The 141460-nt window shown below is 45.9% G+C and overlaps 8 protein-coding genes across 12 annotated transcripts; 5 read left to right on the top strand and 3 right to left on the bottom strand.

The window, feature by feature from the left end:
- The first annotated feature begins 56759 nt into the window (after positions 1-56759).
- Positions 56760-70039, top strand: sncb (synuclein, beta). The gene is made up of 6 exons (XM_053880023.1): positions 56760-56904; positions 57477-57605; positions 61870-61899; positions 62771-62856; positions 67569-67655; positions 69425-70039. Exons 2-6 carry the CDS (start codon positions 57485-57487, stop codon positions 69452-69454), a joined length of 354 nt encoding a protein of 117 aa, XP_053735998.1. The 5' UTR covers positions 56760-56904; positions 57477-57484; the 3' UTR covers positions 69455-70039.
- Positions 70040-74659: 4620 nt separating this feature from the next.
- On the top strand, positions 74660-80004 carry LOC128767160 (G protein-regulated inducer of neurite outgrowth 1). Its single transcript, XM_053878972.1, has 2 exons — positions 74660-74901; positions 75159-80004. Exon 2 carries the CDS (start codon positions 75183-75185, stop codon positions 76713-76715), a length of 1533 nt encoding a protein of 510 aa, XP_053734947.1. The 5' UTR covers positions 74660-74901; positions 75159-75182; the 3' UTR covers positions 76716-80004.
- On the bottom strand, positions 79585-92427 carry cdhr2 (cadherin related family member 2). The gene is made up of 31 exons (XM_053878966.1): positions 90715-92427; positions 88509-88568; positions 88381-88440; positions 88165-88304; positions 88045-88101; positions 87888-87977; positions 86793-86882; positions 86597-86719; positions 86389-86535; positions 86250-86325; positions 86083-86186; positions 85772-85984; positions 85553-85696; positions 84769-84930; positions 84646-84707; positions 84334-84577; positions 83493-83732; positions 83350-83419; positions 82693-83271; positions 82557-82628; positions 82352-82401; positions 82139-82290; positions 81981-82077; positions 81819-81907; positions 81507-81575; positions 81238-81376; positions 80740-80861; positions 80565-80678; positions 80417-80500; positions 80087-80147; positions 79585-80019 (listed from the first exon to the last, which is right to left on the bottom strand). Exons 2-31 carry the CDS (start codon positions 88564-88566, stop codon positions 79885-79887), a joined length of 3843 nt encoding a protein of 1280 aa, XP_053734941.1. The 5' UTR covers positions 88567-88568; positions 90715-92427; the 3' UTR covers positions 79585-79884.
- Positions 91880-104272, top strand: rnf44 (ring finger protein 44). Of its 4 annotated transcripts, none has more exons than XM_053878967.1 (11): positions 91880-92186; positions 95496-95686; positions 96635-96857; positions 96926-97093; positions 97471-97644; positions 97708-97869; positions 98007-98122; positions 99837-99924; positions 99998-100119; positions 101337-101436; positions 101492-104272. In XM_053878967.1, the coding sequence occupies exons 2-11, from the start codon at positions 95580-95582 to the stop codon at positions 101552-101554; spliced, it is 1323 nt and encodes a 440-aa protein (XP_053734942.1). In that variant the 5' UTR covers positions 91880-92186; positions 95496-95579; the 3' UTR covers positions 101555-104272. The 4 variants fall into 4 exon arrangements, with proteins under 4 accessions (XP_053734942.1, XP_053734946.1, XP_053734943.1 ...); XM_053878971.1 differs by having other exon boundaries at positions 91882-92186; positions 96926-97045; XM_053878968.1 differs by lacking the exon at positions 91880-92186 and adding an exon at positions 93757-94151.
- A 907-nt stretch (positions 104273-105179) lies between these two features.
- On the bottom strand, positions 105180-109452 carry faf2 (Fas associated factor family member 2). Its single transcript, XM_053879237.1, has 11 exons — positions 109339-109452; positions 108136-108204; positions 107935-108069; positions 107793-107869; positions 107577-107715; positions 107056-107141; positions 106895-106986; positions 106654-106831; positions 106420-106591; positions 106205-106348; positions 105180-105793 (listed from the first exon to the last, which is right to left on the bottom strand). The coding sequence occupies exons 1-11, from the start codon at positions 109399-109401 to the stop codon at positions 105611-105613; spliced, it is 1338 nt and encodes a 445-aa protein (XP_053735212.1). The 5' UTR covers positions 109402-109452; the 3' UTR covers positions 105180-105610.
- A 980-nt stretch (positions 109453-110432) lies between these two features.
- Positions 110433-112179, bottom strand: pin4 (protein (peptidylprolyl cis/trans isomerase) NIMA-interacting, 4 (parvulin)). Its single transcript, XM_053878559.1, has 4 exons — positions 111918-112179; positions 111725-111795; positions 111261-111380; positions 110433-110771 (listed from the first exon to the last, which is right to left on the bottom strand). The coding sequence occupies exons 1-4, from the start codon at positions 112120-112122 to the stop codon at positions 110613-110615; spliced, it is 555 nt and encodes a 184-aa protein (XP_053734534.1). The 5' UTR covers positions 112123-112179; the 3' UTR covers positions 110433-110612.
- Positions 112180-112479: 300 nt separating this feature from the next.
- Positions 112480-114261, top strand: nek12 (NIMA-related kinase 12). Its single transcript, XM_053878751.1, has 2 exons — positions 112480-113443; positions 114086-114261. The coding sequence occupies exons 1-2, from the start codon at positions 112483-112485 to the stop codon at positions 114259-114261; spliced, it is 1137 nt and encodes a 378-aa protein (XP_053734726.1). The 5' UTR covers positions 112480-112482.
- A 10114-nt stretch (positions 114262-124375) lies between these two features.
- On the top strand, positions 124376-128466 carry LOC128766946 (D(1) dopamine receptor-like). Of its 2 annotated transcripts, none has more exons than XM_053878557.1 (2): positions 124376-124622; positions 124806-128466. In XM_053878557.1, exon 2 carries the CDS (start codon positions 125075-125077, stop codon positions 126173-126175), a length of 1101 nt encoding a protein of 366 aa, XP_053734532.1. In that variant the 5' UTR covers positions 124376-124622; positions 124806-125074; the 3' UTR covers positions 126176-128466. The 2 variants fall into 2 exon arrangements, with proteins under 2 accessions (XP_053734532.1, XP_053734533.1); XM_053878558.1 differs by having other exon boundaries at positions 124376-124742.
- Positions 128467-141460: the final 12994 nt, after the last annotated feature.

The raw sequence follows: 141460 nt of genomic DNA, 5'->3' as shown, positions 1-141460 counted from the left end.
AATAAATTACAGAAATGTTCTGCTCATGACCCGTGGACGTCTTTTTTTATTTTCTCACGCAGCAGTGAATTTATCGATTTACAGTCGTCTCATGCTGCATGTTCCTCAGAAAACCCGTCTTGAACTGTCATGCATTTATTCATCCACCTCATGACCCCAAGCACCCGAGAGATAAGTGGAGAGGGCACTGGACCACAGAGCTGGGAATTAAGGAGATGAGGTGGTGCGCTGCTTACTGGGAGCCTGAGTGATGCACGCTTATTACTTTTCATGCTGCCAACAAAGAGAATGTGGAGAGGAAACGCAGGGCCATGTTTTTGCTGGCGCAGTATGGAAATGCATTTTCGCCGCACGAGTCTATACACAAAAATGTCCAATTCATCATCACCAATATTGAGCGGAGGAACAAATGGCGATTCAAAGACGCTTGCCGCTTCCCCGAGGCAACGATTAACACCCGGGCCCGAGCCGGCGCCCCGGCAAGGACTTGACAACAATGGCCCACCTGGACTGGCTGGTCTTATCAAAGCGCCAGCGCTTGGAAAATGCAGACATGTTCAAATCTGAAAGAATGACATTAAGGATGAGAGATGAACAGGATGACACAGGGTTGTGTGAGACAATAAAATCAAGGCCGTCCAAGAACCAAGATGGATTGATGAGTCCATTGAGTGGAGATGGCAGCCAGCCAGCTAGCGCAGAGGTCAGTGCAGAAGGATATCTCTTGGAAGAAATGATGCATTTAAGAGGGCCAAGGCTGCTCTGGTGGCGGGGAGAGAGGGAGCGGGAGATAGGCGGCGAGGGATGGATTAGAGGGCGGGCAGACTGGTATGTAGATGATGTGTGGACGTGTGAAATATTTCAAATGAGAAAGAAAAATGCCGGAGAGGAGGACGGGCCATCAATCCAGCCGGGTACAGGTGAGCGGACAGTGGGAAGGGAGATATGAAAGCCTGGGTGAGACGCTGGGATTAAGCTTGAACGGAAGACAAAAGAGAGGTGACAGGTGGGCAAACATTACGTGATCAGACAGCCTAACAAGAACCAAGTGCCGTGTCTGTGGCATTATCGCTCACTGTGTTTGGGGGAAAGGAAGAATCAGGATTCAGTCAGCACACGCTGTGCCACTGGGACCTGCCACCTAGGCGGGAACAGTCATTTTATTAATCAAACGGAGTATTCAGTGAATCAGGCACTCGCACAAACAAGGGATGGTAATGGGTTTAGCACCGAAAGATGAGAAATGCTGCCCATCTGCCCGTCGTGATTTGCTGGGATCAATCTGGCTCGCTGTCTTCTGACACCCTGGCTGGCTAATTGAGTTAGCTTGATAACGGTGGGGTCCAAATTCAATTTATGCAACCCATCTGCCTCATAAATAAACAATGTCGACGGAGATGAAGTGATGCCGTCAAACGTCTGATATCATTCCAGCCTTCCGACGCCTTCACTGCCTGATCACCGCACTCAGGTTTTTTGTTTTTTTTTTTTGGAAGTTTCACGCCGCTCTTTATCCTCAGGGCGGCTGATTTATATCCCAAATCTGCTCAGAACTGGAGGCGCTGTTATAAAATAATTGATTTCTCTTTGGTTTGTGTGGATGTCGCCCCTGAAAACCAGATTAGGAGAGAACTCTTGACAGTCAGAAGTGGGTTACAGGGTTTTTATCTGGGCTGCGGAGCTAAAATGAAATGATGTTACTCAACACCTAATCACCCATGTGGATGTCTGTCACAAGCTAACTAGGCCCTCACTGTTCCCTCCAGTTCTCTTAGATCTAGTTCAGCCAACCAGAATGGATTTGGGCTTTCCCGCTTTATTACGCGGCTAATATTCAACTAGGATCACAGTGGCGCTGAGGACTCCTGCTACTGACACCCAGTTGCTTTCTGTCATTCTAATCTCCTTTTCACCCCTCGTGGTCTGGTCTGCAAATTTGACAAATTCTGATAACCACACCAGATAGTTGGCTTCACGCAGCTCATGCTAGCAGCTGCTCTTCCTTCCCACAGCGCTTATTGTTGTGATTTTTAATGTTTTAAAAGAAAAGCTTTGCATTATTCTTATATGGAGAGTGGACGTGTGAAAATCAGGAGCCTCCTGGCTGGTGATTTTGGAGGTGTTGTTGTTGCCGAGCAGTGTTTATATAATGATGCTATTGGAAAGTATATCGACGTATCTGGGAGTCACGAATGAAGGAAAGGTGGTGTAGGAGATCAACAGGTCAAGAACGAAAAAGCAACTAGCTGAGAGCAAACTTTATGTTTGTCTTACACCACAGACTTCAACGTTGAGTGGCACCAGATGGGTTCTGCCATTTTGTGATAAAAAAAAAAAAATAAACCTATCATGTGTCATGATTTGTCCGTAAGCAGACAGTGGCATCATTCTGTTGTGGGAGAGAAAGAGTTGAGGCAAAACTTCCCGGCCAACCCACGTCCCTGCTCTCAGCTACGGTCACACGCTTTAAGCTGTAGCTGCATATTGAGTATTGTCAAGTGGAGTTTTGGACTGCTGCAGAAGGTAGCCTACGTTGCCTGTTGTTTTCCTGCCCAAGACATTTCCCGATCGTGAAGGCAGCGCTTCACCAGACTGTCCTACATGTTTAGTCGCGGTAAGGGTTGAGACCTGGGGGCCTTGCTCCTTACGCTTCCGGTTCTTCCTTATAAATCTCACTTGTATAAAGTACTTTTTGTGATGTTGCTGCATATATACCCAGTTGCAGGAAGGGTAGCGTAACAATGCAAGCTTAGGGTCATCAACCTCTGACCCAGCCACGCTTCTGCAGGGGAGACTCTTTATTCAGTTGACAGCCGAATGCATCAACCTGCAACATGGAAAGCTGTTTCCTTGTGTCAATATTTGAAGCAAATATGTGGCGCCTTATGGGTGAGAATGCGTGAGTGGTGGGCGTCTTGGGGTTTTGTTCATGAGTAAGGGAAGGTTGAAGGGTCGAGATGAATGTAACAATGCTGAAATACACGGCGCACCATTTTGGTGCTTTTAAGCGGTGAGATGTTTCTCCTGCTCGGATACTGCAGTGGACTTAGCGTGTCCTGATACGAACAGGTGTTTTCGCGGAGAACAAAAGTTTGAGGATTTCCTCGATTTTGAATTTTTGATCGACTAGACTTGTTAAAGTGAGACGTCAGATGAAAAGGCTGCAGAGATAATGCTCTTTAGACAGAGAACAGTGGAAGTTCACTGGAGGGGATTCATCAGAACTTCAAATCAAAGACACTGACGTTGGGGGCTTAACTCTACTTTAAACTTTCCATGATAATGTTTGATGTGTCAGCGCATTGCTTTTTCTCTCCATTTCAAAACGCAGTGAAATGGATGCCCTTAAGTCATCCCCAAGGGATGTTCTTCAAGTTTCCTTTCTCCATCTGTCAAATGCAGACACTCACTCCAACACACAGCCCGCGGACTGTTTAATACGGGGAGATGCATGTACGCTTTCCCAGGAGCTGACAACTATCAAGGGTTAAATCGCTCCCATCAAGCAGAATGTTTTCTTCACCGGAGAAAAAAAAAAGAAACGCCATGATCCTCATAATCCAGGTCAAATTTAGAACGCTTTCAGATCCGTGACTGCAACTTGGAAGCACTCGCATCGCGCACATATTAGGGAAAGATGAAAGGATGTTTCCTGCGGCAGATCACTAAGTCGGCAAAATATACTTTCAACAGATATAAATATCATTAGTGGTTGGGGATTTTTATTGCACTAAAAAGGAAGTTCTGATCGTCTGAGATGCTTTTTAAATGATGGGAAACACTTCAAGTGATTGTTTAAAAACAACACACAAATACAGTTCATGTAAACACTGATCTGTTTTTAAAACAGTCAGTTGAAAACGTTAAAAAAAAAAAGTAACAATTCAGCTGGGTTTTGTTGGACGGGGGGAGGAAAACGGAGTGGCCAGAGGGAACTGACCAAAACAGAATGGCTGTCAGAGTTTCTGCACCAACATGAATCCTTCAGCCTTTCATTTATTGTGATCAACAAAACCTGTTTTGAAGACTAGTTTCATCTTCACTGTCTAATTGCTAACAATATGTAGCGCAGACTTATCCTCAGTCATATATTCATCCTTTGCATTTTACATCCAACACATTGAGAACCACAATGGGATAATTAAAATCTGCCTGTCACAGATGGACGGGGGAAAAAAAACTGTTTGCTATTTCCCAACTTAAATGACAGCTATAAACCACAATGAGGAAAAGTCAGATTGAACGAGGTGAAACTACTTCCTCTTGCATCCGCATTGGTCTTCGACCGTTTCTGTTTCATGTGAAATGCTGCAAGCGAACGCTCCTCTCTTACCTGGCTGTGGACGGGAACCTGGTTATTTGTCTCTGACTGAAAGCTGCTGAAGAATTCTGTTGGCCCTCAAGTACCAGATACCAAGATGCTGGAGCTTGTCTGCTGGAGGCCATGAGTCATTCTCTCTGCTTCAAGTATGTTTTAGGTGTAGATGTGCTGATCCTCCTTCCTCATTCTCCTGATGCAGTAGAGATGAAGAGCCAACCAAACAACGGCATCAGTCAGACTGTTCCAATCTCTCCCACATCTCAGTAACTATTTCAACAGCAGACCACCTTTTTTTCTGTGGGGCATCCAACCAAAAAAGACATTCATTTATGTGGTATGATGATCCGCACCGTATGCCAGCTTTTAGCCTCACCCTTGCTCATACTGTTGTCAGTTCTGGCTTTTATCTGATGTGCTTTTACTTTCAAGGCCCATTTATGCTCAACATTACGTTCCTATACAGATACGGGCAGAGTCGGGATCTTTCCACAAAGGATCTGGACCAAACAGAGCAGTACCAGTGGAAACCATGGGGGGCAGTGTTGCTGTTACCCCCTGATACGTAGCTCTCAGGAGACAGGAAGAAGACATAACAATGGTGGAAACTCTCCGTCCTCCAGTGGCCATATATTTACCGGCCTCACCGACCACCGCCTCCTACAACGCTGCCTCCGTTTCCTCTTCTGTGCAAGAGCTACATGATCAATACTGACTCCACAGCCGCCATGTTGGTTTTGGACTTTGTTGTTGTCATCCACTTTTCACTCTGGGCTGCTCCCCCTGCTGGATATATTGGTGAACAGCAACACCAATGCAAAAAATCATGTGATCAGTGACGGTAAGATTGTTTGAAACAGAATTCCGTATGTAAAGTGAGCATGAATGGGCCTCAACAGCATGAAACCCTCACGTAGTCAAGCAGGTTCTCAATGTAAAAACTAATTCCTCTGTCTATTACGGTCCCTAGAACCAAAAGGTAGTGGAAGTTTTGATATTTTAAAACTAGACACTCATCTTTTTAATCCAGCTTTGTAAGGTAGTGCTATTTTGTTCCGGGTGGTCCTTCACCAGGTCACTGATCCGGTTGGTCGTGTCATAGCGCCACCTCTGTCAATGTTGATTCCAGTCGTCTGGTGGGTATTTTCTGCCTCCACGCTTCTTTATTTGAACCACGTCTCACTCTGTGTGTTACATTAGGAAGTTGGACTGGTTGAAGATGTCAGTTTGTCTCACACAGGTCTGCTACGAACTGGACTGCTGAGACTGTGCAGAGCTGCTCCATTGAACACAGACGATTGGCTCCCCGGACTCAAAGGCTTCAGAGTGTAGGTGATACTCCTGGTTTCCTTTCATGACTCAAGCGTTGCGTCAGGCTTTTTCTTGGATCTTCCGCAATCTAACGAAAAGCCACAGGAAAAGACTGATTAAGAGGATTTAACCAAAGAAGCGGCAGCTTTGATGTTCGCTTGACCCTGCAGAGGTTCTGGGACGAAGTTTGCGAAAGGCTCGTGTGGGCGAGTTTCTCTCCGAAAACTCCATTTATTTCAGGCTGGAGAATCGACTTCAAGGAGATGAAGACACCTTCTCGCTTCAGAAATTCATCTCAACAATGCGCGCCTGGCATTTCAGAGGCTTGAGTGTCTCTGTGGGTGTTAAACGTGTCACTCTGACATTGAGACACCTTTTGAAATACGTGTTCCGAGCGTGCGTGAGCCTCTGGAATCAGCCAGCAGCCTCGTCTGTGGCAGCACGATGGATCTGCACGATGTGAACTATTTAGACCGCAGAAATATGTCTCCACTGTAGTGCAGCCCGTCTGTATAGATGTGAATCGTAATTTCGCTTTTCAACATTCAGTGCTTCTACTGTCAAACTCACCTGAGTTTCAGCACCACTTGAGTGATCCATGTGTTCAACAGTCAATTAGCCACTCATTAGCTCAGAGCCGGCGTTTTGGCTTGAGTCGCCAGACGGCAGGACAAACCCGGAGAGTTTAAAGGACTTGTGTTCCGGGTGTTACTTGAAAATCCCCACTTTGGTTCCACTCTCCATCTGCTTCCTCAGCGCCGGTCTGGCAGGTGCCCAACAAGCTGAAGGTAACCCCCTCCTCTCCCTGCCGCGCCAGCCGCATGGGACTGGAAAGTACCTACAGCACTGCTTTGATATTTTTCCAAAACGATGGAAACTGCAGCTGGCTTCCTCCGCTTCAGAGCTTTGAATGTATCGAGGTACAATGAGCTGGCTCCCCCTCCCCATGTTTGAATATTGGATCACAGCAGCTGTCTACAGCCTGGCTTCAGAGCCCGGCCTGGATTCTGCGAGGGGGTTCGGTGTGAGCCTGCCTGCATCACAGACACATTAAGGACACAGATATGTCACAGATGGCAGCTCCCTCTCCAGCTACTTATTGCTCTTCACAGGTGTGAATCCATCACAGACGTCTGGCCCTCTGCCCTGTGCAGCGCCGTGGCTTCCCCTGTTTGTCCTTCTCTAAACTACTGAGCTCAGTTATGAGTCAAGAGGCTTGAAAAGCCGCTGATAAATGTAAACTGATTCATAAATACTAAATTATTAATTTGCCTGATAGGAGTGAAAGAGGACTGACAAGTTTGATGTAGCCCCCCGTCACCCCCACGCTGGTCCAGAATTAATGGTGAAGGATGACTCACTGAATCTTTGATGCCTGGTGGCAAGCTGAGACTCTGAGTCATGAAACCAAATGCCATGTTTTTCACTCAGTCATCCAGGTCGGAATCATAGTTCTTTACCGTGTCAGATCATTTCTCCTTCTTTGAAGCATCCCGTGGAGAGTTGCCATGCGAGTCCGCCTCCTCCCCCTAAGGATGCTTTGATCTCACCAGCATGCCGTTTCATAGTGGCTCCAAATAGATGCCCGTGCCATCTCCAATGGCTCACCTCGATCTGGACCAGGAGTTCTGGTTCAACCGTCATTCAGAGTCCAGACATCCTGAGGGATAGACTTGTCCTTTTGCTCTACAAACAGCTCATGACTGAGAGCTTCGTCTTTTGGCTCAGCTCTTGACTCCTGTCCTCACATATTGACTACCGTCTAAAATAATTGAAATATTGGTTAAATAAGTTTCGGTTGAAGGTTGTATATGTGTGTAGCGTAAGGTACACAGGGCAAAAGGAGACTGACCTCAACCTCTGTCTTCCTCTTTACGTGAAGGGCAGCAAACAGCGTGCAGTTATGTTGCAGTTATGTTGAACATGCCTCAGTGGAACAGCAAATGAACGTGAAGTGAACTTCACTCAGAAGGCTGCCTTCAGCAGCACTCTGGGACACCACAGTTTGCTTGACATACTTATTTGACTCATCGGGAGTGAGAGTGTGTTGGTCTCCCAGGATATATTCAACCAAGGGGGGTATGACAAGGGGACCCAGAAGTCCACTTGACTCTGATATTTATGTGTTTTTGGGGTGAGATTGTGTTGCGCCCACCCAAATGAAGAACACCCCTGGACATTCCACCATTTCCTAGCTGCAGTTCATCTTCTGCCAAAGTGTGATGAGGTCCAGAGGTCACTAAATCCAAGAGCCTCTCCACCTGTTTGTAAACGTTGTGTTGACTAGGTTCTTTCTGCTGTGACGTCAGACGTGACGGGTGTCAGCTTCTCTACCATTGTCTGAAAGTCAGAATGGCACGAGGGGGCGCACTGGCCGGGGGCGCACAGCGACCATGAGGCCTGAAAGCTGCACAATAAAGGCTCCACTGTGAGCGGGAGGATTTAGTGGGTTTGCTTGTGGAATCTAAGACTCCCTGTTCATGACTCGCTGCTTCACAGAGATAATATTTGACTTTCATGCACTGTCAACTCGCACTCCCGCTCTCAGTGCAGTACAAACACGGCAAATGTGGTTATAGATCCTCATTTGTGTGAACTCTGAAAGCCTGTAAAAGGTTCAGCCTTTGATACAGATATGTTCCGCTGCTCACACCCGTCCAGTGATCCGCGCTCACCGCAGCATTGACGGTGCTTTTGCTTATTCACACGACTCCCATTGATCATTCCCTCCAACACAGCAATCAGACCGATATGATTGTCAGAGCCTCCCATTGTGTACATCGCCTCCTCCTCTGAACTAAACTGCCTGGTTTGTTCGGCATTTTCCTCCTCACAACTGCACCAACAATGGCTCAGAGAAAGAGCCATCTCCATCCCTTCTGCTTTATGGGAGACGTAACTGAGGCTTTGTCCTCTTTCATCCGCGTCATTTGTAAACACATACGTTAGTGTATATAACCGGCTGACTTTCTTCTTCTGTCTGTCTCCCCATGCACTGGAAAGGAAAGAGGAGGTTTTGTCTTATCGTGACTGACTTTCCGTGTGAGGCCGCTGCAGCCTTGGCTCCAATCACGTTCTGTTGAACATGAAATAAATGAAACAAACTTCTGACAGCGAATATCAATCAATGAAATTGTGTTTCTGGCATCGGGCCCCGCTCCTCGGGGAATTGCATTTGCGCACGTTGTCTAATGTCATAGCATTACATTGCTTTGTTTTTGTTATTGCTTTGAAAGCATGAACCCAAATAACCCGGCGGATTCTCTCACCAGCGGCTTTTAGGAACCAGATTCCTGCTCAGAGTGTGGAGGAGCTCTGCGCTGTGGCATGCTAGTTCCTTACTCACCACGGAGGTTGTGCTTCTGCCAGCATTTGTTGTCGACGGATTTCAATGACATGGGACGAGGAACCGCGGAACACCTTGAGCGTCAAGAGCATTTCCTCAGGGGCTACATTAATTACAATGGCCAGACGGAAGGAAAAACGAAACTTTAACCCCACCATGACATGATATGCTTTTAAATTATTTCATTTTATTTAAATAGTTTCAGTATAAATTGTTACCATTGGAAGAGAAGTGAATATATCTTTGGGTAAAACTTGTAAATCTGATATTTTTTTCTTTTATTAATTTTGTCTTCGTTTATTTTATTTTATTTTTACAAGATATTTCTTTAATATACAGTATTTTATTGTATTTATTTATTCATTTTAATGGACAATAAATAATCTTAAAATCACCATTTCTCATTATTTCTCATAAAATGAATCTGTTTTTGTAAAAAAAATGTTTTAGTATGTTGTTCTGAGGTTAATTCTAAAGAATGTTCTTGGTTGTTGTCGTAAACAATTGTTTGCATGAGCATTATTGCATCTAACTATGTATGCTTTAAAAACCAGCTGCTTGGTGGAGGTCTGTGCTCTCTGGGTGCTTTTCCACTCTGTTGTCTTATTTTCTGTTGAAATTGTGTGTTTTCTGTCTGCCATTTGAAAATGCCTGTCACATGACTGAGGCACAGATGAGACAAGACGGGGTCGCACACCATAATGATGCGACGTGTGTCTGTAATATGATGTCACATCACATTTGTGTCAGTGGGAAGTTTCCCTCAGAGGTAAATACGAGGAGGTAATTTGTCTTGTTCATCTGTCCGTCTGTCAGGCCCCTAAAAAAACAAGAGTCAAAAGGGTCAGACGGTAATGAGAGCTGACACGCGTCCCGCCGTGTGCTTAGTCACACAACAGACACGAGTGACCGAGTGAGCACAACTCAGCAGGTTAACATGCATTTAAAGGCTCTTAATCGGACCCTCTGCTGCAGCACTGCAAGATGAAGAGAGTCCTCAGGTCGGGGGTCTCAAACCTCGTCACACTGCAGGACTGACATTTATTCGGCTCTTATATGGCTGCGTTTGATATTATGGGACTGAAGAGATCTCCCCATGACTCTTTTTCTCCCTTTAAAGCTGATTTCTGATCATTTCTCGTGATTGTATTTGATAAAAAATACATCAGTTTCTTTACTGATCTCCCAGGCTTGTGTCGGTCAGTCAGTGCGCAACTGCTCCAAGATATATAGGTTCAACATCTGGCAGCGGCATGAGGTGAGGCTGAAGGCAGGCGCTGCATGTGTCCTGTGATGCACTGGGGGCCCGTCCAGGTCGCCACCAGCCTCAGTGAATCACACACCTTTCAGAAAACCAGTAAAAGTTTCTTATGAGTCGTATCTTTTCACCCACGGCAGTCCAAAAATAGAGACTTCTTTGAAATGTATATCACACCAGGGAGTGCTGTTTGATAATAAACATGCGGCTGGATTTGAAATGAGTTTGTGGAGAAGCTTTTATGTCACGCTGGTCTGGTGGGGGTGAGTGGGGGGTGAGCGTGCACTTGAGTTTGATAGGGTGCAACCGTCCTCCAGCTTCTTCTGACGATCAACGGTGTTGTTTTGAGGAAACATTGAGACCCACGAGAGTCAGGTGTTGATGATTCTGACTATTTCAATTTTCACTCTTGTTCACGTCGCACACAGTGAGATGTCTGATGGGGTTTTCATGTGGCGTCTGAGCTGATGAACTGCAGGAGAATGCGTGTCGTGGGGAGGAGACCTTTCGACTGTGGTCGGCATCTCTCTGCAATTGATTTCTGCCCCGTGTGGCAGCGGAGCGGACTAAATATGTAATAGGCCGGCCACCTGTGCCAGCGCAGGAAATTGCAAATGGATATTTAATGGACTGGTTGGACCTCAATTCATCATGTCAACGTGCCGGCGGAAAAATGGATGAAGAAGAAGGCAAATGCCTTTTGTCGAGATTTCGCCAAGTTTCGTGCTTCAAGACTTGCCTTGTTAGCACTTCAGCTGTGTGAACACTTCCACACCATTCAGGTGACATCACTAACCATGGTAGCCTCCCACTGCTACTCCTCACTGGTATGGTAGGTATGGAAAGCTGCTTGGTCATAAATTTGACATCAACCCTGTCGACATCGACTACATTTTTGCATTCTAGTCCTCAATTTTAGTCGACTAGTGCTCAAGTACACCTCCCTAGTAAAGTGTCACAATGTCACATGTACTACTGTAGAGCTAAACAATGCTCACTAGTACAGTGGTACCTCGGTTCTCGACCACAACCCGGTCCAGACGGCCATTCGAGAAGCGATTTGTTCGAAATCTGAATCGATTTTTCCCATGACAATGAATGGAAAAAGAAATAATGCGTTCCAAGCCTTAAAATAGGCTTTTGTAGGAGTGAATGTAGAGTGTCTGCTGCAGGTGCGCGGTTCGTCTATGTGTGTGGCCGCTGCATGTGGGAGGGGTTGCCGAGTGAGTGAGGTCTCTCCAGAAGTGAAGAGGTGCCCGGTGCGTGTCCAGCTCTGAATGTGCGCTTCTGTGCAGTTTGGCTGTGACAAAGTCATAAACCAAGTCACGCTCTGTCCCAGACTCGCCTCATCCCTGTCCCAGCTCCAGCCCACAACAGGACATCAAACCCTGGAGTGCGCCCTCCAGCACCTCCCCTGTGACACTCTACCACGGTCCAGTGTGGAGGCAGGAAAGGTTTTACACCTCAATAGGAAGAAAAAACAGTCAGTAAATGGAGCTAACGGGACACGTCTGCATACAGAGGCTACGTTAAACACAATAACAAAGCGCGTCGTGGGTCAGCGGATCGGTCTGTGCACGTTATGGTTTTTCTGGCTTTTTTCAGGGGCACTCGAGTTCTGGATTTTCATTTGAAATCAGAAGCAAAAAAATCTCGAAATTTTCGTTCGAACTCCGATTTGTTCGAAGTCTGGGACGTTCGAAAACCGAGGTACCACTGTAGCACCAGGAGAAATACAGTTCCACTAATGCTGCTAGTGAACTCAAAGAATTGTATTTGTCCTGCTACTGAACTGAAAAACTCACACTTGTGCCATAGTGGTCCTTATATGCTAATAAATACTAGTGTAGGGTTGAGTTTTAAGAGTAGTGGTAGTAAGCTAAAAATAGTCAAGTCATACTACAAGTGAACTTGTTGATTTTGTTGTACCGGGACTACTAGTACGCATAAAATAGTTTTACTAGTGAAGTTTTTTTTGTGCAGTAGTGTGAGACTAGGTGATACAAGTGAGGCAACACAATTAACTAGTGGAGAGTTTTGTGTCAGTAGTATTACTCGTAAAGCTTAAAAATTTTGTATTGAATGTTTTCGTAGTATGCTAGTGGTACAAGTAACTCACAATTGTCTACTAGTAGACAATATTGCCTCACTTGTATCACCTAGTCCCACACTAGTAAACTATTCTGTTAACCAGTAGCTTAAGTACAACAGAAAAAAGTTCACTAGAAGTACAAGTCAAAAGTTTTTGGTTGACTAGCACTACTAGTAAAACCCACCCCTACACTAGTAGCACTAGTAGTAATGCAAATGTAGGGGCGGGAATATTGCCAAATCCCACTCTCTGATAGGTTGAAATAATCTCAATAGCCAATAGGAAACCAGAATTCCCCTTTCCTTGCTCATTTATGACCATATAAGGGCTACTAGTGGCACAAGTGTGAGTTTTTTGTTCACTACTAGCACATTTTTTTCCCTATATGCAGGCGGATGCCATGCGTGCAGCGCTGGAGACTGCAGTGGGTCGCAGGGCTGAATCACTATGAGGAGGTGTTTCATGTCTAATCTGAGGTTTATCTCACCAGTCATTCAGTTGAATGTTCAGCTATCACTGAGACGACCGTTGTAAAATGGAGCTCTGTTCCTTTTCCTCTCCACTTGTTGCTCCTTCCCTCCGCTGACTAAGGTGCTAATATGCTACAGCAAAGGTGCGGCGAGAGTTGAAATCGATTTCCGAGCTCGTGCCAATGGTTGAATTTAGTCATCAGTATTCTGACCCTGAGGCAAGAATTTTCCAAGTCCTTAGAAAGGAAATGCTCCATGGAACCACAGCGAGTCTGGCTGGTGAAATCGCTACAAAGGACGAGTTTTGCTGATCTGAAACCAACGCTATTCCAGCTGCTCCTCACCCTGCACTAACAATATAGTAATTGGTTTCATTTTTGAAATTCAGATAACCTTTTCCACATTTTATCAGTGCAGCCGTTGCCAACCCGAACCTTGGGTCGACTATTTATCAGCCGTCAGATGAAAGAGCTGTTCTGGCTTGAGAATATCAGCTTGCTTGCACAGATCTCTAAATTAGGCCAGGAGTGACATGTTGCCACTCAGCCTTGAGTTTACTTGTGAAACACCCAGAGAAAGCTGATAAGGCTTGTCGCAGCTCCAGCTGTTGGGCTGCTTCAGCAAACCGAAGTGGCCCACTGATGCAATGTTAGCACTCCATTCATGCTAACATGCAAATAGAGGATTTATGTTGTATTAAAGAATAGTTCAAATCAATTGAGCTGAATGTCTCTTTGTGTCCTCCCTGTGTTTGTGTGGGTTTCCTCTGGACACTCTGATTTCCTCTCTCAGGGAAGAGGTTCCAAGATGATCCTGCGTTAACATGTTTGTGGATGGTTGTCTATCTATGTTGTCTCCCACCTCCTGGCCGATGTACTGTAGCTGGTCCAGCTGGTTGACAAGATCGTGCTACTGGTCCCTGTAGATTCCGTCCCACACTGGGACACCATGTAGCACACCAGTCATCTACAGATAAACCTTGCTTCTCCATCACTTTTAACATTCATAATTGATAGTTTTCTCCTCTCATGTGGACCCACACATGAGGTACATTATATACCATGAACCCTTACCCCATCCACTTTTGCTCTTATCATGAAGTGCATGTCAACGCAACACAAATGGGGTTTCCACATCCATCCACATATTCTTATTCCACTTCTCACCAATACCGAATTAAAGTAAAAAGAAATACAAAATGTAAAAAAAATTTACAAAAAGTAGCTAGATGTGGAGTTCTCCATATTTTTTTCTGGGTATTGATAAAAAAAAATTTTTATTTTTCTTATGGATACAGGTTTTGCAGATAAAGACGACGTCATGGCCCCGTCTGCCGGAAGTTGCCACTTGATGCAATGATACTGGCGCACTCCAATGCATACACAGATCTTCCGCTACTCTGTCACTATAAGCAGCGAACGATTGGTTACTTCCTGTGGTGTCAGTGCAGCAGGAAGCATGTGACCACAGAGCTCATGACTCCCAGGTCTCTGGCTCGTAATAAAAGCTGCACCGCATCATCGATAAACAGCAGATCTGTGAGGACAGCACAAGCAGCTTCTATTTACAAGACTGTTTTGAAAACGGCATGGAAAATGATCTGATCGGAAAAAGTTCGCCTCCATGTGGGTGTGGCCTACCGCTGTTGTGGATGGTGGCAGAGAGACGCTGTCTGATGACATCATCTTGTCATGATTCCAAAGGAAGTGGTCGACAGAATGCAAGGGAGTCGAGATTAGATTACGAGATTTCATCGATGTGTAAACAATAAATGGACTGACAAATAACAATAACTAAGGGCTCCAGGACCAGGGAACAATACGCAGGGACTGGGGAAGAATCTGAAACACAAGAGAGGCGAATTTGAATTTGAATTGAAGCCTAAAACTGGGAGAACAGAACACGCACTCAGAGTTAAGATCACGAGGTGGCAATAGACTGAAAGCGCTCGGGGGTGGAGAGACACACACACACACACACACACACGAGGAATAAACTTGTCAAAGATATTACTGAAAAGTGAGACTTACAGCTCACACGCGGACTGAATGGAGTTAGGGAGAAAACGAAAGTGGACCGAGGAAGAACGAGGAACTCAGGGTACGGCTGAAATGGAATTCAAGCGTGCAGGGAGATCTAGAGGTCAGGGAGGAAAGCAAGAACACGGAAGTCTTGTAAGAGATTGCCTTAATGGAGGGAGAAACTACCATCTGGCAACAGGAGCTGGCGTAGACAGGTTCATATCCTTGGAAGGCTTGGTGAGGGAATGAACGCCAGCTGTGTTGCCAATGAAGCTGGAGAGAAGGCATGAACAGGAAACAAGAAAAACCGAGAGTCACAAAATAAAAGCATCAGACAGATTAACGCGGAGGAAATACAAAAATAAAAGGAACAAACAAAGTGCAGACGTGTGGTGCACTCTCCATGTAGCGCACCACTCACCAAGTAACAATAAATGGAAACAGGCATACTGTCACATTTTCACTAAATTCGCTGAAAATGTGGAACCATTCGGATGGAAACCTGCCACTGATGGCTGCCCCCGGGTGTCACTCTGGCACACGAAAGTCCACTTGACAATGCTCAGTCTGTGACACCTCAGGACGTGTTTCTTAATAAAGCTTTGAACTTTGGTTTCGTCTTCCGCGGAATATTGTCTGGATTGTCGGAAAAACGAATAATGATCCGGTCTTTCCTGTTCAAAGAGTGTATTGTTGCCCAAAATGTCAAAATGTAAAGCGGCTCTTCCAGCAGAGGCTGTTAAAGGTTAATTGGACTTCATCATGCATCAAAGCAGCTCAGCGTAACTTCCTCCTTCCTGCTTCTAAGCCTCATGTTCAGTATCCAGCTTCACACACGGAACCTCTCTTGAATCTTGATTGACAAACCCTTGTTTCCCACTCGATACTGTAATTCCTTCAGATGTGGTGTTGTCGTCATGAGCGCGACAGTCTTGTGAGCCGTGCTGCTCCGCTGGCAGAGGTCCCGCTGCAGATGAAAATATCAAAGCCAGACCACGGCGTTTGGTGATTTCCCCCTCCACATTTGAGTTGCTCCCTTGTTGCTGAATTGCTTTTGATCTCAGACTTGAGTCTGCGCTGTATTCTCAGACGACAATGAATATTACATGGAAGCAGCCCGGAGATGGAGCAGCTTCTTGTCCTCCAAAGCGAAGTCGTGTTTGTCAACAAAAGCAAAAACCTCATCAAGTTCTCGCAGGATTATTACGGCAAAGAGTGTAACCAGGCCCGGTGACAGCTGCTGTCAGCGCAATGAATTCTGTAATTCATCATACAATCTTGTTTACTGCCAGTCCAACAGGTGACAGGCTGATGAGGCGCCTCGGTGGAATTGAATGATGAATGACAGCGAGTGTGGCTGTCTGTGTTTGTCCCCGGCTCAGATCAAATAGTGTCGGATCAGAGTAGAAACGCCGCGTCACCAAAGACGCCTCTTTTCTTCTCAGTCTGACGTGGCCACTCCCTTTACCACCAGATTAGCTCAGTGACTCGGAGCTGCCATTAAGAATTGCTGAAGGGAAGTTAGCGACGTCCAACTCTTATATCTCCTGCCTCAGTTGCGGATCAAACATGCAGAAACATCGCTCTAATGTCTGGCCTTGCTCCCGGTAACATCCCCTCCCAGGTGCTTCCAACACGGCTTCCTGTACTTTGTTATCAGGCCAGTAATCGGTTAATATTCCAGCCTTCCATTGAGAACTGGATGGAGGTGTAATTGAACTTCACACTGCTATCTATTTGACCGGGCCCTTTAATGAATCACCCAATTACCCGGAGCCAGGTGCCTCTGCTGCTCTGGTTGACATTGTCCATGTCGTGAGATAATTTCCACCAGTGACTGATCCGGTTGGTCATGCTGGACTGATGTTTTTGAACTGACCTCCAGACGCCTGTGAGCGTTAGAGCACAGGTGTGAAACCCAGGGATCCGGGGCCAGGTCTGCAAGAGCTGTCTAAACACAGTGTTGGCTCAGTATGAGGTTCTGGAATGAGGTTCATGCGGTTGAGGATCCAGGAGGATCAATGTTTGCCCTAGACCAGCGATTCTTAACCATAGGGCCCATGGTTAAGCGCCTTCTACAGGGTCACTAAAGGTTTTCTTGTTTTACACCTATGGGCCACAAGACGCTCAGTTTTAACACATGAGCCACATATGGTGGCAGTTGTGAGTCACTGAATTGACTTGACAGCTGCAAATCTGTGATAGTTACCAACTATGGAGAAGGTCTTGGAAAGAAAAAATAAGAAAATGATTTAAGTGATTGAATTAATTAGAACTTTTTAGGGCAACACTTTTTGGAGTTTAAATAAAATGCATTATTTCTATTTTATATTTAGACATTGTTTTATTATATTTATTTTATTCCAAATTTTATTCAGTTCTTCCAATTTTCTCAAGAGTTTGCATCAAGTGTATTTTTTAGATTTTTCTTTAGTAAATTTAATAAATATGACTTGCACCTGCTTCTGCAGCTGGTTGGTCTTTTCCTTGACAAATAAATATCCTTGCAATGATCGCATGGTCTCATGTCATTTCACAAGGTTGAGGTTTGTTTGTAGAGTGTAAGTAGATTAAATATGGTTGTTGATCACAAATGAAATCTCGAGTCATTATCAGTTCTATTACTTGAATGGGCCCCAGACCCGTATGTTCTGGGAAAGGTGGGTCCCGGGATCATAAAGGTTAAGAACCCCTGCCCTAGAACACAGAGAGAAAGGCTCTCTGCAATGCTGATCTCCGTTTCCAACATCAACAAAGAATGTGTTGCCGCTCAAATATGGGTTAAATAAGTATCGATGAGTTGATGAATTCAGCAGCGGCTGTGCATGTGTGTTGAGGGAGTGACCATCGGGCTCTCGCTCACGACTTCAACACAGATGTACTTGTGATATTTCTCGCCTGTAGCCCTTGTTGTCAGAGGTCACCGCCAATGCAGCTATTTGAGGTGCTTTATATACCAACTGACACAAAGTATAGCACGATAAAGCAGCGTCAAAACTCCAAACATGGCGACTGTGGAGTCAGTGTTGATCATGTAGCTCTTGCACAAGAGTTTCCACCATTGTTACGTCTTCTTCCTGTCTCCTGAGAGCTACGTATCGGGGAGTGACAGCAACACTGCCCCCCATGGTATCAGGTGGTACTGCTCCGTTTGATCCGTATCCGTAAGCTGTGGAAATGTGCAGGCATATGGAGGAAATGAAGGCAGAGCATGGACAGATGGATCCGTCCTGATCGGGATCCGTACATAACACTGAGCATAAGCTTGCCTTGAGTGAAAGTAAAAAGACGTCAAACATGAAAATCGTCCGTAGCGTTGCCACTCCACTAGCAGTTCGATTTTTTGTTATAGCAAAGCCATTCTTGGCCTTGTGCCTCTCCATCTCACTGAATTTCAGTAGGTGTGAACTCGATCAGCTCCAGTCGTTTTCAGTGACGCTGGAGCTGTGTAACTGTCGCGGAATGTGGCGGGATTCTGCACTTCTGTGGCCTTGTTCCACAGAAAAACAGTGCATTCTTTTGCTGTTCCCACTCCACATTTACCACATTTACCACATTTAGTTGTCGTGAACGTTGACCTGGGGACCCCTGAACAGACGCTGCATAGTTCCAACAGAAAATCCCAGCTTGCTTCTGAATCTCTCTTATGAGGACTGTGGGAGGGTCTGAAGTACAGACCTGTTCGGCAGTGAGGGTTTTGTAGCAGGCACTTCATCTTCCTGTGAGAAAGGCTTGCGTTTTTAAATGGAACAAACTTGTATATCAACGTGGCACTCACTTTCAAACACAGCCAGGCGCACCCGAGCTTTACTTTCTGCTCAAGGTTGAAATTATTCAACATTATACGAGAGTCTCCCGTCAGAGAAGTGTTTTATTTTTCCTGCCTCGGCACCATTACCTGACGGGCCGCAAGGATGCTGGTGAGAGGTAAGAGAGACGGATGGTGTGGCATTGCACTGACAGGAACTGGCCGCCCGACAAGTCCTGTGGCCAATAATATCAATGTGGCTCCATGAGTTTGCGCGGACGGCCAGGCAGGGGACGGGCTGCCGTGGGGGCGGCATTTCCTCCTTAAATTCCGCGTCAATATTGATTCTCTCTCCTCGGAGGCGTCTGGAAAGCGTCTGCAGATGCGGTGGCACCTGATTACTTTCATCAGCTCTTCATTAGTTATGCCTTAATCACAGATCATAGCAGCGGAGGCACCTGGGAGTGGACTGGTCCTAATGTGGCTGCTGGCAGAGGCCGGCTCTCCAGCTGTTTGCTGCCCTCTAAAGCTGTCAGCCCTCATTTGAGCCAATTGCCCCGTGGAACTCAATAATCAAACCTGTAATAACCTCACACCACCTCCGATGCTCCCGAGCAGCAGCCGCCGCCGCCGCCACAAACCATCTCCTCTCAATGTCTCTGTCTCCCTCTCCTTCTCTCTGACCCAAATCAAAGTGTTTTTTTTTTTTATTTCATGCTTCTTCATTTAAATTCCAAATGCTTCAAAATGAAAACATTTTTTTTTCTAGGTTGATGCTAGTGGCCCTTCCTTTAGTCTCTGTCTTCAAACAAACACATGAAACAGAAATTAGGCTTTAATGATTTTGCTTTTCATTTGCCCCCTGATTTCCTCCTCCAAAAAAAGGCACCTATATGTCGCCCACTTTGGCTGGCAAAGTATAAATTGCATTCTTTTACATAAAAGTAAGACAGCCATTCCTTCCAGACAGTGTTTACAACAGCAGCGAGCGATAAGAGGCTCTTTGATATGCAGATGTCTTTGCCCTTACTGGGAATGAAATGAAATTTCTGGAAATCATGCATTTAAAACATTTGATTATCTGCAGAGGAAGTTTTCTGCAGTGCCTTGGCGTTTTTCACTCGAACAGATGGTATTATAGCCGAGCTTTCAAGCAACACAATGGGTTAGTCTGTCTGAAAAGTGGGAAGGAAACAGAGAAACCTTCTGGAGAGATCGCAAAGTTGCCACGTATAACGTTGACTGGAAGCAGCATGTTTCCTGGAGAGCTCTGTTTGTATTGGTTTGGTACACCAGAGGTGGGCAAAGTATGGTCTGAGGGCCACATGCGGCCCTTTAGGCTGCCATGATGAGGTCAGAGCAAAACTTCTTTTTTTAGATTATTTTGCATCAGTTTTTCTTCGTACAATTGTACTGTATCTGTATTTGTATTTGTACTGTAATTTAATGAGCGATGTGCAAAATAAATGAAATAATTACTTCTTAAAATATATATATATATATATATATATATATATATATATATATATATATATATATACACACAGTGCTACCTTGGTTCTCGACCACAATCCGTTCCAGAAGGCGGTTCAAGAAGCGATTTGTTTGAAATCTGAATCAATTTTTCCCATTACAATGAATGGAAAAATAAATAATGCGTTCCAAGCCTTAAAATAGCCTTTTGTAGGAGTGAATGTAGAGTGTCTGCTGCAGGTGCGCTGTTCCTCTATGTGTGTGGCCGCTGCATGTGGGAGGGGTTGCCGAGTGAGTGACGTCTCTCCAGAAGTGAAGAGGTGCCCGGTGCGTGTCCAGCTCTGAATGTGCGCTTCTGTGCAGTTTGGCTGTGACAAAGTCATAAACCAAGTCACGCTCTGTCCCAGACTCGCCTCATCCCTGTCCCAGCTCCAGCCCACAACAGGACATCAAACCCTGGAGTGAGCTCCAGCCTTCCAGACGTTCGAAAACCGAGGTACCACTGTATATATATATATATATATATATATATATATATATATATATATATATATATATATATATATATATATATATATATATATATATATATAATATGTATTTGTGTTTCATGATTTTTTAACAGACAAATCAAAAGGGAACACGTTGGGAAATAATTCTCATGATTTCTGCTTCTCATTTCCAGTGTTTCCTTTCACAGAGGTAGGTTAGTTGTCTTGTTTTTCTTTGGACCATTTTAAAGTCCATGGTCGCATGTCATGAATGAAGCATGAATGCTTCTTTCTGTGACCATTCACGTTGCTGATGTCATCATTTCTGAACTGCTGCTGTTATGATTTATGATGCTTTTGTTTGTATATTCAACTCTTGGGCTTTAATGAATTCTTCAACGTGGAGGAAGAATACAGCCGCTGCGTGCTTAGCCACTTATGGCACCGTGGTTTCATTTCATAACAATAATTTATAACTGACTTCAACAGTACTAATGATTTTTGACGGCAGTTGTCTTCTTTTTAATCATTGTTAAAACATGGTGCTCACATCCTCAGTCATCATGAAAGTCTCTCCAAAACAGCCTTCTCAATATTAATGAGCATTCAGAGTTGAAAATATTTGGGGACGAAAATGAAATTTAATGAGGGACAATCTGTCAAGTAAAAGTGTGTTCAAAAAGGAATTAGAATTTTTATTTATTCATTTTTCAAGAGAGAGAAAAGATCATGAATCTAAAATAGCTTGCTGCATTAGATGACACTCACATACTGTATGTTTTTAATATTCTGCTTAGATTTCATGGGTTGTCAAAGGGTCGCAGGTGGCCCGCGGCCCTCCGTCGCGGAGCGTTGGGGCTCTTTCCGAGAGATAAGGTGAGAAGTTCTGCGATACGGTGGGAGTTTGGAATAGAGCTGCCGATGTGTCACATCAATCTAGTCTGGATGCCGTGTGATAAGAATAGTGCAGGATAGGAAGAGGCCCCGGGGCAGACGTGGGAGACACTGAAGTGATTATATTTTAGGGGTGATCCGGGAACACCTCAAGCCATGGGGGAGGTATTGAGGAGTCTGGCTCTCTGTCTGGTTTCTAATTATTTTTCTAAAAAGTTATTTTTGTCTTCTTCAGCTTCTAAGTCAGCGTTTGTTGTTAGTTCACATGTTCCCAAGCATGTTTTCAGGGAGTGATGCGTTCAGCAACCTCGTAATTCTGAGCCTCAAATGCTTTGCCTTTGTGCAGTCGTGACTTTGTGACTTTTACAACAAAAAAAATAAATGTATTTCTTCATCCTTTATGAAGAAGTGTAGCAATGTGACTTTATCTAGTTTTATTTAGATTAACTTGTGAAACTTCACTGAACGCACAGTTCACTGAAATAATGACAAATTCATTACAACTTTCAATTAATTTCTTCTGGGAGTGTCGCAGCTCATGAATTGAATTTGTGGTGAAAATGTGCTGAAAATGTAGTTCACTGAAAATATGCAGTGAACTGCATTGTTGTCTTTTAACACAATGCTCCACTGTGGCAAGGTGACATTTCTAAGGTTACAGCAAGGTTTTAACAAGTAAACTGAGCATGCGACCGAGTCACATCTGTCGAGTGTTTTGGGGAGGTCACTGTTCCCAAACTACAGTCATGCTAACACAGATTACGAGGTGTTAAAACAGAAAATAACACAAGCCGGTTTAGTAAATTTAAGAGGTAATTCTCCTCATGCGTTCAGCAAGGAACTAAGCTCTGATTCAGCATGTAAATAAGACGAACGTTATGCAAACAGGCAAATCACTTCGTAAATAAGTGTAGCTATAAGCCTTTAGTGGCAATAAAAAAGTCAGCTCTCTCAGAAGAAATGGTGCAGCTGAAATTAGGGCTGTTCCAGATGCCAGGTTTCCAAGTGTGTGGTCGCTCATCTTAGCTCATTTTCCTCGTTGTTTTCCTCCTGTTTGCTTTCCTCTTTCTTAAAACACTTGAACACGAGCCAGAGAAAAGTTATCACGGCCAAAACCAGCGAACTTCCATAGCATCCTCGAAGTGCCAACATCAGACAACGCTGCACCAGACAGTGGCCCTCTGAGGACCGGCTTGGTGGCCCCGTTCTGAAGGCTCATATGGAGTCTCACCTCACAGCTTTACTGACTTTAAAACCAAGTCTCACCAGCCACATCAACAAAATCGACATTACCACTCTGACATATGGAGCCATCACTATTTGTCTCTCAACTCTAGCAACTTTTAAAGCTTCGGCATGAATGAAGCGTCTGAGATCACCGGAGCGATGGAAGCACAAGCTCCGTCTGTCTGCAGGTGTGAGCGTGTGGCGTTGGTTGGTCAAGCTGCCGCCTGCTTTTATCCCTCAGACTGATGACAAATACTGTATAATGAGTGGTGGTAGTATCGGCGTTAATACCCTTCATCAAGCGTCTGTCACGAGTCCAACCGTCCTGTGGAATCAATGGTTTCAAGCTGAAACTTTTCAAGACGGCTCCTCTTTGTTCCTCATCTAACAGTGTTGATTCCCAGTCACTTGGGAGCCATCAGATGCGTTTTCTTGTCCACAGTGTGATGAGGTGCCAGAGCCACCGGGGGAAGCCAACGCAGTTGAGAGTCTGTCAGTGTGCCACAGATCAAAGCCTCACACTAAGAGCGGCAAACACATCAAACACCTCTGTGTAACGTGTTGCCTAGCAACCCCCGCGCTCAGGTGTTGGACAGGAAATATTAAAGCCTGTGTTCTTCCGGTTTTCCGCAAAATACAATTTTAAAGGAAATCGATAAAGGCCTGTCTGTGCCGAGCATAGGAGATGTGAGCTGGAGATTCTTTTCTTTCTTTTTTCTATAATGCACTCTGGCTCACAACAAAGGAGCGGAGATAAGAGTGTAATATCAAAGCCCAAAATAGGAAGCTGATCTTCTGAAAGATCGCATGAATGACACGAGTCCTCAGTGGGAAAGTTCACTCTGCGGGGATGAATGTCCATTTCTGAGCTGTTGACGTGGGTGTTTCTAGCATCGCCGTCTGTTACAGTCAAGGTTTCCTGAAATGAATTTGTGTGGTTTTAGGAGGCTAGACTGCGCCGCCCTATACATTGTGACGGACGTTTGTACCCATTTCCTCACCTCATCTGCCACTCGCCTTCTACATATGACACATGAAAAATAAATCTTCAGGTGCTGCAGCCATAAATAATATTTACTCAAATGACTGAAAGGGGATCAAAAATCAACTGATAAACAAGAAACAAAGCCCCTTTTGAGCTCACAGTAATTCATTCATTGTCTCCCACTTGCAGATGGGAAAATGCCCCTGAACTTGGTTCCATTTCTGTTTTGCCCAGCAGATTGATGGGCTGACACAAAACATCTCTGACTGTGAAGGTGGGACAAGGTAGCTGTCCTACATGTTGAGGGGGGTCTCAGGCTGAGCAGCAGGCCTCGGCCCCGCAGCGACCACCTCCCATGTTTGGGGTCTGAACCCCATTAGTGAAGTCAAGCTGGAGTCACACGGGAAAGAGACGCGCTAATGATGTTTGCTTTACTGGGCAGCAGCCACCAGTTTGAGTCAGTGGTTGGAGATTGTGATGGATCAGATGCTTTAAAGGAGCCCTGCGTGAACGGGGGAATCTATTGGTCTCTGCACTGGAGTGTGATCGTGTGCGTTATGGAATCCAGTGACCATCTTTGCCTTTCATGCTGTGTCCAACTTAGGAAACGGTTTCACCTCCTCATGGCCGGAGAAAGAATTTCATCCACCACACCTGTGTTTCATGTTTGTATGGCCGCAGTTACGAGTTATCTCTTCTGTGGGGGAGGTATCCGTGAGCTGGGGGTCCTCGACGTATCCTTTTCCACGAGCCAGTATTTGCCTTTGCAACAGCCGGTGCGGCTCCTTGGGACTGGCAGTAGCTGTCAACAGCCTCATTCCGTAGGTCCAGCAAGCTGATCGATCTGCTTCTCCACCATTGTTTTCTTGGGTTAATGCTTCCGCAAGCACCAACCAATGTTGGGAGTTTGACAAGAGTCTGTTGTACCAGAGGTGGAGCCCAATCCCTTTAAATAATTGTTGTATCGGACTTGATGATCGTGTTGTCCTTCTCAGACCAGACGGTCCTGGACTTGCCTGAGAAATGACTGAATTTAGACTCGGTCAAGCTGGGCTCAGGATTTTTTGTCCAGACGAGTCAAGACCACTCAGGAACTACTAAGAATGTATTCATGACCGGGAAATTGCAGGCTCACAAAGAAAGAGAGAGACCATCAGAATGTTACCATTGGTGAACCATGCTCATGTCAGATGTATGTATTTCAATACAACCTTCAAGACTGGTCGGAAATGAACTAAGCTATAAGGGTTTCAGTTTGGTGACGTTCTGCTGGTTCATTTGGATTCATGGTGGCAAACAGACTAATGACTTTTCTATTCTGTTCTATTCTGGACTCTAGGACTTGTTCGACCCAACATGATCATGGCCTTGACTCAGACTCAGGTACCTGACACCAAGCATGACACAAATGCAATGGATTGACAAAATGAATGGCCTCATTTATGGTGTGATCCTGCTGTGCCCTTCAACTGCTGGTTGATCTTTGCTAACTGCATCTACTTCCACGCCTGCCTGGGCCTTATCGAACCAGCGGGGCTGCATACATTTGTCCACGGTTAGTGCCTGGACCTAATCTGCTGAGCATCAGCTCGGTGTTCGACTTGGATCACCCTGGGGAAGTTTAGCGCTTGCAGAGTGACGTGGCAGCACAGCTGTCCCAGTCTGTCTGTCTGAGCCAGCAGAAACAGGTGTTCTCTGCGAGTGTGCTTGATGAATGTTCTCTTTAGTGCCGCTGACTGACTGCCCTTATTCAAACCGCAGACAGCTCCCCTGGCTAAGTGCTTTGTGAGCCGATACTGTACTTGCCTCACGCCGGCCACGCACAGACACAAGTGAACCAGCTCTGAATGTTACCTTTTGATAAGCCGTCGCTCAGCGGGGCGGACGGCCCTCATCGATTTTGTTTGCTCACGACAAGCGACATGAGCAGCCCACCTGGGGTCCTCCCGGGGTGACTGTCTGAGGGAGTGGATATTTCGGTCCGACTGTGATCCCATCTGAAAATCATGGCACTGTGAGGTGCGAGACGCTGCGGCGGAGCACAGGTCATCGCATGAAAACTCAATCAGCCAAAGAAAAGGCTCTGCAGAGAGAGACAGGCAGAGTGTGTGACAAAGAACTCTTTTGATGATCCTTGAATAGTGGCTGAAACAAAAGGACAGCAGTGGCTGAAAGGCTTGAGTGATGAGGACGGACTGCTCCCCTCTGAGCTCCAGGGATGACTGACACAAGAAGAGGGTCTGCATTTGACTCCACTTTGACAGTGGATTCAGTGAAGGATTTCTTCCAAATATAGCCCTCACATCATCCAGTTGGCTTTTGAAAACCGAGGGGGCAGTCAACGCTTGCGTCACTGATATAAAACCTTGTGCTTTGCCTGGCGGGTTTAATGTCTGCCCCAACATTGATGAAATGATGAGCATGATGAGGCTGGGCCATGACGGGACCTAACAGGTGTCATGGTCCGGGGAACAACTGAAGGCCTCCCCTAACCTTTACGTTGACACCCGCCAGAAGTCCCAAGGAAACCAATTAAACCCTGGTCTGTAGCCGCTCTGCTGCGCGATGTGTCAAGTGTTCATCCGTGGCAGCAAGTTTCTTTCCTTTAAACCAAGCTCAATGAAAGTCGCTGGCCTAATTATTATCTGCAGAGTTGGTGATTGATGAGACGGCTGGGTTTAGGGAGCCATTACCGACTTAGGGGGCGCCATTGCAGTATTACACTAGTCGTCCTCAGTAAGATGAGGTGGGTCTGCAGCTTTAAGTAGAGATGGAATCATGTAAACTCTGCTGTTTCTAATCCTCTAAACTGGTGAGAGACGTGAGGCAACTGCTTCATCTTGGTGGAGCCTTTGGTCTTAGCCAATCTAAGTACTTTATCCTCAGATAACCTTCTCTACTGCACCTCCAACTCGACTGCTGTCAGAGCCTTCTCCTGGCTGCAGCCTCCATCGTCCAGTCCACTGACTCAGCCACACCTGCTGAGCTCATCACCGTCCATGACGTTCTCCACGACCCTCTGTCCAACAGTACGTGACAGTTCCCACCACCATAGTCCACTTCACCGCTTCTGCCTTTCATTGTTCCACTGTCGACACGTCCATTATTTCTTATGTGCTGTCTACATATTAGGTCATGTGATAAAAGTGATGATGGTATTACGACTGAGGGGGCAGTTAAGCTGCGAACACTCAAACCAAACAGCCAACAAATCTAATATTCTTGAAAAAAATGTAAAGTCTGCCAACTTATGAGTGGTAAGCAGCTTCGGAAACATAAAGAACTCAAAATGAGAGGGAATACTCTGCACGCCAAATGTTGCCTTCAAAAGATATTTTTTTAAAGCCTGAAACCCTCTGAGAGAAGATTCTTCTTGATCCGCCTCTTTGCCACCGAGCGTCTCACCGGGGACGACGGCGCCGCCGCTACTGCTTAGCGCAGTAGTGACAAATTTCACAGTTTTAAAAAAGCGAGCTGCAGGAAGTTCTCTGCCAGGACGCTCATGGTTCTTTGTGTTAATGTTGCTTCACATTGTTGCCATGGAACGGCCCGGCGTGTCTGAAACCATCTTCTGTTGCATCAGCTGCCGGCAACATTCCTTTCAAGGATCACCTTTTGAATGCAGAGGACCATCTGTCGTGTCTGGCCACCGTAGACAAGACCCAAATCTGGAAGCATGTTTTCGTGAAAGATGAAGTGATTTGTCACTGGAGGATTGAGGTAAAACTGTTGTTGGTCTGGTCAGTGCTGGAGGCAACTACAGGGTGGGGACAAGTGAGTGACGTCTTATTGAAGTCTGAACATTGGCGAGAAACTGAACAAGATTTGACGTATGAGCAGGGTAAGAAGAGTTAGAAGATGCTCAGGCTGTTATTGAGGGTTTCGATCAGAAATGAACTTGTCTGAGGGACGAAAGGTTTGGAGCGACCAAGTGGTATGGACACTCATGGAGGAGAGATTGATCAATACTGAGTCAAGTGACATCATCCTTCATCCTTGGCTTGATGCCTGAGCCTTTTCAAACCCTCTTACCAATTTTTATTTTGAAGAGCAAATTTAGAGACTTTTTCTTGGTCCCATTACACAACACAAATTTGCTGCAGACTTCAGCAGGTAGCGGCTCCTACGCTGGGCCGCTGCTCCGTTCCAAAGCTTCAGCGTCAGTCACAGCACAGCACCCTCTGGAGTCAGAGATCGGTATGTATGGATCGCGTCTGCGCAGTTGTTCTGCAGCTCAGGCGGAGACATGATTTAGTGACAACTTGAGCCGCCAATCGCGACTTTTCTCACTGAGGAAGCAGGACATTTGAAACTCCAAATGACGATTTTATTGTGTTTTCTACAAGCAACAGAGACTTACAGTAGTGACTATGCTTGACATGTGGTGAGCAGCTAGCAAACAGTCAAATGTTGCCGGACCTTTCCAGAACAAACACACAGCCTTTGCTGAGCCATGTCCAGATGGACTGACAAGGAAAAACTGATGTAGCTGACTGATCTGAGCAAAATCATTTCAGCTAGATCAAAGTCAAAAACATCCACTGGTTTGGTCTCCGCGCAGTGAGTCATGGGAAGCCGCTCAAATATTAAGTAAACCAGGTTGGCATTTTCGGTCTGCCGCAGGGGGATATTTAAAGTTCCAGCTTTGTATTTGAGAAATACGAGGAGAAGTCAAACAGAGATTGAGCACTCTGTCCAGAATCATTGATTTCATAAATGGAAGAAAGTTTTTATTTCATACACAGCATAAAGGTGGAAATGATGTGTCAAAAGGTGCATGAGACTTTCTGTGGGGAGCGAATCCCGATGGCTCTATTGAGTTTTTCAGGATTGATGACGTTTCTGTTTCTACTACAAAACAGTTTGATCTGAGTGGACACTTTTTGTGGCTTTAGGATCCCTCACTTGTTGGTTTTAGCATAGCTAGAGTTGCCACCTTTCATGCTAAGGTGCAGCGCTTGTCGAGCCAATGGCTTTTTTTAAATTGCGAAAAACAAATCACCTCAAAGACACCTGTGTCCCAGGATGAATAATATACATTTAAAAAATGTGGATCATGTGAGGGCAAAAAGAGTTTTAGAATTTCTATTTTTGAACAAAAAAGTGTTCAGAGACAGAACTTGTACTGTATTGTTTCACAAAGTCATGACCCCAAACAAACCGTACACTAATGTATTCAATCTTCAGAGAAGAGTTGAACTTGAGAGACACAGCTGTTTAGTGTGAGTGTCCTCTCTACATCAGACTTCATATTAAACAGGGGCTTGGCCTCGAACACACAACAATCCACCTCACGAAACCATAAACACTCCTGAACACTGAAACAGCTTAAATATACTGTCCATCCTCAGACCAGGGTTCCATAGCTGCAAAGGGAATCGAGGTTTAGCACTTGTTCTTGTTGCTATGAGACGCTTGTCAAAGTAAAAGGAGTGCAACATGCTGCAGATAGCTGAATCATACATGTCGATCCACTGAAATCAAACAATAACATAGTGGCAGTGACCATCAGCCAACACCCAGACTTCACAGTGGGTTCAGTGAATTCAGCCCACGGATCCCCTGAGGGGGAGCAAATGAAGGTCCCCTCTTGATTGACAGACCTGGCGAGCAGAGAATAATCCAGGCAAGTGTTGATAGGTTGCACTTGTAATGCAATATTCAGAGGATCCTAGATCCTCTGTGCCAAGGATGGACTTAGAGGGTCTAAGTCAGGGTGTGAGATGCCTTCAGGCGTCATAGCAAATGACCGGGCCTGGACCTAACGGGACCTCCAGCTGGTAAACGATGGTTCAGCTTCAGTGATCCACGAAGACATCCCAGGTGAGGGCTGTATCTGGACCAAGGATCAAATGAAGCTAGAGATGCACCCAGTCGCTATGTATTTCCAGTGTATTCATGAGAGATTCACCCAACACTCGTATGTTATAGTTCGCTGAGAAATTTCCCGGTCACGTGGACGTTATAGCTCTACATAAACCACAGGCCAGGCAATTCCAGGGTCTGCTCAGAACACCTCACCAGGAGGCGCCGCACTAGACCCGCAGCTGGCCTCTCCTGGATGACCCAGCCTCTAATGGAGAGTCCAGACACCCTGCGGTGAAAACTCATTTCGCCATCTTGTTATTTCGGTCAGTGCCCAAAGCTTTCCACCGCAGGCGAAGGTAGGGACAAAGCTGGTCTGGACTGTTACCTTCAACGTTCTCAACTCATCCTCATTTTTGTCACATATTTTGATCCATCTGAAAACATATTTTTCGACAGGGCTCCAGAAAAATGCTGAGTTCCTTTAAATAATGAAGCGCTGTACTAAGATCATATAAAAAACAAAAAAATAAAAAAACACAAAATACTTTTGGGTGTCCCCCCGGGAAAGTAACCAGGGGGAGAACACAAAAAACATTTCTATTTGTGAGCAGACACATGCTTCATCAAACTTTAATCGCTCTCAAGTGGTGTCCTCCTCACAGCCACTGCACTCAGCCGGCTCTGCCACTGAGGGGAGGATGAAGCAGCCATGTGATGCTGAACTGTATTTCAGCATTCCAGCGATAGCACATGATCCATACGCTCCCTCATGCCTCCTTTGTCTTGAAGTATGGGACGCGAAGCACTTTCCAATGAGAAGCTTCCTCTCGCTGATGATGTAAAATAATAGCATCATCACAATTGCTGCTCTGAGGCCCACAGGGAGACAGAGGTCTGTGTGATTCCTTTTGCAAAAGACACTCAAGCTCTAAAGGAAGGTCTTTATATCAGTGGAGAAATTTCATATTCAGGCAGTTTTTTTCTTTTCTTGTACACATCTGGATTTTTCTTATCTCCGCCTGAAGTAAGTTCACATAACAGTCAGCCTCCAAAATAGGCCAAGCAGTGATGCAACTGTTTGCTACCAGTGTTTTTCATGTCGATGAATTCTTCCTCCCAAAGAAGTGACTGACTGTGTAGCAAGTGCGCTGAATATGTTTTACATAAATTAGTACAGAAGTCGTGGTTAGTATATTCAGGCTGCAGGATTGTTTTATTTATGACTGTAGGTGGCCTCAGCAGACCTGGCAGACGGGTCAGCCGGGGGTCCCAGCCATCACCCAACTGATGAGAGGTTCAGTTGTTGTTTCCACCAATGTTGGGTGAAGTTAGATGCAGCGCGTTGCACTTCTGGGCCAACGTAGTTTCCTGTGAAATGTTTGAACATTCCATTTTTCACAAATAATACCGACTAAACACGTTGTGTTTATCTGTCTGGATAAACATGACTCCTACTTTTATAGATTGGTTCGATGGTATCTCGCCTCAGTCCCAGTCCATGTACTGCATCATACAGTGTTTTCGATATTAACTCTCGTGAAATATGTGCAGTGGACTGCAGGAATAATCCGTCCCCGAATCGCTGGTGACCCCAGCTATCTGCCTTATTCTGTCTTAAAATGAAATGACCACTGTAATTAGGTGGATATATTTCCTTTGGTGCGGAACATTGAGACTGTTTTATGGACATCGTGTGTGTTAAAACAGAGGTGGAGAGTGGAAAACGTCGACTCTGGAAAAAGTGCCAGCCATTAAATCTTGGATATCAGCGAGCTGACACTGTGGGATCAGATATGTCTTCAGTGACAAATTGGCATATTTTCTACGGGATAGTGAGGAGGCTGACGTCGCGGAGGCATCCTCTTTTGCTCAGCCAGGAGAACGTGGTGAGGGCTGCCATGATGGATGGATTGGAGGCTGGAAGACAGGAAGCAGAGTCAGAGGAAGATACCAGGTGACAGTGGAAGAGGAAGGAAGCAATGGGTTTCGTATATGAGACTTATAACCACGAAGGGTTATAAGTCTGGCTGGGAAACACATGACATGCTGCGGAACTGATTTACGCCCCTCATGTTGAGACAGGTGGCGCTGTAATGGAGCTGTGGAGTCGCCCTGTCTTCCCTACCCGCTGGAAAACACTTCTTGAGCTGGCTCCGATTCACATTCCAAAGCAACAATTTACTTTGAGGTTTTCATCCTCCATTGTCAGATGCCGTTATGACACATTGTATCGCTTTGTTCCAGGTGAGTTAGGGCTGGAACTCGGAGCCATATTACAGCGCCTTGTTTTTTAAAGCTCTTACTATTGCCGCATGGTGCGGTACGGCTAAGTCATAATGGAGCTGTTCCAATCTGATCCTGTTTCCTTCCTCTGGGCAAAGACTTTTTTTCCCATTTGGCAAATCATGAAAGTCCTTCCCACTGTGGTGGTGGCACGGAATTGATTTGGCAATTTTCTCCACAGCTCTCTCTGTAAATGGTGCAAATTGGCATGTGCAGCGGCGTCGTAAACAGAAGCCGGGCGTTCGGCGGAGTGCACACAAGAGGTAAACAGCAGGAGGACATAAGCACCACTGTCTGCGTTTTCCATGACTCTTCAATGGCAGGAAAGATCCCAAAGATTGATTCTAAAATAGACACGTGTTGGTGGTGTTCAGAGATGAGCTGCCACAACTCTGTGAATACTACAATGACATACCTTTTCTAAAGGCAAGTGTGACATTCAGGTCCTTACGGCTTACGGTATATAAATGGATCCATTGAGCCAAGATACTTTAAGCCAACATAAGTGTGTCATCTGCGTAAAGATGCTGTGCAATCCTCAAATAAATCCCAGTGGATCAGCACCACTGAGAGGAGCTCAGGAGGTCAGGTGCAGGGCAAGTTTGATGGGAACAAATTGCATCATGGCCTTCATCTAGGGATGCTGGGACTCACCCAATGGTCAGATCTCGGGGGCGGGGGCTTCCACTGTCCATGTATGGAGGCAACAGATGTTTAGAAAATATAAAATACTGTCGTCTCTCTGTGGTGAGTTTATGCTCAGAAGGAAAACTTCAGTTGAGAGGTGTCTTACCACTGCCATCATGGCAAGCGTCGCAGTACACACATCATCATTGTTTACGTCCTTATTCGACCCACCCTCACTCCCGTGGCATCATATCTTGATGTTGGGGAAGTAGACTTTTGCGTCCTATACTGACGAAAAAGTCAGCCTTCAGCGTAAAATGTTACACAGAGGTGTTTCAATAGACTGAAAGAACAGTTTCGTCTGTCGCATTGCAGGCAGGGTGGATCGTGCGAAGTGCGGAGCTGCATGGAGCATGACACGTGGGGGGAGAAAAAAAAAAAAAAAACACATTTTGCTTCCATATAGCTCCATGAATCGCGCGTCGTGGAGCAGTCAGGCGGCTCCGGGGAACACAGTGAGGAGACGTGCTGAAGCTCTCTTGACTGAAGGAGACTGGATGTCAGTTGCTATTCATAACTCCAATTCTCCTCCTTAGTGATGGTACTGGAAGTCACTGTCTGGCACGGCCGTTTGACAGGCTTTAAGTCGAAATTTGACGGTATTAAATGTAGAATGAGTGGAGCACCATCCCATGGCTCACTTGGGAACCACAACCATGTGTCGCGCTACCAATGCGTCAACATGCGACACTGAAGGCTGCCTTTTTCGGCAGTACAGGACGCAAACGTCAACTCTCCCACCGTCAATATATGACGTCATGGGGGTGAGGTTTTTAGGAATTAAATGTGCTCAAAAGTGTTACTGAAGAGTGTGGGAGGAGCTTGTAAACTACGAAAGTTATGCGCTGAAGTGTCAGCCACTCGCTTGTTTTTGTTTGTTTGTTTTCTCATCATTTAGGGTTATAGAATGGAACTGGAGGTCAAATGCAATTTAATAAATGTCAAACAATATCAGTTTTAGTAAGTAACTTATGAGCTTTCATGAATGTATTAGAAGACGTGTGAAAAGGAGGTCCACATCTGCAAAAGTGTCATGGCCAAACATCTGCAGTGTTTCACGTATAATCACTGCCATATCTACTGTGGCTGAAAACTCAACTGATGGCTGATGATAAATAAAATCGATGGAGCTCAAAGCCATTGTTGCTGTCCCTGCAGACGTCCGACTACTTTTCTGTCAATTTCGTCAGAACAAAAACAAATTGACAGTCCATCCACTCCACTCCATCCCTCCTCCGCATGAATCCATTTAAAAAAATAAATAAATAAAAGGGTTCCTACCCTCTGACCGTAAAGCGTCAACGAAAACTTCCCTGGTGAAATGGTGCTTGAAAAACAAGACTCTCCTTGAGTTTCGGAGAATACGTAAGTGTTTCTGCATTTCCGTGGTTTGTTAAAATATTGACAACTTCAGCTTTCCGGTCGAGTTAATGCTCCCAGGATGACAGTTTGGAGAAGTTTTGAGGCTGTCACCGCACAGAGTTCACGGAAGGTTGTCGCTGCATGGACTGACTTTTTGGGGAACTTTCAATTATTTCTCTATGGATGTTGTTTTAGTCTTATACAGTTGGTCAATTATTCATGCAGATTTTGGGGCGTTGGGAGTGCGCTAGTTCACTGCTGCCATTGTACTTCAGTTTGGTTGCCATTTTTCTTTGTCAGACGCAGACATTTATTGTCAATAATTATATTCCCCTGTCATAAATTGGGGGTTGGAAACCGGAGCAAGGAAGGTCCTTGTGTTTCCGACTGCTGCTTGATCGACAGTGACGATTCATATTGACTGTGAAAAGCTGAATGAATTCCATATGGAGGACTGTATTGTGGTGTGGACCCAATGATCACTTGACCGCATGTGGCACAAATCCCAATTATTGCTTTTAAAATCCAAATTCCTCATAGTCTCGCTCAACTACTGAGATTATCGAAGTCCGTTTCTCTCACACACCACCACTGACGTCATCAATAAGCAGCAGCCCAGACGTTCATCTGGATAAGAATGTGTTTGCAAATAGCTTCTCAGATGATCATTTGCAGTGTCTTTTGGTCATGAAATTCCCTGTGCAAAACTGTAACGTCACCAGAGGTTGCACATGCTGTACCTGCACTGTCGTGGCTTGGTTCAAGTCCAGCATCCTCTGGTGTGACAGGAGTGGAGTCAACATTAAAGAGGTCACAGCGCCAGCTGTCATAAGGGAGGAGACATTACTCAGCGACGGCCGGAAGGTATGTTCACACCAAACGTGACCGACTGATTTACACGTTCAGTAAAGGTACCATTTTGTGCCACTAACTGCAGCATGGCTTTGGGAGGGTGCAACACATGCATTTGTAATAAACGCTGATGTTAAAAATTCCAAACTCTGGAGACTAGTCACAAGTAATTTTACCTTTTGTGGAAGGAAAATTCATCAACCAAGAAGTGAAAAGGAAGCGAAGCTGGTAGCCATTTTTTCTCGTAACATGCCTCCTCAGAAGACGAAGGGTTACCACTTTGCCATGTTGACTCCCCCCTAACTTTAGACACTGCGTGCAGCAGATTTTGAAGCGTGTAAATGTACCTTCGGTCCAACTATTCCGTGCATGTAAACGCGGCCAATAGCGACCCTAAACTTATCCTGACCGTGTAACTGCTTCCCCCACTCAACAGCGAACTGAGGGTGACATGAACTGGCTCCACACCAGATGTGTAGTTAGCTTTGTGCAGCTCTGGAAAACAAACCAAAAGAGAACGGAGGACAATCTAAGGGCTGGAACACATCCCTTCTCGGACTTGGAGTCTGAGCCGAGGCGGCGGCGGCTGAGGGGTTCAGTTCGAGGCACAGATCATACAATAGTCCAGCTGAAGTCTTTCACTTGATTATTTTGGAAGGAGTGAAGGCATATTTACACGTGAATGAGACCGATTCTAAGCCGTTGTATGGCTCACTATGAGTTTATTAAAAGTAGTGCACTGCAGCAAAACAGCACGATGTAGAAACGCTGGCTGGTGGATTCACACGACCCACTCATTTAACTCAGCCCTGCTGTGAGGTTGTGCAGAAACAAATCACAAACAGGAGTCCAGCGGGGACCTTCTGTCGGATGGTTCCAGAATCTTCCAGCGGGAGGCCGTACTGTGCCAGCTGTGGCGCGTCCTGACGGCGAAGACTGGCATGTGTCATGTCTGGATCGCCCCGTCACCCTCAATCCTGTGCAGTTATCAGACGCAGCGTTTACGATTAGCGGCATGCAGCGGCGCTTTTCAGCAGTGTTCGAAACCCAGTTGTTGGTGACCATTTCAGCATCAGCGCCTCCCTGACACTGCGGAAGACCAACCTGTGTTTTACCACTGGCGGGACCCTGGACACTGTAATGCATTTTTAAAATGGCTCCCTTTCTCTCTCAGAAACGACACCGGCTCCCGGCGCTTCAAGAGAAGGAGCCGTCTTATCTGTGGCTCCCCTCTTATCTCCGAGCCCCAGTGGAAACTATTGCCAGGTAGCTGCTTGTCATATGACACACAGCAGCGCGACGAGACCCGGCCGACCACAGGCAGCTCCCATGTGATGATAAAACCCCACACACAACTGTAGGGCCTCAGATAGCATTGAGGGGACGTGTGGAGCCGCTGGTGATTTGTATCTGCATTATTAAAGAGCGAACCTTGACTGTGGGAAAGTGGATTAGTTCTGTTTTCACCGGCCAGATGATGTTAGGCAGCTGAAATGGAGAACTGCTACTTTTCTGGCTCGGCTGTCTTCCGTGGCCTCACTTTCACTTTGGTGCGTTTGCAAGCAGAACACTTTCATTGTCCTGTTAAACACAAGGAAACGGCTGATGCAACAGTCTGCAGCCGGGCGTCTCGGTGGTACAGCACTAAAACGGCAGACACTGACGCTGCACTTGCCGCTGCACACGCCATCCTCGAATGATACAATCTGAGCAAGTTTGAAATATGAATGCAGCAGGGGAGCAGATCTATCATCAATTTCGTTCTGTTTTTCAAGTCCCACTTTATTAGATTTCACCATTAGTGCTTCACCTTCTGTCCAACGGCGGCGAGCTTGTGTGCACAAAACGGTGAGTCATCCTTTCTCCATCCTTCATCACTGTCTCCAGTATTTATTTCACTAATATTACCGCTGCTTTCTGTCGGTACTGTTGCTGGGACTCCTCTGTGCCAATGTTGATTTGAAGAATTACGTCTTTTAAAATATGGATTTGCTCTTTACTGTTCCTTTTGTTTACTGCCGCGGACAGAGACGCTAGCTAAAGCATTTAGCCTCTGCACTGCGGAAGTGCTTTTAAACTAGTGTAGGTTTTAATGTGTGTGCGCGTGTGAGGTCACTTCGACATCATGACGAACAGTAGCAATGGTGTTCATGCATGAATGGAAGGAAATAATTCAGTTTTTCTGAGTAATATGTTTGTTTTGTGGGTATATTTTTAGTTTTTTTCGAGATAATTCTTCTGTTTATCACGCTATTTTTTCCCGAAATGTTTTCCAGGCTAATATCCGTGCATCGCGAAGCAGTCGTACATATCTTGTTGGTCCTGGAGAAAGATTGCTTCGTTGACTTTAGTAAAATCTCGCAACAAAATATGACGGGGCCATATTTGTGACTCAGGCGTTAGACTCTCAGTGTCTTAACCTGACAAAGTAAAACATGAACAGACTAAACAAGCCTGTCATGGTCGCCTATGTTCTTCAAGCTCTGCAATGAATGGAATGGCAGAATTGCGATCTTTGAGGAAAAATATTAGTCTGTAAAACAGGGTGAAAAAAATTATCTGACGTCTGGGGATCATGTGATCATGGATCCGTGTTGGACAAATGTGAACTAAAGCTGCAGTGTCGAGCCAAAGTCGCTTGTTTGCTTTGATATCCGCTCCGTCTTGGCGACAGCTGCACTGCGGAGGTGTGACTTCCAGATGAAAAGCTTCACTTTAGACAGCTGCACACATGACGTGTAATCTCTGCCACCTTGGTGTGAGGTTTGGACTGGATACGGATGTACTCACACAGAGGTTGTTGCTGCTACTGGCTAATGAGAAATAACGCATAGTTGAGGTCATAGTCTCCAATCTCATGGTTATTTATGTTATGTTATTTATATCAGATCAAAAGTCTGTCTGATCCCACAAACCCAACGTGTGTGTTTGTGGGATCACCTTTTAAAATACTCAGGTATTGGATCTGTAAGTTTGTTTTCTTGGGCTTTCGCCTCCAGTTCAGGTTCACTGAGGTCCAGAAATGAGTCACACTTAACTTATTCCTTCTTTTATCCAGGCAATTTGACCTTTTGCTTTCTCCTTTAATGATAAACTGACTTGAGTTCCTTGTTTGTGTGTAACTCGTTTTGTCAGGTAAAACAATACTTCTTATTCAAATATTCCGGTCGATAGGAGAAGAATAACATTGGGGGCTTTGTCTTATTTTGGTTTTAATGTTTAAAAACAGGCAGTTGAATGTAAGTAAACAAAAAATATATGCTACTCAGCTGTTCAGTCAAGTCAAGTCGAGGCCCATTTATGCTCAACATTACATACGTCTACAGACACGGGCCAAAAGGAGCAGTACCAGTGGAAACCATGGGGGGCAGTGTTGCTGTTACTCCCCGATACGTCGCTCTCAGGAGACACAAAGAAGACATAACAATGGTATCATCATCATCATCATCATCATAGAAACGTACAGTCTCCGGATTACAATGACAAATGTTGATTATTTTAATAATAAAAAATAATCCATTCACATTATTGCCCGTTTACTGGTGTGCGCACAGTCGGTAACTTCCTGCTCCAGCACCATCATTTCCGGGGGGCCGCATTAGGCACTTACGCATTTCCAGATTTTACAGTTAAATATAGACTATTTTAACAACTATTAAAAAAAAAAACACAACTTTACGCAATATAATCAGTAAACACAAGTCGTAAACCTTGCGCATGCGTGTTTCTAATATCCGGTTCCAGTCCCGGAATTTCTGTCGGAAAGGCGGAAGGCAGGCGGCCCGCATCAGGCAGCGACACTCATCAATTGTTGAATCTGGGCTGCTCCCCCTGCTGGATACATTGGTGAACTGCAACATAAAGAACACAGAAGCATATGATCTGTGACGGTAACATTGTTTGAAACTGACAGGTGTAATTTTGTACATAAAGGGAGCATGAATGGGCCTTTAGTCTGAAAGAACGAACAGATAATGAAATATGGCTGAAACCAAATTATTCATTCATAACTGCATGTCAGTTTCTAATTTATTATTTCTACTATGTTCTGCTGTTTGTTGTTTCTTTTACTGTCTTTCTCCAGTACATTTACATTGAGTTATCCAGAATGTATTGTGAATATGTAGTGAGTATGACTGACACTTGTGATGGACCTTATGTCTCTGTCTTCAATTTAAAAGCAAACAAATAAAAATGCTCCGATTTTCGTATCTGACTTTGAAACCTCAGAACATTTTACTTTTACCAAACAATGGCAACAGGCACCACGTTGAACTCCACGCTTCATGACGAACCCTCCTCCTGAAGGCATCAGACCCAGCAGGAGCGTCTGGTGCTACTTCCTCAGCATGGAGCCTCCGCACCCACTAGCTTGATGCAGTGATTCTGAATATGTCGTGCGGCCCCGTAAATTCCGCGCTGAGCCAGGTGTAAAGCCATTTCTCTCAGTCATGTCTTCCCGAAGGGCGTCCTGTTTCGGCTTGTGATCGTTTTCGGATTGAGCGCTGCTTTTTCACTTGTCGTCCTGGCGCTTCATCAGTCTGGATAAATGGATGCGGACTTGACCGTCTCTTTCTGGATGTGGTCCAGGATCCTTCGCCGGAATGTTGCTGTGGGAAGCAGCAGCTGACCAGCCGAGCAAATACACTTTCACAGCGTCCACACGCCGACGTTAAGGTTGTGTTGTTAAAGGGCCAGAGCTGCTGCATCTTTAGTCTCTCCCGAGACAATTTTGGAGGGAAGCGTGGCCGGAATGTTTTCCTCCCCTCCAGCAGAATAATAATGGGTGCAGCCGCTGCTGACTCAGCAGCGGGGAGATAGGTCTGCCTAGGCTCGGCGAGAGTTTCATAAACATAATTAAACTGGGGTTAAAGAAGCCCGTGGCTCTGTGAGCCGCACATTTGGTGGCGGAGCATTTAAAGGAAGCAGGGGGTGAGTCCACCCTGCGGTAACCTTGGCAATGGTGACCCCAGTTGGCTTTAAATCCCAGTAATTGCAGAATGAGAAGCGATCGTCTCGAAGGATGAAGGCCAGTTCTCACATAAATGAATTGAAGGGTATTTACATCGCTGGGGGGCATGGAACTGACCCTTCATTACAAGGTTGCTTCACTCTTTCTTTCTTTTCTCCCTGCACTTCTCCTCTGCTCCTCTCACTCTCTCCTGCTCTGATTCCCTCCCTCACTCTCGCCTTATCTACAAGACCATATCGCTATGGCAACAATTAGTCACATCATCATCATCGCCCACTCTTGCACTCTTGCACGGCTGTTTTTATTTTGGAGGGGTGGTCCGTGCTGCTCGCTCCTCGCTGGCTGGGTGCCTGCTCACCTGTTCCCAGGCAGAGGGACGATGTTGCCATCTGTTGGACTCCAGTGTTTGCACACACACACACAGCTCCGCCGGCGAGCGCGCCGCTGCTGCGATGACTCATGATGCACCTAACATTTAGGAGCGGAGCCGCTCTGTTCCGCTGCATAAGTCTGACATGGATCCCAGCAGCTGGGTCTCTCACTGTAATTTGAATTTTAAGCGGCGCCTGGCATAAAGTCGACCCAGAAATAACAGATTTCAATTCATGTCGATGCTACGTTGCTTTAGCGTGGAACCGCGGCACGTCTGCTGTTGACTTGGCACTTCACTGACCCACTGACAGACTATTAAGCCCTGGAGTGCCACCGTGGAAAGCTCTTTACCTGCATGTTGGCAAGTGGCGCCTGGTTATTAAACCGTGCTTCAGCTCCGCTGCCGCACAAAGGAAGTCGTCTTTATTTCTCATTTCAGCGCTGCATTTCCCCTCTGTCAAGCTCTTTAACGGCTGCAGTAATAAATGAATCAGAGAGTCACAACTTCTCTGAAGCTGAAGCTTCTTCTCTGAAGCTGCTCCATGGAATGGCTTGAGTCGACGCGGAACAAGTCGCTGATCACTTTTGCTAGTGTCCAGATCTGTGTACATGTTGGAAGGACACCAGCAGAGCTGAGATCAGATGAGGACAGAGACTTGATCCAGAACTGCTGCTGTTGCTGCTGCTGCTGCTTCAGAGCCTTTTCACAACAAAACATAATGATCTTGATGTTGTCGCCGGTTAATAATGTCTTTGTTTCTGACCTTCTGTTGTCCAGAAGCCCTGTGTAGAAGAAGATGGGCGGCAGGTTCAAGACCCTCCCGTGGTGTGGGACCTGCCTCCTTAAATCTGAGCGTGTGTGTGTGTCATGGTTGGCAGCGTGATGAGTTTTGAGAAACTCCAGGTCCAAATGAATATGAACCCAGAGAATTGGAGGTTTGGGGCCTAAAAACCAAATGGATCGACCTTTGAACCTCAGACAGCACATCGTCCTCGCGCAAACACTCTGACCTCTGACCTCACTGCGAGCGCACACCGCACATGACTTTTGCAACATTGCAATAGTTTCTGTGACCAAAATACAGTTTATATCACTTACAAAGGTTTTTCATATTGCTGTTGCCATTGAAGAATGACATTAGAATGCATACAGGGAGGGAAGGGACTTTACTTTTTATTGAGTTTTACAAGGTTTGGCACTCTGAATCTTTGAATCTTCTCTGGAAAGAAGATTTTTGCTTCTTCCTGCATGGTGTCAGGTGATACTTTATTGTCTGCGTGTGGGAAAGATCATGGCTGCATTGCAAGTGTTGCCAAGAGCGGAAGTGTTTACCTGCACCTCATTAAAGCGACATGCCTCAGCGCTCAGCTCAGAGAAGAGCGGCGACGCAGGCGTGGACAGACGTGAACTGCAGACTGCGGCGGTGGGCAAACCTGCCGAGAGCCAGACTCAGGACTCCGCTCTTTTGTTCAGCTGCTGGAATATCTCATACATCTAGTTGTTTTTTGTTACTTTTACACAGCGTCTCAGCCTGTAGAGATAAATGTTCTGGTCAGACATTGAGGCTCAACTCTGCTTTCAGGCTCTTCAAATGGGCCGCAGGCTCCCGGCACTGCCACGGCGCACCACACAAAGAAATAAAGCAGATTTCCAGATGTATGAGCTCGGTAACGCTCCTGTTTCAAAGCCCACAGCAGCCGCGGTCGGCAGCGCTCGAGCAGCTCTGGGCTCGTCACAGACACAAACACATTTCCCCTCAGATTTGTCTCCGTTTGAGACGGAGACTCAGTATTTGACACACTTGCAAATGCCACAGTAGGAGGGCATTTTTTCCTGAACATCCTCTCCCACAAACAAAATAAACTTTATAGTCCCTGTTGTTGTGCTTTGCAATCCCCAAGATGGTTTGATGCCTGCGTCCTCGGTTGTATGGTGAAGGGCATTATATTATATTCTGGGCTACGAATGAAAAAAAGTTAATTTCATGGATTTAACTCTAAAAAGATTAATTGCATTTGAAGTTTGAAAGACTTTTGACCAAGTTTAAAAGAAAAAAACACAAAAAACTTCACACTGGTGTTTAAGCTTCTGTGCACTGACTCAACTTAACTTCATCATTTTGGTGTGAAGTATTAAAATGTGATTCATTTCATTTGAATAATAACACTAATAATAATAATAATAATGTTTAATTAATTACAATTTAATTCAATTCTATTCCATTGTACTGTACCGTAATGTTAGGGAGAATATACATGTAAACGTCAACCTTGGAAAGTTTTTTTCATCGTTTGTTTTAGTGTTTCAAAGCTATTTAAAACATTAATAATAATAGCCATCATCATCATCATAATAATAATCTTTAACTCATTGCAGTAAGTGTGAGAGGTTGTATTCCTGCGCCTGCTCTGGCGTATCTTATATGCAAGTGTTTCAGATTCCCAGTAGCTTATGACACTGTGCCTTGCAGTTCAGCGGTGTAATGCCCGGGTCTGCCTGTAGGGGCCCATACAGAGAGTACGGTCTTGCTCAGAGGTGTTGAGATGGATGCCCAGATGTGGCTCCTGGTTTGTGTCCCTGCACTAGACTGGCACTCAAACTAAGAGAGGCTAAAACCGTGATGATCAGGAATAAAGCAGCACAGTTTAAAACAACCTTAGACTGTTGCAGTGCATTTTGGGAGTAATAAGGGATTGAACAGTTTTCTAGTTTTCTTCAAGGAAAACAGAAATGATTTCCTTTTCTTTAATGTTGCGTCAGTAAACAAACACATTGAAGGGTCTTCGATTTATAAAGGTTCTTTCTACATGTTTCTCTCTGTGTGTTTCTCACCACTGGCTTCATCAGTTCTTTGTTCTAGTCACTCTTGTAACGCTGGAGGCTCCTGACACACAACACTGAAGAGTGAGCTCCTCAAGTGGAGCCATATTGAACTGTTTACCATCCGACACTGTGAAACACACCTGAGACTCATTCTCTAATAATTACTGGTGTCTTTTACTGCTCCACTTGAGAGGATCCTCATCGATACATCACACTGGTGACGTAAACATCTTCCTGTTCGGGTCCCATCCATGATACTGTGTGATGCAGCTTTAAAGGTGAGAACAGACCCTTCTCTTCTGATTCATGTCCTGTCTCCACCCAAGTGCTGCGACACTCGGCTGGGTAATGCTGACTCTTGCTGTGAGACCAGTGGTAAACCCACATGTCTGTTTCCCTCGACTGAAATGCACTGTATATTTGGCAGTGCTTCCCTTACTCATCCGCCAATGTTCTGGAACTTTCTCGCGAGCCTGTCCTGGCTTGGTGTTGATGAACCACTGGCTTTGCTGTCGTCCCACACAGGTACATATGAGCAGGCTGCCACAACTTGCCCTTGAATGCAGATGAAGCCGTGTGGCCCTGTGATGGACAGCTGACCACGCCCCAATGTCAGGGGCAGACCTTGGTGAACCTTTCTGATCTCGGGGGCCACCTTTCCCCGAACAAATGGGCTCGGGGCCGACTCAAGTAATAGAACTGAATCATTACCATATTTAATCTACTTACATGTAAACAAAGCAAAACCTTGTGAAATGACATGAAACCATCGCAAATATATTTGTCATGGAAAAGTGCAACCAGCAGCAGAACCAGGTGCAAGTCATATTCATCCCATTTACTAAAGAAAAAAATACACTTGATGTAAACTGTAAACGGAATTAAATTCTGAATAAAATAAATATAATAAACCATGTCTAAATATCATAAAGTAAAAATAACATATTTTATTTAAACTCCAAAGAAGATATAAGTCAAGAGTAAATAAAAGTATTGCCTTTTCAAAACTGCTTCACCGTGAACAGTGTTTACTGTAGGGGGCGCCATCACTTTCTTTATCATTTTTTTCTTTTCAAGAACTTCTCCATAGTTGGTAACTATCACAGATTTGCAACTGTCAAGTCAATTCAGTGACTCACTACTGCCTCCATACGTGGCTCATGGATTAAAACTGAGCGTCTCGCGGGCCAAAGGTGTGAAACAAAAAAAACTTTAGCGGCCCTCTAGGGGGCGCTCGCGGCCCCACCATGGGCCCTATGGTCAAGAATCACTGCTGTAGACTCCCCACCACTCCGGAGGTTTATAAACGAGCATGAAACAATGTTTGCAAGTACGTTTTGTTTTGTTATCATGACACTATAATAACATTATATTACCAGTCCAAAACCAACTGTTACATAAGATCAGCATTATTACGCTGGATCCATCCACCGTGGTGGCCCGGTTGGATCCTAATATAAACAGACTGCAGTCAGTGTCGAAGCCTTTAGACGTCCCAGCGGCTGCATTGATCCAGGCGGGTACATTAACCTAGCCGTGCGTTCGGCGCCGTGCATTATGATGAAGCACATGGAAGACATCCTCCTTCCTTCCCCCCTCAGAGGTCAGGCACCGACAGCCACATCCAAAGCACGAGACGCAGCAGCATGAATATTGAAGAGATGAGCTTCAGTCTGTGTCATGGATATCATGGACGAGGCCTTGTGATCGGTGTGGTCGCCATCACAGGGGCTCATAATCCAGCGGGATATTCCCAGCACATTAGCAAGTTCAGGCGGCTGAGCAGGACACGCTGGGATGAAGGGGACAACATAGTCGGCTGCTGTGCCACTCTGTAATTAAAGTGAGACGGCGGTGGGGTGGGGTGGGTGGGTGTTGGCGGGCTCCTTGCCATGTTTGCCATTGACTTTGAACTGCGTGATGAAGGTCACCTGCAAGGTGTTTAGAGCAATCTCCACAAATTGTTGGACGGAGGCTTGCTAATCTCCCGGGTTTTAATGGATCCCAGATCTGTTTACCAAGTGAGTGCCACTGCCAAAGTCACTGGGCAATTGTTTCACCCCCACCGCAGTAATAGAAGTGGAATTGGCTTTTTGATCAATGGCATCAGTGGTTAAGTTGATATATTCAATAAGCACGGCAACCTTGAGCCATATGGAATGTGTGTGTGCGTGTGTGTGTTCTTCTGTTGTACTTCTGTTCTTGATGAGAACCTGTATGAGTTTTTAACCAACAGAGTGAGGACATTTTGGCCGGTCCTCACTTTGTCAAGCCTCAGTTTGAGGGTTAAAACTACAAAATAGCCTGGTTATTATCATTAGGTTTTAGTTTGGTTCAGAGTAAAGGTTCGGTTTAGCCATTTGTTTTTGATGGTTAGGTTTAGGGGGGGAGGCTGGGGGTGATGTCAATGTTGTCTGAATCCAACCACATATGTAGACACATGTTTGGGTAACATTTTCATTTAAAAATAAATTCACTGGAAATAGAAAAAGGGTAGTATAAAAAAAAAACACAATTTGTTTTTGTGTTTGCCAGGTTCTTTGCATAATAACATGAGATGCAGCTTGAAAAAATGGCGACTTACAGAAGAAAAGATGAGTCCCACTTGCAGCTTCCAAAGGACGACTTCACCAAACCTAGTACCATGATAAACCGTCCCTGAGCTTTTCATTAAAGTCTATTGTCAAGTTAGTTTGCTGTCAAAGCGATTCACAACTGCTGAGACAGAAGCACAGTGATGAAGCTCACCAGAGCTCCTGACACCAGTCTTTAGTCTTCTGTTTGTCTTGCATATAGGTTAAAATGTCAATGGGACAAATTCACCATCGGCACTTCTACATTCCCTCTGATCATCACTGTAGTTTTTTTAAGTAAGGCATAGCAATAGATTTATTTTATTTTATTTTATTTTATTTTCCTTCAGTCAAATGTTTTGGTGCTGTGATTTTATCTGATGGTTTTCATTTTTACAGCGTTCCAGTCACAGTAATAACCAAATGGAACGTTCCTGTGTTTTAAACATGTGGTCCAAAAAGCCAGATCGACAATAATGAACAGGAATGAGTCACCTCAGTTTGGTCGAGCCTGCTGTAAGGAGCCAGTTGGAGGGTTGCACGTCTCTCTCTCTCTGCTCATGTGTGAAGGTTTACTGGTCACAGGGAACAGCCAGTCCTGGGCCTGAAGCTCTTCCCGCTCTTGGTCCGGTGGAGTTCATCGGAGGGCGGTAACGTTTCCTCTGGTCGGCTCTCAGGCATTAATGGTTGAATGGATGGGACTGGACAAGCCTCTAGATTAGCTCAACATCCCGCATCATAAAGAAGCGCCGTTGCTCACTGGCCCTCCATTCATTTGAGCCGCTCCCCCGTGTAAAGGCCTCCTCTGGTTTGCAGCCGCCTCGTGTGATACGCAGTTGAAGACAGAGTCGTGGATGAATCAGAAGCTCGGACAGCAACAGACACATGAAACAGCCAGTGGAGACGACTCAGGGGTGCGGGTGCTTCTTTCAGAAGAAATAAACAAGTTTTCTGAAGTTACTCGACGTAACACCACACTTGGCTTCTGTCTCCCTCCTCCACTTCCCTTTGTTTTTCCTCTTCACTCCAGCTCATGTTGATAAGTCGCAGTGATTTTTACTTCCTGTCGCTGCCATGTGAAAAAGTTGGGAGACGGATTCCCCAAAGTTCCCCGACAAAATGTTGGATTCCGAGGCGAACAATGAGAAGACTATTACAGAAGTTGGCACAGCGACGCCTCCAAGGCCTTGGCACAAAGAGCGCACAAATTGAGAAGATAGAAGTGCAAACTCATTAGCTTAGCAGGTTTCTAATCACAGCCTTTTTGGCGGGTGTCGCCGTCTGCTGAGCTCTGCCTGATGAGAAACATTTAGCCGCACTTCAAAGACCAGTTTGGTGGGTTTCGGTCCAGAACTTAAAGAGAAAATGCTTCGCTCTGGGTCTGAGTTGAGCTCATCACTCGGGCGGAGACAGTCGCCGTCTTTTTGCTCTGCAACGTGACAAACTTTCTCCACAGCAATTTCGTCAAGCACTTTCGAGAGCGTGCATCTATTTGCGTCCGAGCAATATAGAGCTAAAGAGACAGCCGCATATTTCCCCGCAGACTGGCAATAAGGCTCAGAAACAATACTCCACTTGTGTGGAAACTGGGATGCAGGAGCCAGTTCGCTTCTCACTTCAGCACGCGCTCGTGACAGGAGCCATCTCAGAAACTGTTTCTATCCCATCTCCACAGCTTCGGATGAGCAAGTGTCGTATGCATAATGAAATGGTCATGGTGAGCTCCAACTCATGAAACGAAGGATGAAAAGTGGAACCCCATAAGGCCAACTTGAGTAGAGTGCAACAATTAGTGTTTTCCTCAGAGTTGGTTAAAAATAATATGAAAAATAAATAAATTCATATCCATCCATAGTTTTATTATGATTTATATTCAAATAAGATGCATGTAAAACCATTTTTATAGGTTGCGTGCCATATTTACACTCTTTAATATCCTTGCTTTCATTGAATATTTAATGGTTCATTCCGTCCATCGCCGCCTTTCTTTTGGCATGATGGCCCCTCACAACAGTCACAGTTTATAATGTGGCCCTTTTGGAAATGTAACTGCCCACCTCTGCCATAAGGTAACATCTGATAGTGGGACACCAGCGTGAGCCAATAATAGAGTCAGTACTTGCTGGTTCACTGGTAATAATCAGTTATTATGGTGTTATTTAGAGAGAACTTAAATATCGTCTGTCTGAACCGGATGCTTATCAGTACTTTATTATGGTTTATTACATACTTATATGGTATGTCGTGGTAGTTTATTTATGGCAATGATATCCCCAGTACTATAATAGTAATTATTATCTTCAACCTCATTCAACTCCTTGTCATGTCCGTTTCTTTCCTGCTTTTATTTGTGTGATTTCCGGTTTTGCTCTGTGTTTCTGTTTCCTTGTTGTCCTCCAGCTTCCCTGGACATCAACAACTCGGTGCCGCTCGTGTCGGCAGATGGTGACTTTGCGTTCCTACGGTAAAACTCTCCTGCGACTCCACTCTCTCGTACTTCTCCCTGAATCTTTCCAAATTGTGTGCGTGCTTGATTCATTCTTCTCGCTCCGTTTCTGTTCCTGTTCATTCTCCAGTTTGTTCGCGTGTGAGTGTTTTGTAAAACTCACTTTTTGTTTTTCTCTAGCTTTTCTTATTTCCTCGTGTGTGTGTTTTCCACCACGGAGCGTTTTCTGTCTATTGGGCCTCGTGAGTTTTCGTTGTCCCCCTTAGTTAGGCTTGACTTAATTCACCTGTTTTCGGTTTCCAGGTTTTTTCCCAGGAACCTGTCATATTTCCCACTCTGTGTTCTGGTGTTGGCGCCCTTGGTTTCTCTGTTCCTGTTCGTCTTTGTATTACTGGTCTGTGGTAAATAAATCCATTCATTTAACCTCACTCTCCCGTGGCTTTGGTCAGCTGACAACAACACTGCAACTGGGTCTGACTCCACAGACAGCCATGACACTCCTCTTCCTCCTCCTGCTCTTCCTCCGTCTCAGCGGTTTACCACTTTGCTTGTCGTCCTCAACTCCTTGCCTCCATTTTTCATCCACGTGTCTGACCTCCTTTATCGCCTCTCCCCTGCCCTTCCAACTTGTCCCTTAACTGGGTGTTTCAAACCTCCTGCTGTGGAGGTCCTGAAAATCCATGGGAGATACTTGGGAAAGCAACATGAGCATTTCATTGTGAGAACTTCACAACATCAACACACATGGAATAATTCAACCACAGATTATAAATAACAGAGACATAGGAAAAAGAAATCCAAAGCTGTCTATGTTATCTAACGGTTGACCAGTTTCTCATCTACATGTAAATAAATGAAATAAAAATGTGTTCATCTGGGAGAGAACTGCCCCCTTTGGTCCCCTGATACGGGGACTATATCATGGTACGGCCGACCGAGTGTGGCCCTTGACCCTTCAGTTTGACAAGCCTTGTTCAAAGGGTGTCTTCGCCTCGTCCCACTTCCACTGTCAGAGCTCTTTACTGAACATCTATTTCATGTTCCACATGCATCAGGACGTGCAGTGCTGAGACAGCCACCATATGCAGTCCTCATCTTTAAGCTTTTATTTTGAGTGAGAACTGCGTGTGGATGCATTGGTGTGTTATTTCCCGCCGACAGCTGCTGGCTGATCGAGAGCTGCCAGATGTTTTGAGCTCCGTTATTTGATCTTACTGGAGAGCTTTTCTGCCATCGCACAAGGAAAAGAAGAGATGTGTGTCCTTGTGTCGGTCAGTGTGAGCAGAAGGGTCTCTGTAATAAAAGGAAGGCAGATCCAAAAACTTTTAAAAATCGGGTTCAAAACTGTGACACCGCATGCTACCTTCATTTTGCACCTTTCTTTTCTGCTGATAGGCTGCATATTATTATTCTGGTGGTGAAATCACCTCCGACCTGTTTGGCTGCTAACGTGTGAGGCGGGACACGTCAGGGTCAGGGAGGACCAGACAGATCTCAGCGCTCCACTGTCAAAGCTGCTGTCACTCATGATCCTTCCGTCTGCTCAACGTACAGCGAGGCGCCGGGCGAGATGCCACTCTGTTATCCCGGCAAGGATCCCACATCAGTCTGCGCTCATCTGCAGTCAGCTCATCTCCCTGCACCATTTTCCTCCACGCTCCAGTGTGGTGTTGCAGTACCATCTGGCGGGGAAGCCACGGGCGCACTCCTCTCCACCCCTCCAACCCTCCCTCCTCCTCCTCCTCCTCTTCCTGCGCTCCTCTTTATAACTCCCTCGCTCCGGATTGATTTCTCTGTCTGTCACTGATGACATTGTACAACTGCTCTGTTTAAATTAGCAGCCGTGGGATTACAAAACACCAATAAATCAGCGGTGTTTGGGGGGGAAAGTGAAACGCTGGAAAGAAATATAATAAGGATGAAGACAGAGGCTTCCCGCAACTGTTTCAGCACAGAACCAGCACGCCAAAGTCTGCGAGCTCCCCGGGTAGACGGCGATCCGCCGACCCACCATGTTTCCTCTGGTGCGGCCAGAGAACCAGTCGAGACAATATCATCGCAGTGTTGCTTCCAGTACACCTCATTGTTAACCTGCCTGACTCTGCGTTCAGGTGCGGCATGTCCAGCTCCATCACTCTGGAAGTGCTCTCACACGCCTGACTGAATTAGTTCTACCTGCACAAGGAAGATGGAGGGAAGCTGTGAGCACTTTCTATCTATGATTTGATAGTCCCTTTCATTTAAGTACACCCTTTCTCTGAGTCAGAAAAGCCAGGGTAGAACCACCATGAGAAAAACATGTCAATAACAGTGGCACAAGTTAACTGGCGTTTTCTGGAATTTGTGATATTTGTGAGCTGCTTCTCGAGTAAAATAAAACGAGTCTCAGTCGGAGGCAGAGAGAGCGTGAGCAACACAAATGCAGTTTTTAATTGTTCCCCAGAGCCCATCAAAAGACGGCGCACGGGAGCCGGCGCGCTCTTTATGGTGCCCCTTTTACACGGGGGTTTGACCATCAGTACAACACCAGACTGACTGCCAGCTGAAACATCGCTGTTTTTGGTGGGATGCTACGTTGAAAGCTCATTTGATCTGAGCTCTTGTGGTGAAGCTCAGGAATTTGGCGGATGAAGAAAAGCTTTAAACATGGTGGGACGCTTGACTGCGCCTGCATCATCAGTGTGTGAGTGAGGACCAGTGGAAACTTTGTTTCATGGCCTCTTGTTGTTTATAATCCCGACTAGTGGCTGGTGAGTTTGTCTCTCGTCACTATAAACACAGTATTTTTAATGGCAGTTTTCAAGTCTTACGTTTTCTTTGTCTTCAAGGCGATAAAATGAGTTCTAGTCGACACAACTGGCCCATTTACAGTGGCAAAACGTGTGCAACACACAGTGTCTCTGAGCTCTGCCTACATGAACGCCTGGTGTGTCTGGGTGTCACATGGTCGGTTAACAGAACTGGTGGACCATGGACTTCAGGAAGGTAGATGCTGCCCAGATCTGGATCTTTTTTCACCCTTCAGTTTCAAGTGGACAATATTTGCCATCGTTGTTGGTAGCCCCTCACACAAACAGCTGTACATCTGTTGCACACATTCATACATCATCATGTTTCCAAACTCTACACAGGTCTGTGTTTCGTGTTGAGCTGTTCAGCCAAGGGTTTGTGTGTGAGTGGGATAAAGTAAGTAAGAATAAAGGTGACATGTGTCCAGATGAGGCCAAGGATTCAGACACAGAAAGAAAAGGAGGCCGTTTGTCAGGAAACGCTTGAGAAATAGTGTGTTGGTGTCGAGCAATGACGGGCAGCTGCGACAGGAGGGGGTGGATGGTTAAGTGGGACGAGTGTCGAGTGTGGGGGGCGTGGCCTCAGATGGCAGGAAAGTGAGTGCCGACAGAAGCCAAATGTTATGAGTTAGAGCGATCAGTGAGTCAGTTCGCCTCAGAGCCTCCATGAAAATGTCCTCACTGTCACGGAGTCCACGCTTTGTGGGTCTGGTTGGCGTCTCAGGCTCCGCACTTGCATGAGGCTCCGAGCTCGTGTTGGCGAGGGCTTCACACGTGAGGCCCGACGGTGTCTGCTGCCACCTGTCGGCCAGCTGACGGCTCTGCATGTTGTTTTCCCACTAGAAGATAAACGGTTCTCGGGATTGCACCCGAATTAAAGTGAGCTGAGATCCGTCCTGCGCTCTGGAGCCGCAGGCTAATGACTCGCAATCCAAACAGCTGTAGCGCCTGTGTCGGGCGCCGTATAACGCAGATCGATTTGGGGTTGTATAATTCGAGCTGTGACCGACTGCGCTCGGGACCAGCGGCAGCATCATGTGCCGGCGCTCAGGTCGTAAAGCGCCGTGATATATGCCAGCGGGTTCACCAGGGGCTTCTCCGCCCTCAGCTGAGTGATGCCGACAGATCCGGCCCGACCGCTGCATTCTGGAACGGAGCGTTTTATTCCCAGTTTTTTTTAATACAAGCGGTATAAATCAGCGCAGACCGTTATTCATCTGTGCCACTTTTTAGAGCCCAACAACTTGTTCACAGCCTGCGGAGCCACATTCTGCGGGAGGTTTGGGAGTTAAACGGTGTTGACTGCAGATATTCTCCCACAGGTTTGAATTGATGTTTGTGAAATGGAGTAGAAAAGCGAGGCGCCAAGTCAACTGACCCGCTTCACCAACAACAGGGTTCTAATCGTGTCGCGTAACGATGAATGATCTTAGATGAGGGGCGGCGCGCAAAAGAGGAGATCAGGTCCAAGCTTCAACTGTTGCAGCGCGTTATGAGATTAGTGGTTTGCCTCTATGGACTGGCTCCTTCGATAGGTGCGTGATCAGAACACTTCCAAAACTGACTTGTCTCAAGTGAATCGCCCCATGATCAACATTTTCTGAGAATGACTTCTGTTCATCTTTGCCAACAGATGATGATCACATAACCTCAGCAGAGCAAGCCATATAACTATGATGTTTACTGATCACCCTGAACCATCATTTCAGACACAGAATTGACCGCAAATGGCACTTTTTCCAAAGTGCGCTGCAACAGATGGGGCTCTATTTTTTTTATTGTTTGTTTGTCTCATTGTGGTGGCTTTGCTTTTACCATGAAAACAAAACAGTATTTTAAAATAGTATTCAATCTCCTTCTTTGTCTTTTTCCACTTCCTTGGTTGGATCAGCAAGTCTGCCTCCTCCACCCTCATGCGCTTCCTCCCTCACATCTGACCTTTCCACATCCGTATAGACTCGACTGCCTTAGTTCTTCTCAAAATTTCCTGTTTAAGAATTCATATTCGATATTCTTCCCCGCTTAATGCTACTTGTTATAGAGTCAGTGTAACTGTTGCCAAACCTTTGAATGACTGTATTACACTTACATATCAGTGATCACTGCAACGTGATAGAAAAAACTGGCTACGGCTCAGAAAAATTCACCTGCAAAACACCTGTTCCAACTTGCCTTCATTTCTCTTCAGTGAGTTGTTTACCATTGGTCTTGTCGAGTTTCCAGCCCATTCTGTCGTCTGCACGCTGACGACGGTACTGCAGCTCAACAAAGTTTGGCTTTCAAAGTGAAACAAACCGAGGAGAATCAGAAGTTCAGCAGGACTTCCATATGGAGACTTGAACACAGGAGAAACCTTGCTGTTCTATAGAGACTCTCGCGGTGACTGGTGACGAAAGAGGAGCTCAAAGTCTCGCAGCTGTTTCATTCTCTGAAGCCTTGAAGCTTCACGTCTTGCTGCGTCTGCCAACTCTCTGCTCCAGGTTGAGGCAGATGAATGGTTCTGACTCAAGTTATCATTCTCCTCACACTTTATAAAAAGTTTAATTTTCCCAAGTCAGCAGTTTTGGGCCTCTTGTGGCGCAATGTTGAGTGTCTGCAGAACAAATTCAGCAGTCAAGCACCAAATCAATGGATGCGGAATGTTGGAGAAGGTTCTTGGATGTGGGAAATGAGGACACGACGAGTGGGTGAAAATATTTCAGACCAATAAGGTATGGAATTATGCAGGTCCAGCCAATGCTGGAGCGTTACATCGGTTTAAAGAAGCGGGTGGTGAGCGCTCACCGTAGGTTTTGCTCCCAGAGGCCTCGCTCACCGACACACTCTGATCCTTGAACCGGTGCCGTTCAGGACTCTAGGAACCTTAGTAGCTTCTGTCAAGCCAACCCACGTTCAGACAGGTTTAAGCGGAACCAAAGTGGGACACACTACGGTGGAAGTAAACCACACACCGGCAAAATGTTTCTTGCTTTACAGGGACCATTTGTTGTCCTCCAGCAATCAAGCATGCAGTGACTTTTAACATGAGGAAATACAGAGGACGGTTCAGAGGGATGCGTCTGTAGTTTGTAGGCGATATGTTGCACAGACGCCACTGTTGTCTGGGTTCCTGTAGCTGTCGGACATCACAGCAAACAAAGCATCTATTTCATTGAATTTGAATTGCGACACGGCCACCGATGAGGTCGCGGTTCGCCAACCCAAACCAACTTCGCAGGTTCTGAACCAGTTTTTATTCCCTTCCAAACTGGCTGGCCTTTTTCAGAAGCCGAGAGTCAGAGTTAACAGTCCTGGTGATCGGCAGCACTCCCCATCTTTAGTGTAATTCCCCAAAAAAAAAAAAAATCCTGGGACATAATGAAATAAAAGCACTGGAAAACCCAACCCAGATGATAAACCAGGACTCCCTTTGATGTTTCCACTGCTCTAGCAAACCCCTCTCATCTCCAGCGCTGAGAAACTGGGCCGGGAGGAAATTCGAAAACTGTGATATTAGAAACGACCACAAGAGGGCGGACAAAGCTCATTTAAAAATTGGAGTTAAGGCGTCGATTGATGGAATTATATTGAGAGCAGAAGTCATGAGAGTCCTGTTTCATTTAATATGTTGATGAAGGCAGCCATCGCCAGGCAAACACCCTGGATGTCTCCGGAAAGATGAGCCGTCTGATTCAGCACCAGGGACAGAGTCATTGTTGTCAGCACCATGGACAGAGTCTTTGTTGTCAGCACCATGGACAGAGACTCATGTTTCAAGCGCCTTCAGCGGCTGCCGATAACTGGCATGCGGCACTTGGCTTTGCTCTTTTTTCTATTAGCACTATATGTTCTTTTATTTCTTGAAAACACTGCACTTACAAACGGTAGATTTAAAGTACAGTATGTTCCTGATGCTCTCTGGCGCCCTCGTCTGGTTGCCGATTACATTTTGGCAACGGAAAATTTACATTTTGACATTTATCTGTGTTTTATGGTGTCGAATCATTTGTCAGTTAATCTCATACATATATATACTCTACTATACATATATATATTCTTATACAAGACGTGACACCTTCTGATTACACAACGAAAATGGATGATGTGTCGCAGGAAATGATGACATATTATTCAAATGATAGATTTGTTTTTGGCTGAATACTGAGGTTGTTATTATGATTGTTGTTTTTTTAAATGTGATATGCCATGTGATCATGTGCACCATTTGAGGGCGTGTGATGGTGAAAATAGGTCAGGGTGGTTCTTTGAGTGGGTGTCACCGTCATGGCGGCCGAAGCGACCTCAGCTGGTTTCTCTCAGTCGGACAACATGGTGGTCTGGTGTCTTGGTCGACCCTCCAGAAACGGGGAAAGGTCCAGGGAGAGCTGGGTCTGAGGGGTTTCCTTCCACCAGAGGGGACGTGAGGGGAAGGCTGTCACACTCGCTCGCCCACTACAACCCGGGTGACGTCACCGCACCTACGTCAGAGGGGACGGTTGGGGGTGGGGCGGCCCGCTCAATCAGCTCAGTGAAACGTGGGAAAACGTGAAGTCGACTGATCAAGCAGCAGCGGCCTTGGAATGAAGAAGAACGGCTGTGACAAACTCCAACGATCGCGTGACGAGACCGACCGGAAAGTTCCACCGTTTCGGTTCTTTACAAGCCGCTGCAAATGTAAATTAAACATTGTGTTGCGGTGATTTTAGGAAAATAAGACGCGACTCGCCTCTGACGTCAGCAATTTGATGCAACTACCAGCAGAATAAATCGCTATTCTCGAGGTTCACAGCCTGAATCGATCCTCACACCCCTGCCCTGCATAGAATGGACTCGCCCACGCGATCACACGTGCTGGGGCAGTGCAGACGTTTTGTTAGTGAGAAATGACTTGGATCAAATGATGTGGTTCAGCCTTTACATTAGTAAATCATGTGTTTTATAAAAGCCAACTCACAACTGTATGTCATTATTTTTGCTCTATCTCTGCCTTCACTCTGTTAAACTGACAAACTCGACCTGCTTTGTATCTGTATTGAATTTATTGAATATATTTCATATGTTTCTGGAATCCAATGAAAGCATTTTGTCAAATGCTATGCTGCATTATAAGGCAAATATATTACTGTATTCTGATGAAAGTACCAAATGATGTATGATGCAAGTACATTTCAGAGATTTCCCTGACTACAGCCTCCTCTACCTTCAGCTGTCTTTATCTTCCTCCCTGGTCATGCCTTTCCTCTTCATGACCTCATTTAACCTCAACCCTGATGGTGGTCTTCCTCTTCTCTTTTTTCCTGCTCCATCCATCTCCAACTTTCTCCATCCCTCACCGTCTCTATGTGACCAAACTGCCTGACTGAGGAACTCAAATAAGCTCTGGGAGCCTCATAGCAACTTCCTGTCTCGACCGTGGCAGCACTCTCCTCTTCAACACCTACCCTGGCTGATGGCAGACGTGGCACTTGTATGTTTCTGACCAATGACGCTAGCGAATAACTGAAGATTTGACATCACACTTACTGATCACAAAACACGAGTGAATGAGTGGGTATTTAGTTCAGAACAAGCTTTCTTCCATGGAGATCCACACCGCAGTGACACACGTCCTGTCACATATTCCACGGTAGTATCTTGTGCTTTTATTTCATTCACAGTATTTTAAAATTGTTTTGTGACCTATTTTTCTGTGACACCTAGTTCCACTTCTTCTCTTGTCGCTTCTTCTGGTCCGTCATACTGTTCTGATTCTGTCAAAAAACTATGTTTTGTTGACTGTTTTTAGGGGCACAAAGTACAGGTGTGAGAGTGTTCATTCGTTGACTAACTTACTTGTTCCATTCGAGGGGGCATGGAGTGCTATTGGGGGGAAGAGTGGAGACCCAGGACCAGTTACATAACTGTCAAAGAAATTAGTTTTAAATAAAGGTTAGGAGCGCAGGAAAGAACGACTCGCTTTGTCTCCACAGTCACGTGTTTTGGGAATCATTTCGACTGGATTTCAGAGCGTGTTTACCGACTCTGTCGTTTCAGAGAAAGTGAATCTATAATCTTAATGAGGCGCGACGATGACGTGCCACATTGCGCTGGTGTTGAGTTTAGCCGGTGAATCGATAGTGGAAGGAGTCAGGAGGAGGAGGAGGCGGGAGGAAGGGAGGGAGGGAGGGCGGGTGTGTGGGGGACGCACCGTGAAGGGGGCCGTCCCTGTTGGAGGAGCTCATCCCGAGGAAGGCCCAGCGAGTCATCATTTGACGAGCGGAGTGCGAGTCGAACCTGCGACCGAACCACGACGAAGGGACCAGAGGAGGACCGTCTGTAAATAGGTAAGCTCCCTGCTCTCCTCTTCTCCCTCATCACCCTTCTGCAATAGAGGTCACCACCGTCGGAGGAGCGGGCGCCGCCGTCGCCATCGGGCGGCCTGCGCCGAGCCCCCCCAGTGTCACCGAGGTGGCATGTCTGACTGACGGTGCGTGCGGGTGCGTCGCTGCTGTGGGAATCGGCAGGAAAAAGCGTCGACTTGACTCGGTCTTCATCCTGCAGATGCCAGTGTGCAGCTTCCCTTCCCCCAGCCGCGGTCCAGGCAGGACGCACGGTGCAGCCCAAAAGATCCGAGTAAACATAAGCGTCGAGCAATAATTCATGAGCCTTCCATTCAAATCTTTTCACCTGTTAATATTTAATGCGAAAAAAAGGAGGGATGGGTTCGTTTTTACTACAAGGTGAGGTGCGGTTGTTACGATTGCCCACCAGGGGCGCTGTGTATCCCGTTATGGGCAGGTGCTGGGAAGAAATGTGAATATTAATGACCTTTCCAGGTGCAATGTTGCATGTGAATGAGCAGAGCATACATGTGGTGTTGACCGTGAATGCATGTGTGTGTGTCGCCTCTTCACAGCAGCCAAGATGGACGTGTTTATGAAGGGTTTGTCTAAAGCTAAAGAAGGGATGGCCGTGGCTGCAGAGAAGACCAAGGAAGGGGTTGCAGTGGCCGCTGAGAAGACCAAGGAAGGGGTGATGTTTGTAGGTAAGAAGGTCACTCGCACGCCTCACACGCCTGCTTTCAGAGGTTATGAGTTGTGATGTCGGTGATGGATGCTGCGAACGTCCTGTCGCCTGACTTGACTGGAGAAGGGAAGAGCAGTGGGGGTGGGGCCGCAGCGTGTCACTGGGAGCAGCACATGTCCCTACATCAGATGGCAGCAGATTGTAGCCTGGGCTCGGCTACCTCCCAGGGAGACACGGACCAAGGCAGCAGCGCCTCATTCGTAACGGAGACTGTTGCAGAGGTCGGAGCTGGTGACCCTTTCCTTTAAGTGGATTGATTGGACTGGTCATGTGATCCGCTCCTGACCTGTAAATATCGACGAGCGACGGAAGAATGGCTCGTAGATGAGAGAGAGGAGCAAAGCGTCTCTGAAGCTGGTGAGATGAGAGCTGAAGATAAATGTGACGCCCAGTCAGTTATCTCCAGTTGTGACTGGACTGCTTACAGTTCCAACATGAGGGTTTTCTCTTGACTCCACTATTCCTGGTGGACACTCACATATATATATAAATCATTGAATTATTACAATTTTCACCCATTATTTTGCCCCCCATACCTCCATGGGGTTCCTCTCGCCACTCAGGTTTCCTCCCAATGTTCAAAATCCTTAAGCAGTTGATGACTAGGTTGTTTGTGGGTGTGAGGGTCCTTCTACACGTGACCTGTGACCTGCCAGCATCTTGCCCTGTGGAGCTCAGAGAGGCTTAAACATCTGATACCGTCTGAGTGTGAAGGTGGTGACAGGTTTGACACTTGTAAAATGAGATAAGCAGATATAGATATAAATATAATATGCCAGTTTTAATTGTTAAAAAGGTCAATACCCCAGACGTGTCTGCACCTGATGTGAGCAGGGATCATCTCAGAAAGATCATAACACACATATTCATCCACACAAATAGTATTATGTGAATGATGTTGATATTATTATTACAGTGTGCAACACTGCACAGATGTTGACATGTTCCAGGCGATGTTTTGTTCCGTTGGTAAACTAAGGTTGTGGTGAAAAGTAGAGCTTGTTTTCTCACTGTATTGTTGCCTTCAAACATGGCTGCTCCATGTTGCCAAAATGACTTAAAAAATGAAGCTTGTATGCACAGAGTTGTCTTCTTTTATCTGCCAAGACAAAAGACGAAACACTTAAATCTTTGACGCACATTAATTTAAAACTTATTTTTGTCAAGGGATTCAAATACTTTTTTCCTCCAAAAAACGCACCTTTTTATCTGAAATATTTGTGCTTAAGGATCATTATTTTCCATCCTGCTCATAATGGTGAAGATTGTGGTGAAATATCTGGCAATAAAGTGTAAAATATAAGTACTTCCAGCCTCGCTGGACTGTAACTGCTCTGAAGTCATAGTTTCATAGTGTGAGACAGTGTAGCAACTGTCACACACAGCTGTTTAAATGACTTCAGCTTGGTCCCTGAATGGGATCGGAGGGGGTTTTCGACCTCGGGTGGCGAGAGGCAGGGGACACCCCAGACGGTTCTCCAGGCCATCGCAACTTGCTCCTCCTTTTTCAACCCATCACTCTCCTCTGTTGCACCCGTGTGGAACCAGATGTGTGGTCCGATTCTTCTGTAGAACGAGCGGCGGTGAGAAACCGTCCAGGCTGCGTGACAGTGTGTGCAGAGCAGGCTGCTGCTGCTGCTCTAGAAAGCTGCGTTCTATGTGCTGGTCTTGGAGGAGGGGTGATGTGGCTCTGATAGGTCAGAGGCCCACCTTTTGGCAACTGCCTGGCCCTGCCCACCCAGCTGAGCAGCGCCGTCCGCCGGAGCAAGACAAGGATCCTGCTGCATTGATTCCACTGATCATCCCTGCCCTTGTTTACACAACAGTGCGGGAAATGCTGCCACACGATCATCACCATATTATTAGCTGGGAACCTCATATTTGTGATCACAATTCACAGCTTTGGCCTTGATAAAGCCTAAGATGAACAACACCTGAATCATTGTTCATGAATGTTGAGAGTCTTACATGGATCGGTGGAGACAAACTGACCAACACAACTGTCCCTGTGGCTCATTTTAGCTGAAAGTAGGGTCTTTATTATTATTTATTAATATATTATTACATTATTAATATCTTTCTGTTCAAATGAATGAACTAAAACTGCTATTGCAATTTTAAAAAAGTGTGTGAAGCATTTATACTTCACCTTTATTCTCGTTCATTCAATTTTTCTTCTTGGTGTTTTGTTTGTGAATCCAATCATTTTTTTAACCGATGTAATATTTCCTGCTGAATCATTGACACTTAGACTCTATTTTTTCAATCAGAGAGTTAATCTTTTTACAGCCAATATTTCCTCAGGTTTTCCTTTGTGATTCATCTTCAGCTGGTTGACCGAGTCTGTGTTTATCATGACGGCACCTCAGAGGTGTCAAACCTCTTCCCACAGAGAGCAAAACAAAAATGGATGGAATGGAAAAAATGGATGATGGAAGCGTTACACTACTTACAGTAGTGCTCAGCTTCCACTGCTCCAGATCATTATGGGATGTGGCTGGTGCATCAGTGATGCTGCTTTGGGGTCGCGTGGAGACGAAATAAACATAAAAGCCCTCAACTGATAAAGGAAATTCCTCCTCACAAGGAGCACAGTTTCCCAAAGTTAGGTCACATGAACTGAGGCAGTATGAACAAAAAGAAAACATCTGACCACCAGTGTCGACAGGTCTCAGCTGACGCAAAACAAAACTTGCACCCACTAGTGCTCACCACCAAAAACAACAGAAGGAGAGGTTGTCACAGTTGGATTGTTACAAAGCGATCATGTTCTTCATGACCTAACAACCATTAATGTTCTACATGAAATCATTATTCTTTTGGTAAATTGTCACACCATTATGAAAACGACATGCTGACATGTTATGAAGCCGCTGTTATACACATTTAATGGGAAGGTGTTTCATTTATATGTGAGAAATGAAGGTCACCAGGTCATGATGGTTTGACATGCTGAAGTCTCCTATATCCTCCTGTCCTCTGCTCCTCTTCAGCAGAGTAAACCTGCTGTTTAATCCTGGAGCCTCTTGGCTGCAGCAGGCAGAGTTGAGAGGCTGAGGAGGGACCAGCACCTCGGCAGCCGGGCACACTAAAGCATGATGGATGGGCCCTGCCAAAGGTCACGGAGCTTAGCAATGTGCTGCAGTTAAAAATTCAACACAAAGTTCACTGACTGTGCTCAGTGGAAGCACAGGAACAGTTGCATCTGGAGCTGTGACATCACAAACAAATCCCTTTGATGGATTAAGTCAAGTTTCCAGGGGTCGTGCAGCCAGTAGATGATATTCACTTTAATATTTGACTGAGACTCGCGGAACACTTCCTCTGAGAGACAGTTGACTTGGCTGACGGGTGATTCATTTGAGATGAATGGAATCAAAATGGAGGCACAATTTAAAAACACTGTTCCGGACGATGATGACCAGACACTGATTCGTGGTGGGCAGTGCTGAGTAGAGACTCATCAACGTGGGATGAACCGCTCTGTGCTCTACTGTGGGATGTTCAGGGGAAGGTCTCACCCATCAGGAAACCATCAGGACTCGGCCGGCGGGCCGGAGCTGGCCTCGCCGCTTGTTGTTGTGGCAGCTAGTGTCCCACACTGGTGGTGAGTGTGGTCCACTCGGCGTGGAGTGCAGGCAGCAGAAGTGGCAAACATCTTCTCGCACAGTGGTTTGGCTCGGCGCCTGGGATAAGGTGAGCAGAGGTGGAGACTAACCAGTTACACTTCCTCTGTTACTTTAATATCTCAATATCTGAGGCTCCTGAGAGTAACTTTCCTGAAGAGGGGTTTTTACTTCCACTTCCACTGAAAATATGCTACTGAGCCACAGGGGGCGCTATTATTATTTTTTTCGGCTTTGAGCGGCACACTTCAGGAATCCCTGCTCTCTGTTATCATATGTAGCAGCAAGTGGTACGTACTGTAAGTAGTGGTAGTGGTGTTCTCTATTTCTCTAACCCTGCCCACCTCCGCTAACTGTGGATGTATCTTTTCAACAGGAGCGTCTAGGGTCAGAAGGTCAGCCAGGATTAACACACAGACTTGGCTGGATATAGATATTATTTTCTAGCTGGTGTGTGTGTACGTTATGTGTGTGTGTTATTTCCACAGCACCATCTGTCGAACACCTCAGTGAAAGCCTGTATGTTTACATTCATTTCCTTGGAAGCTGCATCCTTTCCCTTCGCTTCTGAAGCTAATGTTCTGTTTCTTCACACAGGTAACAAGGCCAAAGACAGTGTGGGCACAGGTGAGTTTCCTCTCTTCCATTCGTATTAGATAAAATAGGGAAAAACATTGCACAGTTGCACATGTACAGGGCTTTTAAAAAGTGATACTTTGATGTGTAATGCAAGGGAACTAGTGATAACAGCTGATGGGAAGCAGATGAGGAATATCAACAAATGCTTTTCAGTAGTACAGCAAGGAAATAGATACAATGATATTTACATGGCTTGAGATGGGTCGGGCTTTAGGAAAGCTATTCCAATTACAAGCTGCCTTGATTCCAAAAGCAGAGTCAGCAAATTTGAGGTTTGACTTTGGAGTCTTTTAGCCAGTCGCCTCCCGGATCTGAGGTTCCTGGCAGGTTCAAAAGGGATCAAGACACAAGGTGAAGGCAGCCCAAGACACAAGGTCTGTGATGGACAGAAAGCACATGCAGACATTCTAAAAGCGTCACTGTGCTGCCGAGTCGTGGACCAGGCGAGAGAGCACTGGAGACAATTACAGTCATTAGGCCTTGAAACGATAAACACATGTACCAAGAACCTCGAAGGCCAAAAATAACCCAAAATCTTAAAGACCTGCTGCAGAACTGAGGACGTGCTCAACGTCTCCATCCAGTGTATATGTATAAACACAGGCTACAATGCTGAGATGTGCTGCAGCTGATGGATGAATCGAAAGTTGCTCACGTTTAAGTTGAGTGTAGAGCAGGCAGGAAAGTGATCCAGACTGAATACATGTGAGAGTCAGTCACTTCAGTGCTGTGCTGTCCGTATTTCTGCTTGTTTTTCTAATAATAACTGAAAGATGAAAGACAATGTTGAAGTGTGACACTCCGTCTGCGGTGAGCGTGCTGAGATTCCGTGACGTGATGTGTGTTTGTGTGTCTGCAGTGGCGGAGAAGACCACCGGAGCCATGGGAAACATTGTAGCAGCGACTGGTCTGGTGAAGAAGGACGAGTTCCCCTCTGACATGAACGTACGTAATAGAGCGTGAGCGACTGTTCTGCTGCTGACTGATGTTGTGTTCCAATGACTCAGAAAACAAAACACTGACATCCACGTAAGCTGTTCTCACTCGTGCCATGTCCAGATGTTTATCCAAGTTCTGGATAAATACACGCTCCGTTTGCAAGTAGAAAAACAAGCTTGCCATATTTTATTCATTTAAAACTTTGACTCCTTGTTAACGTTCAGGGAAGCCATTTTGGATCACTTGCTTGGGGTGACTTGGAAATCCTGGACTAAGTCATGGTTTCAGGGTTTCCACCAGGTTTGATCGAACCTCTCCACAAACAAAATAACACAGAACTGGCCACTCCAGAAGCGATAGAGAAACAAGGAAGCAGAGGGGGAAGTTTTGACATTTATGTAACTGGTGACAGTAAAAACACTAGTTTTTCATCATGAGGAGTAAACCTCTCTCCAGTCTGCAGCCGTCCTCCCGTGGTCCGTCTCTTCATATGTGTGGCCAGAATATCGACTTGAGTTCCACCTGCAACAGACTTCAGTCATTTTGATGTTTCTGTCTGATTTTTTCTGTTAAAAACACACAGTGAAACATTTTATCCGCATGTTTGATCACATCAGAGACCATCTTTAAAAAAAGAGGTCATTTATTGTTTACCTGCGGTGGAGCCCCTGGGTTTATAAATAGGACTCAGTGGACACAGCACACAGCGGGTGATACAGAGCAGGATGGTGGATCCGCCTCCACATCTAGTTGAGTTGGATGGGAACCCTTCTTCGTGGTCCCTCACCTGGTGAGGTCCTGCCCGAGCTGCACCCTAGACACATTTGAAAATATACCTCCCGGTTCTCCGGGAGATGTCTGACAAGTCTGGGCCTCTCTCAGTCTGCTGCTGCCCCCACGACCCTTACTCAGTTCATGGATGAAAATAAAACAGGAAGAGCATCTGCTGCTGCTAATGTTACATTACAGTGACATCATATTACAGTTTAGTGTAGTCAGTGAAGTTTCAGTGGCACAATGAAACCCGACATGTAATTCGTGATTGGTCCTTGCCTTTCGCAGTTGTATATTTGCCTTTAAAAAGACACATTTCTCGTGACTACCCCTGATCTTCCCTCCTGCTGGAATCATCTCCAGCGATGTGACTGCACTGGCCGCCTCCACTCCTCACCCCGGGTGCCCCAGCCACGGCCCGTCAGCTCGGTGACGTGTTGTCTATATCTGTCAGTCACACACGGAAGCCGCGTCCCGACTTAAACCTTCCAAGTTGGAAGCTCTTCTCGCCGGCTAATCTGGCAAATCTGACAGCGACTCTAATGGGCCTCTCAACCGGTCGATCGGAGAATCGCTCGTTTCAACACCGACACTCTGGCTAAGTATGTGTTCCTTTGTTCGGATCTGGACGGAGCTCGGCTGCCGCTGCGCTGATCCCCGACACATATACGTGTGTTGGATGAATTCAAACTCCATTAAGGAAATTCATTTGTCTGCTAGGGGAAAAGGAAAAGCTGAAACCAATTCATGATGCTGTCGCCCATTATGACAACAGAACAGCTGGTGTTAGCTCAGAGGTTGTGTTTTTGCCTGAATTAAGGCAGATAATGGTCTTAAACAGTGAAAACCAAAGAAAAAAGAAGAAACCACGAAAACCTTCCACATGTAAGTGGAGTGCTACGTGCTAAAAGCTATGTTGGACCTTTAACAGTCAGGGTACGTGTCAGCGCGAAGATCGGTTTTGTCCTTTAATAATCCGTGCATGAAACAATGATGGAGTCTATTTGTCAGCACCACTGCTGGTGATGTTAATGTGAGGGCTGTGAAGACGAGAGTGCAGTCAGGGTGGTGGATGAGTTGAAGATACTGGTGATGGACTCAGCAGTGAAGGAGGTCAGATGGTTGGGAGATGCTGTGAGAGTGGTTCAAATGAGACGAGAAAGACTAGACAGGAAGAGGACAGCTGTGACCATGAGCCAGAGCAGCCAGGTGCAAGCGTCTCTGGTTCCACTGTCTTCATCCTCCAGACCAGTGATTTTTAACCTTAGTGCCGAGGCCCATGGTTGGGCTGCAAGCGCCCCCTAGAGGGCCGTGAGACACCGAGTTGTATACATTTGCCAAATATGGTGACAGTAGCGTGTCATTGACTTGACAGCTGCAAATGTGTGATGGTTACCTGCTATGGAGACATTCTGGAAAAGAAAAAAATGATAAAGAAAGTGATGCCGCCCCCAACAGTAAAAACTGTTCACGAAAGCACCTGCTGAAGCAGGTTTCTTTTTATTATTTGGAAAGTTTTATGGCAATATTTTCATTTACGTATGTAATAGAGCGTGAGCTTCAGCCTTCTTTAGAGTGTATTTTGAAAAAAAAAACATAATTTTTATTTTATTATATAGTGATATTGTTTGATTATATTTATTTTATTCAGAATTCTATTCATGACGTACAGTTTTTCCTATTTTCCAAACAGTTTGCATCAAGTGTATTTTTTTTCTTTAGTAAATGTGATGAATATGACTTGCACCTGGTTCTGCTGCTGGTTGAACTTTTCGATGATCATTTCAGGACATTTCACAAGGTTTTGGTTTGTTTACGTGAAAGAGGATTAAATATAGTTATTGAAATGAAGTGTAATAGATCAGTTCTATTCCTCAAATGGCCCCCGGGCCTATTTATTCTGGGAAAGGTGGGCCCCGAGATGAAGAAGGTGAGGAACCCCTGCTCTAGACTTCGTCCGTCCGTGGCGGGTCCTGAGGACAGCCAGCAGCAGCCTCTGACCTGAGTGAGCCGGAGTCTCCTCAGTGCTTGTTTACAGCTATAGCACCAGCGTGACAGCGCACACAGGATTACGCTCTATTCTCCGACCTCATTGACATGATTAGCTGTGGGTTTAAAAATAAGCATGTGACCCGCTCGCCGTGTTGTCAGGGCTCCAGGTAGCAGGTGCAGCAGTGATGCAGCACTTCGTGGCGAGTGAAACCCTGGTGCTCTGCTGTTGAAAAGCTACTGCTGCAGTAGGCACGGCAGCGTGAGTCAGCAGGCGCACGACCGCGAGCCTTGAGCCAGAAGACGGGAAACTCAGCTGTGACTAACAGCATTATTTACACCTTTGCTCTCGTGTTTTGCATCCGAGTGGCTCTTGTGCGAAACAAACATCTGCGCTCTCCATGTTTATGTTTCACTTCGGCTCTCAGTGTGTGAAGCACACACAGACTCTAAGGTCGTACGGCAGTGGGAAGGGAGTCAAGTTGAGGTAGCGTCGGATGAGAAGCAGGTCGAGGAAGAGCACAGCATTCCTCTCTCGGCTGTAATAAGAGCTTTGACTGTGAGCGGTGTGAGTGTGTTTTCCCTCCCGGGGCTGTTGATAACAGCCATGATCGATGATGTTGCCGGACAGATCAAATCCAACTGGTGATGTTTGAACCCTCACTATTCATAAGCAAGCAGCGCACAACAGCAGGAACCTCCACTCCTGCTCCTCCAGCCTGTGGACTCAGCACTGCAGGACACTGTTGACAGTCGAGTGACACCAGTCAGGCCCTTCCTCTGCAGCGCACATGAGCTCACAGCAAAACTACACAATTATACTGCTCTTTATTCATCGTCTATTACTGTTGAAACTCAAGAATTTCTTGCTTTCCCCCATTTTTGTGCCGGATTTTACTCTGCATTGCTATTGATAGTCATATTTATGACACTGTAAATTGATTTGTATTTTTTTTAATGACTGACATTCTTTTTCACAGTATTTCTTGTCCGTCAGAATAATGTATTAAAATATATTGAAAAAAAAACACCATCCATTAATCATGATTTATATACAGATTCTTCTTATAAAATCAATAGAAAAAGAAAATGAAGCATGTAGTGCCAAAGTCCATCCACTTTCTCCTTGTTCTATGATATTAAGCCACCAATATTTTCCTCTATCTCTCTTTTTCTCTTATCATTTGCATCACAACAGTTGTGATGGGTAGATGAGGTGTCATGAAACAGTATTGCGGGGTTGATGAAACAGTGTCCTAACTTTCTGAGACCATTAGATGGCGCTCTTGGTATAGAAATGAAGTGCGGCTTCATTGAATTTAGTTGTTCAAGTCCTAACACTTCACAGCAGACAATGCCATCTGGTGGCCTCTCAAAATCAGGACACTGTATCTTAAAGTCTCATCTGCCCATCACTACAGTGTCATGAAGCCTCCTCCACCCTTCACTACTGTGTCATGAAGCCTCATCTTCACTACTGAATCATGAAGCCTCATCTACCCATCACTACTGTATCATGAAGCCTCCTCCACCCTTCACTACTGTATCATGAAGCCTCATCTACCCTTCACCACTGTATCATTAAGCCTCCTCCACCCTTCACTACTGTATCATGAAGCCTCCTCCACCCTTCACTACTGTGTCATGAAGCCTCATCTTCACTACTGAATCATGAAGCCTCATCTACCCATCACTACTGTATCATGAAGCCTCCTCCACCCTTCACGACTGTATCATGAATTCATAAATAGTAGCTGCCGGGAGCATATTTCCAGTCTGTCAGAAATGCAACTTTATGAAGAAGAAATGGCTGACTCGGCTTATTGGCTTCCCCTGGCAGGTCCCCCCAGTCTTCCACTGTGCTGAGTGTTCAAGCTATTTCCTGCCGAATACGAGTGTTTCGACTGTGGCCCGTCTTGACTCTTCATTTGAGCCTCTGCTCCTTGTCTCTGCAGCCTGAGGAGTACGGGCAGGAGGCCATGGAGGGCCAGGGCGAGGGGATGCTGGAGCCAGAAGGGGAGACATATGACGACTCCCAGCAGGTGAGCAGCTCAGCTCGGCGCCATCGCTTGCCTCCGTGTTGTGACGCCGTCCGAACACGTGGCACGAGCCCTCGCTGAGATGTGTTTTGGAAGAGCCACTCACACAAAGGGGTGTGTGCTCGGAGCAGACTTCACGTCTTACACACAGTTATTTTTAGAAGCTCGCTGCCATGTGAAACAGAAACCACGCTGCGCTTTGATGTCGGATGCTGAAACACCAACAGTTGGATCATCAGCAGATTCGAGCTCCATGCGCCGGAAACAGTCGCCGTGTTCCTGATGACAGGACTCACTTCATCGACTACCCATCCTGTCACAGCCCATTTAGATGAAATTAAAATGCACTTGTTCATTAGGCCTCAGGGATGTCACTCTTCAATTCAGTGGCTGTGACTGGATCTTCATCTTCCCTTTCCTTATCATCTGGTAGCGTTGTGCTCCACATGATGATGTCATGCAGTCGGATGGAGAGGACGGTTTCCGGGCCGCAGTCACTTCTTCCATCCCTGTTCTCATCTCTCTGTGCTTCTTGGTTCCCCCTCCCCCACCCCTCCATCCCTCCCCCCCTTCGCCCGAGATGCATGCGCTCTCGCTCTGAATGGGTGTGGTAAGACCCGCCTCAGTGCATTGTGGGTAATATCAGGAGATCCCTGCATTGCTGTAAATACAGAGCCTGATCTGCAGGCTGAGCATCGGTCGGTGCGTCACGACTCGCGGGTCAGCTGAGAGTGTTGCGCTCAGCAGGAGCTGGGTGCTCATTGCATGGCCACGTCTGAGGAGGCGTGTGCAGCTATGGATGCTGGGAGATCACGACACCTCAGTGAGGCGGAAGATGAAGGACTCTGCTGCCATCTGCCGGCTGAGGCAGGCAACACACCAACGCAGCTCAGAGTGTCACTTCTATATTTACACAGCTCTCATGCACAAGAGATAGATTCATCCATCAGACCAATATTATTTAATTGAGCCAAAGAGGTTTTTGTTTAGCAGCTTCACTCTCATATTAATATTGTTGTCATGAATAAACTTAACTTTGTCAAATGACATATTTTTAGTGTCTAATTAAATTACAGATTTTAATAAGTCATGTAAAAAAAAAAAAGATGGCAAGCCAGGTGATGCTTTGTTGTTCCTGTGCGTGGTCTATTTTTAATTACAAGTTAGATACTACTACTACTGCTACTACTAGTACTCATAATAATACTAGTAGTAATACACTATAATATTGTTTTTGTTTTTTATCTTAATATAATCGGACTAACACACATTTTGTATCTGTTCTAAATGCAACTCAAATGAAGATGTTCTCAACAGACAAGTGGCCGACCCCACGCAGCAGATACTGTCCAGAACATTCTTCAGAATCACCTGAGAGGCGCTGAAGAGGCTCAACAACAGGCTGAAAATATAACATTGTCAGCGTAATTGGCCATTAGTTGCGAGTTAACTCAGCTTTTAGCGCGATTAATTGAGATTAAATATCTCTGTCTATGGACAGCGCTAATTCTGTTCTGTTGGTCACATCTTTATTTATTATTCTTCTTCATTGTTAGTGATGATTTCATTTTGATGAACACAATTCAGTGACTTCAATTCAGCCAAATCTGTTTTGGAGTAGCGTTTTGGAGAGGATCCGGCATTTTATCCGGATACTCTCCTCGACGTCGGAAAGGTTTTAGCTCAAGATGAATATTCCGGTTCCTCTGTCATGTATGAAGAGCCACCTGTGTTGTCTCTGTTCACCGACTGTCCGTCTCCCTTCCCCCCAGGAGAGCCAAGACTACGAGCCCGAGGCGTAAACTCATCATTCCAGACCACCGTCGAACCAGCAGCACAATAATATTTCTAATAATTACAAGGACATGCTGATACCACTGCAATTATCCCCCTGTTGCAAAAAAAAACAAAAGCAGAAAAAGACGAGCATTCCCACAGAAATTGTTCTTCCTTCGAGACAAATCTTTTATGACTCTATATTGTAAATGTTGTTCTTACTGTAACGTGTTGGATGTAGGTATTTATTGACAATGTAGGTTCGTCCTCGCTGTCTCATTTCCTTGACTCCCTCCCAATGAAATGAGACCGGAGCCAGGGCTTGTGACGTCGTGTGTATCTGTATTTAGAGATGTGCAATAGATGTTCATCATCTTCCAATGGGACGTTGGGAGAGGAAAAAATAAATATGTCCGGTTGCAAGCAGATATTAATACAATAATATCCTCCTAAGTGTCGACAATGCCTGTTTGTGGGTTCGTTTGTTACTTTTATTTTTGCATTTCTTTGGGAATTCATTTGGACGTTTTATGAGGTTTTTTACATTGTATCTTTATAGTTGCTTGTGAAATCATTCCAGTAAACTATCTGTTAGAAATGGACAGAGTAAACATGTCTGTGTGTGCGTGTGTTTGTGCGTACTGAAGAGTTGAACAGGTCAAAGTCAATATATTGAGTCTTGAGATCATAATGGTTGTCATTTCAAAGTGTGCTTCGACTGCAGGACTTGTCAATATAAAAGGTTTATGTGTTAAGCCAGATATACAAACACTCTGTACATAAAAAAAAAAACGGAAATAAAAGAAAAACACCAACTTCTGTCGTTGATTGAAGAGTTGATGTCAGGGATATCTAGCAGCGAGACCCCCAACTGCATCACTTGGTTGTTGTTAGTTTATAGTTTAGTTCCGTGAGTGAGTTGCACCAAGCACTTCCAAAAACCTGATCTGAAACATGACCAACGGTTTCATTTAAAGAGAAGCATCCCGAGTTGGTACATTTGCGTTTACTTTAGTTCCGTTTGTCAGGGACACATTCTTTTGTGTGGTCAAGTTGGATGGTTGGATGTTTCAAACCTGAGTTTCATCTCCTTTTGTGGCAGGAAGAAGAAGTCAAAACCTTTATTTTGAAGCCCAAGCATGTTATTCAGCGTCAGCTATTGCTGATGCAGTTGAGTTTTTCCTACGACAGCATGACAATATCAACCCATATAATCGAACAAGAAACCTTGAGAGAACCAGACTCATGTTTGGAGACAAGAAAAGGGGGCGAGGTTATTGACAATTCAATGTTCACCAGCCCCAATGTTAAACGAAATGTTGGCAGGTGGTGCTACACGTGTCTTATTGTGCTCCGCGTTGTTGACTGACTGCTGGCTGTGTAGAATCTGCTGAGTGTGCAGGAGGCCCTTGGCACTGGCCTGCCATTGCTGGCATGCCAGTCTGTGCTGGCCTCTCCGGACTTGTTTTGTCTGAGTTAATCCGACCGGAGCGTGTAAGCTCCCTTGTCTCGGTCTCACCCCCGACAGTATTAAACATTAGGTCCGGCAGCTTGGGCCCCAGACTGGGGTGAGGACGCCGACTCGGACATGGCCTCGCTTAAAAAGACCTTCGGGGGTCTGAAGAGCTCGGGTCACTCCGCAGCTAAAGGAGTCACTGAAACCGCAGGTATGTCGTCGCTTTCATACCACTTTCGATTCAACCTCTTGAATGTTTTTCTTCTGCTCATCTGCAGTGCAGGCGGCACAAGAGGCCGTGCAGCAGGTGGCGGACTCCTCCAAGGAAACAGCCAGCATTGGTAACACACCACATGGCTATTGCGCTTCCTGTCATGGTTATGATGCTCAGACTGCTCTCACTCTCAGCCCGGTGAACAACCTCAAACTGAACCTCTTATTATTATTATCATTATTTTACTTGTTCAAGACTCTAAAGCCTTTAAAGTGAAAATGAATAAATAAATAAAGCCTTTTATATTTATTTTAGATGATGCCCGAAATGTAAGTCCTAAAAAAATGTTCTTTTATCCAGATTTTGACCATCTGTTGCATGATCGATGCATGTTTTTTAAATGCTAAAACACTCATGTTTTCCGTCTTTTCTTTACATGTTTAGCGTTTAGAAGGAGGTTGTGGGTGGGCAGGGGGAATTTTTATTTTTTCCTCTCTGAAACCTTGAAACCACGATAGCGACTCTGTCCCCAGTGTGAGGGATGAGCAAGCCTGACACCGGTTCAGATGGCAGCATGTTGATTCACTTCAGAAACGCTGGTGGACAGTGTTTGAAGCGAGTACGAGGCGCTCGACTGTGACGTCAGTGGAAGCGACCCAAGGGCCCACAAGTGCGTTCGAGACAAGAATCTTCGCGTTTATGTTCTTGCTGTTATATTTCAGTGGGGAAATTTTAAACTTGAGGTGCTTTCATGGAATAAATATTTCTCCTCCCGCAGCTGCTCAAGAGGCCAACAAACAGACGCAAGCCGTGATAGGAAAAGCTGCTGACAAGGCAGCAGGCACCATCAAGGGGTTCGGCCAGAAGTTGGAGAGCAAGTGATGGATCGTGAAGTTGTGGAGCTAATCAAGTGCTGAAGTATGTTTTTATTCTCAATACTTCAGATTATTTGGGGAAATGAAGCTTTTTTTCATCAGATAAAAAAGGATATAAGAGCTCCATATGCATGTTGGTTTCCTCCGGGCACTCTGGTTTACTCCCACAGTCCAAAACATTCAACATTGCTGACCAACATTAGAATTGGATCGTACTATCTTCATCATTCATAACTACTTTGTGGCATCATTCTGTTCCAACAAGTTGCTGCTAAACTGTGAAACACCAATGGTTGAGCTTCACTTTGTGCACCTCTCTTGACAACACTAATCTATGCAAGTGAAACGTGATCTAACTCAGGTCACAGAGGCCCAGAGTTCCTGCTCCAGAGAGACCTCCTACAGTTCTTTTGAGGGAATACAGAGAGTGTTGCAGGTGCCACTGACCTGTAAATGTCGAGGAAGCGCAGCACCATTTTGAATCTCTCCTGGGTGACCAGGCCTTTCTTGAAAAGAGAGTCCAGACACCCTGCAGTGAAAACTCAATGACCTGCTAGTCCCTTGAGCATGAAAAGATTGTGGAAAACAGACTTATAACGCCAAGATCAGGTGGCTTCCAGCATCAATATGGGACGGTTATTACCACTGAGCATTTGTTTCATGTCTTTCTTTGTTGACAGGAGTGATTCACTTCCACTCTTTCTCCAGCTCCTGACCCGCAACTGTTCAGCAGCAAAACAAAGTTCTCACCCACACCAGCGTAGGTGATCCGGGCCACTCTTCAGCAGTGCAGCATGAAGCCAACTCTTTCTTCTGACGCTCAATAGGAACCAGACAGGGGAGCGTTCTCCAGCTGCACTGGACTGAGAGAGTCGCAACGTGACTGAGCGTCAAAACAAAAATAAATCTGTGCATGTTATGGAACGATGACAGCGTTTCATACATATATTTAATTCACTGCAAACCTGCAAAAGTACAAAAAAATAAAACCATTCCAACATACAAAGGTCTGTTCAGAGGGAGACTCAAATGCAAAAAGTGTCTTTTCACTGGACCTGGATTTGACTGCAGGTGTGAGCAGGTGTTTCCGTCTCCGTGCTCCTGGCTCTGCAGTGTTCAAGCCGTTCTGCGGCTGTTGCCCATGATAGGCTTGGACCATCCGTGACCCTGGAGTCCCAGAAATCTGCTGGCGCAGATCACGTTCTAGTGGGATACTGGGCAATAGACCCTTTATTTTGGAAAGGCCTGGACAATACGTTCACCAGGACATTTTCAGGACGTCTGCTCTCCATCACTCTGTTCAACCTGCACCTCACAATCTGAGCCGTCAAACCATCCGTCGACATCATAAGTCCAGTGGGGTGTTGGACCCCAACACCCCACTGGACTTATGATGTCGATGGTTTTTAAACCTCACAAAGCGTGATGTCATCAACAGGCACAGACATATTTTCCAGGTCTGACTTCATCCTTTAGTTGATATTGATATTTGTGCGTCTATACATCATTAAATGTTCATTCCCAGTGTCTCTAAAATACAATTGGAATCAATGTAGGTACGCAAACAAGACTGTACATGAAGGTCCTCTCTAGCCCGGGTATGAACGTCCTCCCAACATCTTCCAAACTATTAGCTTCTGTTTCTTGTTTCATGAGAAAACAAGATAATGTGTGATCATTTTTCCAGCTGGACAAGGTTTGGGGGGTTTAGTATATGGTGTCTAAAGGTGCCATCAGAAAAAGTAAAGATGAGATTTGAAGTGTACTAGTCAGGACCACCTGTGCTGGCTTGTTTGGGTACTTCATGCCTTCTCCATCTCTCTGTTTTTTACCTTTGAAAATGGAACATGGGGAAGACAGAAAGAAGCAGGAACAAGTTTGGACCCAAGTGATCGGCTGCTTACCGAGACAGGACTCAGAAGCTCATTTCTATGATTCACTGCAGTTAAATTTTGTGTTTGCGGATGACTCCAGAGAGTCTGTTAGCGTCCCACTGCGCCGCATCTCAGCTCCGTGGAGAGTCCTCATCAGTGAGTCCGCCCGGTCATTACCCGCCACACGCCGCTGAGAAGATGGCCTCTGTGATCAAAGCCTCCACCTTGGCCCCCAGCAGCACACCTCCCTTCCATTGCACTGAATGGTTGCTAGGCAACACAACTCTGTGGAGGCCAGAGTTGGTGGAGGCCTTTGAATTAGTGGCGAGAATACTTGCGCAGGTACACGGCGTTCTGGTGGCACGGCTACCGTACGGCCCAGGCGTGCGGGCAAACATCAAGCGTCTTGAATCCCACTCACACTGTCAGAGAGCGGCGGCGAATTGTGTGTCGCCAAGTGAAGAGGTTGGAAGGAGCATGAAAGACGACGACGGTTTACAAGTGTTTGTTTGTGTGGGAGGCGCAGCTCTGTTTCCTGCAGGCGCCTTCAGCGAGAGCGCTCTGGCTTCACAGGCAGCGCTTCTCCAAATACCCAGGGTCTTCAGTGGCCAGATAAAACCAGCCCAATACGGCGACGACTCTTCACCACCATCACTTCAGCTCAGTGCAGAACCGCTCACCACTTTTGTTTTTTTTTTTTATCTCAAAATGAATGTGCGTCGTCAGCTTTACTAGTGAGACCATTTTTAACGACTGTGATTTGCTGATAATTAGAGCGTGGAGCCCATGTTTGTAGTTACATTAGCGCTCGCTGGCAGAACCCAACTGTGGTTTCCAGGGAAACAGGAATGTGAAGCTTCTGAATAGACAGGGGCGCAGCTTAAAGAGCGAGGGCTGCCGGAGAGAGATTCTTCTGGAGACAACCCCGGAGCTGCTGCACTGGTTTTTATCTCCACAGCGATGTGTGTATAAATATCACCGGAGCAGCGCTGCGCTAACATTTGGGAACTTCGTTCGGAGGCAAAGTGATGGAGGCTTCTTTCTGACTTGGGAGGTACGACTTGTTTTCAGAGTTGAAATTCACACTTGCTGCTGCGTCTGGCGTGGATTTTAAACTGAGTTTGAAGGTTGTGTTTTTTTTTGGACGGAGAAAGTCTTGATTCTATGTTTGTGTAGTTTGCGTCTGTAGTACTGCAGTCGAGCAGATGTCGAGTGGCGCCACATCAGTTGTGTAATCGAGCCTGCAGAGAGCATGTGGTGGAACCTGGATGGGTTTATATTTACATGGAGGTGATGTTGGCTGTGCTGCAGGTGCGTCAGCCACTTGAAAGCAGAATGGGGAGTCTGAAGGACGAGATGATGGGTCTCCAGCCCGGTGAGAAGAGCGATGAGGCCAGCGGCAGGAGGCTAGAAGGAGAAAGTCAAGGGTCCGAACTCCCGCCAGAAGACGACACCCTGGCTGGGGATGGAAACACCGACCCACACGAAGACCAGAATGAACCAACCTCCAAACTCCAGGGGACCGAAGCTCACAATGATGAACCAGTGGATGATGGAGATGTTTCTGGAGATAAAATGGTCCAAGAGGAGGGAGGAAATGAGAAAAGCGTGGTTATGGTGTCTCAGCCCGCCGACCCTCCGGACCCGTTCTCCCCGGCACCTTTTGGGCAACACCACATGCGCACACAGGTCAGTCTGGAGGTGGTCCAGTGTTGCTCCACAGCGACCAGCCCCATGACCCCACCAGAAGGTGGCCATACCTTCTTCTTTCCAAACGCTGCCAGCATTTCCACTGACACTAAAGACGCGGCGTTGCAGGCCGGTCAGACGGTGCAGTTCTGCTCGGTCGCCACGTCCCCCATGACACCGAAGCCTACTGTGTTTCCTGAGGTGAAATCGAAGGAGCAAGCTACCGCTGGAAAGTCAGACGGCTGTGGGCCGCAAACGGAGATCAAGCAGCAGAGGATGAGCAGCATGGACCAGGACATCACAATTCTTGTGACCCACCATGGAAGCGATGAGAATGAAGAGTGCGACGACGCAGCAGAGCAGGTGGTAGAAAGTGAGGCATGTGAGGAGAAGATCAGCGGTGAGAAGGAGGAGACGTTGGAAACAAGCAATGAAAGCACAGAGCAGAGCTCCGTGAGCAAGCCAGCCGTGCCTGAGTCTCCGGCTCCTTCTGGCTGCCACAACATCCGCACCCAAGTCAGCCTGGAGGTGGTCCAGTGTCAGTCCGCAGCCACCAGCCCCATGACCCCACCAGAGGGCGACCAAGCCTTCCGCTTCCCGAGTTCCCTCATCAGCTCCGGAGCTGACACCAAAGATGCCGAGCTGCAGGTGGGTCCACAGGTGGAGTGCCGGTCTGTCGCCACCGCTCCCATGACCCCGAGAACACCCACCACCACCACCTTTCCAGAGACCATCAAGGAAGTCACAGTTGATGAGAAGATCCTGGAGGTGGAGGAGGAGAAACCGGAGGATGAAGTGGAGCTGATGACTTGCAATGAGAAAGAGGAGGAGAAATGTGAGGAGCCCGTGCAGGAGGTGAGCTGGGACGAGAAAGGCATGACGTGGGAGGTGTACGGCGCTGTGGTGGAGGTGGCGGTGCTGGGGTCAGCCATCCAGAAGCACCTGGAGAAGCAGGTGAAGAAGCAGAAGGGCTTGCCACCACCTCCACCGCTCAACCCCTCGGCGACGCCTCTTGTGCCAGAAGCAGGCAAGGGGTGTCTGGGCTTCGGTAAAGGCCGGTCGGGGAAGAGGGCGGCGAGGGACGGGAAGGGGAACAGGCGCAGGAAAAATCCATTCCGTGTTTTGATGGAGAACATGCAGCAGCCCCACTGTTGCTCCAGAGCTCACAGCACGGAGTGACAGCGGGAAGCTTGAGGGTGATGTATCACGTCTTCAGCTTCTCACCTGCCAGACTCTTCGCCCTCCAGTGAGTCATCTTCGCAGGATGCTTCTTTATAAGCCCCTCAGACAATGCGCCGCCATGGCAACAGGTGATCCTTTATACCATCAGGAACTGCTCTAGACTTGTGATCTGCTCTGATCTCATCATCCTGATCTCCATCTTATTCACACCTTACTAGGGTCAGAGCTTTCTTATCTTCGTGGATCTGACTGTTTTGGTTCCAGCGGATGTCCTGCGCGTCACGCTGCTGTGTGACTGTCTGACCATCAAGTGTGACACGTGTCAACGTTTAAAATCCACTCTCACTCATCAGCAGACATGTTGCACACCCGCTTGACATGAGTACAAACCTGTTAGCTATGTGGCTACATGTGTGCTTTGCTAACCCAGGAGAGCAGGCAGAGAAGTGACCACTCAAATGTACTATAAAGTTCTATCTTTAGACCCCTGTAATAGAGAGAGGCAGGACATTCAAGTTTTAAAATTCAGGTATCTGCCTTCTGTGTCCAGCCATTTCAGAAATGTGTAAAATATACTTCAAAGGACCAAAGTGTTACATAATGCATTCTCCAATTTCAGTATTGCATATCTTTACATACTTTTAAAATTATTTAAATTAAGCAGAATTAGCTTCAAACATATTAATTCACAATTATATTTATTTATTTCATTTTTGGAAGTATGCCCTTGATTTTCAAATATAAACAAGTATATAATTTTTATAAACATCAAGATTAAAGCGCATCATTTTTCACACACAACCCTTTATCGCCGGCGTGGTCTGGGTTGTACAGAGAACCCTTCCTGGTGACATCACAGACACCACATGAAATCATTCACACCCATGAAGAAAATTTGAATTATTTATTTATTTTTTATGTTTTCAATTGTAATGTTAAGGGCAGGAAATTGAAAACTGACTGGATGACGTGCTACCTGCAGTCACGCTGAGGTGAAATCTACACACACAATAAATTCACAATAAAAATGCTCACGTAAATCGGAACTCATGTGGCTGAAGTGGCAACGTATTTTTATAGGTCATATGATTTTTTTTTTAACTTTTAAATTGTTTTAATTTATTCGTTTATTTATTTTAAGCCTGGCACAAGTGGCACTGATTTGATAAAACAGCCTGTATCTTGCAATGAGGCAGTACAGTCTTGAAACTTGAACTGGTTTAAGATGACACCATGAATTACTTCTGAACCGGAAATAATTCATGGTTCCCAGATTTTAAGTCAGAGGTTAGTAATGTGTGGCTGTGCTCTCACTCGTATCAGGACTGTTTAACCAATGATTGACGTTCCTGCCTGTGATCTGTGATGAACATTGCTGTATATATTCCCTGCTCCTGAACCCAGTTTCAATTCAATTCAGAGCACTACTGTATATCACATTACTCACTGCAATGTCAACCAGAGCATATAAAACACACCTAAAAAATCCTCAAATTGTGGGGTAAAGGCTTTAAAAACAGTGAAGCTACTAGGTGGCTAAGTTAATTGCTACTTAAACTTCTTTTTTTGTGTGTGTTTTGTGTTGTTCTAGTTTCATATAACTGCACTTTTGTGTTGTGAACTTCTGTATCAGCTGAATTTTGCTATGATTCATGTGTTTTAAACTGTATTTAATTCATATTCGCATAAGACTAAACTTGGTTCCCCCTGCATCCAGCCTGGAGCGTGGATGCAGGGGGCCATTTACTTGGCTTTATCTTATAATAGTTACAACATTTATTCCCCAAACCTGGTTCGGTCAGTCATCGTCCTCTCACTGACGCGTGGAGGTGACTTCTTGGTGTCGCTGCCAGTAAAGAAGCGCAGCTGAAAAACACTGGTGTCGCACAGCCAAGGTTGTGGGCTTGATTCCAGACGATGGCGACTGCTGTCCTCTCTGTCTGTTCCAGCTGTCTCTCACAGAAGCTGGAAGAGGCTGCAGCAAGAAAATGATGACATGGACGAGGACCAACTGTGCTTCAGTCGTCTGCCACTTAATGTTTTTTTTAGTTAGTGTTAAAGCCTCTGCGCTAAAAGTGTCTTTGGCACTGCATTTAACTGAGTAACACTCCAATTAAAACAGGGTATTCAAGCTGCACGCTGCAGTTGTATATAATTATTGTGTTATTATCATGAACATCAGGACTGTCCACAATAATCTTGAGGTTTGACTCGAAATCTTACATAAGCAATAGAAGTTCTGATTCATGTATGTGTATTACTTTATAAATATTGGTAACAAACAGTTTTTGCGCGGTCATTTCTTTTGCAGACTATTTTAAAAATATTCATTTTCATAGCAGATGATCAAAACGGCTATCTCGAGCGCCCCCTGCTGATTCACTGAGTTCTTGAATGGAACTCTCCGTCCTCGCAAATGCCAGACTGAAAATATTACTTATTGATAATGTACATAGGACTCCTGTTTAAAATATTAGTGAATTACTTGGAGAGTTTATTAACCGTCAGGGTGATTTGAAAACTCCTCCCCACATGTTCATGCTCCACTTTGGTGTTGTTTTTGGACCATATGTCATGTTAAATGCGCTTCGATCAATGAGACCCGGAATCCTTTCTTCATTCAAGTGTGGAACTTTTGTGACACGTGATGGTGAACCTGCTGTGCTTTGACTCACGGTGTTGCGCTGCATGTTTGTTGGAGCAAGTACCTCCAGTTCAAACTTTCTTATTGATTCAATATTGCTTCTCATGAATAAAACCTGTGTAATGGCTTCATAAAAGGTGTGATGTGAGCAGCCGCGACAAGTTTGGTGTAAGAATTTGTGTGTGTGAAAAACTGCAGTTTCCATTACCAACAAGGTTTTATAAAGACAGTTTTATTGATACTTATGATGTCAACAGTTATCCATGGATATTAAATAGGAAGATGGACTATGACAAAATGTAATTTTTTTGTCAGCGAATACAAAAATAATTTTCTTTGTTCAGCAATATGTTCACTACAAAGAGAGTATTTTTAAACCCATACTTAGTTTGAGCATTAAAATGATGGCAGAATTCTTTATTTGAATTGTTAAGTGAAATAAAAGAATCATTCCTTCACCGTGTTTCTAAAACTTTAAATATTATAACAGTGCATTCAGCCCTCCTGAGAGTCCGTCTGAGGTCACAGGTCAGTGGTGCTGAACGCTGGGTTGCTGTAGGCCGGGTGACTGTTCTTCTTCTCCCCACGCTCGGCCAACGCTGCGCTGAGAGGCTCGATATACGCCGCTGGTTTCCCGTCTTCATCTTCCATCATCCGCTACAGAGGCAGAGACGTGGATTCAGCCGGTGATGTAAGGGGACTCATGCAGCCAATGAGATTTTACCTTGGGTTTGGTGTCTTTCTCCTGCACGTCCATGTCGTAGTTCAAGTCCACAGAGTTCAGGCTGGTGTGTAAAATGCAGAAAATATACTTGAAAATTAAGATATGTACCTTTAGTATGTATTATAGAATTATTATACATTTATATCCAGCACAATTGCAGTTATTTATATTGGCATTTAGAGGTTTCATTGAGGAGCATAAGAGGTTGACACTTCAGGTATCAGGAGCATCATTACTCTTTCTGCTCACCACAAGCCTCTTGGAGCCTCAGTAAACTCACTGGTATCCACCAAACATGAAGCTAAAACACGTGACCGGATCTTCACTTGCCTGACTTTGTCGACATCCGAGCTCTCCTCGTCGATTCCCAGAACCAAGGTTGTGTCGATGTTGAGGTTGAGGACAGGATTCGCCCTGGAGAGACGGACGACGGCTTGGATTATTTCTGCACCCGGGTGATGCGCCTTTCCATGCTCACCCTTCCTTGGTGTACTTGTTGGTTCCAGGCACCACAGCTCCGCTCTTCTCGTTGCCATTAGCAACCATGGATGCCGACTTCATGGCCTTGGCTGCCTTCAGTTTGCGTCTGTAGCTGCATGACAACGTCAGCAGGTTAGCGAGGTCTGGTGGCTTGAAGGTGATTGGCTACTTACTTCCTGCGCGTGCACATGAGCGAAGTGAGGAGGACAATCAGCACGATGATAAGGCCGCCGACCACTCCCAGCAGGATGTACTGGACCGTGGGGGGCTCTGTAGTGATCCCCAATGGGCCGCCCTGCAAGGTTCAGTTCCGCACTTCAGACCTCATGTCAACTTTTTTTGGACATTTTACCGGTAAGATTAAGTTAATAATGAGTAAAGGTTATCTAATATAATCCAATCTAAGTAGGATTGTAATGTTCTATAGACATTTTCATTCGCTTTTTGCGGTCTTTTCCCAGGATTCCTGGGTCATACAGGACTGGAACTAATGCAACAGCCCAGAAACCTTGGGAACACAGTGGACAGGCAAAACACTGGCAAATATTCATAGATTTTAAATACAATTATTGTCACGTTTTTAAAATGAAATTACATTTACATTACATTGTTTTCCGGATGAGAAAAAGTTGAGTGAATATAGAAGAGATAATGCGAGGACTGTGACTCACGATGTACAACAGTCCCAGCTGGCTGAGGACTGGGAAGTGGTCCGGGTGTGAGAGCATCCGCTCCACCTCCTCAGAGGTGAGCGCTGTCCCGTTCGAGTAGACGAAGTACGACACCATCACGCAGCCCACGGCGGTGGCCCTAGGAAAACAACCCGTTTTAAAGGGCCCAGCTGGTGGATTGAAGTTATTGGCTTCCAAAAGGGAGAAAACGTTGGAAGCGACAGCGCGCCACCTAGTGACAAAAGCGTGTAAAAGTGGGTCCAGAATACCTGTTTTCTTCCTCTGGAAGTTTGATGGACACAACCTCCACTGCAGCTTTGGTGGCCGCGGTTAACGCTCTGGAGAAAAAAAAAGAATCTACTAAAACAGTGTCGGCATTTATGATTGAAATAAAATTCCAGATGTATTTTATGGTTCAATAATTCACTTTATCACAAGTAATGATGTGTAACTAATAAGGTTTAACCGTTCAATCCTACTACATGTTATTTAGTTACTTAACATTCGACTTTATTAGTGAATTCATAAACATACAGTGAGTATGCCTGAGTAAACTTTCACGAGTGAGCCGTCAACTGTACCTGAGAATGTTGGGCAGGTCGGCCTCCACCTCAGCTTGTGTGGATGAGAACTGCAGTTCAATGCTGTAGGACTTGTCAATGGTGAAAATCTGCAACATCAAGAGCGATCACTGTTTTCTCCGGTTCACTTTCAGCATCAAGGTCAGCGTCATGTGGCTGCACCTGCAGAGCGGTGCTGTTGGAAAGGCCTCCAGTGTCCGTGGCCGTGACTGTGACCAGATACTTTCCTTTCAGCGTCACGTCCAGACCCTCGGTGGTCCTGAGCAGGGAATACGAAGCGTTAGCAAAAGAAAAGCATGCGATTGAGAAGAGCGACTTACTGAATGATGCCGACATAGTTGCCCATCTGCTGCGTGGTGACAGCCTCGAACAGCATCCTCATGTCAGAGATGTCGTTGTTTGCGTGGTGAAATTGAACTTTTGTGACTTTAAACTCAATCTGTCGGTTCACTCCTGAGTCACCGTCGACGGCCTGACAGGGACAGATGTTGCAAAAGCGCGCCTCACTTCCAACGCTTTGAGTTCTGACTCACCGTGACTCCTGCGACTGACGTGCCCTTGCTCGCCGTTTCTGACACCACAACTGAAGACGAAAGTTCGGCGTTAATACCCATTGTTATGATCAGTTATTGATTCAAAATGTTCCTTAAAACGACAATAAATTCCTTTTTTCCGTGACACCTTTTGGCTACGAACATTTGCAAACACGCATTAGTGTGAGTGCTGCTATCGACTCACCAGACGCCGTGTCTGAGGCGATAAATTCTGGGGTGTTGTCGTTGATGTCTTGGATGTTTATCACCATTTCGCCTGCAAGGATCCAAAGTAATAAAGTCGTGCACCACGTGTGTAGCATGTGTAACTGTGAAATAACCTGCTTCCACGCTGTTGTTCGCCCCCTTCTCAGTGTTGACATCCACCACCTGGGCCTCCATCAGCACCTGATCACACTGCTCGTAGTCCAGCCGCTCCTTGACTTTCACTTCTCCTGATGTTTCCACCATGAACCAGTCACAGTCGGAGAGAACGTCGTGGCATCTGCATTTGGTGGAGATGCTCTGGTAGATCAGCGAGCTGCTTCCGTCCTGATCCTGCGCGCGGAATCTCCCGACCGTCTGGTTGATGGTGGCGTTCTCGCTCACTGTCAGAGGGCCAGCAGCCAGGAACTTTGGCCTCTCGTCGTTTACGTCCAGGACCTCCACCTTCACTCTCACTGTGGACGTTTTGTGGCCCAGGTCTGTGGCCTCCACCAGGAGATTGAAGGTTTTCCGCTCGCTCTCATAATCCAGCTCCACATCTGGATCTATCTGGATGTTTCCCATGTAGCCTCGGCCTTCTGGTGACGTGCGGATAATAAAGTTGCCGAAGCTTCCGTCGATGATGCTGAAGGAGATGCGATTGAAGTCCAACGTTTGGTCCAAATCCTCGGCGTAGACTGAACCCACAGATGCCCCTGTTGAAGGCAATGAATTGTGAGTTATAATGATGCACCCCACCTGAAGGGCTGCTGCATAACGTTAATCTGCCTCACCTTTCTGTCCTTCTTTGACTGAGAACTGGTATGAGTGATTCCCAAATATCGGTGAATTGTCGTTAACATCCTGCAGTGAAGAGCCAGGTGGTTCGGTGGGTGGGCACACAACACAACACACACACAACACCACAGGGACAAACCTGCAGGTTGATTTCCACGGGCACCGCTGAGGTCCTTGGTGGGGAACCCCTGTCTGTGGCACTGACACTGATGTCTATCTTCCCATTTAGTGAGGGGTCCAGAGCCTCCAGGTCAAGCAGGCCGGCGTTCTTCAGCACGCCGGTGTTGGGGTTGATGGTGAAGTAGGAACTGTAGGTGCTCGGCACGATGGCGTAGACGATCTGTGTGTTTACAGTCTCCGCTTCATCTGCGTCTGTTGCCTGTTGGACGGAGTGGTTGGAAATCTTTGTTCTCCAGACACAACTGTTTTGTGGCCAAGCTTTGTGCTTTAATAGCAATTGTACAAGAATGAATTCATACCAATTACATTTCCAATAAGAAGGAGCAAATAAACAGTCTGTAACTAACAGTCCTCACATTTTCTAAACTTCAAATTAGTTGTGTCACATTTACTTTTTAATTCTTTATTTTTCTCTGCCTGTTTATTGCCTACGGTCTTATTTGTGTTTCTATTGAAATTATCATTTTGATAAAGGTCAAGGTTTAAGCTTGTGTTGCGTCTGAACTCACATTTGATATTTGATCAAATCAGATCATTCTGGTACGAAAATTCAAATGTGATTAATAGCAACAAATTATAAAACCTCTCATCACGTAGAATATTTTTTAATCGAATCACAGCTCTTTGTACTCCACTTCCATGTAATGCTTTTAAGGGGGGTGAAGTGATTTTGGTACCAAAACAACTAACTTTTTAAAATGTTCATGTCTTCTCGCATCTATGTTACCAGACTGGTCCTACAGTGTCCAGTAACAGTAACCTCCTCCAAGAGGACAACAGAGCCGTTGAACACATCTCACCTCGATCTTCAGCTCGAACGGTTGTCCCTCCTCAACAAAGACCAGGTAGGAGTCTCTGTTGAAGACCGGCGACTGGTCGTTGATGTCCGTCAGAGTGATGTCAAGGGTTGTGGTGCCGAGCTTCCCGTCGGTGTCTCTGGCTTGCAAAGTTGCCGAGTACAGCGATCGCACCTCTCGATCCAGCAGAGTTTGGTTTTTCACGTAAACTACCCCTGAACTTGGCATCACATCGAAATACCGCAGTCTGGAAGACAGAAGATTTCAGCCACAAGAGGCAGCGTCGGAGCTCTGGGAGAGTTCACGTGGACGTACATGCTCTCTGGGAGGAGAGAGTAGACCAGCTTGCCTGCATCCATCGTGTCAGGATCCGTTGCCTTGGAGACATGTTAAATATTTGACACTGTTCTAGTTGTTGCAGCGCTGATCTGTACTCACAGTTATGGTGGCGATTGTCGTCCCTTCAGCTGTGTGCTCAGCCACGTTCAACCTGTAGGTATCTTGGGGGAATCGAGGGTTGTTGTCGTTGATGTCCTTGATGCTGATGGTCACTGTTGCAGTCGACTGGAAACTGCTTTCATCCAGATCTTTGGCTATTACCTGCAGAAGACCAGGAGTTTCAACAGTCTAGTTTAAACCACACTCCACTGGCCACACATGAGCGTAGACCCTCGTGCCAGTCTGTACTGGAGGATGACTAAATTCACAACTGATACATTCGTGATAGTAGTGATAGCAATTGTACCATGGCAGAATCTTTGTTAACAAAGACAATTCAGTGCCATTTCCCCTTCAATATTTTAAAAATCATCGCGGGCAAGTTGTTTTATCAATGTGATTGAGGTACAATTTTTTTACTACCATGTAAATTTCCCCACAAATCTAAACTAGGAAATTGCTCTTTTAATATTTCATAATATTTAGTATAGTTTACAGGCACAAGTTGAGTCATGGAATTGATTCAAAAGTTTTCAGTTTTGCATCAATGTATTTGCCGCTAATTCTTATGTGAGAATCGCCAACGCTCTTTGTGTAAAGGTGTTATATAATCCACAACACAAATATATTTTTGACACGTTTTTCAGAGCTTGCGACAGGAAACACAAAGCGTAGTCGTGGATTTACGCGGCTTAGTTACTAAGTCCTTCTTCAGAAATAGGAGCCAGACACACAGAATTCCTCCCCTGTTTATGGCTTTCTGAATTACTGTGACTTTTTGTACCTGAAGAACAACATGTTGCTTTTGCTCATAATCCACCGGCTGCTTGATGAGAAGTTGGACCACCGAGTCTGCGGTGGTCAGCTGTGGCTCCACGGAGAAGAAATCCTTGTCGGCTCCCTCCAAGGTGAGTTGGATTCTTTTTACCTTAGAATATGAAAAACAAAACTTCTTGAAAGCATCGCCTTTATTTATGCAGTTATTCTTTTTTTCTGAAACTACCTCATCCAGATCTATGACTTTCATGTTGATGGGAACAGAGCCGAGGGACTGCTCCAAGATCTCAGCGGTGAAGTTGCTTTCTTTGATACAGGAGGTCTCATCTGTGCACGTGTAGAACTCTGGCGTGTTGTCATTGATGTCGAGGATGTCAATGCGCACACTGGCGGTGGCAGTGGCCGGCTGTCCGTTGATGTTTGGTCGAGACTCTGTTGCCTAGAGTTGGGAACAATGAATGAACTTGTGAAAGGTTTGATTCACACAACACTCTTGCGTAAGTGGCAAACGCATTGAGACACACTGGGATTATTTACCTTTATCATCAGAATTACTGTGGAACCAACGGTTTCTCTGTCGATTTCAGATGCGACAGTTATATTGCCATCATCACTTGAAATTGAAAAGAGTCCATCTGAATCTGTGAAAGAAAAAAATGAAGTTAAAGAAACTGATAAACTCTTCAGGACGTTTCAGGACTCACCTTCTATGCTGTAGATGATGTCATCGTTCACTCCAGTGTCCATGTCGACGGCGCTCACTTGAAACACGGAGAGACCCTGTGAGTCAAAATGGATGCTGTTTAAAATGATGCTTTTACTATGTTAGCCTTCCTTCCTCACCATTGGAGAGCTCTCATACACTCTGGCGACATACGGCAGGCCAAAGAACTGAGGGTTAAGATCGGGGACGTCCTCAACGGAAATGAAAGAAAACACAAAGCTGGAGAGGGATATCGTCTCGGGGCTAAAACATTTCCCTCCACTGTCCTGGTGAAGAGGAAAACAAATGTACAGCCGTTGTTTAACACCGAGCATGAAACAGACTTACCGTTGCTCTGATCTTCAGCCGATAGAAAGTGCTCAGTCCCGTGTAATTTAGAGGTTTGACCAATTTCAGGTCTCCAGTTGTGGGTGAGATTTCGAACAGAGAAGAGCCATGTACCGGAGTGACCTGCAACAGTTCGTTGCCTGTTTTCTCCAAAGCCGTTCACAGAAACATCATTTAGGAAAAAGAGAAGACAGACCTCATCAAGGTAATATCTCACGACACCAGCAGTAGAAGTGTCTTCATCGGTGGCCTGCACTCTGATCAGCACTGAGTTTACAGGTTCATTCTGAAAGAATTTGTAGATAATCGAGTCAAGAACCAGGATAGTATCTTCTCCGTTGCCATCTGCTTGTCTGGTCTTTGGGGCAGCAGTTGCGGCTCGCCTTTGCCTTCAGCTGCACTCCTGAGAAACGTCCTCTTACTGGAGGAATTCTGAAATGTTCCCTAGACAAGACATAGTCTCTCGGTTTGGCCTGTGGCCTGAACCAAGTGCAGTACACCTGGATCATCTCACCAGAGACACCTCATCTGGTTCGGGAATCAAGTGTCTCCCCAAACACACCAGCAAAGACTCTTGTTTGTATCTTTCTTCTGGTCTGTTCTGAAGAGATGATGAGTTGGAACTGAACGCTGTGATACTTGGGGCAGAATCTCATCCCCACCCGACAAATTCTGTCCTTGACTAGAAAAGCACTCCAAGAGCTTTTCATCCTCCGCCATGAAAGAATTGAACTGAAAGTCAATTCCCTGACCTGGAATCAAACCCAAGTCACGGTAGTGAGAGCGCCGAATCCTGTTAACTTGTGTACTGACTTGCTGGCTCAAAGGGATCTGGATCACCCTCAAATTGAATAATTTACTTCTTGGAAAATTTGTCCAAATCCTTCCTCAACTTTCAAAGTTATTTTGAGCACAGACAGACAAACCAACGCCATTGAAAACATAGTGTAGGCGAATGTAATGCTGAGACAGTGGTGGGGGAGTAGGAGCCCCCAAGTAAGAGGCTGACACACAGAGACAGAGTCTTCTCCTCCACCCTGACCAGTCTAACACCCTCTTCATGACCTCCTTCACCGCAGCCAGTCAGAGCTGGTGTGGGAATGAAAAGTCTGCTCCCATGGAGGAACTTCCCTTTTCCTAGGTCACTAAACATGTTTGATTGAGGTTGAACCATGAACCCTACAGGAGCAGGCTGATGGGGACAGGCTTCTCCAAGTGTTACAAGCTTTCTACTGAAATTTAAAGATAAGATAAGCCAAAGCCCGGTCACTGTTAGAGGAAGCAGACTTACTTCAGGCACGGGGACGTCATATGTAGAATTCACAAATATCGGCTTGTTGTCGTTGGCGTCGGACAATATGATGGCGCCTGTTACCGTTGGCTGAATGGAATAAAAAAGAATGAGGCGTAGCAACAAGGCGGCGAAGGAGACCTTCAAAGTCACTTACTGGATCAATAGAAATCCCATCAGTAACGGTCACCTGGAGTTCGAGCAGGTTGTAACTCTGGGAGAACAATCACATCTGTCAGTTCTGGGAGGAACATGACAGCAGGATCAGCCAACTTACCTCTCTGTCTAATGGTCTTGCTACTGAGACTCTTCCAGTGTTTGCTTCGACAGAGAAATAGATGGCATCGGGCCCACCGAGTGAAAATGTCATTGGGTCACCATCAGGGTCTGTTGCTTTAATGGTGAAAGCGTATGCGCCTGTTTAAGCAAAAATAGAAGCACTCAGTGAGACTGGCACATCGGGGTATATGTTAAAGACTGTGCTCATACGCACCAACGGGGGTGTCTTCACACACACGTTCAACGAATGCTTCGACAACTGGATCTGTGTTTACTTCAGAAGGACACAGCACACACAAGTGAATAAAAGTTGTTGCTTTAACCCATGAATGAAAATCTTACCAGAGTCACTTAGCCGGATGAAGCCCAGCAAGATGAGGTATCCTATGACTCGCTCCATGTCTGAGCAAGAAGATCGATGGTCATTAGAGGGAGAGGTTTGTGACCATGCAAACATGTATTTTCAATTTTCAGTTATATTGCTGAGTTTAAAGTCTGTCAGATTCACGACTGGTGCATTAAGCCACTCCTCAGCACTGAGGCAACACTTGCTGAGGTGAGTGGTGTCTGTGTTTCTGAACTCTGACTCGATCCAGCCGGGACTGATCGCAACCAATGATATTCCCAGGTCCTGGGTGCTTCAGCATCATCCTCTATTCATCGCAAACCAAGGGAAGTGTTCCAACAGTGGCGTTTTGTTTATCCAAATCTCACAGCAGAACAAGTGAAAATGGACGGCTCCGAAGTTTGGCTGTAAATTGTTTTTATTCCCGCCACCAAGGAGGCCTTTCCAGCCGTCCGTCTGTCTGTGTTTGAAATATTTTAAATAGTTATGGAAGACATTTTCAGAAATTGTGTGAAGTGGGAGTGATGAATTCAGGCGATCAGTAGACAGGATAAATCAATACTTTCAAGGTCTCCATACGGCCTAGTGGTCTCGGGTTAGGATTCCACGCTCTCACCACCATGGCCCGGTTTGAATCCCGTTTCAGGGAATTACGTTTCAGTTCTGTAAAGTTCTTTTGTTCTGTTCCTTTCTAGTTATTGTTGGGCTTTATATATATATATATATATATATATATATATATATATATATATATATATATATATATATATATATATATATATATATACACCTTTCCTGTCTCCGCACTGGAGCCCGCACTCCAGGGTTTGATGTCCTGTTGTCAGCTGGAGCTGGGACAGGGATGAGGCGAGTCTCGGACAGAGCATTACTTAGTTTATGACTTATATATATATATATATATATATATATATATATATATATATATATATATATATATATATATATATATATATATATATATATATATATATATATATACATATAGAAAGTACTATATATGATGCTAGTTTAATTTCATCTAATGTTTGAATTGGGATGACACCCTTGCTGACATGTGAGCTTTCTTATTGGGATTCGCATTGAGGTTTAGCAGATTCCTCACACATCAGCATGGGAGGAAACCAGAGTCTCACACTCATAAACACAGGGACTAAAAGCAACATGACAATGCAACAATTGCAGACTTTTAGTCATTTGAAAAAAAAGATATGTCTGTATTTTTATTCATTTGAAAACCAATATTCTTTTATAAATAATATATTTATGTTGTCTCAGCTTCAAGTTCAACCAGCAATCTACTCTAAATCTGCTCTAAGTTATTCTAAATAGTACGTGTCATTGTGTCCCAGTTCAAGCATGAATGTTTTCTTTCATTATTATTTTAGTTCATTTATTTCATCCCCACTTAATCATACATGCTGATAATCAGTACCATATTTTCTTTTAATATTGCGTCCATTTTCATTCTAGCCTTTCTTTGCCTCTTCAATTAAACTGTTGTGTAATGCCAATCATGTGATAAAAGCCCTGTGTTATCATGTAGTAAATGAATTGCAGTGTTACTAAAGAGCAGTGATGCTGTTGAACATAACAAACAAGTCATAACAATGGAAGCTGCTGCACTATAAAGATAAATTTACTTTCATAAAGCAAGAAAAGTCCCCTTTTTTAATGTAAAGAAACATAGATGTTGCTTGGTTCCTCTGGAGTACAACAGTGCTTAAGCAACTAAAATCTAAAAATGACACTGTGAAGTTGTGTTGAGTTTCCTATGTCTCTTCAGACATTCGCTCTCACCCGTTTCCATGACATCATCACTGTTTATTTGTTGCCAAAAATACTCATTAAATACCGTCTTAATGTTGAATGATCCACATACTAAGAGAGCAAGTGGTAAAGTGTTTTTTCGTGGCTACATTTTAAGAAAGGCAATAATTAAACAATTTCATGAAGCAAAGTGACACAGACTAGTTTTACAGCACTTCAAGACTCTTTTTTTTGGCTTCTCTGAATCTCCTCATTCTTTAACAGCCAAAGCATGTAACACAGTAATTCATGACAATCCCGAGCACCTCATGCAACAAGGAGCCACAAAAAGGAGCCAGTTTGTGGTCGACTCTACTCGATCCGTCTCTGTCAGTTTTGTTTAGTCGCTAAAGAAAGCAAAGAATTCTGTCTCACCTGGGGAGAATCACAGCAGCTTCTCTGCTGACGATGTCTGGCTGAGACCTTTGACTTGTGCCCCTCCTGGTGACTATCGTGAAGCCGCCGTAAATATGAATGATTAACAAATACAAGTGACGCCCTGGCAATGACACACACATCTCCCTCCCAGGACGAAACAGGGACGGAGGACTGTTTCCCAGTCGCGTCTGCTCACACCAGTGTGTTGAGTCCTGTGCGCGGGTGGGAGACCCGGAGTCCCTGTGGCCGACTCCATCATTGGACCGCGCTGAATGGCTGGCTGCCATCTTGGCCACCGATTTCTATGTCAGAATTCCACTGTTTCTGAATTGCCCTATTGTCTGGATAGATGCTTGTGTTGCCATGGAAATAACAGTAGTCATTTTGAAAATGATCAGTTTCCTTTCAAAAGTGTGTCACGTCAGTGCGCCTCTCTAATGAGCTCTTCTCATTAAAGCCCTCCTCCCTCTTCTAATTAAAGAGCTTCGCACAAAGACAGGCTTCATTCCTCGCACAAACTTCAGCCTGCAAACAAAAACACTTCATGAAAACACATTTTTCATACCTAAAGATGTGTACAATAAATGTTTTTGGTAGGTTTATCCCCACGTCTTTCATGTTTACTGTCCAAGAAAACAATTGATATTTATTTCTTTTGTTTTCCTCAATCAAAACATTTGTTGGATTTCTGTCTGAACAGATTTGACCCTGTTTTTTCTTACTTAATTGTTAACAAATAATGAATGAATAATTGTTCAGCTGAACCCAAGTTAAACTTAAGCATCAAAAGTTGTGCTCCAAAATGTTCATTGTGCTAATCATCAAGTGCATCAGGTGGACAAACACATTTTACAACACGTGGACTGTGATCACTGTTTCCACTGACACCTGTCCAGATTTATATCACACACAGGCGCAGTTTGACTTTGGTTTATGACTTTTATGGACAATAACCATCATCACTGACTGTCATGCATAAAGGGGTTGGTGCTTTATGGTTTAGGAAAAATTGAATCCAGCTCTGACTGGACTTGACGGTGTTGTTTTGCGTGTATAGTTATTAAGTAGAAATAAAAGCATCAGAGCCAAAAGCAGCTGATAGTATGTTCCACTGTGTAACTGCTCCATACATCAGAACGGCGCGTCGTCTGCGAGTATTACGGTAAACATGGCTGCATGCTGTGCGTTCTCTGCCGTGAAAACGCAGACACGGGGGTGGAACATGCAGAACGCGGAAACAGAAATGGGCTACGATCGTTCTTCGCCAAATTAAACAGATCCGAAAAGAAGAAGTCCGTCGCTGGAAGTGCATGACGTCATAAACAAGCGCTGCAAAAAGAAGAACGCACCGATAACATGACGCTCTGATGTGCAGCTTCATCTCCCTCCAAATCCACGGAATGTTCCGCGACTCGTCACAGGATGCGCCTGAAATAACAGCGATCTAATGTTCGCATACTAACAGTCAGGTAAGTGCCGCTGATATCGTTTTTTTCCTTCTGTTTTTTGGCGCCCGGGAAATGTTGAGCTCCGTGGTTTGTTATGGTGGTCACCCTCCTGCCCCTCCTTGTCCTCTTTGCACTCGATGTTGTCATGTTTACGTCCGATCCCGGATCACATTTTCGTGTCACCTCAAGGTGCACTCGGGATGTCTCCGTTACCTCGCGGGGAGGCGCCACGCAGCGTCGCTTTACATTACATCCTCAATGACACCGTCGTTTCTCGTGCGCTCAGTTAAAACGCGTGAGATAATGTGAAAGCTGGAGCCGCGGCCAGCTGATGGAGGAGAGCGCGAGGTTACGTAAGCGTGTTGTCTACAGTAGGACACCGTGGCCTCTACTGGAGTCACAGCAGACAGACAGCACTTCCACCCCGGGTATCACCCATCAGCAGCAGCTCCTGCTGTTGAAGCCTCACATGGCAGTTGCTCTGGTCTCATGGTGTTCCAGACCCTCCCTCAGCTCCATGGGGAATAATAAGGATTCCTTTTAAACTACTTCTCCTTGCAAGTGTCCTTGACTGCTGGATCAAGCGATTTGTGTTGCTGTTTTGCGTGGCAGCCCAAATGTTTGTCCAATTCTCTCTGGGATCTGCTTGAGCAGACATGGGTTTCTGTGACCTGACGTGGCTCCTCAGCTGCAGGATCAGCCCTCTGTGAGACTTGTGGTTCTCATCAGGTGGGAGCCTGGAACAAATGGACTTGGCAAATGAGGTGTCACCGTTTCATTGTCAGGTTGATGGTGTTTCATTTCAACTGGGAATTTCTGTGTGTGTGCGCAGCGCATGCATTGTAAACAGCCGGTGTGGCGTTTTGTCATCATCCTGAGGAGCCGTCAGATCGACCTGACCTGGAGGACGCATAATGTTATGGTGTAGGAGAACCAGATGATCCTGAATTTTTCAAACGTGGTGCACCAGGTCAGCCTGGCAACATGAAACCAAATCTCCTGCCAAAGTTAAAACATTACACTTTTTGGCAGCAAGTGTTACCAGCTTTACTACAACTTTGACGTATGGCACGCTTGATGTTTCGCACATCATGAGCTGATGATCTGTTCACAGCTGCAGAACTTTTGTTGGACACTACTATAAATCACTGTAGTGGTTTAGGGAAATGCGATAAACCTGTTCTGATTTCCATGGGTTTGAGTGTAAATACTGTCATGTGTAGATTGTGAGGCTCCTCCTGTGCCGTGCTGCTGTCCCGACACATATTTAAGCAGCATGATGACAGCAGAAAAACACTATCAGTTGAGTCTTTTATCCTTTTGCTCTGCTGATTTGTTGATCTCCAAATTGTATTTTTATTCATAATAGCTCTTTCTATCTTGCATGTTGTACCTGGAAAGTGTGTTGAAATTTAAAATGACACCGCACTGAGTTTGACCCACTAACCTTGCTGGGGATGTATAGTTTCCACAGTGGGGAAGCAACACTGCAGCTTTGTTTTGATTCATTTGGGCCAACACCGTCTGGATGTCTGCTGTCTGCGATTGCTGCGCGCTGATTGGTGCTTCTGACACCGGGGGCGGGGCTTCCGCTTAACAATACATTTCAAGGGACACACAACCGCCAAGCCGTGTTTTTGCGTCTCCCTGTCGTTTCCACCTTTGTGTAGCGGAACTTACCTGACAAGTGCAGCTTCTGTTTAACCAGCAAACACCCCGCACGCGGATACAGCGGAGCGCGCCAGTTTGAAGGCGGGTGTGTGTGTGTTTGTTTGTTAGCTCGCTAGCTAGTTAGCCTTAGCAGCAGGCTAGCAGCATCACGCTCGGACTCTTCAGTCGGGAGGCTGCAGGAAACTGCAGCCGCTTCTCAGCTCCACCGCAGCGCTCAAGTCCATCAGAGTGGATGGTGTTTTGATGGGACTGGACGTTTGTGAAGCCTCTGAAGCACCTGCCGCCGCTCCGCGCACACGCCAGCAACCTCGGAAAGTAAGCGCCGTGTACTTGTCAACGTCGCTACAGCGTCGATGTTCCGAGTATCTCAAGTGATGTTGGCTACGTGATACAGAGCTGTTGAGTCTCTTAACACCTGCTGGGTAGATCGTTAGCTTAGCTTCTAGCTGCTCTCCTTCAGCAGGGGACGACGAGTTTGTCTGAAATAAGCAGCAGGGAGTTGAAGTGTGATGCTTGGATTTGCCGTTGGGTTTCCAGTCCGTTCGAACACCGAAACAGCCCGTCGAAGCCCCAGAACATGATTCGGAGTTGTGTGGTAGCGAGCAGTCTCACTTGTCTAGTGCATCTATTGTTGTTGCTTTGTCTTCGGAGCACATGGCTTCCCATGTTTTTGTTCAGGCGAGCTGCAGCGACCCCTAGATACGATCATAACAGCGCGCGGTCCACGCGCACAGTGGACGCAGAATTGAAAAATGGACGTCGTATTTTCTGAAAATAATAAACGAGGCACAAAGGGCTTCACACCGGGTCAAACTGAAACGGTTAAAGGCGCCACATGATTGTAAATAACGTTCAACTGAATGTGTTTTTGTTCTCTTCGTGTCGAGTGGCTTTGTATTTTAACGAACGGTAGTCACGTGTGTTTGCTTGTAGTTCTCCTCATGTTTGTTCATCAAACTTCCTGCTTCTTAGAGAGAGCGGCAAACAAAAAAGCTGTTTACTTTTGAACCATGTGTCAATTTAATGTGATGGGCTTCAATTAAATAAAGGTTTGTCTGGAAACGAGAAATGCAAATGCATGCTGTAAAATCTAAATCGATAACTTGTGGTCTAGATATGTTTATTTTTTGGTTTTAACATGTTATTTTTTATTCTGTACATTTTATTTCAACTGTTTTTCTATGTTGGGTTGATCATTTAGCGTTATTTTCAGTGAGTGGTTGTCAGATATATCTGTTTTAATATTGAAATGGGCAAACTATACACATGGTTTCTCGGATAATGAATTGAGGCATCATTATATATGTGACGACCAATGAGATTCATGGTAAAGTGGGTCATAAAAAGGATAGGTGTGACGAGGGAGGATGTGCAGGATGGGTGAAGGAGGAGAAGGCTGACTTGCTGTGGCCACCCATGATGGGAAATGGCAAAAGGAAACAACCAAAATGAGCATCTTGGAAATGTGTGAAATCCTCACTTTATTACTGTTGTTGGTCTCATGATCGGTCCCTGTGACAGTTGTGATATTTGGAGGGAACCACCAGGATTTTTCATAGAGGACAAGAATGAAATGCAACATCGTGTTTGTCGTCATTCTCACCTCAATATTCTTCATGAATCCGTGTCAGTCTGATGTCTGATGTTGTGTTTCTGCAGGGTAACGACAATCAGAGGCCATAACAGCGCCTCCACTGAGCAGTTTCCTTCCCCCGACTGTGACTCGTCTGTACGACGTCACCAATGCGACCATGGGAAATAGCAGTAACTAGGCTGCCACCAACAGCCCCCCTTAACTCCAGGAGGTTTCTCGGTGAGCCGTGCAGCGCCCCAGTGCATCTCAGGAGAAGGTGAGCATCTTATTTGTGTGATGGTGATCACACATATTGATCCTGCCGTTATGAATAATTTCCTGAAAACCGTATTCTAAAGGACGTGTCGTAGGCATAGATGGTTATACTGTTGTCTTTAGGGCTGCACCGATCGATCGATCGGCCGATTTATCAGTGCTGATATGGGAATTTATGACATTGTCATGATCAAATGTCAAGTACAACCTGTTTTTTTCTGATTTATTTATTGTAATTTGGTGCTATTTATATTCATACATGATGAGAAATGTTATTTCTCATTATAATTTTACATTGCGATGTAAAAGTGACAAAATGAAGCAGGCATTTCTCCAGGAAATTACACTACTTGTTGTGAGTTGGAGTTTGCAACATGTGTAACCCAGCGACATTAAAACAAGAGACACTGCGCTGAATTTGACCGCTATCCAGATGCTAACGAAGGGAAGCTAACCGCAGGCAAAACCATTGTTTTGGACAAAGCAGCCGAGTTTTGTTGTTGAGACTGGTGGTGCGTTATCACCTGCTCATACCTCACCTGGACCCCAGATACTCCCTGGACATGCAATGGATGAAATGACTGTCAGGTTATAAGGCAACATACCAGTATTTCACAAGTGAAGCTTACATTGTGAGTTTTTCTGTTCATTGAAAAGGGAGTGAAACATATTTATTTGATTATTTTAATTATTACTAAGCACTTTTTTGTTTTGTGTTTTTGCTGTTTTCTATAATGTGTCGTTCAGTAATATTGTTATTTAGTAGGTCAGTGCAAAAATAGTGACTTTTGTGTGTTATTTAGTTGAGAAAGAAATTCTGCAAAAATCGGTATTGGCCTCCCAGGACATAAAAAAAAATTGGGTCAACACTACATGTCTTGCAAGTTTTTTTTTTTTTTTTTTTTAATGTCAGGACGCCATCCTTAAGTGCTGTTGTCTGTCATTCCAGCCCGCCGGTAAGACACCAGTGGGGAAGACAAGACAGACCCGTACTGCATACTTCCCTGATCCAGGATGAGAATTTCCACCACCTGCTTTTCTCCCACCATCACCAACAGGTCCCTTTAGATGAGTCCCGACAGTTCAGCCACACCAGCACAGCCCCACGCATGCTCCACCCCGCAGCCCACCTGCCCCAGCAGAGCCCCATCATGGTGGATCTGCACGAGCAGGTAACCGACTCCACCGCCGGCCTGGGCCGCGCCACGGTGTTCTTACCGAGCTTTCTGTGTTTGTGAAGATGCACCAGGGATCCGTACCGATATCGTACACTGTCACGACGGTGACCACCCACGGCTTCCCCATCCACAGCGGGCAGCCCCTGCCAGGGTGCAGCGCGCAGCAGCTCCCAACATGCTCGGTAATGTTCAGCGGACAGCTCTCTCTGCTCTGCTGCCTTCCTCCTCCTGTGAGTTTGCAAAGGAAGAGCCCAAATGTTGTCAGTGGCAACCATGTAGCACCATACCAGCCATGCAATCTGTCCCTGTCCATGACTAAACAGCGGCCTGCTGTGCTCATCTTAGACCAGAGTTGTTACAGCGACTTCCCTGTTGAAGTCTTTCATCATTTGAAGTTGTGTTGGTTAAAACTGGAACTGAATCTGTTAAGTGTGGTAATGTAGTTGAACACTTAGCCTTCAGCGTAGCGCTAACTCCATCATGAGAAAACCTGATGTGTGTGGGTCATTGTCGTGCTGTCATAAGCCTTCACCACACGCTTCACTGTGAGCGACGCCGCCGGGGACGAGCTGCCGTCCTGATGCCGCCGCCTCTGGTCTCTCCTCAGCTCATACAGGCCTGTGCCATGCAGCATCTGCCTGTCTCCTATCAAGCCTTCCCACCGCTGATCTCCAGCGAACATTTTGTATTGCACCCGGCTCCCTCCGCGCCCCCCCACCAGCCGCCGCACCTTACACCTCTGAGCCAGTTCGTCCCTTTACAGCCTCAGCACCCACGCATGGTGAGCAGCCTGCGTCTCCGGAGTCTGCAGCCACCTGTCCTGCTAACTCTCTCCTTGTCTTAGCCTCTACAGAGGGTCGACAATGAAGTAGACTTAAGAGGGGACCAGCACCCGTTGGGGACCTTCGCCTACCCTCCCTCTCATCACCCACCAGCGCTGCCTGCTTCTCTGCCCCTCCAGTATCTTCCTCAAGAGCCGCTGCATCAGGAGCTTCCCTTTGGAGTGGTGAGTATCCGCTGGCCTCAAGGTTACTACAGTGACCCAGGCTGTCACCTGACCCTGCATGTTTGACCTGCACGATGACAGTACTGCCAGTGCTTTGTTGCAGAATTCCACCGTGCTAACCTGGCCTTGTGTTTCAGCCATACCCCCACATTCTGCCACGGCGAGTGAGCGGCCACAGGTACCGACTCCAGCAGCCTCTCCCTCCGCCGCCTCCTCCGCCGGCCTACTACCCAGGCTTCCTCCCTTACTTCCTGTGAGTCCATGTTTGTCATCAATGACAATGTAGCTAGGGTTGAACGGTGTAGGGGAATCAGTTCATTTGGATTCATTTAGACAATATTGGAGGTCAGGCTTTTAGCTAGGATTTTGAAACAGGCATCCAAAACCCCGCCCCTTACTCCATGTCAACGACAACTAACTTGCTTTGTAAAGAAACATGGCTGTAAACATCTATTTGCACCAAAATAAATAAACAATCAAACAACAAACGTTAACAAATATGAACTCAGTAACTGTTGCCATGGTAACACTTTGAGCTGCAGGGGTCCCCTGGGCAATTGTTTTACTTGGCTGATCCTAATTCATTAAAATAATAATAATTATAAGATTTTATAAAGATTCTTTCCCTTCCTACAAGCCATGGTGTGTTCAGCCTTGTGTCTCATCATGTATCATGTATCTATGCAAGATAAGCATGAAGTTGTATCAGCTGTGATTTCATTCAAAACATATAGAAAGGCTTGTCGCTTGATTCAGTCAATTGATCGACTGGAATTGTGATCCCTCTTCAGCTATTTTGCTCTCATTCTGAAAGGGCTGTGTGTTCGTCCGCTTGCCGCTGGGATGTGGGGGGACGGGGAGGGAGCGCCAAATATTCCTCCCATTAGAAAGCGACGAGTTAGTTTTGTGACCGATTGTTTAAAGTTTCCAACATATCTGTCATCAGCGTCAGACATCCCATCAATAGCAGCGCGCTTCCATGCCGCGAGTGTCGCGACTCGAAAGATCATCCTTAAGGTTACGGCGCTAAACAAATATGGTTGCGAAAGGTTTGAGAATCTGCAAATTTGGATCATATTACCGGCCGGAAACACGGTTTAATGTAAACCAGTGAGATGACACTACGAGTTGGCCGTTACACAGGCACTAACAATACATTTAGGGCGTCCTACTGAGGAACAGGGCGTCCGCTTCTGAGTGCTGGAGGGCGTCCAGTTTTTCATGTTTTGCAGCTGGACGCCCAAGACGCCCTCTCGCTAAAAGCCTGATAGGGACTGAGATTCTGGGGGAAGGGGGGATTTGTTTTCTGCATTTATCAGTAAACACTAGCAATAAACCATTCTATAGCACGAGCCACAAAGAACCTGATGCAACCAACACATTAACACTGTAACCCAGGCCTTTTAATAAGATGAATGGATGCATATATTGACAGTAATAACGTGATGTGACTACTGAACTGTAGGAGAAAAACCTTTAGTCACTGCAGAATATGGTCTTCAAACCTTGCAAGACTATAGTGTAACTGACATTTACTTAAATAAAATTCATGAGAAAAAATGTCTAGTCCTGGTCACAGAGTTGAGGGGCACCCGCCACCCCAAAACACTGGGCTGGAATGACACGGGACTGTAAGTTCTCTCTGTGTCTAGACTGGGTAGATACCTGACGCCAAAGTGAACCAATGCAGAGCAGAGGTGTGAGTCATGGCATGGACTGTCCAGATAGTCTCTGGTGGAGCGGGTTGCCAGTGTTTCTACCGCAGTCTCACTTCCGTTTTTCAGTCACCTCAAATGTGTGTAAACAGCGCAGTTTTGACTGAGCTAGACTGTTTTGGTTAATAGCTTCTGATGCAGTGTCGGAAATGTCACAGCGCCCCCTCTCGTCAAAGAGGCGACACGACACCTTCCGTTCTGTTGTGTTGAGTTGATGGAATCATGGCCACTAACCGTTTCCTTCCCCATCAGCTCGATGCTTCCTGTGCCTCCCACGGCTGTCGGCCCTGCCATCAGCCTGGACCTGGATGTGGACGATGTGGAGATGGAGAACTATGAGGTGGGTCCCAGCTTGACTCCGGAGTTGAGTCCATGTGTTTTGGTGTTAAGACCTCTGAACTCTGGGAACGCAGGCGCTGCTCAACCTGGCGGAGAGGTTAGGCGAGGCCAAGCCCCGCGGACTCACGAAAGCCGACATCGAGCAGCTTCCATCCTACAGGTTCAACTCGGAGAACCATCTGTCAGAGCAGACGCTGTAAGTCCTTGCCCTCTCCCCAAGGTCATTACAGGTCACGAGAACTGGAACTGTAAATCATGGTCATTCACTGACATGAAAACAAAAACCGAAGCTTTTCCTGAAACCATCACGACCTGCAACTGCATTGTCTGTTTACAGAACTAATCATAACAAACTCGAAGTTTAGCGAAATAGTCCTTCCTTTTCATCTTTGTTTATGTGGTGAAGAAGTATTTTCATGTGAATCAGAATCTGTGTATTTTGGCTGGTTTCACCACAGCTGTCGACAGGTGCAGCGTGTTGTGACGTCACTTGTGTTGACAAGCTTTTTTGTTGAGGTTTGTGACCTTGTTCCTTGTTGGCTTGCACAACAGTGCGGCTAATATATGGATTTTCACAGGCTGGAACTGATGAAATAAAAACCCTTAAAGCCCTCAAAATGCGCTGTTTTCACCCACACAGCTCCAGCTAGAGTGTCGTTCTCCTGGGGGTCTGGAATCGAGAAGCACCCGCTGAGACCGGCTGTGGTGTCAGAACTTTGGGCACGCGAGCGAAAACAGCTCATTTTGAAGGCTTTAAAGTGAATAAAAGCTCTGAGGAGCTCGTGATGCAAGTTCAGAAAATTGCCCAGTTTGTTTCAGGAGTCAGTCTCGATGCAGAAGCCCGTTTTCAAAACTAGTTTTGAAAAGTGTTTTTAAGCTGGTGCACCACTGACCTTTCTATGGCACAAACGGCACCACTGCATCCGCGGCTTATGGATGAACAAGATCTATTTTCCTTCTTAAATTCTACTGGCGCGGTGAATATTCTGGTGCGCTCTATAGTCTGGATATTACGGTAGCTAAAACTGATGCGCTTAACTGAAACTCGTGAAAACAAACTGAGAAATTCCCAACAAGATACTATTTCCACGCAATTATTTATTTACTCAGTTACATTTAGTACTTTTGGCTAATTTTATTTCATTATTTTTTCACTCGATTACATTTTGTACTTTTGAGTATTTGTACTAGATTACATTTTTACTCAATTACTTTCAGTATTTTTACTAAATATAGCTGGCGTGGTTAATATTCTGGTGCGCTCTATAGTCTGGATACTACGGTAGCTAAAACTAAACTGAAGCTCATGAAAACAAACGGAGAAATTCCGAACTAGATCAAAGGCAAACTCGTGAAAGATCTGGAACTGTAGGTCTGCCCCCGTCTCACCGCTGGCTTCCGTCCCTCCTCCAGGTGCGTCGTGTGCTTCAGTGACTTCGAGTGCCGGCAGCTGCTTCGAGTGTTGCCTTGCAACCACGAGTTCCACGCCAAGTGTGTGGACAAGTGGCTGAAGGTAAGGCTGCAGGTCGCCGCTCTAAGACCCCCCTCACACCGCTCTCCTCCCGCAGACCAACCGCACCTGCCCCATCTGCCGAGCCGACGCGTCAGACGTCCACCGGGAGGCGGAGTGAGACCCGCCGGCACTGCACTCCCTGGAGTTTGTCCCAAAGCTGTGGAAGCCTGCCCCCCGCCCTCCCCCACGATGTTTCTGGGGGCCCTCGTACCTCCACTGTGCTTCATTGGTCCACGTCTCACGGAAGCCACCGGCGTGCTGGGCGCTCCTGGCCGCCCCTGCCTGCCCCCGTGTTGCAGATTCCAAAGATCCCTCCCTCCCCCTCCTTACCCCTCCACCCGAGATGCTTCTTTCGCTGCTTTGTTTACAGGGTTCCTCCTTTGGTCCGGCGGCTTGGTCCCTCCACAGATGCATGTTAGGGCCAAACAGACTGGCTGGTTGCAATAATGCTCCCTCACCTGTCCCCGCGGCGCCACTGACTCCTCTCCGGACCGCACATCTGTTCCAGAGCAGTTGCCAAACTGCACAAGTGCTACGCCCCGCCCCCCGGGCCCTTCGGCCCCGCCCCCCCGATCACAGAGCCGACGCATTGTGTCACCACTGGATACAGGGCCGCATGATCGGGTTTGCATGACATGTCGATTCCGACAAGCAATATTTGAATCCAAACATCTCCAGTCCAGAAGCCGTTTCCATGACGACAGAGCCTGGGTCCACCTGGGCTGCGAGGCCGCGCTGATGTCATCGGGCTCCCCGGGCCCGAGCGGAGAGCAATATGTGCAGAGTGTGGCGAGTTTTCCGTGAACCTTTCCTTCCTCGTTCAGGAAGGCTGCGCCTCCTGATCTGCCTTCTGACTGTGACAAAGCACAAACCTGCTCCTCCCGCTCCACCCGAGTCCTTCCCAGCGCTTTATTTATTAGCTGCGTCTCTTGTGTGCGACGCTGTGCTCACGCCGCAGGGTAGCGCTCCGCGCGAATGCTCTTAGTTCAGCTGAAGACCCACGAATGTTGTCCACCCTTGTAGAAGCCACTGGTGACTGGACCTTCCCCAGGTCGAGGTCCAAAGGACACGCCACACTTGTGTCAGTGCTGAGGAAAAAAAGAAAACACACGAGGGTAGAAAGAGAAGCGGAGTCTCTGACTGCCCCGTGGAGCACTAGCTGGCAGGTTCCACCTTTCGCTGGAGAGGACCTGCCTTCCGTTTCTTTGGTGTCTTATCTGTGAGTCTTTGACGTGCGTGCCACCTTCCAGAGAGAAAAAAAAGAAGCCATTTATGAGTTGAACCCGCAGCTTCATACGTGTACATATCTATTTGCTGGCTTATATTGTACGTGAAAAACACTCAGGGCCTCTCAGAATAATAACAAAAAAACAAAAGAGAACATTTGGAAGAGCCAAACGGAGCGGACGCCATGGAAGCTTCTTTCAGTTCACCACACAATTATTTCCTGTACTCCCCAGATGTTTTGTCGAAAACAGTAGACGTGACGCCATTTTAACGACAGGCATGCCAGAAAAAAAAACACGCTAAGAACTGTATGTTACTCACTTTTAAAAAAAAAAAAAAAAAAGGTAGTGTATGGTGTATCTCATGACTGAAGTATTATTCCAGACTTTTGTTCCTGTACTCGACTGTATATTCAGAGGATCACCCCCCCAAAACCAAGGTGTTTTGCATGAATTGTGGCGCGTGTGACCGCGGACGGCGCACATGCATGCTCGGTCACCCGGGTCCCAACAGAGGTCCGCTGGGGTCGGCGAGGGTTGGGATCTGGACGCTCAGCTGATAACTGCCATGCACTGTACTGCACAGATTTGTTACACAACTGAATGATTTTATCGCGCTTACTTGGTTTTATAACATGAATAGACATGATATATACATATAAACATACATATATATATACAGTATATATATATATAGATGAGTCCAGGAACTCTGACACCTGTTGTGTTACTGTCGCCGCCCTGATGACTGAACATGATCCGCTCTGAAACTACTGTAGTCGATATCAAAAGCCATAGTGACAAGGTGCTAGATGTTCTGCTTTTAGGTCTGAAGAAGTCACTCGCGTGAATGCAATAGTTGGCCATGGATCCCACGTATTAACAGCATGTTGCTCCCCTGAGGACAGTGTCAGTGGACGTCAGTATAGTTTTAACCCCGTCCAGAACAAGACCACGTGTTGTCATACTAATTTCAGTGTCGTATCAATATCTTCAAATGTATCGTTCACTCATGTTGATAGAAGCACTGTTCAGTTTCCAAGTCCATGAGGAACCTGCGAAACCGAGGCCACGCCCCCCGAGAGCCGAGTCTGACTGAATAATCTCGCGGTGTGGTGGTGTGTGTCGAGTGCAGCTCCAATAATGTCGGATTGTGCTGGCTGCACCGAGGCCATGGCTCATTCGTTGCTTTTGTTTTGCTGTAGTGCCCGGCCTGCCCTGCAGGGGGCGCTCACCTGACTCTGTCGGCGGATATACTTTGCTTTGGTACTTGCACATTTACAGTTACCTCATTGTTTTCCATGTTTGTATTGGAGGATGGAGGTGAGAACTACTAATATATTAGATGGAGAAAATGGTTCTTTTGTTCCTCATTCCGTTGGAATCGTATTGTTTGTAGCATCTTAACATAACTAGTAACTGTATGATATACACACACACACACTCATCTGTATACCGTATAAAGTTTTTAAGATTTGTACTTCTTTTTAAATTAAAACTTGCTAGTCATGCTTCAACCAAGTAGTGCAATCATATATATATTTTTTATTTTTGTTTCATTGTGGCTGATTGAAGAGGGTTGTTCACTAATAAATGTATGATGTGTACAACGTGTTCTGCTCCCCTTCACTGCAACTTAGCGGAGTAAACCCTTGCGAATTGTGCCTGAGGCAGCGCTTCGTTTTTTACTCATTACCGTCACTCCATTACTATTTATTAGTACTTTGAGTATTTTTACTTCATTATTTTTTAGTACTTGGGAGTCATTTTACTCAGTTACTTTCAGTATTTGCAATTAATTATTTTAACTTACTTTTTTACTTGATTACATTTAGTAGTCTGAGTATTTCTATGCAATTATTTATTTACTCGATTACATTTAGTACTTATGAGTGATTTATTACTTTTATTACACATTACTTTTGAGTATTTGTACTAGATTACATTTTTGATTACTTTTTAGTATTGTTACTTTTGTTGTAGTACGACTACTTCTTTTAGTACTTTTGAGTAATTTACTATAACTTTTTAACTTAATTTTAGGAATAAGTACTTTAGTACTACTCAATTACTGTCAGTACTTTCAGCATTTACTTGATTACCTCTTTCTCGATTGTATGTAATAGTCTGTATTTTTACTCGTACTCTGAATATTGAGCAGGCGGGTGAAAGCAGCGCATGTGTCTGTTGTGTGCCACAGTAAATCCATTCGTGTCTTTAAAACATTCTTTTAATTTATAATTGAGAAATTACATCTTTACATGAGCCCACTGAGATGTTCCAGGCAAAAATGGCATCACGGGTGAAGCACAGGAACATGGAGCCACAACCCCGGCGAGCTTCGGCCTGCTGCTTCACCTGCTGGACCTGTGCTTCCGTACTTTCCCACCAGAGTTATGGTTAAAATATAAAGGATAAGTTTCAGGTTTTAAATATCTAATGAACGTACACATCATGGCTCGATAAAAAACAGGGTTCCCCAAGTTCCCTTCTGGTCAACCATCGGAGGTTTGTGAGTTATGGTCATGGAAGAGACTCAACTTAAGGCAAAAAAAGAGACTAAATCTTTTCAGTCCAACTCTTGAAACAATTAAAAAAAAAGAAAACAAAATAAACACACGCCGCATCAGCAGGTGCGAATAAATAAACCGGACTGATCTGGACCTGGTTAGTCGTCAGTTGAACTGCGGTGCTGCCATCTGGTGGCGACTTCATCCATCGCTGCCCAGAGGAGATCAAGGCAGGAGCTAAAGAAAACCGAGACTCTCCGGGCGAGTGGGAACCCTGCGGGAACATGGAGAGGTTGCTGGGGCGGATCATCATCTTCCAGGGTTGGACTCAAGTCTCAGCGATGCCTGTGCGCAGCGTGGCCTGGCGACAACGGCGGGGGAGGAGGAGGAGAGGGGCCAGAGAGGAAGGTGATCCCACACAGAGCGAGCTCTGTGCGTTTAATCGTCCGTGAGGTCCTGCACAAAAAGGACCTCGGTGCGACTGAGTCCCGCCTCCTTTAGCGTGGGAGGGTTGGGCTGCTCTTCGGTGGGGAGGCAGGGCAGCACTCGGCGAGGAAAGTTTGTAATGATCTGGAACTTCTCCGGACTTTCTTTCAAGGAGAACAGGAAGTCGTATATGACCTGAGGAGAGAAGACAAGCTGGAGGACTCGGTTCTGAGCTGCAGTCACAGGCCTCTTCTGCTCACGGCTGCTGCCATGACAACATGGCGACACCTGGTGCCCGCTCTCTCTCCACTACAGCTTCAATGCAACCTCACTTCCACATTTAATGGACTTCAGTCAACCGAGGCACTGGGGCCTTGAAAAATAGGAACGAGTTCACTCACGAATATATATATATATTTTTTTAATTAATTAATTAAAAAAAAAAAAAAGTTCTAATTTTTATTTATTTATCTTTTTATCTTGTTTTTCTGTATTAAAACAAATGGTTGTTAAAAACACCACCAAGACCATTGAAAAGCAAATGAACGTTGAACTGGAGTGAACAGAAGCCTGACTCTATGCACCAGCGCCCCGCGCCGTACTCACAGTGAGCGACTGGCCGCAGAGGAAGCGCCGCTCCACTCGCGAGTCGTTGGGCAGCTTGAAGACGATCTTGACGCTGTCAGGGTCGTCGGCAGGAGGCTCCGGTGGTAGACATTCAGACTTGCGCTCCTTCTCTTCCTCTAGCGTCTGAGAAACAGCAGAGTGAGGTGAAGGAAAGAAGCGGCAGGAGGACGAGTGGAAGTGTCCCGGCCACCGACCCGCCGTCTCCTCTCCTCGGCCAGGACGCTCTGCCGGACCTTCTCCTCCTCCTGCCTCTTCTGCTCCTGCTCCTCCCGCCTCTTGCGGTCCTTCTCCTGGTCGGCGCGCAGCGAGGCCAAGTAGGCCTCGTCCTGCTGCTGCCTCAGCACCTGGGTCTGGCTGCGTTCCTCCCTGACAGCAGACGGCAGCACGTGGGCTCGGGCGGGGGTCACCAGCACCGGCGGCTGACCTACCGTTCCAGCCGCTCCGACATCAGGTATGGCTGGTTGGCGTCCATGATGAAGAGCAGCTGGTTGATGAAGTCCTCCGGCTGGATGAGGCCCTCCAGGCGGCCCACCACCGTCATCTTGCGGTCCTTCAGCATGATCACGGCTAGGAAGGGGTAGGTGTTCTCCCGCAGAGCCTGAGACACTGGAAGACACCGCAGCCACGTTACATCAGGACCCCTGGCAGACCCTCTGAATGACCGCACACCTCTGTATCCTTCGGGCCGGCTGGTGGAGCAGGCCCAGAAGAGAGTCCGTGTGTTGAGGAAGGTGGTGACTTCTTCTGTGCATAAGGTGGAGCTGTGGACAAACACAAATGCAAACATGTCCCTGCTGGGCTTTTCCTCATGGCCATGGCAAGAAAGGTACCGGCAGAACTGGTCCGTGTCCTGGTGGTCGTCTCCGTGAAGGTACACCAACAGGAAGCGCAGCTCTCGCTTGGCATCGTTCAGCGCCTAAACAGCACCGGGTCGTCGAGGCACCGGCAGGGAGGAGAGAGAAGAGAAAAAAAAAAAAAAAAAAAAAAAAACCACAAAAAAAAGCTTTTTCAGGGAAAGGATTTATCGCTGTATAAGAATCACCGTGTTCTAGCTGCACCTTTGTGTCATGTTCATGATTCTGTGTTTGAAAATCTGTTCCGTGCGCGTCACATTACACAAGCTAGGAACTCAAACGTCTTGCTCTCGAGTGAGGGAGTTGGAAATTGGTCAGGGAATCAGCTCAGCAGGGCGATATTGCAGTCGCTCTACTGCACTATTGTGTGTAAGAGAGAGCTGAGCCAAAAGGCAAATCGATTGTATGTTGTATGTATGGGTGGATGGATGGGTGGACGGACAGGTGGACGGGACGGGATGGATTGCCAACCCTTGTCCCACCAACCCGTGACTCACCTGGCTGTATGTTCCCTGGTAAAACACTGGGTGCGCCCGACCGTAAGTCTCCTCAAAATTCTGAATAAAAGACACAACATCTCCGACAGGGTCGGTGACGCGTCCGCGAGGGTCTGGCCGGATGAACCGCAGCGCAAATCTTCAAGACATGAAAACACAATCTCAAACAGCCGACTTTCACATCAGCGCCGAATGAAAGGAATGTGGTCAACGCACCTGAATATGTCCAAAATAGTGTAATAGGTGAATCGGAAGGGCAGCATAATCAAGTAGTAACTCCATCCTAGCAAGCCCTGGAGAGAAAGCCAAACCATCAGCACGGTGGGGTCACCTCACAGGCGGAGACCATCGAACTCACCCTGGGCTGAGGCCTGGAGACAATGTAACTATAAACTCTGTGGTCAGCTGTGTTGACCTGCAGTGGTCTGGATGGAGGGGGGTTAAACACGCTGGGGACACCCTCCTGCTCATTCAGTCTGTCCTGCACTGCAGCCTGGAGCCAAGCGAACACACCACGTGATCAGGAACAGTTGACGTGCAACATAGACTGAGACGCTACCTCGATGTTCCAGTTATGTTGCTCTAACGTGCGACGACATTGGTCCATGGATTCCAAACCAGTGAGGTCCTGCAGGCACAGAAACAGAGGAAACTTTGTGTGAGGCTGGCAACAGGAGGAAAAACTAGAGACGCACACAGAGAACGCAAACCTCCACCAAGTATTAACAGTGATCCCAGGTGACTGCAAACACCTGGGTTTAAACACGGTCCCAACTGAGTTATTCTGGTCGACCGTATCGTGTGTGTGTGTGTGTGTGTGTGTGTGTGTGTGTGTGTGTGTGTGTGGATTAGACTCAGGCAGACACAAATCTTCCCAATATTAAAACCAATCAGCAGATGAAGTACATCATCAGTACGATGAAGTCGATACTGTCACCATGAGAACTTAAAATGAAATATGAAAAACCAGCAGTGAAGTATTGCGTCCCCTGTCGTGTGAACGTCTTCATCTAGGAAGGACAGCCATGAAGCCAGAGACAAGGTGATCAGCGAGTCAAAACACTGGACTGAGAAATGTTTGATTTCATGACAACAGTTTTCATCCTCGTGTCTATACTAATGAAAGTGAAACCGTTTGGAAACGTAACAGACCACCTCCTTCTTCCTCGGTGTTTCACTCCCCAACACATTTTGTGAACTGATCTGTCGGTGAGTGTTGTGGCTCACACGAGCTGGAAGTAAGCAGCTTTCCAAGCGCAGCTCGGTGTGGCGTCGGCATGTACCGTCCATCATGACATTCGCACACTTCATCAAGCGGATGGCGTTAATGCGACTGTTGGTCAACTTTCGATCAAATTTCGATGACGTGAGAACGTGTAAACTTGTGACAGCTCCACCTGAAGTGCTAACGCTAGTAACTCAGTTGGAAGAGAGACCGGGTGAGCCGATCCAGCCGTCGGTACACATGTACGCTTAAAACTTCACTTCTCACAAACTACCCGTTCAATTGTGACTTCGCCGAATAGACGTCTTGAGATGAAGCATTCTAAATGCGCCCGTTGGTCCTGGAAGTCAGCTACATTAGCTGAGCAACGTTAGCTTCCGCTGCTAACTCAAGTTGGCCACAGCGAAGTTGACTGAGCAAAAAGCCCCTGAAAACAAGCTTTGGCATCTGACGACGCGGTTCTCGGCCCACACACAGACGTACAAGCAGTCGAAACAAGAGGAGACACGCGACACAAGCTGAACGAGGGCTGGCTACCTGAAACTGGAGGAGTTTTTCCGTCTGCGCTTGGGATAATTCTGGCTCCTCTGGCGCCGCCATCTTAACTCGCCAGTGAATCAGCGAGCGTCTTTTCCTGATAACAGCAGTCGGCGGCTCTGTGGACTACTGCCACCTGGCGGCGGGGAAGTGACACGCTCCCACTTGAGGTCAAAATGAGTGTGGGAATTCTAACACCTGACACTTGAACATAAACGTGTTTTGGATAACACTAAACACACTCAAAGTCACAAACATCAGTGTATATCAATAACAAACTATATATCTGAATTAACAGATTGAGCCGGAATTGAACAAAACCGACCGCCATCAAATAACGGAACAAAATGACGATTCATTTCTCCATTACAGTAGGCTGAAACCTAAATGCCAAAAGCAGCTATCAAGTTTTCTCACCTTTAGATTTAAAATCCTAAACTTAGTAAGCAACGTTTTCACAGAACTTATACAGCTATTATTCAGAGCAACGGTTGTGTTGTTTGTAGCAACCCCGAGTGGTGATATTGCAGTACTGCACTATGTCGGTCTACAGTTCCATCCGTTTATTTCAAACGCTGATATAAGATGGACGACCAACATGAATTTAGACATCAATTTCTTAAATTAAAATAGCTCAAATGCTGCAAACCGTTAGGCATTCATTTGAATGGGGGACATAGGTAGTATTTTATTTGGTAGTTATTTCTGTCACCCGTTTTAGTCATTGAAGATGTGCAATATGATTAAAAGGTTTGAGACGATGAAGACATTTCCTCAGGTTTGTAATTATTACTGACCAGTTTGACAAATTAATTAAAATAAAATGAAACTCATGTGATAATATAGCATGATTAAAAAATGATATTCATCTAAACTAGAACACATTTTATGTTTATTTAATTACTTACATTTAACATTTCTATTTAACATTATTCGTAATATAATATTTAATATTACTATTTTGTGTTACTGGTTTAAAAGCCTGGTTCAAGTATGAGAGAAAATGGAGGGTACAAACATAGACGTGACTCACTATGCAATAAGGAAAATGTCAAAATTCACTCAACAAAAGGCTCACAGGAATCGGATGACGTCAAACATGAAAAAGAGTTTATTTTCAGCTGGGTATTTCCAGTGAATTGAATATCAGATCATTAATTTCACCAAACCCACCACTCTGGTGAAGATTATTCCTCAGACAGGGCTTTCCGCTTTTCTCGGGCAGAATGTAGAGACGGCGTGTGACGTGATGGAAAAATCACTGTATGGTTCGGTCACTTTTTTCCCTCCACCATAATGATGTGATACCCAAATTTGGTCTTCACCGGGGGGTCTGTGTAGACCGGTTTGTCCATGGAACTGACAGGTAGAGCAAACGCAGCGTCCTGGAAAGGCCCCACCATTGACCCTCGTGTCATCCAGCCAAGGTCACCCTGTCAGCAAACACACCATGTCGTCACCAGGAAACCAATGGGCAGAAGAGTAATTCAATTTCACAGCTGATGTAGGAGGTGCTAGAGAAGAGACGGCTTGTGGGTGTGACATGAGCAACAAGCTCCACACTGTGGTTGGCAACACTCCTCTGACTAACAGAACATTACAGAACTAGCACATCTGGCTGTAACCACTGCTTATAGATGGTTCCAGTGAAGCAGCATAAAATGACTTACTATGTTAACATGAGTCAGCAATACCTTGAAGACCAGTTTCAGTGCAAGTTAACAGAACATGATCGACACGTCACTGATGGACTTTGCGCCACAACAAAGCTAAACAGACTTTAAAGATCACAATCTCATTGAAAAGAACAATGAAATGTAACATTGCATTACAAACTTCACAATCCAAGTTTGATCGACAAGTTTCTAGGATCCTGCCCAACCCAGTGCAAATAGACCCTGCGTGACCAGCAGTTCGCGTACCCCTTGTCTTGCTTTGTCTTCGCTGTACTGTGTGGCCACTTCACTGAACCGAACTCCAGCCTTCAACTTCTCCATGGCCTCCATGCATTTTCCATGTTTCTCGCAGAGGATGTGGCGCACCTGGGAAAATTGAAATGAACAGTCAAATGACTCTGGCAGGTGCTTAAGCCATGCTGAAACACACTGTTGTGAATGGAGATAAACGATGACAAACGAGTGTAACAACTATAACTGCGTTTAGTTTCAGGTCTTAAATGTGTGGTCCTGACTTATTTATTCATGATAGTAGGACGCAAAAATGTCCAGGGCGGACACAGACAGAGAAAGCAAGCGGGGCCTGGACAAACAGTGGATAAAGAAACCTCCACTACACTGAGTACCAATGTGTTTCACACGTCAATCATTTACAATTCGAACGATGAGCCGCATGTGCTCCGTCCATAAGCTCAGGCTCCGCTCTGTACCTTCACCGACGTGCCGCCTTTCGGCGCTTTTTCCTTCTTGTCCGCCTCAGCAGCCCCGGAAGCAGCAGCTCCTGGAACAGCCACACACAGTACCGACCACTAAACAACAACAAGGCTCATGTCACAAACGTGTCTTCGCTACCTCACGCGGCCACTTCAACAAACGATTTGTGCGCACAGAGAGATTAACTACCTTTGCCACCTTTGCCGCCTTTATTCTTCGGAGGCATTCTTTGGCGAATATAGATTAATAATGAAGAAACTTGTCCGTTAAAAATGTTTACGGGCTGTCGGGTGTGCTGGGGTAGGCTGCGCAGTAGAGCTGCGCAGACGGCACCGCTGTTACTCTCGCGAGGTTTGCGGTCAAACGAACGGAGCTGCCGACGCGTGTTCAACATGAGTCACTAGAGTCGGAAGAGCAATGCAAAAGATTTCCGACCGCACGCTTTTCTGAAGTTCGATTTCCTCGGAACGGGACAGTTGGTGTTTGCTGTTTTGGTTTTTAGAATAAAAAAAATATATATATTTAAATCAACCATTTAATAAGTTTATTGTTTTGTCCTTCCTTCAGACAAAGCAGAAGATGTGAATTTGAAATCGTAATTTAGAGTTTTGAAACAGATAAAGCCACTTCATCAAGACAATTGAACACTGAGGAAATGCCCTTCTCCAATTTCAGGCCCAACAACCGGTTGCCGTAGCAACAAGAGGGTACACAAAGCCCAGAAGGGCCTTGACTCGGTTCTCTGCTTCAGACAATGGAGCGGTACGAGCGTGTCGCGTGCTTGGGCCGGGGCTCAGCGGCAGACGTGTTTCTGATGAGGCACACTGGGCTGCAGAGTCTGCACGCGGTGAAGAGGATCAGCCTTCCTCCGGGGGCCAGCGCAGGAACGCTCAACGCTGCCCTGCAGGAGGCAGAGATCATCAGGAGGGTGAAGCATCCTCACGTCGTGCAGTGCAGCGACACCATGGTGGACCGTGGAGACGGATTTGTTTACCTGGTCATGGACTACATGGACGGCGGGTCGCTGGATGACCAAGTGAAAGAGAGGAAGCCAGACAGGTTCCTCCCTCAGGGCACGGTGATGGGCTGGTTCGCGCAGGTGGCCCTCGCTGTCCGTCACATCCACTCCCTGAACATACTCCACAGAGACATCAAGACTTCAAACGTGCTGATAACCAAGCAGGGGGTGGTGAAGTTGGGAGACTTTGGGATCTCCAGAGTGATGAGCAGCACCATGGACTTGGCCTCCAGCTGTGTTGGAACACCTAGCTACCTGAGCCCGGAGCTGTGTCAGGACGTCCCATACAGCGCCAAGTCGGACCTGTGGGCCCTGGGCTGTCTGCTGTACGAGCTGTGCTCCCTCAGACCGCCCTTCGCTGCCAGCAACCTCCTCAGTCTCTTCTGCAAGATCACCAGAGGAGAGTACCAGCCTGTGCCAGGAGCTTATTCCCACCACGTGGCCTGTTTGATCCAGAGCTTGCTTCATCTGGAGCCTGCCGAGAGGCCGAGCGCCGCTGCTGTGCTCAGCTTCGCTTGTGTTCAGCAGCACTTGCAAAATGGAACTGTAGCCGAGCACATGATGGAAGCCGGCTTCAGTGAGGAAGAGGAGGGCGGGAGCATGGAGGAAGACGCCTGCAGTGACTGTCTTTATCCAGAAGACTTTGATGAAGACGAGAGCTCGGGGATTCCTGAGCGGCAAATGTGCCAGTGCCAGGGTAACCTTCACGTTTTCAGTACTCATAAGAGCCAGTTACACAGACGCGTGGACCCTTTTAGAACTACAACTATTTAGGTTTTATTTTTTTTAATTACTTTTCAATGAAATCCATGACAAACAGCAGCGACAGGCAAACTGCTTTGATCAATTTTCCATCCTCACAATAACAAACTGCTGCCACCATGACTTCTGGACGTTCAGATGGTGTGAGCTGAACTAGACTTGAGACGTCTAGCATCATGAGCCGCAAAGAGTGAAAGTCAGCCCTGATGCAACGTGGTCATTCACAGAAACGGACAACATGGCGTCTCTAAAAGAGAAGTGCGCCTCGTGAGGCAGCACCATACGCAAGAGAATTTGAATTGACTATTAACAGGTTGAGCTTTGACCTGAAATGACTTCAACAACCCAAAGTAGAGGCGCTGAAGTTCCTCAAACTATAGCTTCCCGTCACTCATGGTTCTATATTTAAAGTCCCACCTTGGTGGTTCTGGTGACTCACTGGTATCACTACATCATGATCTGGGTGGATGAGGGTTCATGCTCACGGGGAATTCTAATTATGAGATGTGAGGTAACACAAAAAAAACAGTGTTTGTAAGCACTTTGTTTAAAATCGAAACGTGTTTCTTGTTTTCAGAATCCACCGAGGTTACGCAACATGACTATCCTGATGATTTTGAGGAAGACGAGTCACATGATGAAGCAGAAGCCTCAGACCTGGAGCTGCTTCAGGACGACTCGCTGGAGGAGTTTCAGGTGTGTGATGAAGGAGGCCTGACCATCACGCTGAAGGCGTTTAAAGGAAAGGGCTGATGTTCAAGAGGCTGACCTGCTGAGTCAGATGTGCTTCTTGGGCCTAAGGTTTCCTGTCCATTCCAAGTAAAGGACGTTGACACCTTAAAGGTGCAAATGAGCGGTAACTGGGCGAGGCACCTACTCAGGGTCCTACATGAAACACACTCCATCAGTCTTTAAAGCAACAACATCCACAGATCGACATCAAAGGACAATCAATTCCGACAGATCCAATAAACTGTGTACACGTGGAATCACTCAGCAATCCTACTTCTGACGCCATTTTCAGGGACTGTGGAGCCTTCCCGACCTGAACCTGGAGGTGGCGATGTTCTCTTGGGGTTTTGAGTCTTAATTTAGCAGCGAGGGGCTTATCAAACTAAAGCTGAGGTGTGAAACGAGTTGAGGATGAAAGTCCTCCATTCTGGCTGTGGAATGTCTCTCAAGCCTTCAAGGTGGGCGAGTTTGGAAGGGAAAAACATTCCGTTCTGGACAGCTGGTTGTCGATGGAGTGTGACGGCGTCTTTTTTCACCATATCTTGGAGAGATTAGAAAAACACCTCATGACATGATGGAACATCGCAGCAGAGCTCAGCCTCAACGCTGGCGGTCGGAGCGGCAAACTTTCTTTACCTCCAACCGCTGAAGTCACCGATAAATATCAGTGCGAAAAGTGAGCCAGTGAGTCAAGTCGAAAATGCAATCAATGCAATGGAAAACCAATCTAGTGGAAAAATAAATTGCGTGGGAGAATTTGAGTTGCAGAAATGTTCAATATCAGATACGACAATCTGGATCTGTGAACCTGGGTCAGCTTGAGAGAAACAACAGGAAAGGTTAGAATGCAAGTTGTCTTCTGACCAGCCAAGAATATGAGTCTCCATTCATGCAGAATTTCACCCAAATAAAAGGTGTCAGCAGCAGGTGTCTGAGGCAGGGGCGAGTGGACACCGCTTCCCCTGTTTAGGGCGCCTGTCTGTTCATGTGTTCACCTCAAATGACTGTAACAATCAACCCAGGCTTCTGAACGTGCCCCCGCACACAAAAGATTTCCCCTCTCATGGTCTCGGCAGAAATACCCTTCAGTGATGTCACTATAACATGCTCGACAGACCTTTGTCATGTGACGACTAAAAATAAACTCTGAAATTTAGGTCAGTTTCATCGACAGTGCGACAGAAACTGCCGAGTAATTCAAATTAATTTCCTGAAATGAATGAATGATTTATTTGAATCCCAAACCAAAATTGCCTGAAGCAGTCCTCTTATCATTAACCGGATCTGAGGCGTCAAAAAGGCAGGTCGAGGTCCATCTTGATGTCCAGAGTCTCGCATGCTGATCACTTGTATCATGGAATGATCGATGGATCAACAAATCCTTCATCATCCAGCACACCTGACACAGACATGTTTCAGTCTCGCTCCCGGTCACGTGCTTTATCATTCATCCCGACTCTCGACTGTAAAGGAGTGAATACAACATGCATTTCTCTTTTTTTACGTGTAGTTTAATGAAATACCTGGTGTTAGGCCATGAGTTTATCAGTAGCTTTGCCTTCATTTGCAATAACATTAAATGAAATGATGTCAAATCTAGTCATACATAACTTCCTTTCGTAAAAGGTAACCTCAACAGCAAGATACCAGTGTCATCACGCACTGCAACAGTGTCACTCTCATTCACACAAGCTCTGTTATTATATTAAATATATCTGCTACGACCTAATATTGTGTGTGTTGTTTGTTTTTCCACATACTAAATTCTACATAGGCCTGAAAAAATAAACAATTATCATTATCATTATAAGTCATGCATAATAATGTATGGTTAATATCTCTCTGACAGCTGACAGTAATTATGACTATAAATGAGAAAATGAAATACCCATCAATACTACAGTAATATCAGAGCACAGCATAATGAAATACTTGCTCCAGGCTACCTGATTGTTGGGTTAGTTGCTAAAATAAAACGCCTGCTAATATCCAGTTACGCGGCATGAAACCAAAAAAATCCAACTTTGTCTCACAGGAAATGATACTTCACAAGATAGGTGTCTCAGGCTATAAAAATAATGGTCGATCACATCACACTTGAGAAACACAGAGAGAGAGGGAGGGAGAGAGAGGAGGGAGAGAAAGACTGGCAGTATGATGAAGTGTTTTGCTCTTCTTTTCCTGTTGCATCTCAGCGCTGCTGCACCGTACACTCAAGATCTAAACTTGACCGGGGAGATCATGGGCAGACTGGGCCGCTTGAACAACCTCTACAGAGCCAAGAAACTCACCTTCTCTGTAAGTACAGCAATCTGAAAAGGTTTACAGGAAAGGTTGAATGTGTGAAGTGCAAGAATAACCAGACAGGAAGTTGACATGCAAATGGTGATGAGAAATTGGACCAAACATGAGCATTATAGTGTCACTTTGGGCGAGCTCAAATCTGAACTATCTTCACCATGTGTCCACACAGACCGCCACAGTGAGGAGACCAACAAATGACACCATGAACAACCCAGTAAGTCAAAGTAGTTTTCTGCAAAGAAAAGTGGCCCTGTTTGCTGAGTGTCTGCCATGACCACAGTCTTACTGCGTGTATGACGGCATGAGACAGCTGAAGGACATTCTGACGAACGTAACGCTGAGCGCCGAGGAAAACCTCTTGGTTGAAGTGGAAGGGAACATCCAGGACCTGATGCGAGAGCACCAACAGGTCAGTCAACAAGTGGCTGAGGCCAGTGGAGTTCAGCTCCAACACTTGCTGTCCTCTTCCAGGAGAACCACAACTGCAGCTTTGAACTGTACACCATCGAATACCCGTACAAGCCGTTCCAGCACTACATCAACTTCCTGAAGAAACTGCATGAGTCCAAGTGATGACTGAAGCCTAAGAAACCTGCCTTGGGTTTGGCAGTTATTTATCGTTTTCTATTTTTGCATATTTATTAGACCTATTTTAATAACTTATTCCTATTTATTTCACTTTTGTTGGATCAAAAACCAATAAATTCAACTTTTACATAAAAGCATGTTTGAAGCACTTGTCGGGTTGACACGAGTCTCTGGTCGTCTCACTTTTATTTGTATTTGTATTTTGTATTTATTCACCCCCAGTTGTCTATCCCAGCTTCTTGAGCTGAGAGGCAGCCAGCTGTACATTTTTAGACCGTGGGAGGAAACCAGAGTGCCCAGCGGCAACCTACACAAGCAGGGAGAGAAAAAAAACTTCAAAATGAATTGTAAATCAAATCTATTTTTTAATATTTCAATTAATAAAAACAAAAACGAACATCTTTATTTGAAAATCATGTTAAAAACAACAATAAAGATATTGAAGCCTGTGAGAAGCAGTTGTGGGCGACAGTGCAAAGGTCTGTAGGACCCGACAATGAGTGATGATTTAACAGAGAATTATTGGACTCTATCACCTACGTGCTGAGCAAAGCCACAGCGGGAGCAGGGGAACTACGTGGAGTGACGTCACTGAGCGCATCAGACCTCATCTGCAGGGGCGACAATCGTCCCACGTCGGGTATAAAAGGTGTCAAACCTCATAACACAAGCATCCGGGTCAGGGGGACCCCGAGAGGAGCCCCCAGATGTGTATTTAAATCCATTTCTGGGACAGATATCATTTGAGTTCAAGGCTTGTTTTCCATTCAATATTGAGAGAGTCGACTTGAATGGAGGAGAGCAGGACGAGGAGAAGGAACACAGTCATGAAAGGTTCCAGATGCTGGAAGGTCACGCAGCCTTGCATTCTGGAGCGGAAAGATGAGGAAACAGCAGGAGAATAACAAGTCAGTCCTGGTGCTGCGGCTCTCAGGTTTAGTGCGGAGACATTGGGAGTTGTGCTCGCGCCATCTTGACTGATTGTGAGAGCGACTGTGAGGTAAGCGTGACACTTGAGTGTTCACACTTTACAAAGCATTATTCTGTGGAGGGAAGCAGCGCTGAGTCAAGTTGAATTCTGCGAGAATCTGGCGGCTTATCTTATCTGTTATCTTGACACGTTCCAAAACCTGCAGATGAGGTCAAGTTCTGCAGGGAAGTGCTGCCACACAGGCCCAGCCATCTTTCTGTCACCATGCTGGCCGAGCAGTGTGAGAAGGCAGGAGACAGAAGATCCTCTACTGCAGTCAACTGAGCTTGTTTGGGCAAACCAAAAGCCAAGAGACGGACTGCTCAACCTCATGTCCACAACATAACAACACGGTGATCAGTTCCAGAGAGTTTGTTGCATGCAGGGAAAATGTTGCAGCTAATGTTTAGCAGAACCTTCAACCCTCCACTTTCTTGTTGCTGTTGCAGCAGATTAGACATCTCACTTGCTCACAGGTTATCGGTCACCATCTGAAAATATCCCTTACGTGCGCACGAAATATCCTCTCATGAACTCTGAAGTTCAGAGATGACAGAAAAACGGCGCTAGAGTTTTGAGCGCCACTTTTTGACCATCTTCCGGTGGAGCGTTAATATACTGCAGAGGCGATTTATGATGCTCAGCTGTTTTCTCTTGAAAAAACACTGTGTCCAGAAAGAGTGTAAAGCCACGAGGCGAAAATTCAAATTCATGTGTGGACAGTCTTGTTTGTTAAGCCTGTGTGAATGTGGAGCGGTGTGCACGTGGCTACAGGATTGAAGCGTAGTTCCAGTCAAGGTTCAGAAACTTGACTATGATTATGATGAAAACAAGTCAGTGGTTATTACAGAGACTGTGATGAAATGTAAGTGAGTGGAGGTTCATGGACTGAGCGCCAGCAGCGAAACCTCAGTGAAACCGCAGTGAAACCGCAGTGAAATGTCAGCGCCAGAGTTCAGAGGAATGAAGTGTGGCCTCACCTCACATGTGACGACCAGGACCACCAGCACAGTAGCAAAGAGCTCAGGACAGCGGCAGAGAAGACACTTGGGCAGAGGTAAAACTCTTCTGTTTTTGTCAGGTTCACCAACATGTCTTGATGTTTCCCTTCATTCTTGTGCTGAGTGAGCATTGTTTTTGTCGACTTCTCCTGCAGATTGTGTACATTAATTCATTCAGACAACAATCCATCATTTTTTGATATAAAAATCTATAATTTCCATATATTCTCTGATGGTCTGGCGCTGCAGTGTAACAAAGTAAGTCTGGGCGACCTGACAAGGGGTGTGTCCTGAGAGTCAGAGTCACCCACAGTTCACAACAGTCAAGCTAACTCAGCGTGATCATTCATGGAAGGGTGCAGGAAGAGAGCACAGGAACCCGACCGACCAAGAGCCCAGACCAGAGTGGACAGAAGCAGTGTTTGTACCGGACTTCTACGTCGTTCTCAACGTTTACCGCCGGTCTGTGGCGTGTACTCAAATGTGGGGAACAGATTTTTGAGATGCTTTTAAACGTGTCAGTCTCCGCTACTCATTGTCATTATGTTTATTCAAGTATAGTGTCGATATAGCCAGCAAAACAGGTTAGTTAGCTAGTTTAGCCGATTCAAAGTCCTTGGCAGAGTCAATGGACTCTCTAGTTGGGATCAGTGTAACATGTTCTTATCACAACTGACTCCTCTGTTCTGCAGACCTGCACCGGGCAGCAGAGAAGCGCCACCAGCGTCAACATTCCAACTTCCCCGGAAATGGTTCTAGAACTTAGCGAAGAAGACTGGTTTCTTGCTCTGACGTCTGTGTCCACGGTCAACTCAGTTTAAAAGTGTTTTGGTGCTCTCCTTATTGAAACATGCTGAGTCATGATGTAATAAAGCTCCAATGTTATTCCATGTTCATGATCTTTTGCCCTGAAACGTGAAATCAAGTTATATGATCTGGGTCAGTGGGTCTGTCAGTTGCTTCAGCCTCTCCACACTGGCTGCATGAGGGAGATCCTGATGCTGACTGACAGATGCGCCTAGACTTCCCTGTGCTTGATATTGTCTATGCCATATTGCCAACTGTGATTCCATCTTTCGCAGTTTCGTCCTTCCTTATAGAACTCCAAACGTGGGAAGGTGGCGGGACCAGAGACCTAGTTTTACAACAGCTTGCAATTACGCTCTTTTACCAGCGGCGCCGCCAAAAACAAATATTCTTAAACAACACATTGGCGCTTTGACTTGTAAAACTTTTGAGTTTCCAGAATGTCCAGCATGAGAAAGGTTACCCTCCTGAAACCCCCATTTTTCTTCATTTTTCCATTCTTGAGAAAGAAAATTTTCTCTCCAATTAATTGCATCTTTGTTGTTTGGTCTGTGTCTTTGATGTTTTTGTTGTCTTTAATGCTGTAGTGACTGCTTGTTGCTGCTGTGACACATTGGATTTCCACAGTGTGGGACGAAGGACATCTAATATAATCTAATACAATACAATACAATACAATACAATACAATACAATACAATATAATATAATATAATATAATATAATATAATATAATATAATATAATATAATATAATATAATATAATAAAATATAATATAATATAATATAATATAATATAATATAAGAACACTGTTCAACAGAAGTGTTTTTGGTCTGCTACTGTCTTCAGTGCGAACATCATTGGGGAAGTCATTTGACCAATCAGGAACCGAAGTGTCCTGGTTGAGTCAAATTGGAAATCTCAAAAATTCAAGCATTTCACTAGTGAGCTCCAGAGTTGGGGTGATGAGGAGTGTTCTCCGTCGCGAGTGTTTGAAGTGTACTGCAGGGTGTGGAGGAGCAGCAGCTGCACCACTCACTGGCAGAGCAGGAGCAGCTGGAGGGAGGCGCTCTGAAGTTCGGTCCACTTTAGCTCACTGCTCTCCTGAGAACAAATCTGACCTTCAAACTTACGACCCCGCTGCTTCAGCTTTGATGTTCTGGATCTGAGTCACATGAATAGAAGGGAGATTCCATCGACTGGGAAGTCAACTCAACATTTAAAAAAATTGCAGCCGCCATCAAGTCATCAAACAGCAGTATTATGAAATACTAAATTACTAAATAAAATACTAAATAAAGCGCAACTTAAAAGTAAAACAAAACACATCATTTAATGAGTAGTTTATCCATTTAAAAAAAGCAAGTGAATGACGGGTCACTCACTCTGTCGTCTAGTTTTTGGCACCAAAATATCCCCAGAACTTCCTCATCGACATGATGTAAGTTACAGTCACCAGTTTCACTGCGAACCAATGACAAAGTAAGGTTGTGAAATGTGCTGTAGTAGCTACTGATGCGTGTCGAGGAAATAACCATGAGAGTACACACTGACTATAATAAATTGAGGTTTTGATGTGGCATTACACAGGGGAAAAAAGAGAGTGAGTTGCGCGCGTAGGTGGCATTCGCTCTTTTTTTCTGGTTCTCAATGATGATGTACATTTTTTTAAATTATTATGCCAAAAAATAGATCGTCATCTTCCAAAAAACAGTGAACCATGACATCAAAGCTTTTATTGAAGTATTTGAAATTACAATTAAAAAGAGCATAATGATGAGGTTAATAATAGGTTTGAAAGTAGAAAGCAATAGTAATATATGTGAACAAGAAGCTGTCAGGAATATCTAGTATACAGACGGCAAGGTTTTTTTTCTGACTGAAAATTAATGGGTTACTACGGTCAAGGCAGCTGAATCGGTCAATTGTAGCAAAGCTCCTGAAGGCGGCAGTATAGAGTAAAGAGTTGGCAGAAGAACATGAGCTGTACTCTCATCTAAACAGCTGTTTCGGGGGGCAATGAAAACAGCTAGACAGTAGAGAACTTGTTTGAGGACAGTTATAATTTAAAGTAAACAAAGAATGTGATAAAGACAAGACAAGAACAGAGACAAAAGGTGCACTAGAGACACAACCACCGACTAAGTGATCCTTTGCTTTGCGGTGGCAGCAGCCGTCGTGTGTTCTCCGGTCACCTGAGAGATATAAACTCTCCAGTGTGTCGTGGGTCTTTCCCGGGGCCTCCTCCCAGTTGGACATACCCAGGGCACCTCACTCCAGACTGACCTGGAGGTATCTTGACTTGATGCCACCTGAACTGGCTTCTCTGAAGAGCAGAGGTTACTCATGGATGGTGGACCTTCTCTCCATACGGGACAAATAGGTGCGCAGCAGGTCAAAGAAGAGCTGAACCTCTTGGCTCAGTTGTGAACGTGACCAAGACACCTCGAGGTCACAAAGGTGAGGTGTGGCTGGTTTTGGGGACTTGAAATAAATACAACAAAAATGTAAACAAACTCTTCCTACTCTGACTTGGTGAGGAAAAACTGTGATAAATCCTTAGTGGTCTGAAATGTCTTCAATACAATTTAATAATTCACATTTAGCTTCTAAAAAAACAACAACTTCCTGGATTCAATAATGGAGGCTATAAAGAGAGCCTCGCTGAATGCCTGTCAATATCTAATATCGCTACGTTGTATTTTGTGGAGTAACAGTATCGCCCAGAACCTCCGGGACACGAGAAGAGATACATTTCTCTAAAAAAACAAAAGTTTTATTCAGCAAGATAGGAGGCTTATTTTTAGTAGACCGTCTCAGCAGATTATGCAACACGCCACCAAGGACGGACAGAGACGAGGACGGCATCGTCTCATTGGCCCAGAGTTTTAAGGTCAGTGGGTAAACGCCGTGAAATATTCGAATAAAGTTTGATCAACAGGAACAAGACTGCACAGATTCCATAGATCACACAGATGCTGAGGTTCAACTTTCTCAGCGAGTTCCTCAGCAGACTTAAGTCGGTTTCATTGACCTGAACTGAAATACATGGGGCGGTCAAGGCAGCGACCTGGTTACCATGGTGATGCACTAATGTGAAAGGTGAACCACATTTTGACACTGAAAACTGAGACTGAAGTTTCCTCCCTGACCTACACACGCTACACGACTGCTTTTCCGAGCCCTTCCCTCAAACACAAGCAACAGCAGTGAGCTCAACCAAGCTCTCTTTAAATGTCCGACGCCTTCCTCTGTTCTTCACGCTCCATCAAACTCTGTCATAGGTATTGACGGAGACTTTAATATAACTACTTCAAATGACCACAATAGGTACATAAACACACAAATGTGTCTCAGTGCAAACCTTATCACTTCAGGTGATACAGACTTTCTTTACGTTTTAATTTCTCACTCCGGTTTCCTCCCACATTCAAAATAGAACTGATGACACTAAGCCATCTGCTCCTGCTCTGATTTGCCTTGGAAAAAAAAATTAATATATTCGTCTAGGATCAATAAAACCAAAGTATTTGACCTGAAAACATGATTTTGGTTCTGCATCTGAAAGACTTGCCATGAGCTGACAATGCAGCAGTTTTAACAAGCGGAAGTTTTCTGTTCAAATAATAATTTAATAATAAGTTGAATCTACTTTTATGAAGCTGAAATAATTTATTTATTTTGTTGGGAAAAAAATACAAAACAACAGTAATAGTAAATCATTAAATAAAACGACAAAAACACAACAGTTATGAAGCCAATATGGTGACTTTACACTTCATTGAGATTGAGTAAAAATATATTTGCAATGTCGTATATTGAGTGAAAGTGAGATAATATGGAAGTCCAATCGTCAGTCAAGTGTTCCGGATGATGTCCAGCCACTAAACTGTGTACATCGCGCTTGTTTGTGAAGGAAAAGGTTAAAGGCTGCCGCTTTCCCTCCTGTCAGAAGGACTTAGATCACGGCAAGGTGACAGTTGACGTGTCACGATTGCGTCTCAGTCCCATGATGCTCGGCGCGTCGGATCCCAGCTTCAGCGGTGAGAGCGGACACCGGGGGGACGATGACGGGTGCCGCCAAGACTTTCACACGGAACGAGCCGCGTGAGGGTGACGTTTGCGAAGATGACAAATACTTACGTCCTGATATAAAAAAAGTGTCCTTGTCTTGGTGCAGTTCTCAGATTCGCCAGTAGGTGGTCTCAGTGACCCACCGCCTTGATGTCAGTAAATTAAATGAAAATGATTTGAGTTCGTCTCAAACAAGCGGGATCCCATTTAAATAAACAGTGAGATTAATAATAAAAACATTATTTGAATAACCGCGCCATTTTCCAATATAAGTCAGCGCGTAATGCCGCTGAGAGCAGCTCCGTGAACGCACCACGACTTCATTCTCAAAGGCTAGATTGGGAACCAAAAGCCCGAGTCACGTGACCTCCGTTATCCCTACTTCACTTTCTCCTGAATGGGAGCACGTCAGAGCGCCGCGGGCGCACCGAGCCGCCTCTTGCGCTCCGAGCTCCGCAGACGCGCACTGACGCAACACAAGTCAGCGGCATGTTCCGTGAAACTGCAGGAGAATCACGGAGCCGCCGCCGTGGACATGAGCGGGACATTTATTTTACCCTTTCGCATCCCGGAATATGAGCTTTTAGGTGGACGCCGCGCGGGGAACTTTGGGAATCTATCTGAAGAAGCAGGTGATCGGTGAGTGTCAACTCGCACAATAGCCGTTATCACTCGAGAGAGGGTGTTAATGACGCAACACTTTACTGTAAATATCTGTTCCTCTTTACGCGCGCTTCTTGTCAGACTCGGCGTATTTCGGTGAGTTGAACTGAGGAGAGAAGTGAGGCGAGAGTTAGTAATGTGTCTCATGTACGTTTCCAGGGCAGCAGATGGCTTCGCACAAAAAGAAACGAAGACCATCGTCACTAAAGAGACCTCGTTGTTGCTCCGTGGAATTCACTGACATGCACTTCTGCCCAAACGATGCCCAGTCTCATTTCCAAAGTCATGGGACTGACGCGCGGTGGTGAACTGCTGAGCCTCGCCGAGTCCTCACTTCAGACACTGACTGACGGCCGCCTCGCGCTCACGCTGGATGTGATGTAGCGGCCATGAATTAGAGCGGCACCGGTTCCAGTGCGCGTCCCGGCATGGAGCCTCTCAACCGCAGCACGGTGGCCGACAGCGGGCTCTCGGATGAGGCTTCATCGAGTCGCATCCTCACCGCCTGCTTCCTCTCCTTGCTCATCCTGACGACTTTGCTGGGGAACACGCTGGTCTGCGCCGCCGTCACCAAATTCCGCCATCTGCGCACCAAAGTCACCAACTTTTTCGTCATCTCGCTCGCAGTGTCGGACCTCCTGGTGGCCATCCTGGTCATGCCATGGAAGGCGGTGACGGAGATCGTCGGCTTTTGGCCTTTCGGATCTTTCTGCGACACCTGGGTGGCCTTTGACATCATGTGCTCCACCGCCTCCATCCTGAACTTGTGTGTGATCAGCCTGGACCGCTACTGGGCCATCTCCAGCCCTTTTCGATACGAGCGGAAAATGACGCCCAGAGTGGCTTATGTGATGATCAGTGTGGCCTGGACTCTGTCTGTCCTCATTTCCTTCATCCCTGTGCAGCTGAGCTGGCACAAGGCCCAGGCGCCGTCCGCAGCCTCTGGCTTGGGGAACAGCACAACCCAGCAGGGCCCGGAGAACTGCGACTCCAGCCTCAACAGGACCTACGCCATCTCTACCTCGCTCATTAGCTTCTACATCCCCGTGGCCATCATGCTGGCCACCTACACGCAGATCTACCGCATCGCACACCGACAAATCCGCAGGATCTCGGCTCTGGAGCGGGCGGCCGAAAACGCCAAGAACCGGCACGACAGCATGGGCGGAGGAGGCTCCAGCATCTCCGAGTCGGAGAGCTCTTTCAAAGTGACGTTCAAGAGGGAGACCAAGGTGCTGAAGACGCTGTCTGTGATCATGGGCGTCTTTGTGTGCTGCTGGCTTCCCTTCTTCATCCTCAACTGCATGGTTCCCTTCTGCGAGCAGACGAGCGGGGGCCGGACCTTCCCTTGCATCAGCCCCACCACCTTCGACGTGTTTGTGTGGTTCGGCTGGGCTAATTCCTCCCTCAACCCCATCATCTATGCCTTCAACGCCGATTTCCGCAAAGCCTTTTCCATCCTGCTGGGCTGCCACAAACTGTACCCAGGAGGCCACACCATCGAGACAGTCAGTCTAAATAAAAAATGACTCATGACTCTCAGAGTCCTGACTCATCCTTCATGCTACGAGTCGGAGTGTTCTTGCTGAGGTCGGGATGTGGCGACCCTGCGTGTTTGCACAGCGCGAGTGGCGGGCTGTGGGCAGCCTGAGATGAGAGGAAGTGGAGGATTGAGCTCAGAGCCTCGCAGCACCACAAATGCCATCGCGTCAGGTGTCGCGCCGTCAAAACCTCTGCAGCACACGTGACCTGAATTTGCTCATTCAGCTGAGCAGCAATTACCCCCAAATGTCAAGCAGCAGGTCGTCTCCGACCGATGACGGCGGGCCCAGAAATGCACCTCAAATCTCACCCACACGTCAAAACAATACGAGGTTGATCACATTGGCCCGACAGCCGTCTCATGAATTATTTCTGCTGCACTGCTTGGAGTGGGTTTTTACGGCGGAGTGTCTGGTTTTACTGTGAGTGTCCGGTTTTCTGTCCCAGAGCAGCAGCGTACGAGCTATTTTGTTGTGTGAAGAGAGTCTTTGGACACGTCTGCAGTCCCGAAATGACACACGAGTTTCATTTGCTGCTGACTTACGATTAAAGACGACCTCTTGTTACCGGCGGGTTGTGGCTCTTCTTTACAGCAACCTTCAGGTGAAGTGCACATCCAGGTCATGACGGAGATCCTGTAGCAGGCTGACATCACTGAAATGGAGTCGCATAAAGCAGGAAACACGAGCACTGGGACTGGCGGACTCTTGTAAATAAACCAACACGTCCTGTCCACACCTCCTCAAATCAACGTGAGCGCACCTCAAATGTCAGATAATGAACGGCCGCATGTCGCACGTCAACGCAAATCTGAATTGAAAGACCTTATTTGAAGTGGAGAATTCACTTTCCTAAATGTTTGGAAAAAGTATTGCTGTTTGGAAAATGAAGGCTATGGACTCATGGCGTATTCCGGTGACTTCTGAATTCTAAATTGGTGGTTGCATCTAAATCAAGTGTATTTACAGAAGCACATCTGCTCCCACAATGCTGCAGACGTTAGAAAAGCTATAGCTACTGTGAGCAGATGACACATTTTGGTGCCTGAGACAGCTGTATAGTTAGCATGCTCAAGCTAACAATGCTAGGCTAAGTAGCTTCTCACTCAACCGAACTTCAGCAAAATCAGTAAATTTATTACTGACGCAAAATGTCTGCATATTAAATGCGCACTGTTTTGGAGGCTACTCAACATGTTTTGTAATTAAATGTTACTTTTTTATGAACGTGAGAAAGTAAATTCATTTGTTGGAAAACATGTCTTGGGAAAAAGGGAATGGTTTTATCGTACTAATTCTCAATGTGATTCTTTCATATAAAGCTGTAACCCTTGATACAACCAGTCAGTTCTGCAGAGGTAAAAGTGAGCGACGACTCTTGTGATGTTTTCCTGACACAAACACACAACTGATTGGGACAAACAATGAAAGAAAAAACTAAATTGAAGAGTCACTGTCAGCTGCACTGAACAATATTGAGTTTGCCTACAGTTGGTGTCAAATGTCTGGTGCAGGTCTGGAAATGAGATCCTACCACGGGTGGGGGAGGACAAGTATCTTGGAGTCATGTTCGCAAGTGAGGGAAGGAAAAAACTTGCTAGAAGCCACTGTATACCACAGGGAAGAAAGAGCTGAGCCAAAAGACAAAGCTAGATTTACTGGTACGGCCCAACTCTCACATGCTGTCTTGGAAACTGACTGAAAGAACAAGATGTCTCATAGAGAAAACGTCAGAATCTCAGGGAGACGAGGCTTCGTAAATCCTCTTTAGCCTTGAGATAAGCCCGAGTCCTTCCAACTGGGTGGAGGTACCGTGGCCGACCCGGTTCACAAAGTTGAGTTTATCAGTCTCCGATCACAATTCTCTGCTGGTTTTGAGAGAGAGGGAAGGCTGGGCTGGACTTGCAGATGGTTGGAGTCCACAGTTAAAGAAAGTGTCCCTGACACACACACACACACACGGTTGTGTGCTCTCTCTCTCTGTGGGCCCGGGCTGCCCTTGCCCCTGCGAAGCCTCCCCCAGCGATCCATGGGAAGGGAAGAGCAATTATTCTGACTGACATCATTCAGAATGTTGCTGAGGTGCCGACACCACAGGACGTGTGCGTGATCACGCCGACGTCACCTGCTCTGCAGCGCCAACCTCCAGACCGTGTGATCAGGTTTGGCTCAGTCATCCTTGCTTTTGTTTGACTGTCAAAGCAGAACTGTCTTTTCGGACGGCCACGTTGGACGTAGGGACTTCACTTGATGGTAATGACTGGCCTTGAGGAAATGATTTACTGAGACAGGGAGGGGGAGGGGCGGGGGACAAAGGCAGAAGAAGTCTTATGTAAGTATGAGGAGCGACTCAAAACATGCCCCGAGAATCTCTCTCCACTCAAAAGCATCCTAGGCCGCCGCACAGAGAGCATGTGAAGCCACCGTCAGCGCTGCCTTTGATCCGTGTCAACGACTGCCGAGTCACACGTCGTCGGAGGAGGAGCGGAGGGAGTTAAAATGCAATTAACCTGTTTGCAATATTTCTATCACTTTGAATTAAATATGGATCATTCACAAGTGACGGGGATATCGTCACTGCACGAGTGCAGCATGCAGTTCTAATTCACACTGGCCACAGCAGGCAGCACTCAGCGCGAGTGTGTGGGTGACTCGGACCGAAGGGCGCCAGCAGAGATTTGAGCTGACAGACACGAATGCACTTTGCATGTTGAAATATTCTGCCACTCTGATTCAGTCTGGTGTCCTTGCTGAGGTGAACTCCGACCGCGTCTGACTAATCCAGTGGGACATCCGTGAGACAAGCAAGCATCAGGCCACCACATTCATTTGGGACGCAGTTATGAGCCAGCGCTTCACACAAACTTGCACCGAAGAATTGGTCTTTCATTTGTTCGCTAAGAACTGCAGCTCAGCTACATGAGGCGAACCATGGAGGGCCCTGCACTGGTCAGCAGTCCATCATAGCAGCGCACATGCAGACGGACAGCTCTTACACTGTCATGGCTCTAGGCTAGGGGAGGAAACCGGAATGCCAGGAGCACCCAAGCACAAACAGAACCCAACGTTGCCCTGACAAGGAAGAACTCAACCAGGAGACGAACTAAAATTTAGACATCACAGTTGTGATTCAGTTTAAACTGGGGCCTTGTTTGGCAGGAGGGTCACAACACATGGGGAAGTCAGGATCAAACTCACCTTTTTTTTCTTCCTCTCCATATTATTTTTACTTTATTAGACACCTATTTCACTTGATGGTTCCATTCAATACTTTTGAACTTTGAAGCTTGTTTCTTACTGTTAATCAGATTTGTATATTGACCTGTTCACCTGTTGTGGATTTGGATTAAAATATCACATACTACAATGTGGTTCTGCAGACGAGGCGAGGTATATTGCACGGCTACTTTCACCACATCTGTTTTGTCTCCGATAGCATTTTACATTTTTTTTATTACTTTTTTGGTTGTTTTTTGCTTACTCATTAATAACAATGAACAGTCATATAATAACAATTTAGACTTTCACTCATATTAATTAAGTAATCTCAAAAAAAGACATTTAATGGCTTTAAAATCATAATCCTGCCTTCACTTTAGTAATATTTTTCTGTTTAAAAGTGATTTTTGTTTTTCTATATTGATAACAAATGTAGCACACACAGAATATAACAGTTATTTGGTTTATACTTGTGACGTGATACACTCCGCCCGGACACTACGGTTCCTCCTGCTGTCTAAAAACAAACAGATATTCATTGACTTTGTGGCTGTCATCCTGTCTGACCCTGCAAAATGAAAGGGTCAAGCTATTTTTGAACCCACCATGGGGACCACAGCCTTCAATACAGGAAATATTGGTTATTCAGTGTTTCAGTTTATCACATAAACAAAGTAGGACTTTGAGTGATCCATTTAGAGTATTACACGACCCCGAAACATATGAGCAGTACAGGTTTACTATTTATCGGAGCTTCCTACACTGTACACACAAAACACCTGAAAACAACCTCACTGTCAGTCGCATGAGAACGGCTCACCATGTGTTCTTCATCAGTTCAACAGGGTCAATGGTCTCATGCTGCGATGAGAATTAGATATTGTTACGTATGGAATGCATGCCAACATCACACTGAAGAAAGTCCTCAGCCTCATTCAGTGATCAGCCCCCCGCTCCCACCCTCCGCCCTCAGTCTGTTTACTGTTTGTGCTGCAGGCCGCTGGCAGTGCCGCGTCGTCGTTCGTCACTCTGGCTCCAGTGGAGAGGACGGACCTCATGACCCCACCACTGGGAACAGGGCGAGGGAAAGTAGGCAGCCAGGGACGGGGTCGGCTCTCTCCACTGGATGATGCTGAGAGAGGAGTGGAAATCCTTGACGTGTAGAATAAACACTAAGCTATTTGGAGAAATTGGACGTCGGTTTATTTGTTTGAAGGAGTGCTTCTAAATGTAAAGTCATTAGCGTCTTAACCGTTTCCTCAGAAGGGACTCTCCGATGGAAGGAGACTGAGGAGTGGCGGAGAAGCCTGCTGCTCCACATGGAGAGACAACTCTCCATCATACCTTAGGGTGGTGCGGACACCCGTGCCAGGCCAGAGAGAGGCTTGTGATCGACCAGGGGACGCCTGATGGACATGCTGATGTCGCCATGACCTGACCTCCCGAGGGAGGAACTAAAAGAAAGAAGGACAAAGCAAACCACATGGCTCTAGCTAATTGGTCGGAGCTCAAGTGAGAGCGAGCATGAAGTTGACAGCGCTAATTCGGGGCAGACTGAGCTTTTACAGCGTAATATTTAGCTGGACGGATGTTCACTCTTTACTGAGCAAGACTTGGGATAGTCGAGCCACTCTGTTCTCGGCCTCGTCTGTTTGGCAGGTAGTGAAATTGGGTCCTTTGTTTTTCAGTATTGTTGCCTCAGGCCCGGGTAAAAATAAGCATCAGGTACTGAAATCCGCTCTGAATTGAAACCAGGGCTGTGCCTTGCCATGGACTGACCTCTACCGGACATGTGCCGAAAATAGAAAGGAAGAGACGCAGGCCTTTGCTAAATTCAGCACAAATCCACCAGAGAACCGCAGACTGACTCGACGCATCAGGCCCATAACTTGTCCTCATCTGTGGCCCGTCACAGCGCCACTGAGGCAGAGAGCGCAACGTTGCTGAGGCGTGCTAAACAAGAAGTGAGCCAAGTCAGCGAAAGCACATCACATTAGACGATGAATAATCAGCTGCATCCAAATGATGGAACGTGTTTCTCGCAGCACCGGGGTGTGGAGACGAGGTGCTGACCGGCACCAGCAGCCCGGGCTGGACATAATGCTAATGATGTTGATGCTGGAGCTGGAGGGAAGCCCCCCGGGTGAAATGTGATGATGCTAATGCTAACTAGGGCTGGAGGGGGTTTCACCCCTGCAGAAGAGAGGTAGAACATCCTCAGTGTGCTGCTCATGATATGTAGACTTTTAAATGAAAAAAAAAAAAGTCCACCACCATAAAAGATTTTCCCGCACAAAAATTCAGATTCCATCTTTCCCCTTTATGTCCTCGCTGCTGTCTTTCCTTCAGTCTCCCCATGGTCTCTCCTCTCCATGAGCGAGGACCATCTGGCTTCCCGATTCAACAATTCAGACTCTCAGCTCTTGCCTTTCCCTTGCCTCACACCCTTCATCTGTTACGTATCACATTCTAGGAAGATTTCAGATTCCTCTGGAGGAGACGCCAGCCACAAGCCAAGGACGTTTGAAGCGCGACGTTTTCAGGATGAGATGCGTAGATGAAAAAAAATCAGATTGTAATGTCTGTTGTGCACCCCAATAATCCTCACACAGCACATCGCAGTCATCGGGATTTGGTCCCACCGCTGATGGAGAAGCTCCTCCTCCAAGCCAGAAACACAGCGCATGCACATCGGAGGCTGACAACTACTCAGCACCGGCACTTTCCCAGTGGAGCGATCGTGACACCTGAACCTCCGACCCCTCCATTTGGAGGTCACATGGGAGGCACGCCTATGCATCAACATGCAACGTGGAAGTCGGACTTATGCATCAGCACTGGAAGCAAAAGTCCACTCTACGTCATCCATACTTGACGCCCTAGCAGTGAGAATGTGTTGCAATTGCAACACAACTCAAGTGTTCGTTCCCACTAAAGCCAAACTCTGTATCGACCCCAGACAGCCGCTCCCCCGTCTGACCCTCTTGTCCAGAGTGTTTGCTGAGCTAGTAAATCGGACTCTATTTGACAAGGATGTTGTTGCTAAGTGATCATCCGTATTCATAATCCCACTCGCTCTTGCACACAAGTGAAAACAAAGCATCTTCAGTCACCTGGGACTAACTCGTAATGGTTTCAGTTTGTGTTGACACCCTCTCAGCTGCTGGCCGAGGACACAGTAATCCAGCCGGATATTAGTTGAAGAAACAATGCAGGAATCAGAATTTCCATTTCTGCAAAGCATTTTTCATATAAGGAATTTGTCTCGGTTTCATTTGTTGTTCAGAAAATCCAATTTCATTTGTTATTGGTTTATAATCTATTGTAAATCCGGAGCCTGAAATCGTCGCAGGTGTTGGAGTTCGCTGCCAGCAGGGGGCATTTGAATTTCCCTAAAATTTTCCACATGAATTAGACAGTAATAGGAATAAAGCTTCACAATGGTAACAGCTGACTAATCCTGTTTGCTCACCTGCACAAGGTAGCTGGCAGTGAAGGACAATAGATGTGAGCTGGAAAGTAACTTATTGATTATTATTTTCCCTTCCTCCTCCGATGTGGAGCACAGTGGTGCGGTGAGGAATAAAGGTTTTAGAACTCAGTTAAGTTAAAGGAATGTCAGACGAGATGCTGACTGCTCCTGAAAGAGAAGTATAATCCTTCATGAGAGAGTCACGGGGCATGAGCGTGGATAGACGCCTCCTTAAACCAACAGGCTGGATTTGCTTGGTACACACATTCCCCCCATGAATGACGTGTACCTGACACTTTCAGATTCTACAGACTGTTCAGTGTGAGCCTTAAATGAAGGAGACGAGTGAAAACCGGTCCAAAAAGTTGTGTCCGGCTAAAACCATGACTGTGCTAATAGAGCTGCGAGGAAACCAGACGGAAGACTGAATTTGGGTCTATTTTAGAAAGACGGAACAGAAGCACAGCAGGAGCTTCTTTAACCCTCCGGAAAGCTCTGCTGCGACCAAACAAGCAGATGCATGACACAGCTGGGAAACTACAGGCTAAAGATTTGCTCTTTGTTTCCTTTATCGTGGAGGTTTTAGTTCACCTTGTCTGACATAGAGAGCAAAGGATGCAACTTTATTTTAGAGAAAAGTTGTTCAATGACAATGTTGGCAGCTTGTCCAGCCATCTGTCCTCTACTCCTCCACAGGACAGGAAATCGGGCGGTGTACTAACCCGTGGAATTTGCTGTACTCCACTTTAGGGCTTACTGTGCATCTAACAATGTAAAATGACTCCCAGAGGAAATATCTATTTTCCTTGTTGCTGTTCCTCGCGGAGGTCAAAGGTGGAGGTCAACAACAGAGCAGCAGCCCTGGAGCTGGGACAGAGCCCGCACAAGGACACCGGGATGGCGGACACATGGGGGTTTGATCCAGATTACACAGTTGTTCTGCTATGTGTCGTGACAGCTACACTGTAATGAATTTATTGTGTAATCTGAGCAGCTAAAGCAAAGTATTGCTCTCAAGTCATCGGGTTTCTTCTTTCATAACAACTGCGCACAATGAAGATGTGCTGAGAAAGGCACGCAACAGGGGTGTCAAACTCGCCACACAAGAGGAAAAACAAAAATGTTCTTTCATATGTCAATGTTTGAACTGGAATTAAGGACTGATCCATGCAGCTTATTGTGTTTATCTTCTTCATGTGCATACTTATTCAGTCCCTCCAGGGTTTCTCTTAGTGATTGTTGGGGACAAAAATGCCTGATGGTGCAGCACTTTTCAGAAAAATTGCGGTGAAAGATGGTTATGGAACAACATGATGGGAAATAAAGACCTTTGTAAATAAGCTTACGAAAAAAGGGTCACTTTTTAGCCTGAAAACTGGAGTTGTTCCACAGGGTCGGGATGTAGAGTGTCAGAAATGGCATGGCGAGAGATGGATCTGACGGTCAGCCATGTTTGTTTACGTCCTCCCGTATTGTGTTGGGGTGTTCATTCACTCAAAAGAGAAATGAGTTCAATAGGGGAACTACAGAGACAGAGCACTGACCATACTCAGACCAGTCTGGTTAGACACCAAAGAAATGCTCTTAAAACAACCAACACTGTGGTTATGCAGAAGGAAAGACAACACAAGAAGCAGAAGAGCCATTGGGACTTTCTGCTCCTAGTCAGCAGCTGAGATCTGTTCAAGCTTGAAAATGTTTGTTCTCTTTGACAGACCAGAGAGGAACAGAGCAGCAATCCATTCCAACAGTTATACAGGCATGGACACAGAACATTCACTTGGGCTGGAGACAGAACCACTGAGTTGAAGTGATGTGAATCAGTTGGTCTGTAAATGTGTGCAGATGGCTTCAAGATATGAAAACAAAAGCTACGTAAAACCTGTTTAAAGACATTCTATTGAAACAAGTGAATCAACTAGCCAGCGATGATCTGAGTCAGTCGAACGGCTTGATCCTCCTGACTGGTGGCACAATGGCCACAAGGCTTCTATTTATAGATGGAGAGATTCTGTTGTCTTCATCTGACTGTGACCTCCAGCAATCAGAAGATCAGCCGAGTGACAAGCAGCAGAGACGATGATCAGCTCCTCCAACTCAGGGAACATATGTTTCACACGTGGTGACCACTGGGCGGATTAGATGGAGGAAGATTGCTGTAGAACCCACGGCAGGGTCACGGATAAGTGGAGATGAATAAATCCTCTTACTCATTTAAATTCACGTGATTCAATATTTGCTTGTTTAGAAAGACACACCCTTTTTTGTCACATTTCTATAATGTCTTGTTTACTCAAAATGTACGCGTTACCTTCCACCCATCCAGTGAACCAAGTTTCGGTTGTGGGGGCTGCGACTGAAGGTAAGAGGCTGGGACTTCCCCAACGTCTCCTCCAGTATGTCCCAGGTCTGGAACAATGCAAAACCCCAGTGACTGTTTATACCATTACTATTTTTTTTGTTTCAAGAGCATGTGTGTTCACTGACTACCTTGTAATTTGAGTGAAACAATGGTGAATTTTGGGCCGTACCGTGTGGCCCTCCGTGCATGGGTGGCCTATGGAACCTAGGGTGTCAGTGAGGAGCCAGACAAACAGTATTTCAAAAAATCCAACCTAGTCAACCTAATCCACCAAGTTTCAGGGCCCCTCTTAGGAACCAGACCTCGGGATACCCCTCACATTGGACCTTTTCTGTCAAAGCCAAACAAAAGATACCATCTGGTGGACTAGTGAGAGGTACCAAGGAGGGTCTGAAGCTGAAAAAAAAAAATGAACGTGCGCTTCTGTGCAGTTTGGTTGTGACAAAGTCATAAACCAAGTAACGCTCTGTCCCAGATTCGCCTCATCCCTGTCCGAGCTCCAGCCCACAACAGGACATTAAACCCTGGAGTGCGGGCTCCAGCCTCGGAGGTGTGGAGAGCACCTCCCCTGTGACACTCTACCACGGTCCAGTGTGGAGACACCAAAGGTTTTACACCTCAATGTGAAGAAAAAACAGTCAGCAAATGTAGCTAACAGGACACGTCTACATACAGAGGCTGCGTTATACACAATAACAAAGCGCGTTGTGGCTCAGCTGATCGGTCTGCGCACGATATGTTTTTTCCGGCTTTTTTCGAGGGCGTTCTGGTTTAACCCCTGTGTGGAGTCTAGTCAAAGCCACTTGCTCTAGTCAGTAACTGTAGCAAATGTAGCTAACAGGACACGTCTGCACACAGAGGCTGCGTTATACACAATAACAAAGCGCGTCGTGGCTCAGCTGATCGGTCTCCGCACGATATGTTTTTTCCGGCTTTTTTCGAGGGCGTTCTGGATTTTCGTTCGAACTCAGAAGCAAAAAAATCTCGAAATTTTTGTCCGAACTCCAATTTGTTCAAAGTCCGAGACGTTCGAAAACCGAAGTACCACTATATATTATTTACGGTATATTATATATTTACGGTAAAAAAATGACACCCAGATAGTCACCATCTTTCCGTCTACTCTTTGTGTCTCTTGAGTGGTGAGAGGAAGTGGGCCTGGATGGTTTTTAATTGTCCCATCTGGAGGCCCGCCTCCCCGCTCGGCCCATCAATACGCCCCAGGACACCTCTTTGTTGTTATGAATTATTTGTGTAAGAGGATTGCACACAACACTGAGATCATCTGAAGTAAGGAGATGACAAGCAGTGTCAGAATGGTACTTCAACACTAGTCTTGCATATCTATCTAAATCTCCAGCAGCCGGCAGTATTTATCACAAGCTACACAAAGCAGCCACTTAAGTCTTCATTGATGGACCTACATCAAAACAAGCCGAAGGCACAGAGATTGCTGATGAACATATTGATCCATTGGTCTCAGAACTATCATTTGCCTTGGCAGTAATGGCGATCATTGATCAAGAGCCACAACAAACAAAGGTGTTATGTAAATAAAGGTTGGTGGATTAGAAACATTTGTGTGACACTAGAGGGACTGCAAATGAGCAGCAAGAGAAATCCCGGGCTTTAACAGGATTCACCTTCGTAAGAGCACAGTGGTGAAATCTGAGCGTTCTTGCATGTCAGCCTGAGACAGTCGGCGGTCCGTCTCTATGTTGTGTCAGTACGAGCGTTATCATGTTACAAGAGCGTGTTGGAGGGCTGGGTCTCCGACCCTACAATAGAGGCCATGGGGGAGATTGATGACTCATAAGATCTCAGGAGACAAAGTAGCCTGCTCGCGGATGGGAGACATTGTTGACAGCTACAGATGGCACCACTCTCAAAACGCCGAAGTACACACCTCCCACAGGGCGAGGCAGGAAGTCACAGCAAGACACTAATTCACTCAAACAGTGGTTTGGCCGAGCTGGAATCACTTCACAGATTTGTGACTGGTGGTGGTCAACGACAAGAGCCAACGCATTCACACTCAGCACCGTTTGTGTATCCTGGGGTTAAGACTCTTTCAAAGCTCTTCCAGACTCACAGCCGGAGCTTTAGAGGTGTGTCTTTATCTGGAATTGGGTCATGTTGCGAGGCAAACCTGGGAATGGGAAACATCTTTTTCAAGAATGGAACAAAAGACAGAAACTGCTGCAGGAGGGATGACACCGAGCAGAGAGGACACATGTTCCAGAGGGATCAAGTTCCCAGCGTGAGAAATCTTCCCACTCAGGGAGAAAGAATATACTGAATATTTATACCAATTCAATATGGTGGCTGGAAGGCCCCTCATTAAGTTGTTAAAAAAGAAGAACACGAGACCGTGATTAAAGCTCCTCAGCAAATATTAAAATACTGGAACATTGCAATTTGAAGTGAGAAAAGAAAACAGGAACCAGAGATGGCAACTTGGATGCACGGTTGCTGTGTTGGTGGAAGCAGAGCCCGTCCGAGAGACCGGAATATTGAATTTAATGCCATGCCTTTGCTAACAACAACCAAAATGTCTGGACGTGAATGTAGAAATGTATATCAAAACACAGTTTGTGTTGACCTTGAGTGTGTGCCATTATTTCTAAACATGTCATTGGATCTCTGGTATCACATGCAACGTTTTCCCACAGATCAGGTGAAGACTATTGGTTTCACAAGTGGGATGGTCACATGGCTCGATCTGAAGTTTGATGAAAGAGCCAGGATTTCAACCCCCGCGTGAGGGACCTATGTTACGGTGAAGTGAAATCTTCCGCTTCTCGTAGGGGTGGGAGACATATGACACAGACACGGCCTGAATAGGTATTCAATACCATCCTTGACAAGCGGTGGGATGCCATGTTTCGGAAATGGACCTTGTTGCATGACGGACACCCATTGAAGTGCAAAGATTTGTTTCCCGACAGGTGGAGAAATGGCTTTTCAATACTTTCCCTGATACACCAATGGGGCGGTTCATTGAGTCCGTCTTGAGTGTTGGATCATTAACCCCTGTGTGGAGGACCCCAGACATGGTGACACATTCATGGTTCTGTTCAAGAAGACTGGGAAGTGTGAAGGTTTGCTGCCCAGAGAAGTGGACAAATGAGACACACTGAAAGATGTTGGCGATGTGGCGACCCGAGTCACAGGCAGCACAAAACAATTGAAAACCAGGGTGGATGGAGAAGACAACATACAAGAGGACTGTGACTGATTCGCTGAAAAACAATTTCCTTTTTCTTGACTTGCACCATTCAAGAGATAAACAGCAAGAAGCAGCTTTCCTCCCAGAACGGAAGCGCGTGAGATCTGCGTGGCAGCTTTAGCAATCCCCCAGTCCTCGATCACAATGAAGCTCCCCATTATTTAACCACCAACACTCATGAGGAATTTAACAAACAGTATCTAAGTATATTAAATAATGTAAAGCTCTAGCTAAAGCAGCACTTGTCTGCTAAGTGATCTGGAGTGTATTGCAAATGCCAAGAATAGGTCAATTAATATGAGAGTAGAGGGACAACACGCACAAGTACTTCAAGCTCAGTCAACAGTAAGAGATGAGCGTCTGCTTCATCCAGAGGATGTATGAGTGGACGGCCACAGATCATGGCGTGCAGCCTCCTTCTCTCTAGTCAAAGCCACTTTCTCTAGTCAGTAACTTGTTGATTAGGCCAAGTCAAACAGACCCGCTCTCGGTTTAAATAACGTGTGTCGCTCCAGCACTTTAAGGGCAAACATCTTTCTTTATCTGAGGTAACATGCTTTCTGTGTTGGGATCATTTACCGCGCCGCTGAACATCTGAAACTGGAGGCTGCTATTGAGCAATCAAAGCCATTAAAGACCTCCGTATCAGCTTAACGCCACCTCTCATTTTAAATAGGGGGCAAGCTAGTGGAGCGTGGGCATGAACTCGTAACAAGTGCCTCAGAGTTAACAAAAGCAGAGAAGGATGCACAAGCACGAGCTGTTACTGCTGCAGAGCAAGGCTTGGATTTGTTTCTGAACTTGTTTCTGATTTCCAACTGGCTGGAAAATCCTGCATTATTAGAGTCAAAGATACACTAAAAGAAAACAAACAAAAAGTGGAGGCTGCACCAGTGAACTGGCAAGGGAATATTCTTTCTCCCGAGACCGAGTCAAGATCGAGACCAAGACTTTGAGGGCCGGAGGTTGAGTGGAGGCCAGGAACAAAGTGAACACAGAAACATTAAGTCTATTAGTCATATAGACACACACATGCATAAACAGTAGTCTTTTTCCCCAAAACAAGAACTGCAGTGCTATCATGGGAACAAAATAGTTAATATTATGTTCTGTATTCAGTTTGGACTTGGTGCCTGTATGCTCAAGCCTTGACTCGGTCTTGGGTTAGGTGGTCCCAAGAGAAAGAATATTCCCTCGCCAGTTCACTCATACAGCCTCCATTTTTTATTTGTTTTTGTTGTTCTGTATCTTTCATTGTATATTGCAGTCACCCAATTGCAGGATTCAATTTTTTTTTACATTTAAAAATACCATTTTCCCAACAATAAAATGAAAATACAATTTAGTAATTTACAATTTGACTTGGCTTTTTGATTTTAGGGCGATAGAGGAGGAGTGCGACTATATACTCACAACTACCACAAGTAGTCTGGTGGAGGTGTGAGCCCTTCAAGTCACGGCTAAATTCTTAACTGTGCTGTCCTTTTCCCACTCATTTTCATTGGAAAAAAATTAAGAATAAAACCAGAGTATCTTGGGAACTCTGGGTCACAGGACCAAGAAAGGCACGACAAGCACATCACATCACCTGAAGAACAACCGTTTGCCGAGCGTTGCTTGCTAAAAATGACTAAGGAACACGTTTGGAATATATTGGAAATGTACGGGTGAGATTCATTGTCACAAGAGACACACGTAGACTACACACACACAGATCAACATTTTGGAGTCATCGATTAACCTCTATGATTTTGGACCAAGGCAGGAAGCCAAGTCCCAAGAGCAAGGCTGCACACGAGCTTACACACTTTAGCATGGGTGTATGGAATTAGAAACTTAGTTTTGAATCAGAGCATGACTTGTCTCTGTGTGCGTTGGCACGGTCAAACTGCCCATCTGTCTTCGGTGCCTCCGGCCGGACGAACAGAGATGAACTGGCGATGCAAAGTTTAGTTGGTTCAGTTCAGTTGCTGAAGCCATCGGAACAAAGCACGATCTCCTGGTGCAACCATGGTGTAAGAAGTAGCGTGTATGAGTCTGCTGTCATTTGTTGGGCTGGACTCAGAGGTGGTAGTTTGAAATGTAGGATTGACTTCCATACATTGATACTAAACCCTTGTACTGGACAACCAAAGGAGTAGATTTAATGAGGCATTTGGCCTCAAACCACTGACATTTATATCATACACCACGTCTCACTCAATAAAAATGTCTCAGGATTTCTGTGAAAACATGCTATTTTCTCCAACCGCCTCAATGTCCAGCACGATAAGGATTTGGTCTGTAGTCACAGGACTAGGACGGGCAGCTAAAGTTGAGCTCATTTAAATGAGCTAGCTTGCTAAACAAGACTATTTTTGCTTCAATGATTTCTCAACAATAAGACCAGACTCAGGGTTGAGCAGCCACGTGGCTCTATTGATCCACTGTGCCAATCAGCCCATTGACGAAATAGAAAGAATGAATAACAAGAGACAGTGACTTTAAATCTCTCATTACATCCAGTTCTATATTTTAATATATTCTTTCTCAAAGTATTTGAACATTTTCTCTCCTCGTATCACTGCTCTTTCATGTTGAGAACATCTCCAAACAAGCTTCACGACAAGACAGCCAAGTTTACAGTCCAAGTTGGTTACTGTCATTGAAAACATTGAATAGAAAAAGAAAATAATAATAAAAAACAAACCAAAAAAAACAAGTCTGGAATTTTGGCAGTGGTACGACAAATAGTGGTGAGCAGTAACAAATCAAATGTAGTTACATGCTGCACGTTTTTTGAGTATCTGGGTGACTTTCACTCCATGTGTTTAGTGGAATGTTTTACTGTTTTCTCATAAAGGAGGAACAAACACTTCACACTGAAATTCCGGTCAAGGGTGGGGGAAGTGACAAAAATGATTTTGAAGATGTCATTTTGTAAACAAGAATAGACTTAGACTTAGACTTAGACTTAGACTTTCTTTATTGTCATTGCACAAAACATATTAC

This window comes from Synchiropus splendidus, chromosome 11, assembly GCF_027744825.2.
Source record: "Synchiropus splendidus isolate RoL2022-P1 chromosome 11, RoL_Sspl_1.0, whole genome shotgun sequence".
NCBI classification, from domain to species: Eukaryota; Metazoa; Chordata; class Actinopteri; order Syngnathiformes; family Callionymidae; genus Synchiropus; species Synchiropus splendidus.
The sequence above is the reverse complement of the archived record's forward strand: the minus strand, read 5'-3'. Positions and strand labels throughout refer to the sequence as shown.

Excerpts from the sequence above, each read along its gene's own strand:
- sncb (XM_053880023.1), top strand. The coding sequence starts at position 57,485 with ATGGACGTGTTTATGAAGGGTTTGTCTAAAGCTAAAGAAGGGATGGCC. Across the intron at positions 57,606-61,869 it reads GGAAGGGGTGATGTTTGTAG|GTAACAAGGCCAAAGACAGT; the intron begins GTAAGAAGGTCA and ends TTCTTCACACAG. Across the intron at positions 61,900-62,770 it reads CAAAGACAGTGTGGGCACAG|TGGCGGAGAAGACCACCGGA; the intron begins GTGAGTTTCCTC and ends GTGTGTCTGCAG.
- LOC128767160 (XM_053878972.1), top strand. The coding sequence starts at position 75,183 with ATGGGGAGTCTGAAGGACGAGATGATGGGTCTCCAGCCCGGTGAGAAG.
- cdhr2 (XM_053878966.1), bottom strand. The coding sequence starts at position 88,566 with ATGGAGCGAGTCATAGGATACCTCATCTTGCTGGGCTTCATCCGGCTA. Across the intron at positions 88,102-88,164 it reads CAAGACCATTAGACAGAGAG|AGTTACAACCTGCTCGAACT; the intron begins GTAAGTTGGCTG and ends TTGTTCTCCCAG. Across the intron at positions 80,679-80,739 it reads CTCATGTGCACGCGCAGGAA|CTACAGACGCAAACTGAAGG; the intron begins GTAAGTAGCCAA and ends GTTGTCATGCAG.
- rnf44 (XM_053878967.1), top strand. The coding sequence starts at position 95,580 with ATGCGACCATGGGAAATAGCAGTAACTAGGCTGCCACCAACAGCCCCC. Across the intron at positions 95,687-96,634 it reads CCAGTGCATCTCAGGAGAAG|CCCGCCGGTAAGACACCAGT; the intron begins GTGAGCATCTTA and ends CTGTCATTCCAG. Across the intron at positions 101,437-101,491 it reads GTGTGGACAAGTGGCTGAAG|ACCAACCGCACCTGCCCCAT; the intron begins GTAAGGCTGCAG and ends CTCCTCCCGCAG.
- faf2 (XM_053879237.1), bottom strand. The coding sequence starts at position 109,401 with ATGGCGGCGCCAGAGGAGCCAGAATTATCCCAAGCGCAGACGGAAAAA. Across the intron at positions 108,205-109,338 it reads AAAAACTCCTCCAGTTTCAG|GACCTCACTGGTTTGGAATC; the intron begins GTAGCCAGCCCT and ends CTGTGCCTGCAG. Across the intron at positions 107,870-107,934 it reads TCTCCAGGCCTCAGCCCAGG|GGCTTGCTAGGATGGAGTTA; the intron begins GTGAGTTCGATG and ends CTTTCTCTCCAG.
- pin4 (XM_053878559.1), bottom strand. The coding sequence starts at position 112,122 with ATGTTGAACACGCGTCGGCAGCTCCGTTCGTTTGACCGCAAACCTCGC. Across the intron at positions 111,796-111,917 it reads AGGCGGCAAAGGTGGCAAAG|GAGCTGCTGCTTCCGGGGCT; the intron begins GTAGTTAATCTC and ends TGGCTGTTCCAG. Across the intron at positions 111,381-111,724 it reads AAGGCGGCACGTCGGTGAAG|GTGCGCCACATCCTCTGCGA; the intron begins GTACAGAGCGGA and ends CAATTTTCCCAG.
- nek12 (XM_053878751.1), top strand. The coding sequence starts at position 112,483 with ATGGAGCGGTACGAGCGTGTCGCGTGCTTGGGCCGGGGCTCAGCGGCA. Across the intron at positions 113,444-114,085 it reads GCAAATGTGCCAGTGCCAGG|AATCCACCGAGGTTACGCAA; the intron begins GTAACCTTCACG and ends TCTTGTTTTCAG.
- LOC128766946 (XM_053878557.1), top strand. The coding sequence starts at position 125,075 with ATGGAGCCTCTCAACCGCAGCACGGTGGCCGACAGCGGGCTCTCGGAT.